Raw genomic sequence first — 144,179 nt, 5'->3', positions numbered from 1 at the left:
TATTGATTTTAAAATCAGAATGAAGACTAAACTGTTCTAGGATGCTATATATTAGAGGGAGGGCTTTTGTTGGATTGGTATTCAGTATCAGGAGGTCATCTGCGAACGCAGCCACCTTATGTTCATGTTGGTCCATTTTGATGCCTTCTATCCCTTTCTCATTTCTAAGCGACTGTAGTAGTGTTTCCATAATCAACACAAAGATCAGTGGAGAGAGTGGGCATCCCTGTCTGGTGCCGTTGCGGATCCTGAAGGGCGGGGACAACGTATCATTTACATATGATAATAGAAGCTGAAGCATTAGTATATAGGGATAATATAGCATTGATATAAGGTTCAGGAACATTAAAGGCCCTAAGTACTTCAGTCATGTAATCCCAGCTAACTCTATCGAAGGCTTTTTCTGCGTCCGTGCTAAGGAGGACCAGAGGACGGCCTCTTTTTTTAGCATAATATATTGCATTCAAGACCTTGGCAGTGTTGTCTCTGCCCTCCCTACCACAGACGAAGCCAACTTGATCATTCTTAACTAAGGATGGGAGAAAACCAGAGAGTCGTGTAGCCAGAATTTTTGCTAGTAATTTCAAGTCCAAATTTAATAGGGAAATAGGGCGATAATTAGCACATAGAGAACTATCTTTCCCTTCCTTTTGAATAATTGTGATATTTGCCCTGGTCATATCTGAAGATAGGGGGACACCAGACAGGGAGCTATTGAAAACAGTTAGTAAGTAGGGGCCTAGTATATTTCTAAATGTCCGATAGTATAAAGCAGGATAACCATCTGGGCCTGGACTCTTCCCCTTTGGTAGTTGTTTAATAGCTATCATGATCTCATCTAGTGTGATTGGGGCTTGAAGAGTCTGGGATTGGTTTTCCGATAGTTTTGGTAAAGATAGTGAGGCAAGGTAGTTCTCGACTGATTTTTCTGGAGAAGGCGGATGGGCGATATTACCTATGTCCTTAGTTTCCTTTATGTTATATAGGGAGTAGTAAAATTTTTGAAACTGTTTTGCTATTTCTGGGGTAGTAAATACTTCTCTTTTGTCTGAGGTTTTAATCTTATGAATATAATTATGGGATCTCCTTTGTTTTATGCGTTGCATCATAAATTTGGATGCTTTATCCCCGTGTGCGTAGTATTTGTACTATGAATGTAGGTAAAACTTAGCCGAGGTCGTGTTGAGGATGTTTTTCAGCCTTGCTTTCACCTCAGAAAGCTCATCAAGGTGTGATTTCAGTAGGGATTTTTTATGTAGGGATTCTAGGCGCTGGATATTGGACAGAAGTTCTTCTATTTGTTTTTTTCTCTCTTTTTTTATTTTAGCTCCTCTGCATATGAATTGACCCCTCATATATGCCTTATGGGTGTCCCACATAATATGTGGAGAAGTTCCAGGTAGGGCATTAAAGGAGAAAAATTCTTCTAGTGAAGACTTTGTGATCTTTACATTTTCCTCCGTGGATATAAGTTGTTCCTTTAATCTCCATCTAAATGCTCTAGGTTCCATTGAGGGAGCTAATATGGTTAAAAAAAAACGGCGCATGATCCGAAAGAATCATGTTACCAATATGGGATTGAGTACACAGGCCGAGATGTTCTTTGGATACAAATATATAGTCCAGTCTGTGGTATGACTGGTGGGGTGAGGAGAAGAAGGTGAAGTCCTGTCTGGTTGGGTTGAAGATACGCCAAGTATCAATAAATGCGTTATATTGCAATTTTTTTCTCAGGTGTTTTAGGGCTCTAAAAGAAATTGCAGATTTCTTGGAAGTTGAATCTACTGAAGGGTCTAATGTTGTGTTTAGATCACCTCCCAGCAGTACCACACCCTCCTTATATGACTCTAGAAGGGAGAGCATCTCTGTTAGCCACGAAACTTGATTAACGTTAGGGGCGTATACATTAGCGAATGTATATAGTTGATTAGCAATAGTTCCCTTTAGAAAAATATATCTACCGTCTGCATCTTGAATGTGCGACACATATGTGAAAGGGAGTCCCCTCCGGAACCCGATGCTAACACCTCTAGACGCTGCTGAGTCAGAACCACAATGGAACCACTGTGGGAATAGGGATCGGGAGAGATTAGGGTATTTATTAAACCTAAAATGAGTTTCCTGAAGCATCAAGACTGAGCATTTCTCATTTTTCATATGGGAAAAGATCTGGCTACGCTTAGCAGGGGCATGAAATCCCTTAACGTTAAAGGAGGCTACGCATAGTTCAGCCATCTACCATATGAAAATCAGTCTGTTGTATGCTTTGACATAACCTGTGTGGGGGGAAATTGTAGGTACTTAGCCTCCCTTGGTGGAGCATCAGGGTTCCAGAGAAGACACCCCCCCCCTTTCCCCCCCGACGGACTGCCTCTTAGATACTGGGGAGAACCTGTCATCAAAACAAAGAATAAACAGCAAAAATGAAAAACATTACAGTGAATGAAATCATTAACTTTGAGAATTGGAGCAAATATGCTCAAATGGTTTAGTAGGAGAGGGGGAGAACACAACATATTGTGACGTAATGTGTCACCCTCGTTAGGATCATAATATGGAACCTGATGGGTACAAGAACAGGTGGGGGGAATGATAATACAATAATGAGTATATTTTCAGAGACACAGACATAATGTCCTGAGTGAGATTATTTAGTAAAAGAAAAACATGTGCAAACGCACTAATACTTATATGATGGAGATCTAGGATGTATTATATAAAGAGTCCTTTAATCTTCATTGAGAGGAAGGTGTCTTGGCGTGGAGGAGTTGCGGCCTCTTTTTGTTCTTTGGGATTTAGCCTGGCGAGGAGTCTCCCACGGTGTAATTGAAGGAAGATTCGTTGCTGTTATATTTTCTTGAATAGTGTCCCAATTTTCAATGTGGAGATGATCTATTTGCAGGATGTCAAATGCTTTGGTCAGATCCTGATAAGATGAGATGGAAAATCTCTGACCATTGAAGAGAAAGGACAGGCCAAAGGGGAATAGCCACTTATACATCACTTTGTTCTCACGTAGCCACTCAGTTAGTGGTTTCAGGGCTCTTCTTTTTTTTAAGGTGGTTTGTGCCAAATCCTGAAATATTGATATAGGACAGTCATCCACATATATTTGAGGGGCGTTCCTTGCTTTAATCATTATAGCGTCCTTAACAGGGTAATGCAAAAATTTGCAAATAACATCTCTTGGAGGCTCTGATGATTGGGGTTTAGGGCAAAGTGCTCTGTGTGCCCTTTCTATGATAATTTCATATGTTGAATCTGGGCCTAATAGCTGCATGCATATGTTTGTTACAGCTTCCTGTATTCCATCTGTGCCCACTGTTTCAGGTATGCCCCTAAATCGCAGGTTATTGCGTCTTCCCCTGTTCTCCTGGTCCTCCAGGAGTGTATACAGGGAGTTTAGGTGCTTCTGGTGTTGGGATATAGTGGAGGCAACATTATTTTGATGCGATATGATCGCCGCTTGTGTGTCTTCTAGAACCTCAACCCTTCTTCCTATGTGGCGCATGTCTTCTTTAATAGAAGTCAGGTCTGTTCTCAGGGGTTCCAGTGCTTCATACAGAGCGTCTTTTAGGAACGCTCTGGAGATAGGCAGGGTGTCAATCCCGGGGGAGGCCTCCCTTACCTTCTCAGATGCAGCTGCAGCTTTCACACTGTTCCCTGCTGCTCTCGGCGTGCCGGGCGCCATCTTGGATTCTTTAGCCACATGTACTTGAGCGGCTTTCTTCAGGAATTTATCCATGGATTCTTTTGGAATTTCTTCCTTGTTGTGCCCCTGCGAGTCCCCGGGTCTGGGGCCACCTATCTTGACCATTTCGGGTCCAAATCGCTGGTTGATTAAGGCTGTGAGGGTTTCTTACACAGCAGAGCTGAACTTCAAGCTGCCATCTAGCTCCGGTGCAGGCTCCGCCCCCAACTATTCCTATCAGTTTAATCCCTGTTACGTCCCCTATCAGGGGAAGTGTATGGAATTGATTTTAGGAACCGGGAGATGGAAAAAGATGCTTTGTCGGTCCTCCTACTTCAAATTTGGGGCACTGCGCGTGCAATCTACTGTGCCACCAGATAGGAGTGGTGTGTTAAGTAGTACTATTCCTATTAGTTTAATCCCTGTTACGTCCCCTATCAGGAGACGTGTATGGAATAGATTTTAGACAACTGCAAAGAGTTGTCAATAGTTGACACACTCATGACATAAATTTCATTCCTTTATGCATCAATCTTTTTTCAGCCTATGGTCGTGCTGAGGTAGTTCAGTGACAGTTAAGTGACCCAGAAAACAATGATTCTGCAGTGTGGGCCCATTGTTGGCCTAGTAGGCTTTAATGATCACCTTAGATGATCACAAAGAAAATTAATGTTTTTTCTATGCAAAATTATTCAGCCGATCGCTTTTGGTCTGTTCACAATGAAGCAACGACCTTATCATCTGGGGTGTGCCTACATTGCCATTGCCAACACACTCATAGAGGTGATCGCTTCATTGTGATACGCAAGCCCCTTCACCACAACAAGGTAACGATCACGAAGGGGAATTGACACATGTATGTGCCTTTTTTTTGTTTTGTTTTTGCAGCCACAGTGCAGCACCAGAGGCCAGAAAAATTAGGCATGTACACATGTCTGAAAAATTAGGTATTGTTGCAGCCGCTGCTGTAGAAGTGGCCAGAAAAATTGATGTTTCCCAGGCAGAAAGTGCCCTAAAACATTGCGGCTTGAACCCTAGTTGGTGGCGGATAAGTCACGCAAGTCACCCGGCATTCAGAGATAAAATACAGCAGCGTGTGGACCATTTTTAGCCCAAGGCAGCTCATCTCATCAGACCTTTTTTAGTCTATTGTATCGCCCACTGTCAGTCCCTTCGGGATCCATGCCTAATTCATCTTAATAAAGGTGAGGTAATCTAGACTTTTTTAACCTAGGCGACTTTCCTTCTCAGTGACAATACCTCCTGCTGCACTGAAGGTCCTTTCTGACAGGACACTTGAAGCGGGGCAGGCAAGAAGTTCTATTGCAAATTGGGATAGCTCAGGCCACAGGTCAAGCCTGCACACCCAGTAGTCAAGGGGTTCATCGCTCCTCAGAGTGTCAATATCTGCAGTTAAGGCGAGGTAGTCTGCTACCTGTCGGTCGAGTCATTCTCTGAGGGTGGACCCCGAAGGGCTGTGGCGATGCTGATAAGGCTGTTTCTGGTGGTGATGGTAACCACAACTCTTCCTCTTCCTCTTCATGCTCATCTACGGCCTGATCCAGCACTCTTAGCAGGGCACGCTCCAGGAAGAAAACAAATAGGATGATGTCGCTGATGGTGCCTTCGGTGCGACTGACTAGGTTTATCACCTCCTCAAAAGTAATGTGGCAAAAAAATTCACAGCTCCGCAGAGGCTGTCCTAGCACCCGGGTCATACAAATACTCATTGACGGTTTTTTCTTGTTGGAGCAGGCGGTCGAACATTAGGAGTGTTGAATTCCAACGTGTCGGGCTGTCGCAAATCAAGCGCCTCACTGGCATGTTGTTTCGCCGCTGGATATCTGAAAAGTGCGCCATGGCCGTGTAGGAACGGCTGAAATGGCCACACACCTTCCTGGCCTGCTTCAGGACGTCCTGTAAGCCTGGGTACTTATGCACAAAGCATTGTACGATCAGATTACACACATGTGTCATGCACGGCACATGTGTCAACTTGCCCAAATTCAATGCCGCCAACAAATTGCTTCCGTTGTCACACACCACTTTGCGGATCTCCAGTTGGTGCGGAGTCAGCCACTGATCCACCTGTGCGTTCAGGGCGGACAGGAGTGCTGGTCCGGTGTGACTCTCTGCTTTCAGGCAAGTCAACCCCAATACGGCGTAACACTGTCGTTTCCGGGATGTGGAATAGCCCCTGGGGAGCTGGGGGGGTGCCGTTAATGTGGAGCAAGACGCAGCAGCAGAAGAGGACTCAGCCGAGGAGTTTATGGAAGAGGATGGAGTCAGAGGAGTAGAGGAGGTGGCAGCAGGCCTGTCTGCAAGTCGTGGCGGTGTCACCAACTCTGCTACAGAGCCACGCAGCCGTCAGCAGGTTTACCCAATGCGCAGTGTAGGTGATATACCTGCACTGACCGTGCTTTGCAGACCAGGTATCAGTGGTCAGATGGACCCTTGCCCCAACACTGTGTGCCAGACATGCCATTACTTCCTTTTGCACAATCAAGTACAGGTTGGGGATTGCCTTTTGTGCAAAGAAATTTCGGCCGGGTACCTTCCACTGCGGTGTCCCAATAGCTACAAATTTTTTGAAGGCCTTAGACTCTACCAGCTTGTATGGTAAAAGCTGGCGGGCTAAGAGTTCAGACAAGCCAGCTGTCAGACGCCGGGCAAGGGGTTGACTTTGTGACATTGGCTTCTTACGCTCAAACATGTCCTTGACAGACACCTGACTGTGGGCAGATGAGCAGGAACTGCTCAAGGTGAGAGACGGAGTGGCGGATGGTTGAGAGGGGGCAAGGAGGACAGCAGTGGTTGACGTGGCTGAAGATGCTGGACCAGGAGGAGGATGGCGGCTTTGAGTTTGTGTGCTGCTTGTACTCATGTGTTGATCCCATAGGCGTTTGTGATGTGCGATCATGTGCCTTTGCAAAGCAGTTGTACCTAGGTGGGTGTTGGACTTCCCACGACTCAGTTTCTTTTGGCACAGGTTGCAAATGGCATCACTGTTGTCAGAGGCAGACACACAAAAAAAAATGCCACACTGCTGAGTTCTGCAATGACAGCATTCTGGTTGTGGCAACAGCATACGTTGATTGGCGTGCTGTCTGGCTGACCCCGGGTGCCGATGCATGCTGTCTGACTGTGCCACTAGCTCCTTGTGACGACCTCCCCCTGCTTCCAACTCATCTCCTCTCTGTCTCCCCATCTGAACTTTCCCCCTGTTCTTCTTCTCTTCGAGCGGGCACCCACGTGACATCCACAGACACATCGTCATCATCAACTGCTTCACTTGTATCTGACAACTCAGCAAAGGAAGCAGCAGCGGGTACATCATCATCATGACACCGTACGTCCATGTGTGTAATGCTGCCTGACTGAGACATATCCCTGTTATCTACATCCTCTGGCAATAATGGTTGCGCATCACTCATTTCTTCCAACTGATGTGTAAATAACTCCTCTGACAAATCAAGTGAAGCGGCTGTGGTACTAGTGTTGGTGGTGGCGGCAGGCGGGCGAGTGGTAACTTGAGAGGTGCCCGAAGCTGAGCTAAAGGAGGATGGTGCGTCAAGGTTCCGAGCGGAAGCTGTAGAAGATTGGGTGCCCTGTGTTAGCCAGTCAACTATGTCCTTAGAACTTTTCGAGTTCAGGGTACGTGGCCTCTGAACACTGGGCATTATTCTAGGGCCAAAAGGAATCACAGCACCACGACCAAAACGGCCCCTGCGGGGTGGCCTGCCTCTGCCTGTCATTTTTTTTAGATTAGTTTAGTTGTACTATGCGTGCAAGCTACTGTGACACCAAATCTGAGTTGTGCTGGTGACACTATGCACTTGCAGCTGGGCCTTAAACACACAAACACGTGCAGGCTACTGATCGCTATTTATTCACAGTCAAAATTGTTGTTTTTCCTTCAATGTAATCTACTGTGACACCAAATATGAGTTGCGCTGGTGACACTATGCACTTGCAGCTGGGCCTTAAACACACAAACACGTGCAGACTACTGACTGCTATTTATTCACAGTCAAAATTGTTGTTTTTCCTTCAATGTAATCTACTGTGACACCAAATATGAGTTGCGCTGGTGACACTATGCACTTGCAGCTGGGCCTTAAACACACAAACACGTGCAGGCTACTGACTGCTATTTATTCACAGTCAAAATTGTTGTTTCTCTTTCAATGTAATCTACTGTGACACCAAATATGAGTTGCGCTGGTGACACTATGCATTTGCAGCTGGGCCTTAAACACACAAACACGTGCAGGCTACTGACTGCTATTTATTCACAGTCAAAATTGTTGTTTTTCTTTCAATGTAATCTACTGTGACACCAAATATGAGTTGCGCTTGTGACACTATGCACTTGCAGCTGGGCCTTAAACACACAAACACGTGCAGGCTACTGACCGCTATTTATTCACAGTCAAAATTGTTGTTTTTCTTTCAATGTGATCTACTGTGACACCAAATATGAGTTGCGCTGGTGACACTATACACTTGCAGCTGGGCCTTAAACACACAAACACGTGCAGGCTACTGACTGCTATTTATTCACAGTCAAAATTGTTGTTTTTCTTTCAATGTAATCTACTGTGACACCAAATATGAGTTGCGCTTGTGACACTATGCACTTGCAGCTGGGCCTTAAACACACAAACACGTGCAGGCTACTGACCGCTATTTATTCACAGTCAAAATTGTTGTTTTTCTTTCAATGTGATCTACTGTGACACCAAATATGAGTTGCGCTTGTGACACTATACACTTGCAGCTGGGCCTTAAACACACAAACACGTGCAGGCTACTGACTGCTATTTATTCACAGTCAAAATTGTTGTTTTTCTTTCAATGTAATCTACTATGACACCAAATATGAGTTGCGCTTGTGACACTATGCACTTGCAGCTGGGCCTTAAACACACAAACACGTGCAGGCTACTGACCGCTATTTATTCACAGTCAAAATTGTTGTTTTTCTTTCAATGTGATCTACTGTGACACCAAATATGAGTTGCGCTGGTGACACTATGCACTTGCAGCTGGGCCTTAAACACACAAACACGTGCAGGCTACTGACTGCTATTTATTCACAGTCAAAATTGTTGTTTCTCTTTCAATGTAATCTACTGTGACACCAAATATGAGTTGCGCTGGTGACACTATGCATTTGCAGCTGGGCCTTAAACACACAAACACGTGCAGGCTACTGACTGCTATTTATTCACAGTCAAAATTGTTGTTTTTCTTTCAATGTAATCTACTGTGACACCAAATATGAGTTGCGCTTGTGACACTATGCACTTGCAGCTGGGCCTTAAACACACAAACACGTGCAGGCTACTGACCGCTATTTATTCACAGTCAAAATTGTTGTTTTTCTTTCAATGTGATCTACTGTGACACCAAATATGAGTTGCGCTGGTGACACTATACACTTGCAGCTGGGCCTTAAACACACAAACACGTGCAGGCTACTGACTGCTATTTATTCACAGTCAAAATTGTTGTTTTTCTTTCAATGTAATCTACTATGACACCAAATATGAGTTGCGCTTGTGACACTATGCACTTGCAGCTGGGCCTTAAACACACAAACAAGTGCAGGCTACTGACTGCTATTTATTCACAGTCAAAATTGTTGTTTTTTTTCAATGTAATCTACTGTGACACCAAATATGAGTTGCGCTGGTGACACTATGCATTTGCAGCTGGGCCTTAAACACACAAACACGTGCAGGCTACTGACTGCTATTTATTCACAGTCAAAATTGTTGTTTTTCTTTCAATGTAATCTACTGTGACACCAAATATGAGTTGCGCTGGTGACACTATGCACTTGCAGCTGGGCCTTAAACACACAAACACCTGCAGGCTACTGACTGCTATTTATTCACAGTCAAAATTGTTGTTTTTCTTTCAATGTAATCTACTGTGACACCAAATATGAGTTGCGCTGGTGACACTATGCACTTGCAGCTGGGCCTTAAACACACAAACACGTGCAGACTACTGACCGCTATTTATTCACAGTCAAAATTGTTGTTTTTCCTTCAATGTAATCTACTGTGACACCAAATATGAGTTGCGCTGGTGACACTATGCACTTGCAGCTGGGCGTTAAACACACAAACAAGTGCAGGCTACTGACTGCTATTTATTCACAGTCAAAATTGTTGTTTTTCTTTCAATGTAATCTACTGCGACACCAAATATGAGTAGCGCTGGTGACACTATGTACTTGCAGCTGGGCCTTAAACACATAAACACATGCAGGCTACTGACTGCTATTTATTCACAGTCAAAATTGTTGTTTTTCTTTCAATGTAATCTACTGTGACACCAGATATGAGTGGTGGCTCTGGGCAAGTGGGCACATTATACACTGTGAGCCTGACACACACGCTGGCAGGATACTGCAATTAGATTACACAGGAAAAAAAAAAAAAAAGCAGACTGATGTTCTAGCCCTAAAAAGGGCTTTTTGGGGTGCTGTCCTTACAGCAGAGATCAGATGAGTCTTTCAGGACTGTAGTGGACACTGAATACACTAGCCTAGCTATCGATTTCCCTATTAAATCAGCAGCAGCTACACTGTCCCTCCTCTCACTAAGAATGCAGCTTCCGAATGAATCTAAAATGGATGCTGTCCAGAAGGTGGGAGGGTCTGGCAGGGAGGGTATGATGCTGATTGGCTGGAATGTGTCTGCTGACTGTGAGGTACAGGGTCAAAGTTTACTCAATGATGACGAATAGGGGGCGGACCGAACATCGCATATGTTCGCCCGCCGCGGCGAACGCGAACAAGCTATGTTCGCCGGCGAATAGTTTGGGACATCTCTATTGATAATTGGATTATGAATTTGAAGCCAGGGCATGCCCAAAGCTACTTACACGGGTACATTTTTTTAATATAAAAAAGGAACAACTCTCCATATGACTAACCTCCACAGTCAAGGTTACCTCAGGTGTACAATATTCCACAGTACTGTCCACCAGAGGAGTGAAAGCAATGACTATAATGTGTATAGGCTTGGGAAGAGACAAAATAGGTATTCCCAATGACAAGGCAAAATTATAGTCAATAAAATTAGAGATGGACCCAGAATCAATGAACGCCTTCCCAGACCCTTTACACATGCCGAAAGAAATAATCACCGGCAACAATACTTTTTCTTTTACTACCTCTGGGAGTACCTTATACTTCTGATCATTAGGCCTGGAGGATCTCTTGGAGGGAGGAATTTTGGGGCAAAGAAGTACCCAGTGATCAGATTCTCCGCAGTTGAAACAGGCCCCCTTTTGACATCTAAGAACCCTCCTGGTCATCCCAAGTTGCATGGGTTCTTCTGGGTTACTTTCCAACTTGACTGTCAAGGGTGTAGAGTCCGGTTTGATCACCACCTGTGGAAAAGTCAGAAGTTCTCGCCGTCTTTCCCTAATACATCGATCTAGTCTGACAGCTAGGGTCATAGTCTGTTCTAAAGTGTCAGGGGTGGGATAACAGACCAACATGTCCTTCAGTTCATTGGAGAGTACAGTCCTGAATTGACACCTAAGTGCTGGGTCATTCCAGCCAAAGGAAATGCACCATCTCTGGAATTGGGTGCAATACTCTTCAACAGGTCTGTCCCGCTGACAAAGCGACTTTAACTGGGACTCTGCCACCGCCGACCTATCGGGATCTTCAAAGAGTACCCCTAAGGCCTGAAAAAATGCTTCAACAGTAGTTAGGCAGGGGGAGTCCACGGGGAGGGAGTAGGCCTATTCTTGCGGATCTCCCTGCACCAAAGAGATGATATTGCCTACCCTTTGCTGTTTGGAACCCAAAGAATGTGGACATAAACGAAAATAAAGCTTGTAGCTTTCTTTAAATGTCAGGAAATACTTCTTATCCCCTGAAAAATGGTCAGGCAGTTTGACATGAGGTTCAATATTTTGAGCGGAGGAGGCCATTAAAGGTGGGGCCTGGTGCAATTCCTGCTGCTGTAGCCTCTCTGCCAAATCCTGCAACATTTGGGCGAGTCTATGTACCTGGTCCATGAGGACTCGCATAGGGTCCATGGTGTAGGTAAGGCCTGTGAATCTGTCATGACAGAGGGTAGGGATGGGATAAGTGCAGCCCTAAACTCCACCCCACATCTGTCCCTGCCTACTTGCATGGCCCGTCCTAACCGACGGCGTACAACTTGGCTGCAGTACCTCACTTAGATATGTGCAGGGGCCTAAGAAGATAACAGAAGTACCATAACAGAGTCAGATAAGCCAAAGTCAAAGCCAGGCGGTCATGCAGGTACACAGGGAGCAATCCGATAACAAAGTGAAAACACAATCCGCAGTCAGAAGCCAAGAGGTCACGTCAATTCCAAGGAGGTCACAAAGTCAAGGTCAAAAACAGAGCTGAGGTCCAGAACACACCGAAGGCACAATAAGAAAATGCTCGTGAGGGTAGCAAGACCATTCACAGGCAACCTGTGGCCAGCAGGCTGCCTGTTTAAATAGCAGAACAAGTGGGTCACATGAAGTGACTAGGTCACGTGACCCAAGTCAAGCCCAAACCATCTGAGCGCCGATGAATTGTGATCGGCGCTCAGCATCTCTTTCAGCTAGGGGGATGCTGGCCACGCTAAGAAGGGGTCTTCCCTGCCCCCGGGTCCCCATGGAGACAAGGATGCAGGCCACATCCTAGCTTCTGCACAGATGCTGCAAGGAGGAGGCGTGTCGCCGGCTCCCCGTTACAGTTTTCACCCGTTACAGTTTTCATTCCCATTCCGCTTCCGTTCCGTTTTGATGTTCCGTTTTTCCATTTGGTTTACTTTTTTGCGGATCGCAAACGGAAACGGAAGCATGGCATATACAATATACAGTAATTACATTGAAAAATTGGGCTGGGCATAACATTTTCTATAGATGGTTCCGCAAAAACGGATACGGAAGACATACATTTTTACAGCCCCATTGACTTGAATAAAGCCATGGAACATTATTTGCGGGCAATAATAGGACATGAAAAAATACTGAAACACTAGACTTGAGGATGTTCACCAGCTGTACTAGAGCCTGGCCCGCTGATCACCCCTCAGCCAAAATATAACAAACACTTGCAAAATAAAATTGTCTGGCTCACAGTAATTTATTTGCGACTTTTATTGAATACTCCCTATACATACAAAAGTCTATAAGTTCTGAAAAATTTCTACACAAGGAATACTATACAATTCATATATTATTAAAATCTAATATATAAAATTTTATACATTATGGATTAGTGCCATATTATCCTCTCAGTTGCTTGCAGTCCATGAGAGTGATATCTGACCGCCGCACCTCCAGCAAAATTCATGCGCTTCTTCAGATATATTGTGATCAAGGTGTAAGTGATAGTCTGTCCACATATGCTGAAGTACTGGAACCTGAGCTACAAACACACTGGATTAGTGCCAAATGTGTCAGTTGCTTACAGCCAGTGGTAGCGATATCGGACCGCAGCAGCTCCAGTGAAGTTCATGCAGTTCCTAGATGCACTCAGTGTTCCAATAGGATAAGCAGAATAAATCCAGATGAAAGTTCATAAATAGGTTGCTCTTCACAGTATCCACAATTTGCCGCCACCAGACGCGTTTCGGAACAGTGTTCCTTCCTCAGTGGTTTAAAACAAATGAATTAACTGGGACTTCATGTTGGGTTATTTTTAAACCATTTTGGATCATATCAAACTACTTGACTGGATCATCTTATAATGGATCGTATTTACTGCAGTTGATGTCATTCACATAATGTGATTTAAAACATGTGAGTTGAATCTCTAGTTCACTATTCCTATAGTAATTTGCTCACACATATAAGTATAGTGTTTTTCTTGTATATACTAATTAGTATAGGTGCGCCCATATCTCAGCTTCCACTCACAGGATACTGCCTCCTTCCCTGTAATTCACATGGTGCATCTTACTAATCTTGCACCTTTCACAATAACACATTTAGTTGTAAAAGACTGCTTTTATAGTAAATCATGTCACTGTTAGAAGTGAACATGTAGTTCATTCACCACAATAAAACATTTCTTCATGTGTGGCTCACATCGTATCTGCACTTGACCGCAGGTAGACATCGTTTTTAGTGCAAACATGGATATATTGCACATGCCTCTTCAAACGTTATTCACACCAAGCCTTTTATTGATGTTTCACGCTAATAAAAAATTCTACCTTACATATTTTTATGCTACTGTATAGGATGACTCTACACTATATATTTATCTAACTGGGATGCCTAGATCAACAATACTCACATAGGGCATTTTATAGGTAGCATTTTCCCTTTATATAATGTCCTGCATGTGTGTTCCATACACAACATCTTTACACTTGCTTTTTATGTTTTTGTACCTTGTTTTTATCTATTCCTCCTTCCTTTTATCATAGTACATTATTTTACCAACAACCCGGCATCCTCTCGGTATTGCCAGCATATCACAATCTGCTTTTCCCATAGGAAGTGGGGTCAATCTTATAAGGCACTATTCACTATGTTGATTTCAGTAAAATGTAATTTACATACAATTCACCGACTAATCCTTCCCAGGTGAATGTGATTGGTGCAGGGGGGGGCGGGGGATTTGCCATGTCTAGTTCTTTTTAGACAGTCTTTACATGGTCCGGTATATGTTAGTCATTAGAAGGTCCTATTATATATTGTATCTTGTTGGTACCGTATTTGAAAATACCCTACAGATCAGTGCTGACCGAATTTACAGCCTATGGATATTATATTTTATATCAATCTTTGTCTTCCAGTGCATTGCAAATATTCCAAATATTTTAAATAATTCAAATATTTTTCAAATACATTTAAATCACATAAAATACTTGAATAAAGCTTCAAAAATTCCAAAAATAGGCCCAAAATCAGCTCATACTTGTTTATGGTTACAAAAGTGAGGGAAAAGACGCAGAGAGTGTCAACGGACTGCATACAGACTAACATTTACACTCTGTGTGAACTATCCCCCACACTCATTAAAGAAATCTAAAAATTTCTACTTCTGCATTCAAACCTCTTGGCAACAAAGATCCAAATTTGTATATCTTACTGGTTTCACAACTAGACATCTGGGCAATAAATTCACCTCCCCTCCAATTAACAGTAACTGTCTCCAATGCCGCAAATCTCATACCACTTGGACTACTGTCATGACATAGTTTGAAATGATGTGACAGAGTGTGTTTGTCAGAGCCTTTTTTTATATTATTAATATGCTCTGCAATTCTTATTTTCAAAGCTCTCTTTGTTCGGCCGATATATTGTCTCCTTCATGAAAACTCCACTATATAAATCACTGCCTTGCTGGTACAGGTAAGTAATTTTTTAATTTCCCATTGATAATTATTGGTTGTAGACTTAACTATGTTTGTTTTCCTCTGAAAATTGGTCTGCTTGCAGTTTCGGCAACTGCCGCATCTGAAAAAATTGCTCAATGACAACCAATTTTTTGGCACTGTATTCATTTAAAAATTGGGATTTTTTACCGTTGGTGCTTTTTTGTAAGCCCAGATTGGGCGCTCAAGTATATCGTATTGGGGGTTGCATAGGAATTATAGGCCCCAACATTTTGTCCTCTTTCAATAAATGCCAATGATTATGAATTATTTTTGAATTATTTTTATATTCTGTATTAAATGGTAGAATGAGTTTTGATATGTCAGTTGCTGTCTTACTTTTAGTCATTGTCTTAGGTTTGAAAAAAAGAGATCTGTCTTACTGTTTGACTTATCTCAAGGACTTTTCTACTACTTCTGATGGATATTGTTTATCTAGAAACTGCATTTTAAGTTGTTCTGCCTCTGCTTCAAACTGTTCCATTCGAGTACAGTTTTTTTTTAATCGCCTAAACTAGCTTTTAGGTACATTGAGTAGCCATCTTGGTAGATGGCAATTTGTACTGAGAATAAAACTATTTTTGGCTACATCCTTTTGGTATGTACTACAGACAAATCATATTTATGAATATATCTAAAGATCGGGGTGTACCTCCCAATATGAGGATCACATCATCTATATATCTTTTCCAGAGAACCAGATATGCTCCCAGTTTGGGATTGATGGACTCTTGTTCCCATGCCACTATAAATAAATTGGCATAGCTGGGGGCGAACCTGGTGCCCATTGCGGTCCCTGTTGTCTGAAAGTAATACTTTGCGTTGAAATAAAAATTGTGATGTAATACAATTTAGCACGAATTTATCGCAAATATATTAAATTGCCTATTTTCGCAATTAAGTAAACAATGACTGGAGATCACAAATTCTCGAATTTGCAAATTTATAGTGAATATTCTGCCAAAGATTTGCGAAATATCGTGAATTTGAATATTGCCTATGCTGCTCATCACTAATTTCTACAACCCTATGGGAACATACCATTACATTTATAGGACACAACTGCCGTAGTTAATCTATTGGAAAATATGATATGTTAACCCCATTGGATTTTGGCCACGCTTGAGGTAATGCCTTATATACATCTATCAATCACAAACAAGGCATACAAGCCGTAGAGAAAATTAAACAAGAAGGTAAACTAAGTGATGAACAAATATAGTTTGTGTTGGAAAGTATAAATTTTGTATTACATCATAATTATTTTTATTTCAACGCAAAGTATTACTTGCAGACGACAGGGACCGCTATGGGCACCAGGTTCGCGCCCAGCTACGCCAATTTATTTATGGCGGCATGGTAACAAGAGTCCATCAATCCCAAGCTGGGGGCGGACCTGTTGCTCTGGAATAGATATATAGATGATGTGATCCTCATATTGGGAGGTACACCCTGATCTTTAGATCAATTTATAAATATGATCAATGCAAATTATTACAACTTAAAATTCACACCAAACATCAGCAACCAAAAAGTAGAATTTTTAGATTTAAAAATAGAAATACAAGATCATTTGTTTGTCTGTATTACATACCAAAAGGATGTAGCCAAAAAATGTTTTATTCTCAGTACAAGTTGCCATCTACCAAGATGGCTACTCAATGTACCTAAAAGCCAGTTTAGGCGATTAAAAAGAAACTGTACTCGAATGGAACAGTTTGAAGCAGAGGTAGAACAACTTAAAATGCAGTTTTTAGATAAACAATATCCATCAGAAATAGTAGAAATGTCCTTGAGAGAAGTCAAACAGACAAATCTCTTTTCTTCACACCTAAGACCATGACTGAAAGTAGGACAGCAACTGACATATCAAAACTCCTTCTACCATTTAATACAGAATATAAAAAAAAAAAATAAAAAAAAATTCACAAGCAGGCAGACCAATTTTCTGAGGAAAAAAACATAGTTAAGTCTACAACCAATAATTATCAATGGGAAATTAAAGAATTACTTACTTGTACCAGCAAGGCAGTGATTTATATAGTGGAGTTTCCATGTAGGAGACAATATATCAGCCAAACAAAGAGCTTTGAAAATTTGAATTGCACACTCTGTCACATCATTTCAAACTGTCATGACAGTATTCCGAGTGGTATGAGATTTGCGGCATTGGAGACAGTTACTGTTAACTGGAGTGGAAGTGATTTTATTGCCCAGATGTCTAGGTGCGAAAGAGGCATGTGCGATATATCCATGTTTGCACAAAAACTATGTCTACCTGCGGTCAAGTGCAGATACGATGTGAGCCACACATGAAGAAATGTTTTATTGTGGTGAATGAACTACATGTTCGCTTCTAACAGTGACATGATTTACTATAAAAGCAGTCTTTTACAACTAAATGTGTTATTGTGAGAGGTGCAAAATTAGTAAGATGCACCATGTGAATTACAGGGAAGGAGGCAGTATCCTGTGAGTGGAAGCTGAGATATGGGCGCACCTATACTAATTAGTATATACAGGAAGTGCAGAATTATTAGGCAAGTTGTATTTTTGAGGATTAATTTTATTATTGAACAACAACCATGTTCTCAATGAACCCAAAAAACTCATTAATATCAAAGCTGAATATTTTTGGAAGTAGTTTTTAGTTTGTTTTTAGTTTTAGCTATTTTAGGGGGATATCTGTGTGTGCAGGTGACTATTACTGTGCATAATTATTAGGCAACTTAACAAAAAACAAATATATACCCATTTCAATTATTTATTTTTACCAGTGAAACCAATATAACATCTCAACATTCACAAATATACATTTCTGACATTCAAAAACAAAACAAAAACAAATCAGTGACCAATATAGCCACCTTTCTTTGCAAGGACACTCAAAAGCCTGCCATCCATGGATTCTGTCAGTGTTTTGATCTGTTCACCATCAACATTGTGTGCAGCAGCAACCACAGCCTCCCAGACACTGTTCAGAGAGGTGTACTGTTTTCCCTCCTTGTAAATCTCACATTTGATGATGGACCACAGGTTCTCAATGGGGTTCAGATCAGGTGAACAAGGAGGCCATGTCATTAGATTTTCTTCTTTTATACCCTTTCTTGCCAGCCACGCTGTGGAGTACTTGGACGCGTGTGATGGAGCATTGTCCTGCATGAAAATCATGTTTTTCTTGAAGGATGCAGACTTCTTCCTGTACCACTGCTTGAAGAAGGTGTCTTCCAGAAACTGGCAGTAGGACTGGGAGTTGAGCTTGACTCCATCCTCAACCCGAAAAGGCCCCACAAGCTCATCTTTGATGATACCAGCCCAAACCAGTACTCCACCTCCACCTTGCTGGCGTCTGAGTCGGACTGGAGCTCTCTGCCCTTTACCAATCCAGCCACGGGCCCATCCATCTGGCCCATCAAGACTCACTCTCATTTCATCAGTCCATAAAACCTTAGAAAAATCAGTCTTGAGATATTTCTTGGCCCAGTCTTGACGTTTCAGCTTGTGTGTCTTGTTCAGTGGTGGTCGTCTTTCAGCCTTTCTTACCTTGGCCATGTCTCTGAGTATTGCACACCTTGTGCTTTTGGGCACTCCAGTGATGAAATATGGGCAAATTGGTGGCAAGTGGCATCTTGGCAGCTGCACGCTTGACTTTTCTCAGTTCATGGGCAGTTATTTTGCGCCTTGGTTTTTCCACACGCTTCTTGCGACCCTGTTGACTATTTTGAATGAAACGCTTGATTGTTCGATGATCACGCTTCAGAAGCTTTGCAATTTTAAGAGTGCTGCATCCCTCTGCAAGATATCTCACTATTTTTGACTTTTCCGAGCCTGTCAAGTCCTTCTTTTGACCCATTTTGCCAAAGGAAAGGAAGTTGCCTAATAATTATGCACACCTGATATAGGGTGTTGATGTCATTAGACCACACCCCTTCTCATTACAGAGATGCACATCACCTAGTATGCTTAATTGGTAGTAGGCTTTTGAGCCTATACAGCTTGGAGTAAGACAACATGCATAAAGAGGATAATGTGGTCAAAATACTCATTTGCCTAATAATTCTGCACGCAGTGTACATGAAAAACACTATACTTATATGCGTGAGCAAATTACTATAGGAATTGTTTGTTTTTGAAAAACTCAGTATTGAATAGTGAACTAGCGATTCGACTCACATGATTTAAATCGCATTATGTGAATGACATCAACTGTAGTAAATACGATCCATTATAAGATGATCCAGTCCAGTAGTTTGATATGATCCAAAATGGTTTAAAAAGAACCAAACATGAAGTCCCAGTTAATTCATTTGTTTTATACCACTGAGGAAGGAACACTGTTCTGAAACGCGTCTGGTGGCGGCAAATTGTGGATTCTGTGAAGAGCAACCTATTTATGAACTTTCATCTGGATTTATTCTGCTTATCCTATTGGAAAACTGAGTGCATCTAGGAACTGCATTAACTTCACTGGAGCTGCTGCTGTCGGATGTAAGCAACTGATACAAACAAAATGGCCGTGAGTAATAACAAAAGGATCACATTTGGCACTAACCCAGTGTGTTTGTAGCTCAGGTTTCAGTACTTCAGCATATGTGGACAGACTATCACTTACACCTTGATCACAATATATCTGAAGAAACACATTAATTTTGCTGGAGGTGCGCCGGTCAGATATCACTCTAATGGACTGCAAGCAACTGAGAGGATAATATGGCACTAATCCAGAGTGTTTTTGACACTAATCCAGTGTGTTTCCAACTCAGCGTCTACCATTTCACTATATGTGGATAGACGTTATAGTTACCACACAGAGAGCTGAAGCACAGGTGTAGCTGTGCCAAATATACGGGCTCTTAGCCATTTATAACAACAGGATTCTGTCTAGCATATCTGAAAAGGTATATATTTGAAATATATAAGCAGAACTCTGTTCACAAGCAAATATTCCATTAACTTTATAGCCGCTTGTAGTTTTATTTTTTTTTATTTTTTTATTAATAATGAGAGAGCTCTGCATTTAGGGACTTGGATCATCTAATGTATTCAATTTTATATATAAGGTTTTAATAATATATGAATTGTATAGTATTCTTTGTGTTGAATTTTTTAGAACTTATAGACTTTTGTATGTATAGGGGGGATTCAATACAAGTCGCAAATAAATTACTGTGAGCCAGCCAATTTTATTTTGCAAATAATAGGACATGTTATATCTTTGAACGGAACGGAAAAAGTAAATACGGAAACGGAATGCATACGAAGTGCATTCCTCTTTTTTGCGGATCCATTGAAATAAATGGTTCCGTATACGGACTGTATACAGAACGCAAAAAACGAAACATAAACAAAAACTGTTCGAGTGCAAGAGGCCTAAGACAGTCTATGTCGAAAAACACAATATAATAGCCAACAGTCTCAAGATATATATATATACACTGCTCAAAAAAATAAAGGGAACACTTAAACAACACAATGTAACTCCAAGTCAATCACACTTCTGTGAAATCAAACTGTCCACTTAGGAAGCAACACTGAGTGACAATCAATTCCACATGCTGTTGTGCAAATGGGATAGACAACAGGTGGAAATTATAGGCAATTAGCAAGACACCCCCAATAAAGAAGTGGTTCTGCAGGTGGTGACCACAGACCACTTCTCAGTTCCTATGCTTCCTGGCTGATGTTTTGGTCACTTTTGAATGCTGGCGGTGCTTTCACTCTAGTGGTAGCATGAGACGGAGTCTACAACCCACACAAGTGGCTCAGGTAGTGCAGCTTATCCAGGATGGCACATCAATGCAAGCTGTGGCAAGAAGGTTTGCTGTGTCTGTCAGCGTAGTGTCCAGAGCATGGAGGCGCTACCAGGAGACAGGCCAGTACATCAGGAGACGTGAAGGAGGCCGTAGGAGGGCAACAACCCAGCAGCAGGACCGCTACCTCCGCCTTTGTGCAAGGAGGAACAGGAGGAGCACTGCCAGAGCCCTACAAAATGACCTCCAGCAGGCCACAAATGTGCATGTGTCTGCTCAAACGGTCAGAAACAGACTCCATGAGGGTGATATGAGGGCCCGACGTCCACAGGTGGGGGTTGTGCTTATAGCCCAACACCGTGCAGGACGCTTGGCATTTGCCAGAGAACACCAAGATTGGCAAATTCGCCACTGGCGCCCTGTGCTCTTCACAGATGAAAGCAGGTTCACACTGAGCACATGTGACAGATGTAACAGAATCTTGAGACACCGTGGAGAACGTTCTGCTGCCTGCAACATCCTCCAGCATGACCTGTTTGGCATTGGGTCAGTAATGGTGTGGGGTGGCATTTCTTTGGAGGGCCGCACAGCCCTCCATGTGCTCGCCAGAGGTAGCCTGACTGCCATTAGGTACCGAGATGAGATCCTCAGACCCCTTGTGAGACCATATGCTGGTGCGGTTGGCCCTGGGTTCCTCCTAATGCAAGACATTGCTAGACCTCATGTGGCTGGAGTGTGTCAGCAGTTCCTGCAAGATGAAGGCATTGATGCTATGGACTGGCCCGCCCGTTCCCCAGACCTGAATCCAATTGAACACATCTGGGACATCATGTCTCGCTCTATCCACCAACGTCACGTTGCACCACAGACTGTGCAGGAGTTGGCAGATGCTTTAGTCCAGGTCTGGGAGGAGATCCCTCAGGACACCGTCCGCCACCTCAACAGGAGCATGCACAGGCGTTGTAGGGAGGTTATACAGGCACGTGGAGGCCACACACACTACTGAGCCTCATTTTGACTTGTTTTAAGGACATTACATCAAAGTTGGATCAGCCTGTAGTGTGTTTTTACACTTTAATTTTGAGTGTGACTTCAAATCCAGACCTCCATGGGTTGAAAAATGTGATTTTCATTTTTAAATTTTTGTGTGATTTTGTTGTCAGCACATTCAACTATGTAAAGAACAAAGTATTTCAGAAGAATATTTAATTAATTCAGATCTAGGATGTGTTATTTTTGTGTTCCCTTAATTTTTTTGAGCAGTGTATATATATATATATATTAGGAAGGCACAAGGGGCCGTCATTGATGGAAGATATGTGTCACCGAGGTTCCTGGCCTTGGCGAGGTAAGAGTAGATAGTTTTAAGTGTCAGCGGCAGCTAGAGCTGGTTGACACTGTTTGTTGTTAGTATGGCTGTAAAGCCGATCTGGGCCGGCTCTTACTGGGAGTAGCAAAAGTGCTGGGTGGGTGGCTCTCCCCACACTTCAGGCAGAGTCTTTATTGGCCTATATAAAACCCAGCCAGCAGTCTCAGCTGGGTGTGGTTGATCCTCCATCTGACAAGGAAGCTGTGAAGACTCTGTTTTCGGATCTGTGAATTGGTGCCGTGCTAAAGGCTTGAAAGCCACATGCTGTGGACGGCTGGGGGAAAGACTGCTTACCAGGTGAAGATTTTGTTCTATGGACATTGCATGGTGTGAACAAACACCAAGACTGTGAATGGTCATTTTGTGTTTCCTTATGTGTGAATAAATACCGAACTGTTTAAGTTAAAGACTTTGTGATTGCCACTATACTGCGTTCGCTAGCCTGTCTACCAGAGCAAAACCCCACAATTGGTGTCGGATACGGGCAAACGCAGTGAGGCAGGCCTGAAGGCCTAAAAGTTTTTGTTTTTCCCAGGCACAAGTGCATGTCCTATATGAAGCTGACAAGGTTACGACCCGTGTCCCCTGACAATGTGGAGGCGTTCGTGAAAGCCCTCGTGGAGGCTAACTTGCAGCAGCGGGAGGCTAACAAGCAGCAGGAAACTAACCAGCTGCTATTACAACATGTAATAGCGTTGCAAGCAGCCGGAGCAGCCCCGAACATCCACAATGCTAGGAAAGATGTCCATGTGGCAATCTCTAAGATGTCCCCCTCGGATGGCGTCAAGACCTATATGGCGATGTTCGAAAAGGTGGCAATGAGGGAGAAGTTACCCCGAGATCAGTGCTCTGAGGTCGTCGCTCCGTTCCTGGCGTCTGGGCCCCAGCAAGTGTTTTTTTTTATCTTCCCGATGATCAAGCTGCCGACTACTCGACCATAAAAGGTGAGATTCTGGCAAGACTGGGGTTGAATGTATTGGTCCGGGCTCAGCGGGTGCACCAGTGGGAATTTAACTTGGCTGAACCCTCCAGACCCCAATATTATGACCTGCTACACCGGTTGCAGAAATGGCTGCAGCCTGACATATTGACTCCCACTGCTATGCTGAACCGTCTGTTGGTGGATGTGTTTTGGAGGGCTTTGCTGTACCCTCTTCAGCACTGGATTGGCCAGGTGTCTCCTGGTAATGCCTTAGAGATGGTCGACCAGGTGGAGTGTTACAAGGCCACCAGAAATCTGCAGGGGGGTTCTTGTGGGAGGGGGCCAGTCAAATCCCAGAAATCTCCACCCCAGATGTGGTGGCCGATGCCAGCCAAACCCGCACGGGACGTATCCCCTGCAGACCCAGCCACGGTGGTTTGCTGGCGGTGTCACGAGCCTGGACACATAAAGGCCGACTGTCCCCATTGTGGTGAACCCATGGATACCAATTATGGCTACCACCACTCATTGTATGCCAGGAAGCTGTGTGCCACAGGAACCTCCGAGACTGTAGACAGTAGCCACCTGTGCCAGGTGGAAGTGGGGGACACTCTGGCGGTGGCACTGCTGGATTCAGAGAGCTGGTGTCCCTGGTAAGAACCGCCCTAATGCGGCCCGTTGAGTATACTGGCTGAAAGGTCGGCATTGTGTGCATTCATGGTGACTTAAAAGACTATCCCACCGCCCTGGTCTCTCTAGCAACAGTGGCCGGCAGGTGGACTCATGAGGTGGCCTTCGCCATAAAGTTACCGTATAAACTAATAATTGGGAGAGACTTCCCCGGTTTCCCGGCACTATATCCAGATATGAAAGTTACCGATCCCCGTGAGACAGATGTAACCCTAGCAGAGTGGCCCAGGTCAGGGGGGAGACCAGAACCCTGGGAACCTGAGTATGAAGGGCAAGTGGTAGGAGTGATCACCACTTTGGTGGAAGAGGGGGAGATAACCCCGCTAAGTGTGATGGTGGGAGACAGGGAGGATTTGCCGCCAGGTCCGGAGCTAGCCGACCTCAATGTCTCTGGGGATAATTTTGGTACTGCACAACACCGGGACCCAACCCTATCCCGAGCCTGGGAAAATGTATTAATAATAGATGGGGGACCACAACAACTGGGGGCAGAGTCAGTGTTTCCCTGTTTTGTGGTTCATCAAGAGATGTTGTATTGAGTAAACCATCTGCGAGGTGAATCCATTGAACAGTTGGTGGTGCCCCAGGCTTATCGCAAAGTTGTGTTAAAGTTAGCCCACCAGCATGTTCTTGGGGGTCATCTGGGAATGAAAAAAATGCAGGACCGGATTCTACAGCGGTTTTACTGGCCCAGTGTGTTCAGAGAGGTAGAAGAATAGTGTAAGTTTTGCCCAACCTGCTAGATAATGAGCCCCCAGCCACATTTCCGTAGTCCCCTGGGACCCCTACCAATTATCGATGTCCCGTTCGAGCGAATCGCTATGGATCTCGTAGGCCCGGTACCGAAGTCTGCTAGAAGACACCAACACATCCTGGTCGTCCTCGACTATGCCATTCGGTACCTAGAGGCGGTGCCACTGCGGCATACATCATAGCTAAGGAGTTAATGGAGATGTTTTCTAGGGTGGGTCTGCCTAAGGAGGTTCTTACTGACCAGGGGACCCCGTTTATGTCCAAGGTCATGAGGGAACTCTGTAAGTTGCTCCACATAAAACCACTACGGACGTCCGTGTATCATCCGCAAACGGATGGCCTGGTATAGAGGTTTAATCAAACATTAAAAAATATGCTAAAAAGAGTGGTCTCTATGGATGGGACCTGCTTCAGCCCTATCTCATGTTCACAGTGCGAGAGGTGCCCCAGGCCTCTACTAGGTTCTCGCCCTTCGAACTGCTATATGGCAGACACCCTCGCGGTCTGTTGGACGTGGCCAAAGAGGCGTTGTGAACAACAACCCACAGCTCACAGAAGTGTTGTTGAGTACGTCACCCAGATGCAAGGACGGATGTAAACAGTTTAACCTCTGGTTAGGGAGCATATAGAGGCAGCGCAGGGAGCTCAGAGTAGGATCTATAATCAGCAGGCTCGAGTCTGGACCTTTAACCCGGGTGATCGGGTATTGGTTCTGGTACCAACCATAGACAGTAAGTTCCTAGCTAGGTGGCAGGGGCACTACAAGGTGTTTGAAAATATTGGAGAGGTTGATTACAAGGTACACCAGCCAGGGAGCCGAAAGCTGTCGCAGGTGTACCATGTGAATCTGCTCAAACCCTGAAAAAAAGGGAAAACTGTACGAAAGACAGCCCATGACCAGGGTTCTTAGGGGAGGCGGTTTCAGCACCTCTGTCTGAAGCAAGGGAAGTGACTGCTACAGTGAAAATTTCTGACAGCCTCTCCTCTAAACAGGCTCAGGAAGCCAGGGAGTTCAATAGTCAGAACACGGATGTGCTCTCGGACCTTCCTGAACACACTTCCATAGTCCAACATGACATTATCCCTGAACTCCAAGCCATCACGGAGGAAGTGCAGCTAATGCTCCAGCTAGGTTTCATCGAGGAGTCAAAAAGTGAATGGGTCAGTCTGATAGTCTTGATACCCAAGCCGGCAGGACATTGCGATTCTGTAACGACTTCCGCAAACTGAATGAGGTGTCCAAGTTTGATCCGTATGTCATGCTATGAGTAGATGAGCTTATTGAGAGGTTGGGCCAAGCCCGGTATTTTTCTGTGTTGGACCTCACCAAAGGGTACTGGCAGGTTCCCTTGACGGAGGCTGCCAAGAAAAAACGGCTTTGTCACGCCAGAGGGGCTGTATCAGTACAAGGTATTACCCTTTGGTCTACATGGCTCTCCCGCCACGTTTCAAAGGATAATGGACATTGTACTCTGTCCACATCATCGGTACGCTTCGGCGTACCTGGACGATATCGTTAACCACAGCGCCGACTGGGAAAGTCACCTACCTAAAGTACAGGCTGTAGTGGACTCCCTTAGGAAGGCTGGCTTAACCGCTAATCCCAAAAAGTATGTGATAGGGTTAAAAGAGACCAAATACCTGGGGTATGTAATTAAGTGCAGAATTTTCAAACCTCAGGTGTACAAAATTGAGGCAATCAGGAATTGGCCACGACCTGTCATCACAAGTAAAGTCGTTCCTGGGTATGGTGGGGTACTATATGAGGTTTGTCCCTAATTTTGATACAGTCGCCGCACCATTGACAGGCCTTTTAAAGGGACGCAAGTAAGTGACGGTTCAGTAGAATGAGCAAGCTTTCTCCGCTTTGAAGTCTGCCTTGTGTGGGTCCCCGGTATTGGTGACGCCTGACTTCAAAAGGGAGTTTGTGGTACAGACCGATGCCTTCAAAGTAGGCTTCAGAGCTGTACTCCCTCAGGACATCAATGGGGAGGAACATCCTGTTGTTTTCCTGAGTCAAAAGCTTACCCAGTCGAGACTAGTTACAGTATAGTGGAGAGAGAGTGCCTAGCCATCAAATGGGCACTCTAGTCTCTCCGCTATTATCTGTTGGGGACAAAGTTCCGACTGGTAACCGACCATTCTCCTCTCAAGTGGATGATCCAGGCCAAAGAGAGGAATGCTCGGGTCACCAGGAGGTTCTTGTCATTACTTGAGTTGAGCGGACACCTGGATGTTCGGGTTCGACGAGTTCGGCCGAACTTCGAAAAAAAAGCTTGAGCTCGGGACCCGAACTTGACCTGAATTTGACCCCGAACCCCAACCCCAACCCCATTGAAGTCAATGGGGACCCAAACTTTTGAGCACTAAAATGGCTGTAAAAATGTCATGGAAAGGGCTAGAGGGCAGCAAATGTCATCAAAATGTGGTTAAGAGCATGGCAAGTTCTCTGCAAACAAATGTGGATAGGGAAATGACTTAAAATAACATAAAATACGTAAAAATAAAAAAATAAAAATCTTGCTCTAGGAGGACCAGGTCCATATGGAGTAGAAGGTTGAGGAGGCGGTGGATGTGGTGTAGATGGAAGTGGCGGTGGAGTAGGAGGAGGTAGCCTACACTTCTTTTTGGTTTTAAATGTATTTGTATTTTTTTAAATTAGGGTACACCCCAAAACATTGGGAAATATAACCTGTGATAACCCCCTCCAGTCATGCGAAACACACGTTCAGACAATACACTGGCTGCAGGGCAGGCCAGCACCTCCAAGGGGTAAAGGGCAAGCTCAGGCCATGTGCCTAATTTGGAGACCCAGAAGTCAGTTCGTGTAGGCGTGTGCACACTTACTGCCCCACCATTTCGCACGTCCCCGTGATGTTCACGATCCAATTTGATATCTGCTCTATCAACTTTCAATGTTCTTTCATGCGCCTACCATGGTGATCACGGGTGGCGAGGAATCAGGGTTCCAGGCCAGAGAGGGAGCGTGAGAAAAAGAGACCACATCCAAGGGAGGATTAATTTTTTCAAATTTCAAATTATAGAGTGGAAATATGGGAGAAATTATTAAAGCGTAAAAGTGTGAAAACTTTTCAAAGTTTAAACATTGAATGAAAGGATGTGGTGCACATTAATTACTGAATAATATATACAATTTTATTCCCTGTCACCTATGCATAGCAGGTGTTTATTCACGTCTAAAATTGTATAATGTCAACCCAAGAATGTAACAGAAAAAATATTGAAATGTATTAAGCTGTCAACTAGGTAGAGGAGGGGTATATTACACCCAAAAATTTGTTAATTTCACCCAAAAATGTAACTGACAATTTTTTTTTTAAACCTGTCTACTAGGTATAGCAGTGGTACATCACACCCAAAAATTGGTGAATTTCACCAGAAAATGTAATTGACAAATTTATTTATTTTTTTCGGTTTACTAGGTATAGGAGTGGTACATCACACCAGAAAAATTTTGAATTTCACCAGAATATATAACTGACAATTTTTTGTTTGTTTAACCTGTCTACTAGGTATAGCAGTGGTACTATACACCCACAAATTTGTTAATTTTACCAGAAAATGTAACTGACATTTTATTTTATTTTTTACTGGTCTACAAGGTATAGCAGTAGTACTATACATCCAAAAATTGGTGAATTTCACCAGAATATATAACTGACAATTTTTTTTTTTGTTTAACCTGTCTACTAGGTATAGCAGTGGTACTATACACCCAAAAATTTGTTAATTTCACCAGAAAATGTAACTGACAATTTTTTTTTTTATTACCTGTCTACTAGGTATAGCAGTGGTACTATACACACCAAAATTGGTGAATTTCACCCTAAAATGTAAATGAAAATTTATTTATTTTTTAACCGGCCTACTAGGTATAGCAGTGGTACTATACACCCACAAATTTGTTAATTTTACCAGAAAATGTAACTGACATTTTTTTTTTTTACTGGTCTACTAGGTATAGCAGTAGTACTATACATCTAAAAATTGGTGAATTTCACCCTAAAATGTAAATGAAATTTTTTTTTTGTTTAACCTGTCTACTAGGTATAGCAGTGGTACTATACACCCAACAATTGGTTAATTTCACCAGAAAATGTAAATGACAATTTTTTTTTAACCAGCCTACTAGTTATAGCAGTGGTACTATACACCCAAAAAATGGTGAATATCAACCGAAAATGTAAATGACAATTATAATTTTTTTAACCGGCCTACTAGGTATAGCAGTGGTGCTATACACCCGACAATTGGTTTATTTCACCCGAAAATGTAAATGAAAATTTTTTTTTTGTTTGTTTAACCTGTCTACCAGGTATAGCAATGGTACTATACACCCACAAATTTGTTAATTTTACCAGAAAATGTAACTGACATTTTATTAAATTTTTTACTGGTCTACTAGGTATAGCAGTAGTACTATACACCCAAAAATTGGTGAATTTCACCCGAAAATGTAAATGCCAATCTTATTTTATTTTTTTAACCGGCCTACTAGGTATAGTAGTGATACTATACACCCAAAAACTTGTGAATTTCACCTGAAAATGTGTAATGACAATTATTTTATTTTTTTAACCGTCCTACTAGGTATAGCAGTGGTACTATACACCCAAAATTTGTGAATTTCACCCAAAAATGTTAATGACAAAGTAGTGAAATGATATAAAATAAAATACGTACAAATAAAAAGAAAAAAATTAGATTTATGAGGTGGAGTTCCATATTGAGAAGGAGTTTGAGGAGGCGGTGGACGTAGCTGTGTAGGTGAAAGCGGCAGTGGAGGAGGACGAGGTAGCCAACACAGGTTTTTGGTTTTAATTTAATTTTTTAAAATTAGGGTACACTCCAAAAAAGTGTGAAATATCCAAAATACAAACATGAGCAATTGCGCTGCAGTATAACAATGGCTGGTTAATGCCGGTATACATATCTATTCTAGACAAGGTACAGACAAGTCCTGAGGGATCCATGCTTGGTTCATTTTAATGAACATGAGCTTGTCCACATTGGCTGTGGACAGGCGGCTGCACTTGTCTGTGATGACGCCCCCTGCCGTGCTAAACACACGTTCAGATAATACACTGGCTGCAGGGCAGGCCAGCACCTCCAAAGCGTAAAGGGCAAGCTCAGTCCATGTGCCTAATTTGGAGACCCAGAAGTTGAAGGGGGCAGACCCATCATTCAGTACGTTTAGGCGTGTGCACACATACTGCTCCACCATGTTGGTGAAATGCTGCCTCCTGCTAAGACGTTCCATATCAGCTGGTGGTGCTGGTTGTTGTGGCGTGCTGACAAAGCTTTTCCACATTTCGGCCATGCTAGCCCTGCCTTCTTGCTGCATTGGCGACCTCTTCCTCCTCCTCTGCCTTCGCCTTGTGCTTCCACTGTGCCCCCGCTGTCAGGTGGGAATGCCACCAGCAGCGCGTCTACCAGCGTGCGCTTGTACTCGCGCATCTTACGATCACGCTCCAGTGAGGGAATTAAGGACGGTATGTTGTCCTTGTAACGGGGATCCCGCAGCGTGGCCACCCAGTAATCAGCACAAGTTAGAATGTGGGCAACTCGGCGGACTTTGCGGAGACACTGCAGCATGTAATCGCTCATGTGTGCCAGGCTGCCCAGAGGCAATGAAAAGCTGTCCTCTGTGGGAGGTGTATCGTATGTGTCCTTTGTATCCCCCCAACCACGCACCAGTGATGGCCATGAGCTGGTCTGGGTGCCACCCTGCTATGAACATGGTTCCTCCTCCTACATATCCATCTCCTCATCCTCCACCTCGTCATCCTCCTGTGCCCTGGCTAGACAATTGTGTACCCACCCTCGGAGCCACTTGGGAATGACTGGCCGTAAACCCTATGAAATGATCCCTCTTCCTCCTCCTCCTCCTGTGCCACATCCTCTTACATCATCGCCAGGAGCGTTTTTTCAAGGAGGCATAAAAATGGGATAGTAACGCTGAGAACGGCGTTATCGGCACTGGCCATGTTGGTGGAGTACTCAAAACAGCACAACAAGGAACACAGGTCTCGCATGGAGGCCCAGTCATTGGTGTTGAAGTGGTGCTGTTCCGCCGAGCGACTCACCCGTGCATGCTGCAGCTGAAACTCCACTATCGCCTGCTGATGCTCGCAAACTTTGGCCAGCATGTGAAAGGTAAAGTTCCACATTGTGGGCACGTCGCATATGAGGCGGTGAGCGGGGAGGCCAAAGTTACGCTGCAGCACTGACAGGCGAGCAGCAGCAGGGTGAGAATGCTGAAAGCGCGCACAGACGGCCCGCACTTTATGCAGCAGCTCTGACATATCGGGGTAAGTTTTAAGGAATCTCTGCTCCACCAAATTCAGCACATGCGCCAGGCAAGGGATGTGCATCAAACCGGATAGATCCAGAGCTTCTACGAGATGTCGCCCATTATCGCACACCACCAGGCCGGGCTTGAGGCTGACTGGCACAAACCACTCATCGGTCTGTTGTTCAAGGCCCGTCCACAGCTCCTGCGCGGTGTGGGGTTTGTCCCCAAAACAGATATGTTTTAAAACTGCCTGCTGTCGTTTACCCCTGGCTGTGCTGAAGTTAGTGGTGAAGGTGTTACGCTGACCGGATGAGGAGCTGGAAGAGAATGAGGAAGCAGAGTAGGAGGAGGAAGCAATAGGAGGCAAACTGAAGCTCCCTGCAATCCTCGGTGGTGGAAGGACATGCGCCAAACTGCTATCCGCCACAGGCAAGCAGCCACTGCATTTACCCAGTTTGCTGTTATGGAGATATAACAGCCCTGACCATGCTTACTGGTCCACGTATCCGTAGTCAGGTGCACCTTTCCACAGATGGCGTTGCTGTGGGACAGCCACCGCCATAAGGCCTTTAAAACTATCCGTCTGCACCAGACGGAATGACAGCATTTCAAAGGCCAGTAATTTAGAAATTCTGGCATTCAGGGCTAGGGATAGTGGGTGGGTAGGGGGGTACTTCCTCTTCCTCCCCAGCGTTTGGGAGAAGGAGATCTGATCGCTTATGTGGGACATTGTGGAGATGCTTGGTGACCCAGCTGTTGGTGTTGCTGGCAGATCCTCTGTTTGCGGGGTGGTAGGTGGCACTGTCACTCCAGAGGTGGATAAAGAGGCCAAGACTGCAGCAGAAGATGAAGCAGGAGGAGCCAGAGACCTTTCTTGGTTTTTGAGGTGTCTACTCCACTGCAGATCGTACTTTGCACTTAAATGCATGGTCATGCAGGTTGTGCTCAGGTTGAGAACATTTATGCCTCGCTTCAGGCTCTGATTGCACAGCGTGCAAACCACTCGTGTCTTGTCGTCAGCACATTGTCTGAAGAACTTCCACGCCAGGGAATTCCTTGGAGCTGGCTTTGGTGTACTCGGTCTCTTGCTGCGGTAGGCAGTAGCAGGCATACTGTCTAGAGGACGGCCGCTCCGCTTTTGCACCCTGCTCCCTCTTCTGCTGTGCTGGTGGCTCTGTGCGACCACCGCCTCTTCCTCCGAACTACATAAGTTGCTCGCATGACCTTAATTTCATGTGGGGTCAAGGACCTCATCGTCCTACACATCATCTTCCACCCAGTCTGCACAAAATGGCTGTATTTCAAATGCCTGAATCAAACCCCTGTATGTAGAGGGGGTATCTCACACGGCCTGAACCAGTGTAGGCCTAAATTAAAGATTTCTTTGCACAAAATGGCTGTATTTCAAATGGCTGTATTTCAAATGCCTGAAATAAACCCCTGTATGCAGAGGGTTTATCTCACAGGGCCTGAACCAGTGTAGGCCTGAATTAAATATTTATTTGCACAAAATGGCTGTATTTCAAATGCTTGAATCAAACCCTTTATGTAGAGGGTGCATCTCACAGGGCCTGAACCAGTGTAGGGATGAATTAAAGATTTCTTTGCCCAAAATGGCTGTATTTCAAATGGCTGTATTTCAAATGCCTGAATCAAACCCCTGTATGTAGAGGATGTATCTCACAGGGCCTGAACCAGTGTAGGCCTAAATTAAAGATTTCTTTGCACAAAATGGCTGTATTTCAAATGCCTGAATCAAACCCCTGTATGTAGACGGTGTATCTCACATGGTCTGAACCAGTGTAGGCCTGAATTAAATATTTCTTTGCCCAAAATGGCGGTATTTCAAATGGCTGTATTTCAAATGCCTGAATCAAACCCCTGTATGTAGAGGGTGCATCTCACACGGCCTGAACCAGTGTAGGACTGAATTCAATATTGGTGCACCAAATGGCGGTATTTAAAATCTCTGAATCTAACCCAAATGTATTAAGGGTGTATCTCACAATGAGATCTGCATCAAAGGCTGCCAACTAAATTTTTTGTGCCCAAACGAGTGTCTGTTTAACAACTGAATTTGACAGCAGTATATAAGCCTGTAATTTCACATGTGCTGATGCTGCAAGGCCTGAAAATAGTGTTTTTTGTCAAAAAAGTGTGTTTTTAAAACCCCAGAAAATGATGGGTGTATTTCTAACTTAAATTGCACACTGACTAATCCAGATGTTGTAGATTGCCCAAAAAAAATTTTTTGGTAACAGAATATGAAAGCTGTATACATATTAAACTTGAATTTAACACTTGCAGATAAGGAAAATACAGTTTTTTGACAAAAAAAGTGTGTTTTTAAAACCCCAGAAAATGATGGGTGAATTTCTAGCTTAAATTGCACACTGACTAATCTAGATGTTGTAGATTGCCAAAAAAGTGTTTTTTGGTAACAGAATATGAAAACTGTATATATTAAACTTGAATTTAACACTTTCAGATCAGGAAAATACTGTTTTTTGAAAAACAAATTGTGTTTTTCAAACCCCAGAAAATGATGGGTGTATTTCTACCCTAAATTGCACACTGACTAATCCAGATGTTGTAGTTTGCCAAAAGAAAATGGTGATTTGCAATGTCCCAAAAGCTCAGATGCAGTGCTGGTGTACTGAGCTTGCATAAAATGGCCGCCACCGCCGCCGCCCACCTAACTAACAGAATTATAAAAGTTTTTTTTTTTTTTGTTAAATGGGCTTAGGGCAGGGTAAAACGATTGTGTCCTGCACCCGCACAACTATTTCTAGGTAGTTCGCTGAGTTAGATTCTCTGCTATTCTCTCCCTGAAATCACAAGTCCAGCAGCATCCTCTCCCTACACTTGTAACAGCAGAGTGACGTGCAGCGCTACTTGACTCCAGCTTATATAGAGGCTGGGTGACATGCTGCTCTGGCCAATCACAGCCATGCCATTAGTAGGCATGGCTGTGATGGCTTCTAAGGTCAGATAGTTAACCGCTTGTTGATTGGCTGCTCTGCAGCCTTTCAAAAAGCACCAAGAATGCGCCAAACATCGAACCCGAACTTTTACAGAAATTTTCGGATTCGGGTCCAAAAGTCCTAAAGTTTGGTATGAACCCGAACTTTACAGTTTGGGTTCGCTCAACCCTAGTCATTACAAAACTTTAAATTTTCCATGGAACATAGGGCAGGCAGGTTACAGGAAAATGCAGATGCCATGTCCAGGTACATTGTCTGGTGGGTGTTTACCCCCTCAATGTTGAACAAAGGGGGGAGGTCTGTAGGATGGCGCAAGGTGCCATCATTGATGGAAGGTATGTGTCACCGAGGTTCCTGGCGTTGCCGAGGTAAGAATAGATAGTTTTAAGTGTCAGCGGCAGCTAGTACCGAGAGCACCTGGATGTTCCACAGCAGTACTTGCAAAATATTCTGTGGACAGATGAAACCAAAGTTGAGTTGTTTGGAAAAAACACACAACACTATGTGTGAAGAAAAAGAGGCACAGCACACCAACATCAAAACCTCATCCCAACTGTGAAGTTTGGTGGTGGGGGCATCATGGTTTGGGGCTGCTTTGCTGTGTCAGGGCCTGGAAGGATTGCTATCATCGAAGGAAAAATGAATTCCCAAGATTATCAAGACATTTTGCAGGAGAACTTAAGGCCATCTGTACACCAGCTGAAGCTTAACAGAAGGTGGGTGTTGCAATAGGACAACAACCCAAAGCATAGAATGAAATCAACAACAGAATGGCTTAAACAGAAGAAAATACGCCTTCTGGAGTCGCCCAGTCAGAGTCCTGACCTCAACCCGATTGAGATGCTGTGGCATGACCTCAAGAAAGCGATTCACACCAGACATCCCAAGAATATTGCTGAACTGAAACAGTTATGTAAAGAGGAATAGTCAAGAATTACTCCTGACGGTTGTGCACATCTGATCTGCAACTACAGGAAATGTTTGGTTGAAGTTATTGCTGCCAAAGGAGGTTCAACCAGTTATTAAATCCGAGGGTTCACATACTTTTTCCACCTGCACTGTGAATATTTACATGGTGTGTTCAATAAAAACATGGTAATATTTAATTCTTTGTGTGTTATTAGTTTAAGCAGACTGTGATTGACTATTGTTGTGACTTAGATGAATATTAGATCACATTTTATGACCAATTTGTGCAGAAATCCATATCATTCCAAAGGGTTCACATACTTGTTTTTGCAACTGTAAAAAGTCTGTGATGTAAAAAAATGAGACAAAGATAAATTTTCTGAACTTTTTCTACCTTTAATGTGACCTATAAACTGTACAACTCAATTGAAAAACAAACTGAAATCTTTTAGGAAGAGGGAAGAAAAAATATAATAGTAAAATAATATGGTTGCATAAGTGTGCATACCCTTAAACTAATACTTTGCTGAAGCACCTTTTATTTTATTACAGCACTCAGTCTTCTTGGGTATGAGTCTATCAGCATGGCACATTTAGACTTGGCAAGATTTGCCCACTCTTCTTTGCAAAAACACTCCAAATCTGTCAGATTGTGAGGGCATCTCCTGTGCACAGCCCTCCTCAGATTACCCCACAGATTTTGAATCAGAATCAGGTCTGGGCTCTGGCTGGGCCATTCCAAAACGTTTATCTTCTTCTGGGGAAGCCATTCCTTTGTTGATTTGGATGTATGCTTTGGTTCGTTGTCATGTTGAAAGATGACGTTCCTCTACATGTTCAGCATTCTAGCAGAAGCCTGAAGGTTTTGTGTCAATATTGACTGGTATTTGGAACTGTTCATAATTCCCTCTAGCTTAACTAAGGCCCCAGTTCCAGCTGAAGAAAAACAGCCCTAAAGCATGATGCTGCCACCACCATGCTTCACTGTGGGTATGGTGTTCTTTTGGTGATGTGCAGTGTTGTTTTTGCGTCAAACATATCTTTTGGAATTATGGCCAAAAAGTTCAACCTTGGTTTCATTAGACCATAACACCTTTTCCCACATGCTTTTGGAAGACTTCAGATGTGTTTTTGCTAAATTTAGCCTGGCTTGGATTTTTTTCTTCGTAAGAAAAGGCTTTCGTCTTGCCAGTCTACCCAATATCCCAGACATAGGAAGAATACAGGAGATTCTTGTCACATGTACCACACAGCAAGTACTTGCCAGATATTCCTGCAGCTCCTGTAATGTTGCTGTAGGCCTCTTGGTAGCCTCCCAAACCAGTTTTCTTCTCGTCTTTTCATCAATTTTGGAGGGACGTCCAGTTCTTAGTAATGTCACTGTTGAGCTATATTTTCTCCACTTGATGATGACTGTCTTTACTGTATTCCATGGTATATCTTTTGTACCCTTCTCCTGACTGATACCTTTTAGCAATGAGATCCCTCTGATGCTTTGGAAGCTCTCTGTGAACCATGGCTTTTGCTGTGGGATGCGACTAAGAAAATTTCAGGAAAGACCAACTAGAGCAGCTGAACTTTATTTGGGGTTAATTAGAGGCACTTAAAATTATGGCAGGTGTATGCTGACTCCTATTTAACACGATTTTGAATGTGATTGCTGAATTCTGAACACAGCTACATCCCCAGTTATAAGAGGGTGTGCACACTTATGCAACCACATTATTTTTGTTTTTTTTTGTTTTCTTCCCTTCACCTAAAAGATTTTGGTTTATTTTTCAATTGAGTGGTGCAGTTTCTAGGTCACATTAAAAGTGAATTTCTGAAATGATTTATCTCTGTCTCATTTTTTTACAGCACATAAACCTGACATTTTAACATGGGTGTGTAGACTTTTTATATCCACTGTATATTTTTCCTATCTCTGGCCCTGACACACAGAAGGTATTGCACAGATGTCACAAGTCACTGCAGACACCCTCTATAGAAATGGTATTGAAAATGATAGGAAAAATATAAGTGAAAACGAATATATTTTTTCTATCTTTGGCTCTGACACACAGAAGGTATTGCACAGATGTCACAAGTCACTGAAGACACCCTCCATAGAAAAAGTATTGAAAATGATGGGGGAAAAAAATTGATGGCTATATTATATTGCTTCCAATTCACACTTAAAAGGACTTTTGGGTCTTTGAAACATTTTTCAACTATATAGATTGCGATCACACTCCCTACACTATTTGTCACTTCCTAAGCACAGCTCTCACTGACTACAAATGAGCCGAACATGCCTCATCGGGTGCTTTATAGCACCCGATGAGGCGTTCCGGCCAGCCAATCACTGTAATGACAGTAGCCAACATGGCTACTGGCATTACAGTGATGGCAGTACTTACCTGCACATTTATTGGCTGTATAGCAGCCGCAAAACGTGCGGGGACCATGCTTGATTAACACTAGCCTCAATCAATATTTGGTGGAAGCAGGTATATCACTCCCCATAATCAATATTTTGTGGAAGCAGGTATATCGTTGCACTTAATCAATATTTGGTGGAAACAGGTACTAAATCAAACCCCTTAATCTATATTTTGTGGATGCAGGTATATCACAGGCCTCAATCAATATTTGGTGGAAGCATGTATATAAAAAAAAACCTTTAATCAATATTTTGTGGAACCAAGTATATCTTAGCCCTCAATCATTATTTTGTGGAAGCAGGCATATTAAACCCCTTAATCAGTATTTTGTGGAAGCAGGTATGTCGCAAGCCTCAATCAATATTTGGCGGAAACAGGAATATAGAACCCCTTAACCACCTCAGCCCCCCTAGCTTAAACACCCTTAATGACCAGGCCACTTTTTACACTTCTGCACTACACTACTTTCACCGTTTATTGCTCGGTCATGCAACTTACCACCCAAATGAATTTTACCTCCTTTTCTTCTCACTAATAGAGCTTTCATTTGGTGGTATTTCATTGCTGCTGACATTTTAACTTTTTTTGCTATTAATCGAATAGACATGACATTTTTCAATTTCAGTTGTAAAATTTTTCAAAAAAAACGACATCCATATATACATTTTTCTCTAAATTTATTGTTCTACATGTCTTTGATAAAAAAAAATGTTTGGGTAAAAAAAAATGGTTTGGGTAAAAGTTATAGCGTTTACAAACTATGGTACAAAAATGTGAATTTCCGCTTTTTAAAGCAGCTCTGACTTTCTGAGCACCTGTCATGTTTCCTGAGGTTCTACAATGCCCAGACAGTAGAAAAACCCCACAAATGACCCCATTTCGGAAAGTAGACACCCTAAGGTATTCGCTGATGGGCATAGTGAGTTCATAGAACTTTTTATTTTTTGTCACAAGTTAGCGGAAAATGATGATTTCTTTTTTTTTTTTTTCTTACAAAGTCTCATATTCCACTAACTTGTGACAAAAAATAAAAACTTCCATGAACTCACTATGCCCATCATGAAATACCTTGGGGTGTCTTCTTTCCAAAATGGGGTCACTTTTGGGGTAATTATACTGCCCTGGCATTCTAGGGGCCCTAATGTGTGGTAAGTAGTTTCAAATCAAAATGTGTAAAAAATGACCTGTGAAATCCTAAAGGTGCTCTTTGGAATGTGGGCCCCTTTGCCACCTAGGCTGCAAAAAAGTGTCACACATCTGGTATTGCCGTACTCAGGAGAAGTTGGGCAATGTGTTTTGGGGTGTCATTTTACATATACCCATGCTGGGTGAGAGAAATATCTCAGCAAAAGACAACTTTTCCCATTTTCTTATACAAAGTTGGCATTTGACCAAGATATTTATCTCACCCAGCATGGGTATATGTAAAATGACACCCCAAAACACATTGCCCAACTTCTCCTGAGTACGGAGATACCACATGTGTGACACCTTTTTGCAGCCTAGGTGGGCAAATGGGCCCACATTCCAAAGAGCACCTTTAGGATTTCACAGGTCATTTTTTACACATTTTGATTTCAAACTACTTACCACACATTAGGGCCCCTAGAATGCCAGGGCAGTATAACTACCCCACAAGTGACCCCATTTTAGAAAGAAGACATTCTAAGTTATTTTGTGATGGGCATAGTGAGTTCATGGAAGTTTTTATTTTTTGTCACAAGTTAGTGGAATATGAGACTTTGTAAGAAAAAAATAAAAATAAAAAAAATCATCATTTTCCGCTAACTTGTGACAAAAAATAAAAAATTCTAGGAACTCGCCATGCCCCTCACAAACTACCTTGGGGTGTCTTCTTTCCAAAATGGGGTCACTTGTGGGGTAGTTATACTGCCCTGGCAATTTAGGGGCCCTAATGTGTGGTAAGTAGTTTGAAATCAAAATGTGTAAAAAATGACCTGTGAAATCCTAAAGGTGCTCTATGGAATGTGGGCCCCTTTGCCCACTTAGGCTGCAAAAAAGTGTCACACATCTGGTATCGCTGTACTCAGGAGAAGTTGGGCAATGTGTTTTGGGGTGTCATTTTACATATATGCTGGGTGAGAGAAATATCTCGGCAAAAGACAACTTTTCCCATTTTTTAATACAAATTTGGCATTTGACCAAGATATTTATCTCACCCAGCATGGGTATATGTAAAATGACACCCCAAAACACATTCCCCAACTTCTCCTGAGTACGGCGATACCAGATGTGTGACACTTTTTTGCAGCCTAGATGCGCAAAGGGGCCCACATTCCTTTCAGGAGGTCATTTTTAGACATTTGGATCCCAGACTTCTTCTCACGCTTTAGGGCACCTAAAATGCCAGGGCAGTATAAATACCCCACATGTGACCCCATTTTGGAAAGAAGACACCCCAAGGTATTCAATGAGGGGCATGGCGAGTTCATAAAAAAATTTTTTGTTTTTTTCTCACAAAGTCTCCCTTTCCGCTAATTTCAATCTTTCATGGACTCAATATGCCCCTCAGTGAATACCTTGGGGTGTCTTCTTTCCAAAATGGGGTCATTTGTGGGGTGTTTGTACTGCCCTGGCATTTGAGGGTCTCCGCAATCATTACATGTATGGCCAGCATTAGGAGTTTCTGCTATTCTCCTTATATTAAGCATACGGGTAATGAGATTTTTTTTTTCTGTTCAGCCTCTGGGCTGAAAGAAAAAATGAACGGCACAGATTTCTTCATTCGCATCGATCAATGTGGATTAAAAAATCTCTGCCAAAAAAAAAAAAAGGAGGGGAAAGGCGTCTGCCAGGACAGAAGAGCTCCGCCCAACATCCATACCCACTTAGCTCGTATGCCCTGGCAAACCCGATTTCTCCATTCACATCAATCGATGGGGATGAATAAATCATTGCCGGGATTTTTTTATTTTTTTTTATATACAAAGTGTTTGCCAAAGTATATGAACACCGTCGCCTCCTCAGCTTATATGCCTCGGCAAACGTATCTTTTACTGCAGAGGAGAAATCTCGTCTTGCAGCACCGCATACACTGACTTTTGTGTAATCTGACAGCAGCGCAATGCGTCTGTCAGAATGCACATCAGTGCTGCAGCTAGTCGATCGGTTGGTCCACCTAGAAGGTAAAAAAAAAAAAAAAAAAAAAGAAAAAACCAGGCCGCAACGCAATAAGTTTATTAACTTTATAATAACATTTGAACGGAACATATAAACTTTATTTAACTTTTTGAACTGAACGTTAACTTTTTTGCTTACCAGTGTTTTTTTTTTTTTACCTTTATAGGACAAACCTCTCCTTCCCCATGGGACAATGTGCAAAGCGCAAATCGCCCAAAGATGTGGCGAAGTACATTATGCACTTTAACCCAGGTGAAAGGAGAGGTTTGCAGCAGCTGTGAGTGTAAGGGCCCTAATAGCCATGTGTGCCTGTCCTGTGAGATGCAATCCCTATGCTAAGTGTACCTGTGTGTGGTACTTCCGGAAACACTCCCCTAAGCATAGGGCAGGGTGGTCAGGGCAGTCAGGACAGAAATAGCGGGTGTCACGTCTTATTCCACTCCTGCTACAGACACGACATCTTTTTCGGGTGACGGTTGGGTTGAGGTACCAGCAACGACATTGGGGAAATGTCGCTCGTGTAGACGGCTCACTACACTGGTGGGTGGGGCCACGGAACCTCCTGGATACAGGAGGTTCGCGATGATCTCTTCCTGAAATTTGAGGAAGGATCCCGTTCTCCCAGCCTTACTGTAGAGAACAAAACTATTGTACATCGCCAATTGAATCAAATATACAGACACCTTCTTATACCAGCGTCTGGTGCGTCGGGTAACTAAATAGGGAGCCAACATCTGGTCATTGAAGTCCACCCCTCCCATGAGCACATTATAGTCGTGGACTGAGAGGGGCTTTTCAATGACACTGGTTGCCCGTTCTATTTGTATTGTCGTGTCTGCGTGAATAGAGGAGAGCATGTAAACGTCACGCTTGTCTCTCCATTTCACCGCGAGCAGTTCTTCGTTACACAAGGCAGCCCTCTCCCCCCTTGCAAGATGGGTGGTAACGAGCCGTTGGGGGAAGCCCCGGCGACTAGGTCGCACAGTGCCACAGCCCATACCGGGCGCGCTTGCTTGGGATGTATTGTTTGAAGCCAAGGTGCCCGGTAAAATGTATAAGGGACTACACAGATGTTTTGCTCAGGGGTATACGAATCTGCAAATTTGTTGTTGAAGTGGTCTATGAGTGGCTGAATTTTGTGGAGCCGGTCAAAAGCTGGGTGGCCTCTGGAACGGGAGGTGGTGTTGTCGCTAAAGTGCAGGATAGCCTCAAATCGTGCCCTGGACATAGCAGCAGAGAACATGGGCATGTGATGAATCGGGTTCGTGGACCAATATGACCGCAATTCATGCTTTTTGGTTAGACCCATGTTGAGGAGAAGGCCCAGAAATTTCTTTAATTCGGAAACTTGGACTGGTTTCCACCGGAAAGGCTGGGCATAATAGCTTCCCGGGTTGCGGCTATAAATTGAGTGGCATACCGATTTGTTTCTGCCACGACTAAGTCCAAGAGCTCCGCAGTCAAGAACAGCTCAAAAAATCCCAGTGCCGAACCGATCTGAGCTGTCTCAACCTGAACTCCAGACTAGGCGGTGAAAGGGGGAACTACAGGTGAGGCTGAAGTTGGGGACTGCCAATCAGGGTTTGCCAGCACCTCAGGGACTCTAGGGGCTCTACGGGCCTGTCTGTGCGGTGGCTGCGACGGGGTAACTACTGCACGTGCCACCGTACCAGCTTCAACTGCCCTTCTGGTGCTCGCCACTTCACCATGTTGTACGGCAGTGCTGGTACTAGGTCCAGGGAGGGCTTTGCTGCTGGTGTATGCCTCACCATGTGATCCGACAGCGCCAGCCCCACTCTGCTGCTCTTGAAGCGGATCCTGCGCAACCTGTGGTCTAGCAACAAGGGGCCGGAAACGCCTGGTGGTATCAGGGACCTCAACCTCCTCGTCCGAACTTTGGGTCAGACTGCCACTGCTTTCTACAGGTTCATATTCTGACCCGCTAGATTCGTCAGATGAGGGTTCCTATTCCTCATCCGACTGGGTCAGAAGCCTGTAGGCCTCTTCAGAAGAATACCCCCTGTTTGACATTTGGACTACTAAATTTAGGGGTATTCCCTGAGACTACACATAAAAAAAAGCAAGCCTGTCTTACAAATGGGAGGCTAGCGAAATACCGGAGGCCACTGCGATTGATAAAAAATATCAAAACTGATTTTTTATCGCCGCAGCGCTTGTAAAGTGATTGTGCAGTGATCAAAAAATATATATTTTTTTGTCACTGCGGCGGGGCGGGCGTGGGTGAACGCACGTGTGGGCGACCGATCAGGCCTGATCGGGCAAACACTGCGTTTTGGGTGGAGGGTGAACTAAGGTGACACTAATACAATTATAGATCTGACTGTGATCAGTTTTGATCACTTACAGATACTATAAAAGTACAAATGCTGATTAGCGAATAAGTGACTGCGGTGCGGTGGGATGGGCGCTAACTGACGCTAAATACCTAACCAAGGGGCCTAAACTATCCTAAAACCTCAGTCAATACTAGTGGAAAAAAAAAGTGACAGTTTACACTGATCACTTTTTTCCCTTTCACTAGTGATTGACCAGGGCGATCAAGGGGTGATCAAGGGGTTAATTGGGGTGATGGGGGGTGATCAGGGGCTAAGTGTGGTGTTGGTTGGTACTAACTGTGATGTCTGCTCCTCTGCTGGAACCAACCGACCAAAAGGACCAGCAGAGGAGCAGAGAAGCCATTTAACACCTTATATTTATAAATATAAGGTGTTAGATGGCTTGTGATTCGATTTTTTAAAAATCAGCAACCTGCCAGCAACGATCATTGGCTGGCAGATTGCTGACGAAATACTCCTTGAACTTTTGCCGGCCCGCTATGCGCATGCGCGGGCCGGCTTTGAGCGAAATCTCGCGTCTCGCGAGATGACGCGTGTATGTGTGACTCTGCCTGCAGCTGCCGCCTCCGGAACGCGATCCTGCGTTAGGCGGTCCGGAGGCGGTAAATCAGTATTTTGTGAAAGCAGATATCTCGCAGGCCTCAATTAATTTTTGGTGGAAGCAGGAATATCAATCCCCTTAATCGATATTTTGTTGAAGCAGGTATATCGCAACCCTCAATCAATATTTTGAAGAAGCAGGTATATCAAACCCCTTAATCAGTATTTGGTGGAAGTAGGTATATCATAGGCCTCAATAAATATTTGGTGGAAAAAGGTACTGTATATCAAAACCCTTAATCATTATTTTGTGGAAGCAGGTACATCTAACCCGTTAATCAGTATTTTAAGGAAGCAGTTATCTCGCAGGTCTCAATCAATATATGATGGAAGCAGTTAAATCAAACCCATTAATCAGTATTTTGTGGAAGCAGGTATATTGCAGCCCTCAATCAGTATTTTGTTTAAAGCAGTTATATCAAACCCCTTAATCAGCATTTTATGGAAACAAATATATCATATGCCTCAATCAATATTTGGTGGAAACAGGTATATCGAACCACTTAAACAGTATTTTGTGGAAGCTGGTATATTATAGACCTCAATCAGTATTTTGTGGAAATAGGAATTTCAATACCCTTAATCAGTATTTTGTGGAAGCAGGTATATCATAGGTCTCAATTAATATTTGGTGCAAACAGGTATATCGAATGCCTTAATCAATATTTTGTGGAACGAGGTTTATTGCAGCCCTCAATCAATATTTTTTTGGAAGCAGGTATATCAAACCCCTTAATCAGTATTTTGTGGAAGCAGGTATATCATAGTCCTCATTCAATATTTGGTGGAAACAGGTATATCAAACCCCTTAATCAGTATTTTGTGGAAGCATGTATATCGTAGGCCTTAATCAATATTTTTTTGTAAACAGGTATATCGAACAACTTAATCAGTATTTTGTGGAAGCAGGTATATCGTAGCCCTCAATCAGTATTTTGTGTAAGCCGGTATATCAAACCCCTTAATTGGTATTTTGTGGAAGCAGGTATATCGCAGGTTTCAATCAATAGTTGGTGGAAGCAGGTATATCAAACCCCTTATTCAGTGTTTTGTGGAAGCAGACATATAAAACACCATAATCAATATTTTGTGGAAGTAGGTATATCGTAGGCCTCAATTAATATTTGGTGCAAACAGGTATATCGAAACCCTTAATTAATAATTTGTGGAAGCAGGTATATCGCAGCCCTCAATCAGTATTTTGTGGAAGCAGGAATATCAAACCCCTTACAGTATTTTGCGGAAGCAGGTATATATCACAAGCCTCAATCTATATTTGGTGGAAGCGGATATTTCAAACCCCTTATTCAATATTTTGTGGAAGAAGGTATATCGCAGTCCTCAATCAGTATTTTGTGGAAGTAGGTATATCAAACCCCTTAATCAATATTTGGTGGAAGGAGGAATATCGCAAGCCTCAATCAATATTTGGTGCAAACAGTTATATTGAACCCTTTAATCAGTATTTTGTGTGGGCAGGTATATCGTAGCCCTCAATCAGTATTTTGTGGAAGCAGGTATATCGTAGGCCTCAATCAATATTTTGCTGAAGCAGGTATATCAATAACCTTAATATTTCATGGAAGCAGGTATATTGCAGCCCTTAATCAATATTTAGTGGAAACAGGTATTTTAAACACGTTATTCATTAATTTGTGGAAGCAGGTATATCAAACCCCTTAATCAAAATTTTGTGGAAGCAGGTATATCGTAGGCCTCAATTAATATTTGGTGGAACCAGTTACAGTTGCAAGAAAAAGTATGTGAACCCTTTGGAATGATATTGATTTCTGCACAAATTGGTCAAAAAAAATGTGATCTGATCTTTATCTAAGTCAAAACAATATACAATCACAGTCTGCTTAAACTAATAGCACGCAAAGAATTAAATGTTACCATGTTTTTATTGAACACACCATGTAAATATTCACAGTGCAGGTGGAAAAAGTATGTGAACCCTCGGATTTAATAACTGGTTGAACCTCCTTTGGCAGCAATAACTTCAACCAAACATTTCCTGTAGTTGCAGATCAGATGTGCACAACGGTCAGGAGTAATTCTTGACCATTCCTCTTTACATAACTGTTTCAGTTCAGCAATATTCTTGGGATGTCTGGTGTGAATTGCTTTCTTGAGGTCATGCCACAGCATCTCAATCGGGTTGAGGTCAGGACTCTGGCTGGGCGACTCCAGAAGGCGTATTTTCTTCTGTTTAAGCCATTCTGTTGTTGATTTCATTCTATGCTTTGGGTTGTTGTCCTATTGCAACACCCACCTTCTGTTAAGATTCAGCTGGTGTACAGATGGCCTTAAGTTCTCCTGCAAAATGTCTTGATAATCTTGGGAATTAATTTTTTCTTCGATGATAGCAATCCTTCCAGGCCCTGACACAGCAAAGCAGCCCCAAACCATGATGCCCCCACCACCAAACTTCACAGTTGGGATGAGGTTTTGATGTTGGTATGCTGTGCCTCTTTTTCTCCACACATAGTGTTGTGTGTTTCTTCCAAACAACTCAACTTTGGTTTCATCTGTCCACAGAATATTTTGCCAGTACTGCTATGGAACATCCAGGTGCTCTCGTGCAAACTGTAAACGTGCAGCAATGATTTTTTTGGACAGCAGTGGCTTCCTCTTTGGTAACCTCCCATGAAATCCATTCTTGTTTAGTGTTTTACGTATCGTAGATTCGCTAACAGGGATGTTAGCATATGCCAGAGACTTTTGTAAGTCATTAGCTGACGCTCTAGGATTCTTCTTCACCTCATTGAGCAGTCTGTGCTGTGCTCTTGCAGTCATCTTTACAGGACGGCCACTCCTAGGGAGAGTAGCAGCAGTGCTAAACTTTCTCCATTTATAGACAATTTGCCTTACCGTGGACTGATGAACAGCAAGGCTTTTGGAGATACTTTTATAACCCTTTCCAGCTTTATGCAAGTCAACAATTCTTAATCGTAGGTCTTCTGAGAGCTCTTTTGTGCGAGGCATCATTCATATCAGGCAAAAGTTTTTTTAATAGGGCAAAGGCAGCTGTAACCAACACCTCCAATCTCATCTCATTGATTGGACTGCAGTTGGCTGACACCTCACTCCAATTAGCTCTTGGAGATGTCAATAGACAAGGGGTTCACATACTTTTTCCCCCTGCACTTTGAATGTTTACATGGTGTGTTCAATAAAAACTTGGTAACATTTAATTCTTTGTGTGTTATTAATTTAAGCAGACTGTGATTGTCTATTGTTGTGACTTAGATGAAGATCAGATCACATTTTATGACCAATTTGTGCAGAAATTCATATAATTCCAAAGGGTTCACATACTTTTTCTTGTAACTGTATATCGAACCCCTTAATCAGTATTTTGAGGAAGCAGGTATATCACAGCCATCAATCAGAATTTTGTGGAAGCAGGTAAATCAAACACCTTAATCAATATTTTGTGGAAGCAGGTATATTGCAGGCCTCAATCAATATTTTGTAGAAGCAGGTATATCAAAGCCCTCAATCAGTATTTTGTGGAAGCCGGTATATCAAACCTCTTAATCAGTATTTTCTGGAAGCAGGTATACTGTAGGCCTTAACCGCCTCCGGACCGCCTAACGCAGGATCGCGTTCCGGAGGCGGCAGCTCCAGGCAGAGTCACGCATATACGTGTCATCTCGCGAGACGCGATATTTCGCTCAAAGCCGGCCCGCGCATGCGCATCGCGAGCCGGCAAAAGTTACAGGACAAGTTCGTAATCAACCTGCCAGCCAATGATCGTCGCTGACAGGTTGATGATTTTCAAAAAAACGAATCACAAGCCATCTAACACCTTATATTTATAAATATAAGGTGTTAAATGTCTTCTCTGCTGGAACCAACCGACCAAAAAGACCAGCAGAGGAGCAGACATCACAGTGAGTAGCCACCAAACACTACACTTAACCCCAGATCACCCCCCATCACCCCAATTAAAACCTTGATCACCCCTTGATCACCCCTGTCAATCACTAGTGAAAGGGAAAAAAGTGTTTTTTTTTTCACTGGTATTGACTGTTAGGTTTTAGGATAGTTTAGGCCCCTTGGTTAGGAAGTTAGCGATCGTTTAGCGCCCAGCCCACCGCACTCACTGATTCGCTAATCAGCATTTGTACTTTTATAGTATCTGTAAGTGATCAAAACTGATCACAGTCAGATCTATAATAGTATTAGTGTCACCTTAGCTCGCCCTCCACCCAAAACGCAGTGTTTGCCCGATCAGGCCTGATCGGTCGCCCACACGTGCGTTCACCCACGCCCGCCCCGCCGCAGTGACAAAAAAATAATTATTTTTTTATCACTGCACAATCACTTTACAAGCGCTGCGGCGATAAAAAAATCAGTTTTGATATTTTTTATCAATTGCAGCGGCCTCCGGTACTTCGCTAGCCTCCCATTTGTAAGACAGGCTTGCTTTTTTTCTTGGGTAGTCTCAGGGAATACCCCTAAATTTAGTAGTCCAAATGTCAAACAGGGGGTATTCTTCTGAAGAGGCCTACAGGATTCTGACCCAGTCGGATGAGGAATGGGAACCCTCATCTGTCAAATCTAGCGGGTCAGAATATGAACATGTAGAAAGCAGTGGCAGTCTGACCCAAAGTTCGGATGAGGAGGTTGAGGTCCCTGATAGCACCAGGCGTACCCGGCCCCTTGTTGCTAGACCACAGGTTGCGCAGGATCCACTTCAAGGGCAGCAGAGTGGGGCTGGCGCTGTCGGATTACGTGGTGAGGCATACACCAGCAGCGCAGCCCTCCCTGGAACTAGTACCAGCACTGCCGTACAACATGGTGAAGTGGCGAGCACCAGAAGGGCAGTTGAAGCTGGTACGGTGGCACGTGCTATAGTTACCCCGTCGCAGCCACCGCACAGACAGGCCCGTAGAGCCCCTAGAGTCCCTGAGGTGCTGGCAAGCCCTGATTGGCAGTCCCCAACTTCAGCCGCACCATTAGTTCCCCCTTTCACCGCCCAGTCTGGAGTTCGGGTTGAGACAGCTCAGATCGGTTCGGCACTGGGATTTTTTGAGCTGTTCTTGACTGCGGAGCTCTTGGACTTAGTCGTGGCAGAAACAAATCGGTATGCCACTCAATTTATAGCCGCCAACCCGGGAAGCTATTATGCCCAGCCTTTCCGGTGGAAACCCGTCCAAGTTTCCGAATTAAAAAAATTTATGGGCCTTCTCCTCAACATGGGTCTAACCAAAAAGCATGAATTGCGCTCATATTGGTCCACGAACCCAATTCATCACATGCCCATGTTCTCTGCTGCTATGTCCAGGGCACGATTTGAGGCCATCCTGCGTTTCCTGCACTTTAGCGACAAGAACACCCGTCCCAGAGGCCACCCAGCTTTTGACCGGCTTCACAAAATTCGGCCCCTCATAGACCACTTCAACAACAAATTTGCAGATTTGTATACCCCTGAGCAAAACATCTGCGTAGACGAGTCCGTTATACACTTTACCGGGCGCCTTGACTTCAAACAATACATCCCAAGCAAGCGCGCCCGGTATGGGGTCCAATTGTATAAGCTCTGTGAAAGGGCCACAGGCTATACCCACAAATTTCGGATTTATGAGGGTAAAGATCAGACCCTGGAGCCGGTCGGTTGCCCTGACTACCTGCGGAGCAGTGGGAAGACAGTCTGGGACTTGGTGTCACCCTTATTTGGCAAGGGGTACCATCTTTATGTGGACAATTTTTACACAAGTGTGCCCCTCTTCAGGCATTTGTTCCTAAAACAGATTGGCTGCTGTGGCACGGTGCGACCTAGTCGCCGGGGCTTCCCCCAACGGCTCGCTACCACCCGTCTTGCAAGGGGGGAGAGGGCTGCCTTGTGTAACGAAGAACTGCTCGCGGTGAAATGGAGAGACAAGCGTGACGTTTACATGCTCTCCTCCATTCACGCAGACACGACAATACAAATAGAACGGGCAACCAGTGTCATTGAAAAGCCCCTCTCAGTCCACGACTATAATGTGCTCATGGGAGGGGTGGACTTCAATGACCATATGTTGGCTCCTTATTTAGTTTCCCGACGCACCAGACGCTGGTATAAGAAGGTGTCTGTATATTTGATTCAATTGGCTGCCTATAATAGTTTTGTTCTCTACAGTAAGGCTGGGAGAACAGGATCCTTCCTCAAATTTCAGGAAGAGATCATCGAGAACCTCCTGTATCCAGGAGGTTCCGTCGCCCCAACCACCAGTGTAGTGAGCCGTCTACACGAGCAACATTTCCCCAATGTCGTTGCTGGTACCTCAACCCAACCGTCACCCCGAAAAAGATGTTGTGTCTGTAGCAGGAGTGGAATAAGGCGTGACACCCGCTATTTCTGTCCTGACTGCCCTGACCACCCTGCCCTATGCTTTGGGGAGTGTTTCCGGAAGTACCACACACAGGTACACTTAGCATAGGGATTGCATCACACAGGGCAGGCACACAGGGCTATTAGGGCCCTTTTACTCACAGCTGCTGCAAACCTCTCCTTTCACCTGGGACAAAGTGCATAATGTACTTCGTCACATCTTTGGGCGATTTGCGCTTTGCACATTGTCCCATGGGGAAGGAGAGGTTTGTCCTATAAAGGTAAAAAAAAAAAAAAAAAAAAACACTGGTAAGCAAAAAAAATAACGTTCTGTTCAAAAAGTTAAATAAAGTTTATATGTTCCGTTCAAACGTTCAAATGTTATTATAAAGTTAATCAATTTATTACGTTGCGGCCTGTTTTTTTTTTTTTTTACCTTCCAGGTGGACCAACCGATCGACCAGCTGCAGCACTGATGTGCATTCTGACAGAAGCATTGCGCTGCTGTCAGATTACACAAAAGTCAGTGTATGCGGCGCTGCAAGACGAGATTTCTCCTCTGCAGTAAAAGATACGTTTGCCGAGGCACATGAGCTGAGGGGGCGGCGGTGTTCATATGCTTTGGCAAACACTTTGTATATAAAAAAAATAATAATAATCCCGGCAATGATTTATTCATCCACATCGATTGATGTGAATGGAGATATCGGGTTTGCCAGGTCATACGGGCTAAGTGGGTATGGATGTTGGGCGGAGCTCCTATGTCCTGGCAGACACCTTTCCCCTCCTTTTTTTTTTTTGGCAGAGATTTTTTCATCCACATTGATCGATGCGAATGAAGAAATCTGTGCCGTTCATTTTTTCTTTCAGCCCAGAGGCTGAACGGAAAAAAAAAAACCTGTATGTAGAGGCTGTATCTCACAGTGCCTGAACCAGTGTAGGCCTAAATTAAAGATTTATTTGCCCAAAATGGCTGTATTTCAAATGGCTGTATTTCAAATGCCTGAATCAAACCCCTGTATATAGAGGGTGTATCTCACACGGCCTGAACCAGACTAGGCCTCAATTAAAGATTTCTTTGCCCAAAATAGCTGTATTTCAAATGTCTGTATTTCAAATGCATGAATCAAACCCCTGTATGTAGAGGGTGTATCTCACACTTCCTGAATCAGTGTAGGCCTGAATTAAAGATTTCTTTGCCCAAAATGGCTGTATTTAAAATGCCTGAATCAAACTCCTGTATGTAGAGGGTGTATCTCACACGGCCTGAACCAGTGTAGGCCTAAAACAAAGATGTCTTTGCCCAAAATGGCTGTATTTCAAATGCCTGAATGAAACCCCTGTATGTGGAGGGTGTATCTCACGCGGTCTGAATCAATGTAGGCCTGAATTAAAGATTTCTTTGCCCAAAATGGCTGTTTTTTCAAATGGCTGTATTTCAAATGCCTGAATTAAACCCCTGTATGTAGAGGGTGTATCTCACAGGGCTTGAACCAGTGTAGGCCTAAATTAAAGATTTATTTGCCCAAAATGGCTGTATTTCAAGTGCTGTATTTCAAATTCCTGACTCAAACCCCTGAATGTAGAGGGTGTATCTCACACGGCCTGAACCAGACTAGGCCTCAATTAAAGATTTCTTTGCCCAAAATGGCTGTTTTTTAAATGGCTGTATTTCAAATGCCTGAATCAAACCCCTGTATGTAGAAGGTGTATCTCACAGGGCCTGAACCAGTGTAGGCCTAAATTAAAGATTTATTTTCCCAAAATGGCTGTATTTCAAATGCCTGAATTAAACCCCTGTATGTAGAGGGTGCATCTCACACGGCCTGAACCAGTGTAGGCCTGAAATAAAGATTTCTTTGCCCAAAATGGCTGTATTTCAAATGCCTGAATCAAACCCCTGTATGTAGAGAGTGCATCTCATAAGGTCTGAACCAGTGTAGGCCTGAATTAAAGATTTCTTTGCCCAAAATGGCTGTATTTTAAATGCCTGAATCAAACCCCTGTATTTAGAGGGTGCATCTCACACGGTCTGAAACAGTGTAGGCCTGAATTAAAGATTTCTTTGCCCTAAATGGCTTTATTTCAAATGGCTCTATTTCAAATGCCTGAATCAAACCCCTGTATGTAGAGGGTGTATCTCACAGGGTATGAACCAGTGTAGGCCTAAATTAAAGATTTCTTTGCCCAAAATGTCTGTATTTCAAATGGCTGTATTTTAAATGCCTGAATCAAAACCCTGGATGTAGAGGGTGCATCTCATACGGCCTGAACCAGTGTAGGCCTGAACTCAATATTGGTGCACCAAATGGCAGTATTTCAAATATCTGAATCTAACCCAAATCTATGATGGGTGTATCTCACAATGACATCTGCATCAAAGGCTGCCAACAATTTTTTATTTTTTTTGCCCAAACGAGTATTTGTTTAACAACTGAATTTGACAGCAGTATATAAGCCTGTAATTTCACACGTGCTGATGCTGTAAGGCCTGAAAATAGTGTTTTTTGTCAAAAAAGTTTGTTTTTAAAACCCCAGAAAATGATGGGTGTATTTCTAGCTTAAATTGCACACTGACTAATTGTCATGCCCTGCTCGGACGGTGTGCAGAGGTCTGTCAGATTGGCAGCACGTGTCTAACCATTTGTTTTGTTTTGTTTTGTTTTGGAATCATGCTGGATCCGCCTTCCTTCAGGTGCTCTGGGTGGGGTCATTGGCTTAAATTGCCTTCACTCCCAGAGGGCCGTGCGGGTTATAGAATTCAGTCTGGCCTTGGATTCAAGGAAGGAAGGATTGTCTGTTCCAGCTCAGATAAGTTTGGTTTCTGTTTTTGTTATTTGCGGTCTAGGCTGTTTGTGTGTCTTCTGCCCCTTCTCCCCTTTCACCATCTCAGGGATTATAGGGTGTTTACAGTCCAAGCACAAGGACACATTATTCCTACCATCAAGGTCTGAATGTGGGCTTAGCAGCGTAGGGACAGAAGTCAGGGATATGCTAGGAGGTGACCATTCCCCAGCATCTCGCCTAGACACTTGTTTATTTAGTTGTCTGTTTATCTGAGATACTGTCCGCCCGTGACACTAATCCAGTTAGTTGTTGATTGCCATAAAAGTGTTTTTTTGGTAACAGAATATGAAAGCTGTATATATTAAACTTGAATTTAACATTTGCAGATCAGGAAAATACAGTTTTTTGGCAACAAAAGTGTGTTTTTAAAACCCCTGAAAATGATGGGTGTATTTCTAGCTTAAATTGCACACTGACTAATCCAGATGTTGTAGATTGCCAAAAAAGTGTTTTTTTGGTAACAGAATATGAAAGCTGTATATATTAAACTTGAAATTAACACTTGCAGATCAGGAAAATACAGTTTTTTGGCAAAAAAAATTGTTTTTAAAAACTCTGAAAATGATGGGTGTATTTCTACCCTAAATTGCACACTGACTCATCCAGATGTTGTAGATTGCCAAAAAAATTGTGATTTGCAATGTCTCAAAAGCTCAGATGCAGTGCTGGTGCACTGAGCTTGCATAAAATGGCTGCCCATCTAACTAACAGAATGATGAAAGTTATTATTTTTTTTGTCAATGGGCTCAGGGCAGGGTAAAACGATTGTGCCCTTCACCCACACAACTATTTCTATGTAGATCGCTGAGTTAGATTATCTCCTATTCTCTCCCTGAAATCACAAGTCCAGCAGCATCCTCTCCCTACACTTGTAACAGCAGAGTGACGTGCAGCGCTAGGTGATTCAAGCTTATAAAGAGCCTGGGTCACATGCTGCTCTGGCCAATCACAGCCATGCCATGAGTAGGCATGGTTGTGATGGCTTCTAAGGTCAGACAGTTAACCGCTTTTTTCAGAACTACGGACTGTACAAACCCGTTCTGCCGTCCTGCAGAGTGGACGAGCGCACGGCGTCATTGGTTGCTAACTAGCTATGACGCCGTGCGCTTCTTGCTACCACCACTGTACAGTAATACACTTGTATAGATCATACAAGTGTATCACAGTACAGCGGTGGTGGCCGGAAGCGCACGCCATCATAGCAACCAATGATGCCATGCGCTTGTCCACTCTGCAGGACGGCAGAACGGGTTTGTACGGTCCGTAGTTTTGAAAAAACACGCCCGTGTGCAGGCGGCCTAAATCTAATATTTCCACCTCAAAGAATTAAATACTTTTTGCAGTTTACTTGAGTAAATTATTTTTAATACTATTATTGTTAAAAATTGGGATTATATGCTTGAATTTTTCTCTTACAGCGGATGTTGGGCCGAGGATATTACCGCACCCGGTCCCACACCGAGAAGCAGAGAATTGCGCGGGAGCTGGCCTATGAAATCTGGCGCCAAACGGGTGTAAAACACCACCGTCTGGCCATTATAAAAAAATGGGCAGACATGAAGAGAAGACAGCCGCGGTTTATAAAATGAATCTGGGACGAAAAATGCCCAGGTAGATGCGTAAATAACTTTTATATGTTTTGCCAACACTCTGTAATGTATACAGTGCTAAGCAAAAGTATTCACCCCCCTTGACTTTGTTCTTTTTTTTTGTTGCCTCACCCCCTGGAATTAACATGGATTGTTTGAAGATTTGCCTCATTAAATTTGTAGAACATGCCCACAACTTAGACCTTCTTTTAAATTGTTTAATTGTAAAGCATACAACAAATAGGACAAAATAACAGAAAAGGTCAATGTGCATAACTATTCACCCCCTAAAGTCAATACTTTGTAGAGCCACCTTTTGCGTCAATCACAGCTTCAAGTCACTTTGAGCAGTTGCCACATCTTACCACTGGGATTTTTGCCCATTCCTCCTTGCAATACTGATTCAGCTCCTTCCAATTGGATGGTTTGCGCTTGTGAACAGCAATCTTTAAGTCTGACAACAGATTTTCTATTGGATTGAGATCTGGGCTTTGACTAGGCCATTCCAACACATTTATATGTTTACCCTTAAACCACTCAAGTGTTGCTTTAGCCGTTTGTTTGGGGTCATTGTCCTGCTGGAAGGAGAACCTCCGTCCTAGCCTCAGATCATGCACAGAGTGGGACAGGTTTTGCTCAAGAATATCCCTGTCCATGTTTACCTCAACTCTGACCAGTTTCCCAGTCCCGGGGGCTGAAAAACATCCCCACAGCATGATGGTGCCACCACCATGTTTCATTGTGGGGATGGTGTTCTTTAGGCGATGTGTTGGCTTTGTGCCAGACAAGTGACGGACTAAACCATCACTGTGTCTGCAGTAGATATATAGCTAAATTGAGGCACACAGATTTTTAGTGTTGCAATCAAAAAATATATATTTTTTAGTTTCGCAGTAGTTTCATCCATCCAATTGCCCAATATTTTTCTTCAATGTACAAACAGAGTATCTAGACCGGACGTTTCGGTCACTTCAGACCTTCATCAGCGGTCACATTTTTTTATCTGCAATAATATATAGTACAAAATTGAGTTGGGATGAAAATACTATAAAATGTTTTTGTAAATAAATAAACATAGGAAAATTGACACAATAAAATATCCACAGACATCATGGAGGGGAATTGTGTAAAGGAAATCCTGAGTTTACACAATTCATGCAGTGTTGATCTAGGTCAGAACTTGTAGAACTTATAGAGCAGAGAGTTACGGTGACAGGTATATATAGCATGTAATCGGATACTTGTAGTTAGAAAGTCCCACATACACTGCGTGCAGAATTATTAGGCAAATGAGTATTTTGACCACATCATCCTCTTTATGCATGTTGTCTTACTCCAAGCTGTATAGGCTCGAAAGCCTACTACCAATTAAGCATATTAGGTGATGTGCATCTCTGTAATGAGAAGGGGTGTGGTCTAATGACATCAACACCCTATATTAGGTGTGCATAATTATTAGGCAACTTCCTTTCCTTTGGCAAAATAGGTCAAAAGAAGGACTTGACAGGCTCAGAAAAGTCAAAAATAGTGAGATATCTTGCAGAGGGATGCAGCACTCTTAAAATTGCAAAGCTTCTGAAGCGTGATCATCGAACAATCAAGCGTTTCATTCAAAATAGTCAACAGGGTCGCAAGAAGCGTGTGGAAAAACCAAGGCGCAAAATAACTGCCCATTAACTGAGAAAAGTCAAGCGTGCAGCTGCCAAGATGCCACTTGCCACCAGTTTGGCCATATTTCAGAGCTGCAACATCACTGGAGTGCCCAAAAGCACAAGGTGTGCAATACTCAGAGACATGGCCAAGGTAAGAAAGGCTGAAAGACGACCACCACTGAACAAGACACACAAGCTGAAACGTCAAGACTGGGCCAAGAAATATCTCAAGACTGATTTTTCAAAGGTTTTATGGACTGATGAAATGAGAGTGAGTCTTGATGGGCCAGATGGATGGGCCCGTGGCTGGATTGGTAAAGGGCAGAGAGCTCCAGTCCGACTCAGACGCCAGCAAGGTGGAGGTGGAGTACTGGTTTGGGCTGGTATCATCAAAGATGAGCTTGTGGGGCCTTTTCGGGTTGAGGATGGAGTCAAGCTCAACTCCCAGTCCTACTGCCAGTTTCTGGAAGACACCTTCTTCAAGCAGTGGTACAGGAAGAAGTCTGCATCCTTCAAGAAAAACATGATTTTCATGCAGGACAATGCTCCATCACACGCGTCCAAGTACTCCACAGCGTGGCTGGCAAGAAAGGGTATAAAAGAAGAAAATCTAATGACATGGCCTCCTTGTTCACCTGATCTGAACCCCATTGAGAACCTGTGGTCCATCATCAAATGTGAGATTTACAAGGAGGGAAAACAGTACACCTCTCTGAACAGTGTCTGGGAGGCTGTGGTTGCTGCTGCACGCAATGTTGATGGTGAACAGATCAAAACACTGACAGAATCCATGGATGGCAGGCTTTTGAGTGTCCTTGCAAAGAAAGGTGGCTATATTGGTCACTGATTTGTTTTTGTTTTGTTTTTGAATGTCAGAAATGTATATTTGTGAATGTTGAGATGTTATATTGGTTTCACTGGTAAAAATAAATAATTGAAATGGGTATATATTTGTTTTTTGTTAAGTTGCCTAATAATTATGCACAGTAATAGTCACCTGCACACACAGATATCCCCCTAAAATAGCTAAAACTAAAAACAATCTAAAAACTACTTCCAAAAATATTCAGCTTTGATATTAATGAGTTTTTGGGTTCATTGAGAACATGGTTGTTGTTCAATAATAAAATTAATCCTCAAAAATACAACTTGCCTAATAATTCTGCACTCCCTGTAGTGTGTCTCCATAGGGTACAATTGTGTTAGCATGTATGTATGCCACCTTAAATAGTCATAAGTGGGAACGCATAGTGTTGAAGGGATCGATGTAGGAAATATACTGGGTGTTGTTTTTGGTTCAACAATGCTTTTATTGTGTAAAATAGAAATAACTAAAAAATAAGGGAAAATATTCGGTCTTGCTGCATCTGTAACAACCAGCTGTCTAAAAATATCATACCAAATAACCCCTCAGGTGGACACCTTTTTAAACAAAAATTTTAAACCCTCAAAAAGGCAATTTTTTGACAACTTTTATCACAAAAAGGTGTAATAGCAAGCGATCATAAAGTCATATGCACCACAAAATAAAGGTTTAAAGGTTTAATAAGAGTTGCAAATAATGTAAAAAAAAAAAAATTCAAACAGTACTGAAGACATTGAAGGCCAAATTGGCCAAAATGCAAAAGGAGCAGCGCAACGATATGCGGGCCTTTCAGGAGCGCATGAAGGCCATGGAGAGGGTGCAGAGAGGCAACGCCAGGCCATGAAGTGGGTGCAGGAGATGATGATGCTTTTGGAAAAGTTGCCATAATTTTATTTTATTTTTCTAATAAGTTATATAAATCATTTATACAGTTATAACGTGTATTTAGTTTTTTGTAATATTGCTTGGTTTTAGTGTAATAGCTCAGCCTAAATCAGCCAGAACTGACAGCAGCCGGTAAATACATGTCAAATACATATTGGGTCCATTCACACGTCTGTAAAATGTGTCAGCATCCGTTCCACAATTGAGAGGAACGTTTACAGACCCATTGATTTTCAATTCCAGTCTGAAAAATTAGGCATTCACAGGATACAGAAGTCGGCCATTACAGGCCCCAAAAATTAGCCGACAGGCGTTCCCCTGACAGCAAATAAATTTGTATTCTGTGGCTGGTGGTACATTAGGCATTCACAGGATACAGAAGTAAGTGTTGGCCATTACAGGCCCCAAAAATTAGGCATTCAACGGATATAAAAGGCCTATGCTGTATTTACCGAAGACAGGGACAATAAATTGTTATGGGTGGTGGCGGATATGGGCTGTCATGAGGAATTTGAATCAAACATGGTCTACTGGTCACATGTGTTGAATTCCTTCGAGATCCATGCCTCATTCATTTTTAAAAATGTGAGGTAGTCAACACTGTCGTGAGCTAGGCGAGTGCGCTTATCAGGCATGATCCCCCCTGCTGCGCTGAACGTCCCTTCGGACAGGACACTTGACGAGGGGCAAGCCAACAGTTCCATTGCAAACTGTGCAAGCTCTGGCCAGAGGTCAAGCCTGCCCACCCAGTAGTCCAGGGGTTCATCACTTCTCAGAGTGTCCAAATCAGACGTTAACCCGATGTAGTCTGACACCTGCCGGTCTAGGCGTTCCCTGAGGCTGGATCCGGAGGACAGCTGTCGATGGGTCGGCTGAAAGAATGCTCTCATATCAGAATTGACCAACAGATCTTCAAACCGCCCTCTTCTTGCAGGCGCTGTTGGATTTGTACCCGCAACAGTTTCTCTGTGAGTGGAAATTCCTCTGCCAGCGCCCAAAAAAGCAGAATGCAGCATTTCTCTAAGCAAGGCCTGGAAGTGCTGCATTATGACAGCCCTCTGTGATGGTGGCAACATTTCTGCCATTTTTTGTTTGTACCTGGGGTCTAAGTACGTTGCCACCCAGTACTGGTCCTTGCCCTTTATGCTTTTTATACGGCGGTCCCTCTTAAAACACTGGAGCATGAAGGCCCCCATTTGCACTAAACTAGAAGCGGTGTAGTGGCCTGGCTCCTGCTCATCATCCAGGATAATGTCGTCCTCGTTCCCCTCCCCCCATCCACGGACAACACCAGGGATCCCAGAAAGGTTTAAAGCATGCTCTTCTTGCTCCTTCTCCTCCCCGGAACCATCCTCCTCTGACTCCTCTTCAGACTCCGGTTGTTGACTTGTCTCATATGGAGTAGCCCCCCCTGGGAATTCATTCAGCATTGCGACTTCCTCACTTTCCTGCTCCTGCTCCTCGACGGCTTGATCAATGACACGACGCAATGCACGCTCCAGAAAGAAGGCAAAAGGTACAATGTCACTGATGGCGCCCTGGCTGCGACTGACCAGTTTGGTGATCTCATCAAATGACCGCAGAAGTCTGCATGCAACGCGCATGAGCAGCCACTGGCGCGGTGAAAAAAAAAAAACAAGCTCCCTAGAACCTGTCCTGCCGCAGAGTTCGTACAGGTAGTTGTTAACTGCACATTTCTGCTGGAGCAGCCCATCGAGCATATAAAAAGGTTGAGTTCCATCGCGTTGGGCAGTCACAAATAAGACGTCTGACGGGCAGGTTGTGTCGCCGCTGAATGTCAGCAAGGCGAGCCATGGCCGTGTAAGATTTTCTGAAATGGCCCGAGATTTTCCTGGCCTGCCGCAAGACGTCCTGGACCCCAGGGTATTTGACAATGAATCGCTGTACGACCAAGTTCAGGACGTGTGCCATGCACGGCACGTGTGTCATTTTGCTCTGTTTCAGCGCACTCAGCAGATTGGCACCATTGTCGCACACCACTTTACCAACTGTCAAATTGAGCGGTGTTAGCCACTGATCTGCCTGTGAACGCAAAGCTGAAAGGAGTGCAGGACCAGTGTGGCTCTTGGCTTCCAGACACAACAGACGCAGCACAGCATGGCAACGTCGAATATCGTAGCCCTCAATCAGTTTTTTGTGGAAGCAGGTATAGATGGCCTTGCGGTTCGCCCTGTGTTCGTTTCACAGCAAACTTTACTCATTCGCGATTCGCAAGATATTCGCAAGCGCTATATTTTTTGCATAGCGCCGAACTTTGACCAATGACACATCCATCAGATGGGACAGGAAGGCCAATTGAGACGTTTCAGCACATGGACACACCCCCAACCCTATAACAGAACCCGATCTGGCAATCATTTTACATTATCTGTTTCACCAGTGTAGGGACAGGTTGCATTTTGGAGCAGGGACAGTTAGGGACACAAAATGCTAGCTAATAGTGCCACAAAAGTCCTTTTAAGGACTGATATAGGTGTGCTATCGATAGGTGTTATATAGCGGGTTGTGATATACTTATAATATACTTTCTAAAATATAAATTATATTATAGTGTATTTGTATTGTGTAGCAGTGGTGTGCGGTTCTGCTGCGTTACCGCAGCTAGATAGAGGAACAAACGCTATTGGAGTAACTAATTGTAACAGGTGTGATATACCTGTTGCCCCAAAAAACTGCTTGAGGGCTACGATATACCTTCTTCCACAAAATCATGATTGAGGGGTGCTATATACCTGTTTCCACCAAATACTGATTGAGGGGTGCTATATACCTGTTTCTGCCAAATACTGAGTGAGGGCTACGATACACCTGCTTTCCCAAAATAGTGATTGAGGGGTGCCATATACCTGTTTCTGCCAAATACTGATTGAGGGGTGCGATTTACCTTCTTCCACAAAATAATAATTGAGGGCTGCAATATACCTTCTTCCACAAATACTGCTCTTCTCTACAGACTTAGGCAGAGGGTCATTTAGAAAATGACAGGCAGAGGAAAAGGCAGACCATTCAGCAGGGATGGTAGGGGTCGGACAAGTGCACCAGGCCGGAGCCTAAGTGGGAAGTTGGAGAAGGCGCTTGTGATAACTTCAAAGGGCGCACCACAGTTGATTGAGTGGCTCACTCAGCCTTCAGCCTCTGCAAACTCCTCATCCTCTGTATCTGCACCAGCCTCACTCTCTGCTATGTGCACCCCCAAAGACACCACCACCAGGGAAAGTACATAACTTTTAATGCCATAGCCCCTCCACTCGAGTCAGAGGAATTATTTTACCATCCATCCCAAGACTTTACCGATTCGCAGCCATTCTTGGCATCAAAAGAGAAAGAGGAGGTAGCTACAGCCGCCACCCAGCTGTCTGACGACAGTACCAAGATTAGCCCAAGGAGGGTGGTCCCTGCTGTTGCTGCCTACTCTGAGATCTCTAATGTCAGTGGTGGTGAAAGTGACGATGATTACGTGTCGATGGTAGTCACGTGGGTGCCCAGAAGAGAGGAAAAGAAGGCGAATTCAGAGGGAGCAGCAGATAGGGAGGAGGAGGAGGAGAAGCAGGCAGAACTTGCAGTGCACAGGAGGCAAAAAGAAGACTGCAAATGTATCTGGAACGAGCCATCCACCATGCACGGTCACATCTTGCGCTCCCAGGACGCCGGCACATGGCTGCTGATAATAGTGTTGCCATCTGCAGCCTGTGCTGTCAACGCATAAGTCGCGGATGACCGCCTTAAGAAGGCAACTGGCCTCCCATCACCGGGCCCAGTGGGAGCAATTACATCAGAACCCTCAAAGCCACACTCCTGGCGCTCCACATCCTGCCTCTTCTCCTTCGTCTTCTTCCATTTGTCCTCCACTCCACCTTCCACCATGCCGTTGTCGCGTTCATCTGGCACAAGGCAGGCCTCCGTGGCCCAAATGTTCGAGCATAAAAAAATTATGACACCAGATAATCCTCTTGCCCAATGTCTGACCGCTAGATTGTCGGAACTGCTAGCCCTCCAACTATTGCCATATAAATTGGGGGACTCGAAGATCTTTAGAAAATTTGTGGCCATTGGCACACCGCAATGGAAGGTCCCGGAAGGAAATATTTCCCCCAGAAGGGCATCCCTGAACTATATAGCCATGTTCAGTGGCAAGTTACTTCAATGCATTTAGGGGTGTGGTCCTGGTCAAGACAATCTCCTGAACTCCAAACTGAATGTCAGAATGGGAAAGAAAGGCGATTTAAGCAATTTTGAGCGTGGCATGGTTGTTGGTGCCAGACGGGCCGGTCTGAGTATTTCACAATCTGCTCAGTTACTGAGATTTTCACGCACAACCATTTCTAGGGTTTACAAAGAATGGTGTGAAAAGGGAAAAACATCCAGTATGCGGCAGTCCTGTGGGCAAAAATGCCTTGTGGATGCTAGAGGTCAGAGGAGAATGGGCCGACTGATTCAAGCTGATAGAAGAGCAACGTTGACTGAAATAACCACTCGTTACAACCGAGGTATGCAGCAAAGCATTTGTGAAGCCACAACACGCAAAACCTTGAGGCAGATGGGCTACAACAGCAGAAGACCCCACCGGGTAGCACTCATCTCCACTACAAATAGGAAAAAGAGGCTACAATTTGCACGAGCTCACCAAAATTGGACTGTTGAAGACTGGAAAAATGTTGCCTGGTCTGATGAGTCTCGATTTCTGTTGAGACATTCTAATGGTAGAGTCCGAATTTGGCGTAAACAGAATGAGAACATGTATCCATCCTCTGATGGCTACTTCCAGCAGGATAATGCACCATGTCACAAAGCTCGAATCATTTCAAATTGGTTTCTTGAACATGACAATGAGTTCACTGTACTAAAATGGCCCCCACAGTCACCAGATCTCCATCCAATAGAGCATCTTTGGGATGTGGTGAAATGGGAGCTTCATGCCCTGGATGTGCATCCCTCAAATCTCCATCAACTGCAAGATGCTATCCTATCAGTATGGGCCAACATTTCTAAAGAATGCTATCAGCACCTTGTTGAATCAATGCCACGTAGAATTAAGGCAGTTCTGAAGGCAAAAGGGGGTCCAACACCGTATTAGTATGGTGTTCCTAATAATTCTTTAGGTGAGTGTATATCTGGCCCCTTGAGAAAGCGGTAGCGAAACATGTGTCGGGGTGTGCTCTCTGCTGTTCAGAGGTCCGATCACTTTAGTGGCTGTTCACCAAGGTATTTTTTCAATATAATACTATATCCTTTGTTTGTTTATTTACTTAGATATCCACAGTTGGGGCCTTTGTATGAGCTCTATAGTGGCATTCAATATATATATGATACTTAGGTTGATTTTTGAACTACCTTGGGATATTACAGCTACTAGTGCCTCTTCACTGACCATTGAAGTGAGCATTCTGTAGGTTGTGGGGATCTATTTCTCTTAGGTACAGCAGGTGAGCTGCTTGTTGCAGCGCTTACTTGCATTGCTGTTATAGTTTATCAATTTATGTATTAATTGTTTGTAATTAATTATTGTACAATAAAGCTATTACCATATTTTTGCCCCATAAGACACAATTTTTCCCCCCCAAAGGTGGGGGAAAAATGCCCCTGCGTCTTATGGGGCTAATGCTGCCATTTTACATCACAGTTTGCGATGCTGCAGCATCGCAGACTGCGATGCATCAGCTGGAGAGGGGAGGGAGGAGGGGCCGGTGTCATGCAAATGCGGCGGGGCCGGTGCGGTCACTGTACTCCGGCCCCGCCGCTCACTCACTGCTTTACAGGGAGTGCAGAATTATTAGGCAAGTTGTATTTTTAAGGATTAATTTTATTATTGAACAACAACCATGTTCTCAATGAACCCAAAAAACTCATTAATATCAAAGCTGAATATTTTTTTGGAAGTAGTTTTTAGTTTGTTTTTAGTTTTAGCTATTTTAGGGGGATATCTGTGTGTGCAGGTGACTATTACTGTGCATAATTATTAGGCAATTTAACAAAAAACAAATATATACCCATTTCAATTATTTATTTTTACCAGTGAAACCAATATAGCATCTCAACATTCACAAATATAAATTTCTGACATTCAAAAACAAAACAAAAACAAATCAGTGACCAATATAGCCACCATTCTTTGCAAGGACACTCAAAAGCCTGCCATCCATGGATTCTGTCAGTGTTTTGATCTGTTCACCATCAACATTGCGTGCAGCAGCAACCACAGCCTTCCAGACACTGTTCAGAGAGGTGTACTGTTTTCCCTCCTTGTAAATCTCACATTTGATGATGGACCACAGGTTCTCAATGGGGTTCAGATCAGGTGAACAAGGAGGCCATGTCATTAGATTTTCTTCTTTTATACCCTTTCTTGCCAGCCACGCTGTGGAGTACTTGGACGCGTGTGATGGAGCATTGTCCTGCATGAAAATCATGTTTTTCTTGAAGGATGCAGACTTCTTCCTGTACCACTGCTTGAAGAAGGTGTCTTCCAGAAACTGGCAGTAGGACTGGGAGTTGAGCTTGACTCCATCCTCAACCCGAAAAGGCCCCACAGGCTCATCTTTGATGATACCAGCCCAAACCAGTACTCCACCTCCACCTTGCTGGCGTCTGAGTCGGACTGGAGCTCTCTGCCCTTTACCAATCCAGCCACGGGCCCATCCATCTGGCCCATCAAGACTCACTCTCATTTCATCAGTCCATAAAACCTTAGAAAAATCAGTCTTGAGATATTTCTTGGCCCAGTCTTGACGTTTCAGCTTGTGTGTCTTGTTCAGTGGTGGTCGTCTTTCAGCCTTTCTTACTGTACCTTGGCCATGTCTCTGAGTATTGCACACCTTGTGCTTTTGGGCACTCCAGTGATGAAATATGGGCAAATTGGTGGCAAGTGGCATCTTGGCAGCTGCACGCTTGACTTTTCTCAGTTCATGGGCAGTTATTTTGCGCCTTGGTTTTTCCACACGCTTCTTGCGACCCTGTTGACTATTTTGAATGAAATGCTTGATTGTTCGATGATCACACTTCAGAAGCTTTGCAATTTTAAGAGTGCTGCATCCCTTTTCTGAGCCTGTCAAGTCCTTCTTTTGACCCATTTTGCCAAAGGAAAGGAAGTTGCCTAATAATTATGCACACCTAATATAGGGTGTTGATGTCATTAGACCACACCCCTTCTCATTACAGAGATGCACATCACCTAATATGCTTAATTGGTAGTAGGCTTTCGAGCCTATACAGCTTGGAGTAAGACAACATGCATAAAGAGGATGATCTGGTCAAAATACTCATTTGCCTAATAATTCTGCACGCAGTGTATTGACTAAACCTTTTATTTTAATAACCTTAATTTAAGTTCCAATCCCCAGCCCCATCTGTACTACTTACTAAATGTACTGTAGCAGGCAGAGCAGGGCGGGCGGCCGGCCGGAACTCACTGATGTTACGTGCCAGCGCCGCCTACTTTATTCATAAAGTTGGTGGCGCAGGCACGTCATGTGACATCAGTGAGTTACGGCCGGCCGCCCGCCCTGCTCTGCCTGCTACAGGACATTTAGTAAGTAGTACAGATGGGGTTTAACTCTGGTATATTAGGGCATCTGTGGATGCCACTATTATGGGGTGGGGGGTATGTGGATGGCACTGTTATGGGGTGGGGGATCTGTGGGTGACACATATATAGCAGTGCCATCCACAGATCCACCCCAGTGCCATCCACAGATCCCCCTCCATAACAGTGCCATCCACAGATCACCCCCCCATAACAGTGCCATTCACAGATCATCCCCCCATAACAGTGCCATCCACAGATCCCCCATAACAGTGCCCCCCTCAGATCCCCCCATAACAGTGCCAACCACAGATCCCCCCATAACAGTGCCACCCACAGATCCCCCCCATAACAGTGCCATCCACAGATCCCCCATAGTAGTGTCATGCACAGACCACCATTAGTTCAAAACCCACCAAAAGCACACCTTTTGGTTAAAAATATTTTTTTCTTATTTTCCTCCTCAAAAACATAGGTGCGTCTTCTGAGCCGGTGAGTCTTATAGGGCGAAAAATACGGTATTTGTAGTGTCCCCTTTATGTTTTTTTTTTGGTATTACAGTGTCGGTGCCAAGATACATCTGACCACAGACACGTGGTCTAGCAAACACGGGCAGGGTAGGTACATAACTTTTAATGCCCACTGGGTGAACCTTCTGACGGCCGTAAAGCATGTAACCCGTGGCACCCGTGTCGATTTGGTGTTACTGCAACAGATTGCATGCAGGTCTGCCTCTTCTTCTTCTTCTCCTCATACTCCATCCTCCGTCTCCACCTCAGCTGACTCCTTCTTTTCCACTGCTACCGCCTCTTCTGCTGCACCCCCCAAGCTCCCAAGAACCTATTCGACGTGCCAGGTGAGACGTTGCCATGCTGTGCTGCGGCTGTTGTGCCTGGAAGTCAAGAGCCACACTGGTCCTGCACTTCTTTCAGCTTTGCGGTCACAGGCCGATCAGTGGCTAACCCCGCTCAATTTGACAGTTGATAAAGTGGTGTGCGACAACGGTGCCAATCTGCTGAGCGCGCTAAAACAGGTCAAAATGACACACGTGCTGTGCATGGCACACGTCATGAACTTAGTCGTGCAGCGATTCGTTGTCAAATACCCCGGGGTCCAGGACAACTTGCGGCAGGCAAGGAAAATCTCTGGCCATTTTAGAAGATCTTACACGGCCATGGCTCGCCTTGCTGATGTTCAGTGGCGACACCACTTGCTCGTCAGATGTCTGATTTGTGACTGCCCTGGATCTCCACCTTGTATATGCTTGTTAGGCTGCTCCAGCAAAAATGTGCCAAAAATGTATGAACTCTGCGGCAGGACAGGTTCTAGGGAGCTTAGTTTCTTTTCACCGCACCAGTGGCTGCTCATGCGCGACCCATGCAGACTTCTGCGGCCATTTGATGAGATCACCAAACTGGTCAGTTGCAGCCAGGGCGCCATCAGTGACATCGTACCTTTCGCCTTCTTTCTGGAGCGTGCATTGCTGAATGAATTCCCAGGGGGGAAAACTCCATCTGAGACAAGTCAGCAGGAGTCTGAAGAGGAGTCAGAGGAGGATGTGGCTGGGGGGAGTAGGAGGAGGAGCAAGAAGAGCAGGCTTTTAAGTTTTCTGGGATCCCCGGTGTTGTCCGTGGCTGGGGGGAGGAGACCGAGGATGACATTCTCCTGGGCGATGAGCAGGAGCCAGGGTGCTCCACCACTTCCAATTTAGTGCAAATGGAGGCCTTTATGCTCTAGTGTTTGAAGAGGGACCCCGGTATAAACAGCATAAAGGTCAAGAACCTGTACTGGGTGGCAACGTACTTAGACCACCGGTACAAACACAAAATGGCAGACATGTTACCAGCATCACAGAGGGCTGTCAGAAAGCAGCATTTCCAGGCCTTGCTGCGAGAGATGCTGCATTCTGCTGTTGCAGGCACTGGCAGTGGAATTTCCACCCACAGCGAAACAGGTGCGGGTACCAATCCTACCACGTCTGCAAAAAGAGTGCAGTTTGAAGATGTGTTGGTCACTTCGGATATGACATCATTCTTCCAGCCAACCCATCGACAGCCCCCCCCCCCCCCCCCCCCCCCCCCGGGTCCAGCTTCAGGGAACGCCTAGACCTACAGGTGTCCAACTACATCGGGTTAACGGCCGATGTGGACGCTCTGAGAAGCGAGGAACCCCTTGACTACGGAATGTGCAGGCTTGACCTATGACCAGAGCTGGCACAATTTGCTATGGAAATACTGGCTGACTGTTACATATTTATCCTGTGACCGCCTAATGTACCTCCAGCCACAGAATCCAAAGTTCTTTGCTGCCAGGTGAATGCCTATTGCCTAATTTTTGGGGCCTGTACTGTCTGACAGTTACATATTTGTCCTGTGACCGACTAATGTACCTCCAGTGACAGAATCCAAAATTCTTTGCTGTCAGGTGAATTCCTGTAGTGTCCCACTAGGTAAAGGTGGGCGCTACACAAAGGTTCACATGTCTTTTACATTAATGTGATGTTTAAAATGCATTTCCCTGTGTTATCTGGGTGTCAGGCCTGTTAGGATGTAGTTTAGCCTCCTAGACGTTAGAGGGAGCTAGAGAGCCCTAAGTATATATAGGTAGGCCCAGACAGGGGAGAGTTAGTGTATGCCAGGGAACTAGAAGCGACACCTAGTCACCCTGAAGCTCCTGAGGCTAATCTAGCTCAGTAGAGACATCCCAGTAGTAGGAGATGCACCTCCTGGGAGCAACCTGCAGTATCCCTCACAGCAAGGACAATACCACAAGTACAGCTAAGTAACCTGAGGGGCAGAAGTGTTTAATATAAAGCAAGTGGCAATACTGGAGGAAGGATTATATATACCAAGGATTTTAGCCAGCAATTAGGCATCCGGGCCTTGGGATCCAGCCAGCTAGAATAGCTGAGGGGATAGAGCAGCATTGTACTGCAAAGCATTAACTGTTTGCAAATCCAAGTATCTTGCAAGATTATACCTGCCATATTGTGAAGTAAACCTGCTGTGCAATTGTACTGTCAAGGACTGCATTATCATCTACTGTAATTACTTGTATAAAGTTGGATTGTTTCCTGAAGTAAAGCAACGTTTGGTTTACCAACTGCGTACTCTATTAATCCTCCTACAAATCGGTGTGCCACCGTTATAGGCACTGGCGTCACGATCCTTAAAGGGACCTTACCTAAGGCACTCAAAACACCTACAACATCCAGGGCACCTCACCCAACATCAGGCCTGGTCCCTATCTACAGAGTGTGCCCCAGAGGAACTAGTGTCTGCCTCTCCATTCACTGCCGCATGCCTGCCCAGGGTTCTCCTCAGAAAAGTGAGTAACCCTCGATTGCCCATACCGTGACCTCACTGTCGCTGTACCCTGCAGGTCTGGCGTGCTGCATACAGGACAGTTACATATTTATCCTGAGACCGCCTAAAGTACCTCCAGCCACAGAATCCAAAGTTCTTTGCTGTCAGGCGAATTCCTATTGGCTAATTTTTGCGGCCTGTCTTGGCCGACAGTTAAATTTTTTATCTCTAATCACATAATCACACCCCTGTCTCACTCCTCTGCCTCTCATTATGGTGGTGTATGAACCGCATTCACTATAAGGACCTTCTAATGTCACAGGGTCATGTGACTGTGCCCCCACCCGTACCCTGCCCCTCACCTCGTACTGTGCCCCCTTATACCATGCATTGTGCCATCTTACCACACCCTGTGCAGTGCCCCTAGTCATTCCCTGTACTGTGCCCTCTTATACCCTTTTATCCGGTCATGGTATGGCGGTTCTATCTAGTCACTCTACAGAGTTGTTATCCGGTCAATATATGGCGGTGGTATCTAATAACTGGATAGCCATAACTGTATCCCTTTCCCTGCCCACGCCATCCTTTTTTAGACCTTGCATGAGCGGGAAAAATATTCAGATTGTGGTGATAAGGACCTTTGCGCCACAATCTGTGTCAGAAATACGCCTAACGTAGATGTATTTCTATATAATAAATGACCACCTAATTGTAATATTATTCGGGGGTAGGTCTAATATCTTTATATTATATAGATTCTAGTGCATTATACTGTGCCCTGTATTTCCCGGTAGAAAATGATCCTTGGGAAGCACAGTCCTCATCCCTGACCACCAGGACCAGGTAGTGCTCTGTCAGTACATGACGGCCTCCCCTCTCCGTCACGCTGCTCCGCTGTGTACTGGTGTTTATTCTGACACTAGGTCTGAGTTCACATCCTATTTTTGCCATCTATTTAATGCATACCAAAAATGTATGCGTTAACAGATGCCTCAGACTGATGCCGTACAGTGGCATCCGTTCACCATACAGTTCCATGGTAGAAAAAAAAATGACGTTAATGTATGCATTTTTTTAATGGACTCTGCAGGATACAAAAACGGGGAGTGCTGCACATTTGTATACATCAAACCGATAGGAAATAACAATTTTCTAGGCTCCAGCAGGACACATTTTTGAGAGTTTCCCTTTAAGACGCATAAAAATGGCCCCTGATTAAAATACATATTTTTTGTGGGAATTTTTATCAATGATCCCCCTCTGGTATATCACTGTCCACGTTGTGGGGCTATTTGTGTACTTCTAGTAAGTGTTTGCTGGCTGCAAATATGACCTGAAGGTTTTTCGCCTGCCATTAAAGTTAATGGGGCCTGCCAATAAAGTTAATGGGGCCTGCCGCGAACGCGTGGTTGGAGAAAATTTGATCGCGAACGCGCGTTTGTGAATCGTCCCGGCCGATGTTCATCCATCAAAAGAAGCAGGAATATCAAAACCCTAATCAGTATTTTGGGGAAGCAGGTATATCAAACCCCTTAATCTGTATATTGTGGAAGCAGGTATATCACACTCCACTATTATTTTTTTTGCCACAACAGTTATATCACACCACCCTATTTATTTAGGGCAACAGGTATATTGTAGCCGTCAATCAGTATTTTGGAAGCAGGTATATCACACCCCTCAATCAGTTATTTTTTTTGGGGGGGGGAAACAGGTATATCACACCCATTGCAAAAAGTTGTTCACATAGTGCTTGTCCCTCTATATTGCTGCGGTATCGCAGCAGAACCGCACACAACTGCTGATCAATACAAATGCACTATAATATGCTTTGTTTGTGGTCAGGACCTAAACGAGTCGAAGATGCCCAACCACCACCCCCCTACCTAATTGGCCTGAGGTGTGCCTTGGCCTCACTAGGTCGGTATGCCTGAAAAAGGGGGCATACCCTGAATGTGATGGTTGAATGACTGAATGAAGAATGGGAATGGGTGGGCAGGGGACGTCCGAATGCCGACGTGCTGCCTGGGAGAGCCGGACTGCTTAAGACAGGTACCGGCCCCTCCCACAAATCCAGGCTAGCCTGCGGCCAGCCTTAACACTTGTGGTCAGGACCTAAACGAGTGGAAGATGCCCAACCACCACCCCCCTACCTAATTGGCCTGAGGTGTGCCTTGGCCTCACTAGGTCGGTATGCCTGAAAAAGGGGGCAAAACCCACCAGTGAGGGAAGGATTGGCCTGAGGTGCTACTCTGCCAATGTACTGAATGCTTGGACCAGCTCCGCTTGTGGCTCCGGGATATACCGTACAAAGCACCCCGAGCGCCAGCGCCCCAAGTGTTTAATGATATGCACAGGGACTCCATGCTTAGACGCTGCGGATGCCGCACCGATGCGGAAAGAATGCCCCGAGAATTGAGCCGGATTCAATCCTACACTGGTCAACAGGATGCGAATATGTTTAATGAACTGGCTGGACGTCAGTGGACCAACAGGGAATGGAAGTAATGGGTCGGTGGGGCTGTGAAGACTAAGGGCCAGCAAGAGGTTGTCCAAGACTGTCACTGGACACCATGCGTTTGTGGTCTGGAAGAACTTAACTACATGGCCGGGACCTACCTGCCTTGTTTTGTTGTGAGGCAACTGCAAATGAAAGTTACTGCCCATCCTGACTAAATCTCCCTTGCGGAGAGCCACCGCCCCTTGTCTGGCCTGTGTCACTTCACCTGGTCTTAAAAACCCGTAAAACGCCAAGTACATCGCCACCTTGATCACCAGGCTGGGAAGGACTCCGAATAGTGACAATGTGAGAACTTCCGACAGACTACGAAACGTGCCCCCCTTAATAGGTCGACAGACCGACTTGACCGTGACCTGGCTTTTTTGAATGCCTCTGAGGATGGCCTTGATCGGGTGAGCTGAAAATATAGAGGGTCTGTCTGGCTCTTGAAGTGCCAAAAAATGCTGCACCCCAGCCAAATATAGCCTAATGGTGTTGTAGGATAAAGCCAATACCGAATGACAATAAGACACGAAAGCCACCATATACTTGACCTGACCTGTGTCACCTCTAGGATATGCCAACTGAAAGTTCGAAAAAAACACCCATGCTCGGCGGTACGACCGCAACGTACTGGCCGAAAAAGACTTGGTAATGAGTGAACTGGCGACCACCATCAGAGAGTCTAATCCAAGACCAGCAGCCGCCAGTCCGGTACCGGGGTGCCCACTGAGTCTGCTTCTGGGTTCTGTAAGAAAAAGCGAGAAAAATCTAAACGAGATAAAGCATCAGCTGCAACGTTGCTGACCCCGTCCAAAAACAGGGCATGAAAATGAAACCCCTGTTCCAGAGCTATCCAGGTCAATCTACGCATGAAAGACATAACGAGTAACAATTTAGATCTGCCCTTGTTAATGATCTCTGCGGTCGCCATGTTGTCAGTGTGGAAAACCACCGTGTGACCCGACCACCTATGCCCCCAAACTATAGCAGCTGCTACGATAGGATAGATCTCGAACAATGCCGACGTCTGAGAAAACCCCGGCAACTGTAGCACGTGTGTGGGCCATGAGCCGGCAAACCAATGTGAGCCCAATATGGCCGCGAAACCTACTAAGGCAGCCGCGTCTGAAAATACGTGTGGAGAATCAGAAGTGGCCCTCGAAATAAACATGGAAATGCTGTTCCACCCGCTGAGAAATCTGTCCCACATGAACGGATCTGCTCGGGCGTTCGCAGTAAGATGCACTGATGCGTCCAAATCACTGGTCTGTTGTAATAAGACTAGCAATCTTGAAATGAATGATCTACCCTGAGGAATGATCCTCATGGCAAAGTTTAACATGCCCAACAGAGACTGTTGGTGCAAACCTGAGACATGAGCAAGGAACGGACACCTGATTTGATTCTGTCAAGTTTGTCTTGTGGCAGACTGGCTGACATGGCGCGTGAATCCAGAGAGATCCCCAAGAACGTGACAACCTGCGCAGGCCCTTCTGTTTTGTGTTTGGCCACTGGAATGTTTAACTCCTTGAAGACCTGCAAGAGAACCTGCAAGTCAACAGGCGCCTGTGAGGGTTCTTCGATCAACAGAAAATCATCCAGGTAGTGAATGACATTCTGGCAACCCTGTTCCAACAAAATCCATTCCAGTGCCTAAGCTAACCTGTCAAACAGACTGGGGCTGCTCTAGGAACCAAACGTCAACTTGGTGGCGAAATAGTACGCATCTCTCCATTTGATGCCATGCCACTGCCAGAGAGATGGGCTAATGGGCAGTAGTTTGAACGCATCAGAGACATCTGCTTTGGACAGCCAAGCCCCCATGCCTGTCTGAAGAATGACCTGGATAGCCTGGTCTACGGAAGTATACTTCAAGGAAAATTCCTCGGACGGAATCAACGAGTTGAGACTTGGAACGTGGGAAGAATGTGGAGCAGACAAATCATAAATCAAACGAAATTTATTGGAATATTTTCCCTGCACCCCCCCCATCGGGCTCACCCTCCAAGTGCAGAAAGGAGGGGACTGGAAAGGACCAATGATGAAACCCTTGTCCAGCTCAACTGCCAAGAGTGAATCCACCGGACCAGCATGTTTAGAAGCCGACTGCAAGTTGGGGCATTCATGAGTCTGCTGGGGCAAGGTGATGAGCCCAGTGTGAAACCCCCGTGAAAACCCTTCCACCAGGAATGTACGGAACGGCTGAACCGGATGAAGCCGCAGCAGCTGGTCTAGTGCCTCCACATTCACCCGGCTCAGTCACGCCGGCTTCAATGTGAAGACCGTGACCGGATGTGCCCTAAAACATGTGGCACAGACATGCAGGAGCCTGCACTGGCTGAAGTAGCAGATGGCGTAGACCACTGCAAACAACACAACAAACACCACAAAACAACAACAACAAAACAAAAAAAAAAAAACGAAGAAAGAAAAAGAGAAGAGAAAAAAAAAAAAACCTGTTAACCCTACGACCTGCTGCCCGTAAGCTGACAGACAAGATGACGGAATCTAAGCCCCTCCCCTCCCCCCCCCCCAGCAGCGTGAAACGATTGAACGAAAAGCCTTCGAGGCTGACAGGGAGTATGATAGTCGTTTCCACTGACGTATGAAGCGAGCCCGAGTTTGTGTGAATCTGTGACGTGGCAGATTAATTAAAAACGAATACTGTGGGCTAACGAACCTACAGACGTGGTAGGTGATGTATGTAAGTATAGGATTTGTGGAAAACAGACCGTATGACGAATGACACTAGTCTACGAGATGAAACGGGGTGTGTATGTCGTGCGAGCGTGTAGCTATATTGGCGGATGTACCTATGCTAGAGGTGTATGGATGAAGCTTGGTGGATAAAGGTTCCCTTTTTTTTTTTTTTTTTTTTCTTTATTTGAACAACCCACTTTTTTTTTTTTTTTTTACTTTATTTAACAATCCACTTGTACCCTTTTTTTTTTTTTTGTCAAACTGCCTGATGTGCGAACTGTGTCTAAGGTATGTATGTAGTGTATGTGATGAGTGTCAAACATGTGCACAAGCAGCAACCTTGTAAGTAATCAACTCAGTAATGGCACCAGGACCCAGCTGCCAGAGTTTAACCTGCTGAGCCCAGATGACTCGCAGCCCCTGTATGAACTTAGATACAGGTTATGCTGAGAGTGCTGAACCGGCAATGAGCTCCAACTATGTGACAATGCTGCCCCCTGGTGCCAAAACTTAAATTGCATGTGCCTGAATGCAGTGAGGAGAAGCGATCCTCCGGCACTCTTCCCCCTCTCTACACACCCTCCTACCCTCCTCCACGTTGCCACGCTCCCCAAACAAACCAGTTATCTTGGAAAACGATCTGAACAGCTTGCAGACTGAAGTGAAAGGTACACCCGGCTTCTCTGAGATCCGACTCGTGCAGGACGCTTGCTGATGACGTCACACCCGGAAGTAGCAGACGTCCGAATGCCGACGTGCTGCCTGGGAGAGCCGGACTGCTTAAGACAGGTACCGGCCCCTCCCACAAATCCAGGCCAGCCTGCGGCCAGCCTTAACACATGTTAGAAAGTATATTATAAGTATATCACACCCGTCAGTATATCACACCTATCAATAGCACACCTATACCACTCCTTAAAAGGACTTTTGTGGCAATATTAGCTAGAGTTTGGTGTTCCTAACAGCCTGTCCCTGCTCCACAAAGCAGCCTCTTCCTACACTGGAAAAACACAGAATGTAAAATGGCTGCCAGATCGGGTTCTGTTATAGGGTGCAGTTGTGTCCATGTGCTGAAACGTCTCAATTAGCTGTCCTGTCCCACCTGATGAATGTGTCATAAGTAGGGTTGAGCGAACCCAAACTGTAAAGTTCGGGTTCGTACCGAACTTTAGGATTTTTAGACCCCGGAACCGAACCCGAACATTTCTGTAAAAGTTCGGGTTCGGTGTTCGGCGATTTCTTAGCGCTTTTTGAAAGGCTGCAGCCAATCAACAAGCGTTTAACTGTGTGACCTTAGAAGCCATCACAGCCATGCCTACTAATGGCATGGCTGTGATTGGCCAGTGCAGCATGTGACCCAGCCTCTATATAAGCTGGAGTCATGTAGCGCTGCAGCAGGTCACTCTGCTGTGCTTAGTGTAGGGAGAGGATGCTGCTGCTGTGAGGGAGAGAATAGGACAGAATATTTAATCAGAACTCCAATTGAACTCAGCGATCTACATAGATTTAGTTGTGTGGGTGCAGTGCACAATCTTTTTACCCTGCCCTGAGCCAAGTGACAGAGAAAAATAACTTTTATCAGTCTGTTAGTTAGGTGGGCGGCGGCGGCCATTTTATGCAAGCTCAGTGCACCAGTAATGCATATGTGCTTTTGTGACTTTCAAATCCAAGCTTGAAATACTGCAATAATAATCTGGTTTTAAAAAAACACCCTTTTTTGGCAATATCCTACATCTGGTGCCTTTGCAGCATTAGGCCTCATGCACACAACCGTATTTTTTCACGGTCCGCAAAACGGGGTTCCGTTTTTCCGTGATCCGTGACCGTTTTTTCGTCCGTGGGTCTTCCTTGATTTTTGGAGGATCCACGGACATGAAAAAAAATGTCGTTTTGGTGTGCGCCTGGCCGTGCGGAGCCAAACGGATCCGTCCTGAATTACAATGCAAGTCAATGGGGACGGATCCGTTTGACGTTGACACAATATGGTGCAATTGCAAACGGATCCGTCCCCATTGACTTTCAATGTAAAGTCTGGAGTCTCTTTTATACCATCGGATCAGAGTTTTCTCCAATCCGATGGTATATTTTAACTTGAAGCGTCCCCATCACCATGGGAACGCCTCTATGTTAGAATATACTGTCGGATATGAGTTACATAGTAAAATCTCATATCCAACAGTATATTCTAACACAGAGGCGTTCCCATGGTGATGGGGACGCTTCTAGTTAGAATATACTACAAACTGTGTACATGACTGCCCCCTGCTGCCTGGCAGCACCCGATTTCTTACAGGGGGCCGTGATCAGCACAATTAACCCCTCAGGTGCCGCACCTGAAGGGGTTAATTGTCCGTATCATAGCCCCCAGTAAGAGATCCGGGGCTGCCAGGCAGCAGGGGGCAGACCCCCCTCCCTCCCCAGTTTAAATTTCATTGGTGGCCAGTGCGGCCCCCCCACCCTCCCTCTATTGCATTAATAACATTGGTGGCAGTGTGCGGCCTCCCTTTCCCCCCCACCATCATTGGTGGCAGCAGAGTTCTGATCGGAGCCCCAGCGATTAAACTGGGACTCCGATCGGAAGTCTATGCCAGCCTCAGTGCCTCATCACATCTCCTGCCACAGAGCGCCGTGATTTGCCAGCCACACTGCCTCAACACATTAGAAGCCATAATGCCCCCTGACTATACCAGCCATGATTCCTCATCAAATTTACAGCCACATTGCCCCCTGACTTTGCTAGCCAGATTGCCTCATCACATTAGCAGCCATAATTCCCTCTTACTATGCCAGTCTCAATGCCACCTGGCAACCACAGTGTCTCATCACATTGCAAGCCACAGTGTTTAATCACAGTGCCCGCTGACTACGCTAGCCACAGAGCACTATCATAAGTAGAGCCAGTTCACACCACTTATTCTCTCCCCCCCCCCATCATTGGTGGCAGCGGAGTTCCGATCGGAGTCCCAGTTTAACCGCTGGGGCTCCGATCGGTAACCATGGCAACCCCAGGACGCTACTGCAGTCCTGGTTGCCATGGTTACTTAGCAATAGTAGAAGCATCATACTTACCTGCTGGCTGCTGCGATGTCTGTGTTCGCCTGGGAGCTCCTCCTACTGGTAAGTGACAGCAATGCGCCGCACAGACCTGTCACTTACCAGTAGGAGGAGCTCCCGGCCGGACCTGTCACTTACCAGTAGGAGGAGCTCCCGACCGGACGCAGAGATCGCAGCTCGCAGGTAAGTATAATGGTTCTACAAATTGCTAAGTAACCATGGCAACCGGGACTGCAGTAGCGTCCTGGTTGCCATGGTTACCGATCGGAGCCCCAGCGATTAAACTGGGACTCCGATCGGTACACTCCGCTGCCACCAATGATAGGGGGGAGATTTTAATTAGGAGGGGGAGGGAGGGGAGAAGGCCCACTGGCCACCAACGAGTTAACTACAGGGGAGGGAGGGGGGGGGCCCACTGGCCACCAACGAGTTAACTACAGGGGAGGGAGGGGGGCCCACTGGCCACCAATGAGTTAACTACAGGGGAGGGGGGGGCGCACTGGCCACCAATGAGTTAACTACAGGGGAGGGAGGGGGGGGGCGGCCACACTGGCCACCAATGTGTTAACTACGGGGGGGGGCTGCCCCCTGCTGCCTGGCAGCACCTTCCAGGCAGCAGGGGGCAGTCATGTACACAGTTCTGTTAGTATATTCTAACCTGAAGCATCCCCATCACCATGGGAACGCCTCTGTGTTAGAATATACTGTCGGTTCTGAGTTTTCACGAAGTGAAAACTCAGCTATGAAAAAGCTTTTATGCATACGGATCTTCGGATCCGTCTGTATAAAAACTAACCTACGGCCACGGATCACGGACACGGATGCCAATCTTGTGTGCATCCGTGTTCTTTCACGGACCCATTGACTTGAATGGGTCCGTGAACCGTTGGCCGTGAAAAAAATAGGACAGGTCATATTTTTTTCACAGCCAGGAAACACGGATCACGGATGCGGCTGCAAAACGGTGCATTTTCCGATTTTTCCATGGACCCATTGAAAGTCAATGGGTCCGCGAAAAAAAACGGAAAACGGCACAACGGCCACGGGTGCACACAACGGTCGTGTGCATGAGGCCTAAAGATCATAAACAATGCAGCTTCTAAAATCTCAACTGGAGTAAATGGAAGAAGGTGAATAATTGTATGTTCATAACAGTGCCTACATTTTTACACTATATGGACAGAAGTGACAGGACAAAACTTTTAATCACTGAGTTCAGGACAGCTGCTTCATTTAGTCCAAAAACCACAGGTCTATAAAGTCAACCACCTAGCCACTTATGAGAGAATGTCTCTATCAATACACTGCGTGCAGAATTATTAGGCAAATGAGTATTTTGACCACATCATCCTCTTTATGCATGTTGTCTTACTCCAAGCTGTATAGGCTCGAAAGCCTACTACCAATTAAGCATATTAGGTGATATGCAACTCTGTAATGAGAAGGGGTGTGGTCTAATGACATCAACACCCTATATTAGGTGTGCATAATTATTAGGCAACTTCCTTTCCTTTGGCAAAATGGGTCAAAAGAAGGACTTGACAGGCTCAGAAAAGTCAAAAATAGTGAGATATCTTGCAGAGGGGTGCAGCACTCTTAAAATTGCAAAGCTTCTGAAGCGTGATCATCAAACAATCAAGCGTTTCATTCAAAATAGTCAACAGGGTCGCAAGAAGCGTGTGGAAAAACCAAGGCGCAAAATAACTGCCCATGAACTGAGAAAAGTCAAGCGTGCAGCTGCCAAGATGCCACTTGCCACCAGTTTGGCCATATTTCAGAGCTGCAACATCACTGGAGTGCCCAAAAGCACAAGGTGTGCAATACTCAGAGACATGGCCAAGGTAAGAAAGGCTGAAAGACGACCACCACTGAACAAGACACACAAGCTGAAACGTCAAGACTGGGCTAAGAAATATCTCAAGACTGATTTTTCTAAGGTTTTATGGACTGATGAAATGAGAGTGAGTCTTGATGGGCCAGATGGATGGGCCCGTGGCTGGATTGGTAAAGGGCAGAGAGCTCCAGTCCGACTCAGACGCCAGCAAGGTGTAGGTGGAGTACTGGTTTGGGCTGGTATCATCAAAGAGGAGCTTGTGGGGCCTTTTCGGGTTGAGGATGGAGTCAAGCTCAACTCCCAGTCCTACTGCCAGTTTCTGGAAGACACCTTCTTCAAGCAGTGGTACAGGAAGAAGTCTGCATCCTTCAAGAAAAACATGATTTTCATGCAGGACAATGCTCCATCACACGCGTCCAAGTACTCCACAGCGTGGCTGGCAAGAAAGGGTATAAAAGAAGAAAATCTAATGACATGGCCTCCTTGTTCACCTGATCTGAACCCCATTGAGGACCTGTGGTCCATCATCAAATGTGAGATTTACAAGGAGGGAAAACAGTACACCTCTCTGAACAGTGTCTGGGAGGCTGTGGTTGCTGCTGCACGCAATGTTGATGGTGAACAGATCAAAACACTGACAGAATCCATGGATGGCAGGCTTTTGAGTGTCCTTGCAAAGAAAGGTGGCTATATTGGTCACTGATTTGTTTTTGTTTTGTTTTTGAATGTCAGAAATGTATATTTGTGAATGTTGAGATGTTATATTGGTTTCACTGGTAAAAATAAATAATTGAAATGGGTATATATTTGTTTTTTGTTAAGTTGCCTAATAATTATGCACAGTAATAGTCACCTGCACACACAGATATCCCCCTAAAATAGCTAAAACTAAAAACAAACTAAAAACTACTTCCAAAAATATTCAGCTTTGATATTAACCACCTCAGCCCCCAGTGCTTAAACACCCTGAAAGACCAGGCCACTTTTTACACTTCTGACCTACACTACTTTCACCATTTATTGCTCGGTCATGCAACTTACCACCCAAATGAATTTTACCTCCTTTTCTTCTCACTAATAGAGCTTTCATTTGGTGGTATTTCATTGCTGCTGACATTTTTACTTTTTTTGTTATTAATCGAAATTTAACGATTTTTTTGCAAAAAAATGACATTTTTCACTTTCAGTTGTAAAATTTTGCAAAAAAAACGACATCCATATAGAAATTTTGCTCTAAATTTATAGTTCTACATGTCTTTGATAAAAAAAAAAATGTTTGGGTAGAAAAAAAATGGTTTGGGTAAAAGTTATAGCGTTTACAAACTATGGTACAAAAATGTGAATTTCCGCTTTTTGCAGCAGCTCTGACTTTCTGAGCACCTGTCATGTTTCCTGAGGTTCTACAATGCCCAGACAGTACAAACACCCCACAAATGACCCCATTTCTGAAAGTACACACCCTAAGGTATTCGCTGATGGGCATAGTGAGTTCATAGAACTTTTTATTTTTTGTCACAAGTTAGCGGAAAATGATGATTTTTTTTTTTTTTTTTTTTTTTCTTACAAAGTCTCATATTCCACTAACTTGTGACAAAAAATAAAAAGTTCTATGAACTCACTATGCCCATCAGCGAATACCTTGGGGTCTCTTCTTTCCAAAATGGGGTCACTTGTGGGGTAGTTATACTGCCCTGGCATTCTAGGGGCCCAAATGTGTGGTAAGGAGTTTGAAATCAAATTCAGTAAAAAATGACAAGTGAAATCCGAAAGGTGCTCTTTGGAATATGGGCCCCTTTGCCCACCTAGGCTGCAAAAAAGTGTCACACATCTGGTATCCCCGTACTCAGGAGAAGTTGAGGAATGTGTTTTGGGGTGTCTTTTTACATATACCCATGCTGGGTGAGATAAATATCTTGGTCAAATGACAACTTTGTATAAAAAAATGGGAAAAGTTGTCTTTTGCCAAGATATTTCTCTCACCCAGCATGGGTATATATAAAATGACACCCCAAAACACATTCCCCACCTTCTCCTGAGTACGGAGATACCAGATGTGTGACACTTTTTTGCAGCCTAGGTGGGCAAAGGGGCCCACATTCCAAAGAGCACCTTTCGGATTTCACAGGTCATTTTTTACTGAATTTGATTTCAAACTCCTTACCACACATTTGGGCCCCTAGAATGCCAGGGCAGTATAACTACCCCACAAGTGACCCCATTTTGGAAAGAAGACACCCCAAGGTATTCCGTGAGGGGCATGGCGAGTTCCTAGAATTTTTTATTTTTTGTCACAAGTTAGTGGAAAATGATTATTTTTTTTTTTTTTTTTTTTTCATACAAAGTCTCATATTCCACTAACTTGTGACAAAAAATAAAAACTTCCATGAACTCACTATGCCCATCAGCGAATACCTTGGGGTCTCTTCTTTCCAAAATGGGGTCACTTGTGGGGTAGTTATACTGCCCTGGCATTCTAGGGGCCCAAATGTGTGGTAAGGAGTTTGAAATCAAATTCTGTAAAAATTGACCTGTGAAATCCGAAAGGTGCTCTTTGGCATATGGGCCCCTTTGCCCACCTAGGCTGCAAAAAAGTGTCACACATCTGGTATCTCTGTATTCAGGAGAAGTTGAGGAATGTGTTTTGGGGTGTCTTTTTACATATACCCATGCTGGGTGAGATAAATATCTTGGTCAAATGCCAACTTTGTATAAAAAAATGGGAAAAGTTGTCGTTTGCCAAGATATTTCTCTCACCCAGCATGGGTATATATAAAATGACACCCCAAAACACATTCCCCACCTTCTCCTGAGTACGGAGATACCAGATGTGTGACACTTTTTTGCAGCCTAGGTGGGCAAAGGGGCCCATATTCCAAAGAGCACCTTTCGGATTTCACTTGTCATTTTTTACAGAATTTGATTTCAAACTCCTTACCACACATTTGGGCCCCTAGAATGCCAGGGCAGTATAACTACCCCACAAGTGACCCCATTTTGGAAAGAAGAGACCCCAAGGTATTCGCTGATGGGCATAGTGAGTTCATGGAAGTTTTTATTTTTTGTCACAAGTTAGTGGAATATGAGACTTTGTATAAAAAAAAAAAAAAAAAAAAAAAATCAGCATTTTCCACTAACTTGTGACAAAAAATAAAAAATTCTAGGAACTCGCCATGCCCCTCACGGAATACCTTGGGGTGTCTTCTTTCCAAAATGGGGTCACTTGTGTGGTAGTTATACTGCCCTGGCATTTTCCAGGGGCCCTAATGTGTGTTAGGTAGGTAAATGACCTGTGAAATCCTAAAGGTGCTCTTTGGAATATGGGCCCCTTTGCCCACCTAGGCTGCAAAAAAGTGTCACACATGTGGTATCGCCGTATTCAGGAGAAGTTGGGGAATGTGTTTTGGGGTGTCATTTTACATATACCCTTGCTGGGTGAGAGAAATATCTTGGCAAAAGACAACTTTTCCCATTTTTTTATACAAAGTTGGCATTTGACCAAGATATTTCTCTCACCCAGCATGGGTATATGTAAAATGACACCCCAAAACACATTCCCCAACTTCTCCTGAGTACGGCGATACCACATGTGTGACACTTTTTTGCAGCCTAGATGCGCAAAGGGGCCCACATTCATTTTATGAGGGCATTTTTAGACATTTGGATACCAGACTTCTTCTCACGCTTTGGGGCCCCTAGAATGCCAGGGCAGTATAAATACCCCACATGTGACCCCATTTTGGAAAGAAGACACCCCAAGGTATTCAATGAGGGGCATGGCGAGTTCATAGAAATTTTTTTTTTTTGGCACAAGTTAGCGGAAATTGATATTTTTTATTTTTTTCTCACAAAGTCTCCCGTTCCGCTAACTTGGGACAAAAATTTCAATCTTTCATGGACTCAATATGCCCCTCACGGAATACCTGGGGGTGTCTTCTTTCCGAAATGGGGTCACATGTGGCGTATTTATACTGCCCTGGCATTCTAGGGGCCCTAAAGCGTGAGAAGAAGTCTGGAATATACATGTCTAAAAAATTTTACGCATTTGGATTCCGTGAGGGGTATGGTGAGTTCATGTGAGATTTTATTTTTTGACACAAGTTAGTGGAATATGAGACTTTGTAAGAAAAATAAATAAAAATTCCGCTAACTTGGGCCAAAAAAATGTCTGAATGGAGCCTTACAGAGGGGTGATCAATGACAGGGGGGTGATCAATGACAGGGGGGGGTGATCAATGACAGGGGGTTGATCAATGACAGGGGGGGGTGATCAATGACAGGGGGTTGATCAATGACAGGGGGGTGATCAGGGAGTCTATATGCGTTTTGCGGATCCGATCCATCTATCAGTGCATCCGTAAAAATCATGCGGACATCTGAATGGAGCTTTACAGGGGGGTAATCAATGACAGGGGGGTGATCAGGGAGTCTATATGGGGTGATCACCACAGTCATTGATCATGCCCCTGTAAGGCTTCATTCAGACGTCCGGATGCGTTTTGCGGATCCGATCCATCTATCAGTGGATCCGTAAAAATCATGCGGACGTCTGAATGGAGCTTTACAGGGGGGTGATCAATGACAGGGGTGTAATCAATGACAGGGGGGTGATCAGGGAGTCTATATGGGGTGATCACCACAGTCATTGATCACGCCCCTGTAAGGCTTCATTCAGACGTCCGGATGCGTTTTGCGGATCCGATCCATCTATCAGTGCATCCGTAAAAATCATGCGGACATCTGAATGGAGCTTTACAGGGGGGTGATCAATGACAGGGGGGTGATCAGGGAGTCTATATGGGGTGATCACCACAGTCATTGATCACGCCCCTGTAAGGCTTCATTCAGACGTCCGGATGCGTTTTGCGGATCCGATCCATCTATCAGTGCATCCGTAAAAATCATGCGGACATCTGAATGGAGCTTTACAGGGGGGTGATCAATGACAGGGGTGTAATCAATGACAGGGGGGTGATCAGGGAGTCTATATGGGGTGATCACCACAGTCATTGATCACGCCCCTGTAAGGCTTCATTCAGACGTCCGGATGCGTTTTGCGGATCCGATCCATCTATCAGTGCATCCGTAAAAATCATGCGGACATCTGAATGGAGCTTTACAGGGGGGTGATCAATGACAGGGGGGTGATCAATGACAGGGGGGTGATCAATGACAGGGGGGTGATCAGGGAGTCTATATGGGGTGATAACCACAGTCATTGATCATGCCCCTGTAAGGCTTCATTCAGACGTCCGGATGCATTTTGCGGATCCGATCCATCTATCAGTGCATCCGTAAAAATCATGCGGACATCTGAATGGAGCTTTACAGGGGGGTAATCAATGACAGGGGGGTGATCAGGGAGTCTATATGGGGTGATCACCACAGTCATTGATCACGCCCCTGTAAGGCTTCATTCAGACGTCCGGATGCGTTTTGCGGATCCGATCCATCTATCAGTGCATCCGTAAAAATCATGCGGACATCTGAATGGAGCTTTACAGGGGGGTGATCAATGACAGGGGTGTAATCAATGACAGGGGGGTGATCAGGGAGTCTATATGGGGTGATCACCACAGTCATTGATCACGCCCCTGTAAGGCTTCATTCAGACGTCCGGATGCGTTTTGCGGATCCGATCCATCTATCAGTGCATCCGTAAAAATCATGCGGACATCTGAATGGAGCTTTACAGGGGGGTGATCAATGACAGGGGGGTGATCAGGGAGTCTATATGGGGTGATAACCACAGTCATTGATCATGCCCCTGTAAGGCTTCATTCAGACGTCCGGATGCATTTTGCGGATCCGATCCATCTATCAGTGCATCCGTAAAAATCATGCGGACATCTGAATGGAGCTTTACAGGGGGGTAATCAATGACAGGGGGGTAATCAATGACAGGGGGGTGATCAGGGAGTCTATATGGGGTGATCACCACAGTCATTGATCACGCCCCTGTAAGGCTTCATTCAGACGCCCGTATGCGTTTTGCAGATCCGATCCATCCATCAGTGGATCCGTAAAAATCATGCGGACATTTGAATGGAGCTTTACAGGGGGTTGATCAATGACAGGGGTGTAATCAATGACAGGGGGGTGATCAGGGAGTCTATATGGGGTGATCAGGGGCTAATAAGGGGTTAATAAGTGACGGGGGGGGGGTGTAGTGTAGTGTAGTGGTGCTTGGTGGGACTTTACTGAGCTACCTGTGTCCTCTGGTGGTCGATCCAAACAAAGGGGACCACCAGAGGACCAGGTAGCAGGTATATTAGACGCTGTTATCAAAACAGCGTCTAATATACCTGTTAGGGGTTAAAAAAAACACATCTCCAGCCTGCCAGCGAACGATCGCCGCTGGCAGGCTGGAGATCAACTCTCTTACCTTCCGTTCCTGTGAGCGCGCGCGCCTGTGTGCGCGCGTTCACAGGAAATCTCGCGTCTCGCGAGAGGACGCACCGGCGCGTCCACCCAGAAGAGCAGGGCCGCCGCAAAGACGCAATCCTGCGTACGGCGGTCCTGAGGTGGTTAATGAGTTTTTTGAGTTCATTGAGAACATGGTTGTTGTTCAATAATAAAATTAATCCTCAAAAATACAACTTGCCTAATAATTCTGCACTCCCTGTAGAGCACAGTGAATTTAAGTTTAGTGCTGTAATAGGATGGTACTGTTGTAACAACTCAGTTTGTGAAATTTTTGCCTCCTAGATAATCAACTGTGAGTGTTAGGCCTCATGCACACGACCGTTTTTATGGTCCGCATTTTTTGCGGCTCGGGTACAGACCCATTCACTTCAATGGGGCCGCAAAAGATGCAGACAAGAATAGGCATTTCTACAATGGGCCGCCCGTTCCGTTCTGCAAATTGCGGAAGGCACACGGGTGGCTTCCGTTTTTTCCTCATCCGCGTTTTGCGGACCGCAAAAAACGGCACGATCGTGTGTGCAGTGTCCCACTACGTGTGTGTGGGCACTGCTTAAAAGTATTTTTGTCTTAACAATTGTATTGTGTGGTATTGTATAACTTTGTACTATTGTATCTGCAAAATCCCTGTTACCAGGCAGATTAGGTGTAATTTATACATCCCACCACTAGATGGGGATATAGTTCGGGTCTTATATATACCCAGTTCAGGCCTAGTTAGTGAGTTGAGTGGAGTCAGTTCAGTGGGGATAGAGACAGATCAGTGTGGAGATCAGTAAGTAGACTGATATTGAGAGAGTGAAAAGGTGCAGATCTAGCACTTCAGCTCTGAGGAAAAGTTTTAGTCCAGCAAGGGGACAAAAGAACAGACTTATACATCCAAAGGATAAAAGCCGCAAATCAGGCATCCAGGACCTTTGGGATATTCAGGTGAAGGATACCATAGCGTCCGGCAACCTCACCCAAAATTGCACTGATATTGAAAATAACCCACTGCTCCAAACTAAAAACCTAAAAAGCCTAGAAACAGTGGATTTGCAGAATCAACTCTGTACCATCAAGAAACTGTAATTTTTGTACTGCTGCAACCAAAGTCATCAAAAGTAAAAGTTGTGAGTTGCATCTTACCACTGTCTACCTCATTATTGCCACTGTTGGTTGTACCACCAATAACGGTACTGGCGTCACGACAAAAATCATCAAGGGACTCAGCCGCAACAAGCACCCTAAGCACCCCTAACATCAAGGGCACCTCAACCACCATCTTGGCTGATGCTTCCCTACCACAGAGCGTGCCCCGGAGGATTTCGTGCTGTCCACCTCAACACTGTGCTGCCAGCCCAGGGAGGCTTTCTGCTAACCGTGAGTAAACTGATGAACTGTGTGTTATAATTTGGCCCCTCATCGGTCCACCATGCACCTCACGTGTTGCCCCTGCGCTACTGGCTGGCTACATATCTTTTATTGGCGTCACAAACAGGATATTAACCCTTGCGCCATATTTGAGAGACTGTCGCATGTGAATAAGCCCCTTTATTTGATTGAGAGACTTTTGTTATTGTGCGCTGTTTTGGGCTACAGAACTGTTTAAACTGCTTGAAAAGTATATGGAGGTGCTATACTAGTCCCCAGCATAAAAATCACAGTGTTAAAAGTGAGAAAATCCAACATTTGTGTGTCACTATAACTGCTTGCTGTCAGTGAATAGACGGTTTCTATGCAATTAAGATGGCTGCCGGAGCTCTTGTTTAAAAAGAAATACTGCGTCATCACTGTGTACAAGTTGGCGACACCCCCTGAAGTGCGGGAAATTATTGTGCCGCCCATTTATGCAAAAGTGTCTGGTCAAAGCCCATCCTACCTTTACTGTGTGGTTTCTAAAAGGCCAGCCCTGTATGCAAGCGCAGCGCCGCCTCCTCTGCCTGTGGCCACATCAAAGGGAAACACTGCGCATGGGAGGAGAGTGCGACATGCGTGTATCCAAAACATTGCGGGATTTCGCATGTGAATTCTCGGAACAGGAATCATCGCATTGCCTGTCTGCCCCCAAGTAACCATCGCGAACTGTAACTTACTCTTGCCACTTCAGATATAAGTACCGCTAGCCAGGAGCGCTACCAGGAGCTTAACCACATCAGCCCCCAGTGCTTAAACACCCTGAAAGACCAGGCCACTTTTTACACTTCTGACCTACACTACTTTCACCATTTATTGCTCGGTCATGCAACTTACCACCCAAATGAATTTTACCTCCTTTTCTTCTCACTAATAGAGCTTTCATTTGGTGGTATTTCTTTGCTGCTGACATTTTTACTTTTTTTGTTATTAATCAAAATTTAACGATTTTTTTGCAAAAAAATGACATTTTTCACTTTCAGTTGTCAAATTTTGCAAAAAAAACTACATCCATATATAAATTTTGCTCTAAATTTATTGTTCTACATGTCTTTGATAAAAAAAAAATGTTTTGGTAAAAAAAAAATGGTTTGGGTAAAAGTTATAGCGTTTACAAACTATGGTACAAAAATGTGAATTTCCGCTTTTTGAAGCAGCTCTGACTTTCTGAGCACCTGTCATGTTTCCTGAGGTTCTACAATGCCCAGACAGTACAAACACCCCACAAATGACCCCATTTAGGAAAGTACACACCCTAAGGTATTCGCTGATGGGCATAGTGAGTTCATAGAACTTTTTATTTTTTGTCACAAGTTAGCGGAAAATGATGATTTTTTTTTTTGATTTTTTTTTTCTTACAAAGTCTCATATTCCACTAACTTGTGACAAAAAATAAAAAGTTCTATGAACTCACTATGCCCATCAGCGAATACCTTGGGGTCTATTCTTTCCAAAATGGGGTCACTTGTGGGGTAGTTATACTGCCCTGGCATTCTAGGGGCCCAAATGTGTGGTAAGGAGTTTGAAATCAAATTCTGTAAAAAATGACCTGTGAAATCCGAAAGGTGCTCTTTGGAATATGGGCCCCTTTGCCCACCTAGGCTGCAAAAAAGTGTCACACATCTGGTATCTCCGTACTCAGGAGAAGGTGGGGAATGTGTTTTGGGGTGTCTTTTTACATATACCCATGCTGGGTGAGATAATTATCTTGGTCAAATGCCAACTTTGTATAAAAAAATGGGAAAAGTTGTCTTTTGCCAAGATATTTCTCTCACCCAGCATGGGTATATGTAAAATGACACCCCAAAACACATTCCCCACCTTCTCCTGAGTACGGCAATACCAGATGTGTGACACTTTTTTGCAGGCTAGGTGGGCAAAGGGCCCATATTCCAAAGAGCACCTTTCGGATTTCATAGGTCATTTTTTACAGAATTTGATTTCAAACTCCTTACCACACATTTGGGCCCCTAGAATGCCAGGGCAGTATAACTACCCCACAAGTGACCCCATTTTGTAAAGAAGACACCCCAAGGTATTCCGTGAGGGGCATGGCAAGTTCCTAGAATTTTTTATTTTTTGTCACAAGTTAGTGGAAAATGATGTTTTTTTTTTTTTTTTTTTTTTTCATACAAAGTCTCATATTCCACTAACTTGTGACAAAAAATAAAACTTCCATGAACTCACTATGCCCATCAGCGAATACCTTGGGGTCTCTTCTTTCCAAAATGGGGTCACTTGTGGGGTAGTTATACTGCCCTGGCATTCTAGGGGCCCAAATGTGTGGTAAGGAGTTTGAAATCAAATTCTGTAAAAAATGACCTGTGAAATCCGAAAGGTGCTCTTTGGAATATGGGCCCCTTTGCCCACCTAGGCTGCAAAAAAGTGTCACACATCTGGTATCTCCGTACTCAGGAGAAGGTGGGGAATGTGTTTTGGGGTGTCTTTTTACATATACCCATGCTGGGTGAGATAATTATCGTGGTCAAATGCCAACTTTGTATAAAAAAATGGGAAAAGTTGTCTTTTGCCAAGATATTTCTCTCACCCAGCATGGGTATATGTAAAATGAATACCGCAAAACACATTCCCCACCTTCTCCTGAGTACGGCAATACCAGATGTGTGACACTTTTTTGCAGGCTAGGTGGGCAAAGGGGCCCATATTCCAAAGAGCACCTTTCGGATTTCATAGGTCATTTTTTACAGAATTTGATTTCAAACTCCTTACCACACATTTGGGCCCCTAGAATGCCAGGGCAGTATAACTACCCCACAAGTGACTCCATTTTGTAAAGAAGACACCCCAAGGTATTCCGTGAGGGGCATGGCAAGTTCCTAGAATTTTTTATTTTTTGTCACAAGTTAGTGGAAAATGATGATTTTTTTTTTTTTTTTTTTTTCATACAAAGTCTCATATTCCACTAACTTGTGACAAAAAATAAAACTTCCATGAACTCACTATGCCCATCAGCGAATACCTTGGGATCTCTTCTTTCCAAAATGGGGTCACTTGTGGGGTAGTTATACTGCCCTGGCATTCTAGGGGCCCAAATGTGTGGTAAGGAGTTTGAAATCAAATTCTGTAAAAAATGACCTGTGAAATCCGAAAGGTGCTCTTTGGAATATGGGCCCCTTTGCCCACCTAGGCTGCAAAAAAGTGTCACACATCTGGTATCTCCGTACTCAGGAGAAGGTGGGGAATGTGTTTTGGGGTGTCTTTTTACATATACCCATGCTGGGTGAGATAATTATCTTGGTCAAATGCCAACTTTGTATAAAAAAATGGGAAAAGTTGTCTTTTGCCAAGATATTTCTCTCACCCAGCATGGGTATATGTAAAATGACACCCCAAAACACATTCCCCACCTTCTCCTGAGTACGGCAATACCAGATGTGTGACACTTTTTTGCAGGCTAGGTGGGCAAAGGGGCCCATATTCCAAAGAGCACCTTTCGGATTTCATAGGTCATTTTTTACAGAATTTGATTTCAAACTCCTTACCACACATTTGGGCCCCTAGAATGCCAGGGCAGTATAACTACCCCACAAGTGACCCCATTTTGTAAAGAAGACACCCCAAGGTATTCCGTGAGGGGCATGGCAAGTTCCTAGAATTTTTTATTTTTTGTCACAAGTTAGTGGAAAATGATGATTTTTTTTTTTTTTTTTTCATACAAAGTCTCATATTCCACTAACTTGTGACAAAAAATAAAACTTCCATGAACTCACTATGCCCATCAGCGAATACCTTGGGGTCTCTTCTTTCCAAAATGGGGTCACTTGTGGGGTAGTTATACTGCCCTGGCATTCTAGGGGCCCAAATGTGTGGTAAGGAGTTTGAAATCAAATTCTGTAAAAAATGACCTGTGAAATCCGAAAGGTGCTCTTTGGAATATGGGCCCCTTTGCCCACCTAGGCTGCAAAAAAGTGTCACACATCTGGTATCTCCGTACTCAGGAGAAGGTGGGGAATGTGTTTTGGGGTGTCTTTTTACATATACCCATGCTGGGTGAAATAATTATCGTGGTCAAATGCCAACTTTGTATAAAAAAATGGGAAAAGTTGTCTTTTGCCAAGATATTTCTCTCACCCAGCATGGGTATATGTAAAATGAATACCCCAAAACACATTCCCCACCTTCTCCTGAGTACGGCAATACCAGATGTGTGACACTTTTTTGCAGGCTTGGTGGGCAAAGGGGCCCATATTCCAAAGAGCACCTTTCGGATTTCATAGGTCATTTTTTACAGAATTTGATTTCAAACTCCTTACCACACATTTGGGCCCCTAGAATGCCAGGGCAGTATAACTACCCCACAAGTGACTCCATTTTGTAAAGAAGACACCCCAAGGTATTCCGTGAGGGGCATGGCAAGTTCCTAGAATTTTTTATTTTTTGTCACAAGTTAGTGGAAAATGATGATTTTTTTTTTTTTTTTTTTTCATACAAAGTCTCATATTCCACTAACTTGTGACAAAAAATAAAACTTCCATGAACTCACTATGCCCATCAGCGAATACCTTGGGATCTCTTCTTTCCAAAATGGGGTCACTTGTGGGGTAGTTATACTGCCCTGGCATTCTAGGGGCCCAAATGTGTGGTAAGGAGTTTGAAATCAAATTCTGTAAAAAATGACCTGTGAAATCCGAAAGGTGCTCTTTGGAATATGGGCCCCTTTGCCCACCTAGGCTGCAAAAAAGTGTCACACATCTGGTATCTCCGTACTCAGGAGAAGGTGGGGAATGTGTTTTGGGGTGTCTTTTTACATATACCCATGCTGGGTGAGATAAATATCTTGGTCAAATGCCAACTTTGTATAAAAAAATGGGAAAAGTTGTCTTTTGCCAAGATATTTCTCTCACCCAGCAGGGGTATATGTAAAATGACACCCCAAAACACATTCCCCACCTTCTCCTGAATACGGAGATACCAGATGTGTGACACTTTTTTGCAGCCTAGGTGGGCAAAGGGGCCCATATTCCAAAGAGCACCTTTCGGATTTCACAGGTCATTTTTTACAGAATTTGATTTCAAACTCCTTACCACACATTTGGGCCCCTAGAATGCCAGGGCAGTATAACTACCCCACAAGTGACCCCATTTTGGAAAGAAGAGACCCCAAGGTATTTGCTGATGGGCATAGTGAGTTCATGGAAGTTTTTATTTTTTGTCACAAGTTAGTGGAATATGAGACTTTGTATGAAAAAAAAAAAAAATCAGCATTTTCCACTAACTTGTGGCAAAAAATAAAAAATTCTAGGAACTCGCCATGCCCCTCATGGAATACCTTGGGGTGTCTTCTTTCCAAAATGGGGTCACTTGTGGGGTAGTTATACTGCCCTGGCATTTTCCAGGGGCCCTAATGTGTGGTAAGTAGGTAAATGACCTGTGAAATCCTAAAGGTGCTCTTTGGAATATGGGCCCCTTTGCCCACCTAGGCTGCAAAAAAGTGTCACACATGTGGTATCGCCGTATTCAGGAGAAGTTGGGCAATGTGTTTTGGGGTGTCATTTTACATATACCCTTGCTGGGTGAGAGAAATATCTTGGCAAAAGACAACTTTTCCCATTTTTTATACAAAGTTGGCATTTGACCAAGATATTTATCTCACCCAGCATGGGTATATGTAAAATGACACCCCAAAACACATTCCCCAACTTCTCCTGAGTACGGCGATACCAGATGTGTGACACTTTTTTGCAGCCTAGATGCGCAAAGGTGCCCAAATTCCTTTTAGGAGGGCATTTTTAGATATTTGGATACCAGACTTCTTCTCACGCTTTGGGGCCCCTAGAATGCCAGGGCAGTATAAATACCCCACATGTGACCCCATTTTGGAAAGAAGACACCCCAAGATATTCAATGAGGGGCATGGCGAGTTCATAGAAATTTTTTTTTTTTGGCACAAGTTAGCGGAAATTGATATTTTTAATTTTTTTCTCACAAAGTCTCCCGTTCCGCTAACTTGGGACAAAAATTTCAATCTTTCATGGACTCAATATGCCCCTCACGGAATACCTGGGGGTGTCTTCTTTCCGAAATGGGGTCACATGTGGGGTATTTATACTGCCCTGGCATTCTAGGGGCCCTAAAGCGTGAGAAGAAGTCTGGAATATAAATGTCTAAAAAATTTTACGCATTTGGTTTCCGTGAGGGGTATGGTGAGTTCATGTGAGATTTTATTTTTTGACACAAGTTAGTGGAATATGAGACTTTGTAAGAAAAAAAATAAATAATTCCGCTAACTTGGGCCAAAAAAATGTCTGAATGGAGCCTTACAGGGGGGTGATCAATGACAGGGGGGGTGATCAATGACAGGGGGGTGATCAATGACAGGGGGTTGATCAATGACAGGGGGGTGATCAGGGAGTCTATATGGGGTGATCACCACAGTCATTGATCACGCCCCTGTAAGGCTTCATTCAGACGTCCGGATGCGTTTTGCGGATCCGATCCATCTATCAGTGGATCCGTAAAAATCATGCGGACGTCTGGATGGAGCTTTACAGGGGGGTAATCAATGACAGGGGGGTAATCAATGACAGGGGGGTGATCAGGGAGTCTATATGGGGTGATTACCACAGTCATTGATCACGCCCCTGTAAGGCTTCATTCAGACGTCCGGATGCGTTTTGCGGATCCGATCCATCTATCAGTGCATCCGTAAAAATCATGCGGACATCTGAATGGAGCTTTACAGGGGGGTAATCAATGACAGGGGGGGTGATCACCACAGTCATTGATCACGCCCCTGTAAGGCTTCATTCAGACGTCCGGATGCGTTTTGCGGATCCGATCCATCTATCAGTGGATCCGTAAAAATCATGCGGACGTCTGAATGGAGCTTTACAGGGGGGTAATCAATGACAGGGGGGGTGATCAGGGAGTCTATATGGGGTGATCACCACAGTCATTGATCATGCCCCTGTAAGGCTTCATTCAGACGTCCGGATGCGTTTTGCGGATCGGATCCATCTATCAGTGCATCCGTAAAAATCATGCGGACATCTGAATGGAGCTTTACAGGGGGGTGATCGATGACAGGGGGGGTGATCACCACAGTCATTGATCATGCCCCTGTAAGGCTTCATTCAGACGTCCGGATGCGTTTTGCGGATCGGATCCATCTATCAGTGCATCCGTAAAAATCATGCGGACATCTGAATGGAGCTTTACAGGGGGGTGATCAGGGAGTCTATATGGGGTGATCACCACAGTCATTGATCATGCCCCTGTAAGGCTTCATTCAGACGTCCGGATGCGTTTTGCGGATCGGATCCATCTATCAGTGCATCCGTAAAAATCATGCGGACATCTGAATGGAGCTTTACAGGGGGGTGATCAGGGAGTCTATATGGGGTGATCACCACAGTCATTGATCATGCCCCTGTAAGGCTTCATTCAGACGTCCGGATGCGTTTTGCGGATCGGATCCATCTATCAGTGCATCCGTAAAAATCATGCGGACATCTGAATGGAGCTTTACAGGGGGGTGATCAGGGAGTCTATATGGGGTGATCACCACAGTCATTGATCATGCCCCTGTAAGGCTTCATTCAGACGTCCGGATGCGTTTTGCGGATCGGATCCATCTATCAGTGCATCCGTAAAAATCATGCGGACATCTGAATGGAGCTTTACAGGGGGGTGATCAGGGAGTCTATATGGGGTGATCACCACAGTCATTGATCATGCCCCTGTAAGGCTTCATTCAGACGTCCGGATGCGTTTTGCGGATCGGATCCATCTATCAGTGCATCCGTAAAAATCATGCGGACATCTGAATGGAGCTTTACAGGGGGGTGATCAGGGAGTCTATATGGGGTGATCACCACAGTCATTGATCACGCCCCTGTAAGGCTTCATTCAGACGTCCGGATGCGTTTTGCGGATCCGATCCATCTATCAGTGGATCCGTAAAAATCATGCGGACGTCTGAATGGAGCTTTACAGGGGGTTGATCAATGACAGGGGTGTAATCAATGACAGGGGGGGTGATCAGGGAGTCTATATGGGGTGATAACCACAGTCATTGATCACGCCCCTGTAAGGCTTCATTCAGACGTCCGGATGCGTTTTGCGGATCCGATCCATCTATCAGTGGATCCGTAAAAATCATGCGGACATCTGAACGGAGCTTTACAGGGGGGTGATCAATGACAGGGGGGTGATCAGGGAGTCTATATGGGGTGATCAGGGGTGATCAGGGGCTAATAAGGGGTTAATAAGTGACGGGGGGGGGTGTAGTGTAGTGTAGTGGTGCTTGGTGGGACTTTACTGAGCTACCTGTGTCCTCTGGTGGTCGATCCAAACAAATGGGACCACCAGAGGACCAGGTAGCAGGTATATTAGACGCTGTTATCAAAACAGCGTCTAATATACCTGTTAGGGGTTAAAAAAAACACATCTCCAGCCTGCCAGCGAACGATCGCCGCTGGCAGGCTGGAGATCAACTCTCTTACCTTCCGTTCCTGTGAGCGCGCGCGCCCGTGTGCGCGCGTTCACAGGAAATCTCGGCCATCGCGAGATGACGCATATATGCGTGACTCTGCGCAGGGCTGCCACCTCCGGAACGCGATCCTGCGTTAGGCGGTCCGGAGGTGGTTAAGTAAGCGCTGCCTGAGTATTGTATTCAGCCAGTATCGAACATTTAAAGGGCCATACACCACAAAATAGCTGTCGCCCATAGAAACGCTACATAAAAAGTATTTACAGCCACAATTAACCTACCAACTGAAAATATACCTATTGTCAGCATGTCTGTGCAAGAAGATAACATGCAGGCTGACCTCTGCGGACCCCCTGCGGAAGCCGCAGCCGGTCCCAGCGCAATACCAACTGCTGCAGCACCAAGTTTAATGCCTTTATCTATGCCTTATTATTTTGGGGCCCCCTGGTTCCCAAGTTATTCTGGAGAGGTTCACACTTTAAGGGACTTTAAAGAAAAAATGCTTGCTGTGTTCAGATTGCACCCTGTATCCCCAGAACAGCAGATGGAGATTCTTCTTGCGCAATTAGAAGGAGCTGCTCTCAGAGAAGTGAAGTCCTGGCCAAGCTCAGAAAGGAGGACACTGGAACAGATATTTGAACGTCTCTACACCACCTTTGAACCCAGGACCGTGTCAGAGGTCAAGATGAGATTCTTCAGTAAGAAACGGCAAACGGGTGAGTCACTCAGAGACTATGCATTATCTTTGCAGGAAGCCCTTAGAGCTGTTGTGCAAGTAGACCCCCGTGAGGCAGAGAATCAGGACAAAACCCTGAAAGAGCAATTTATTGAAGGTGTCAATACAGACAATTTAAAGAGCCAACTAAGAATGTCAGCTTCCCAGCATCCAAGTGCTGCTTTCTTAGACTTCAAAGAATTAGCTATCAGTATACTGGGAAAAAGTTCTCCAACAGAACCCATTGGATCAGCTGTAGTGCCAGTAACACAGCCGGTCACCCCTGTCAAACCTTTACCTGTCGTCAGTCAGGCAACTCAAGCCCCAATTCCTGACGCAGATGCTGCCCTTACAGAGCAAGTCCAATTCCTGACTAAAAGTTTGGAGAAAGTTCACCAAAAATTGGAACAATGGGAAAAGCCACTATTGCTAGAGGATGAGAAACCCGTATCCAGAAGCCTCTTCTCTCCTGATTATAAAGAGACTGATTCCAGAAATTCATGCGGACGCCCACCTGACCGCACTAGTACCCCCAGGCGGCCTACCTGTACATATTGTCACAAGCCAGGCCATACTGAAGCTACCTGCTGGAAGTTAAACGGGCGACCCCCGAGGTCAGGGACCACCCCTCGGGAGGTTGATCAATAGGTCCAGAAGATCCCTATTGGATGCCAAGATATGTAGGTACCCGTCCAGAAGTGACACTTCAAATAAATGGAGTTCCTTTTGTTGCCCCAGGATCCCAAGTCACTACCGTCCAACAATCTGCATTTGAAAAATACTGGGACCAAAATCAACTTACCCAGCCCCCAGAATCCTGGCTGAGTCTCATAGCCAGTAACGGCAAACCTGTACCAATACTGGGTTACTGGGAACCTACTATTTAAGTAGGAGGAACTATTCTATCCCAGCAAGGTATTATTTTAGTACAAGTCAAAGAAAATAACAATAACCCTCCAATAATCCTAGGCATGAATGTCCTCAGGAATTGTTATGTTGAAATGCTGGAAGCCTTACACCAGTCAGTGCCTACTGCTTCTTTTGCTTCTAAGAAGGTAATTCAACAAACCATTCGTGTACTGAGTGCACAACAGAAATTCGCCAATGAAAAAGGAGAAATTTGCTGTGTCCGCATCTGAGATAATCAACCGGTGATACTCAAGCCCAACACCGAAACTCTCCTGTGGTGCCGACCTGTAGTCGGAATTCAAGGTCAAGACTACCAAGCCTTGGTAGAGCCCAGCATCTTGGAAGACTATCCCCTAGTTAGAGCTGCAAGAAGTCTGGTAACCGTCTCTGAAGGTAAAGTGCCTATTCGTCTCCTCAACTTGAGTGATCACAGTGTAACATTAACAAAGTACCGTCCCATTGCACAGCTGATCCAGGTTACCTTTAAATATGTCATCAGCGTGACTACAGATCTCAAGAAACAACACCCACAGGGCCAAAATTTAAACACCCCCTGGTGGAAAGAACTTCATGTGGGAGATGCTTCAACACCAGAACACCAATTGGAAGGAGTACTGCAAGTCGTGAAGGAGCATCACCGTGCCTTCAGTAAGCATTCTACAGATTATGGAGAAGTAGATATCATTAAGCACTCCATCCCTACAGGTTCACACCCCTGATCAAGGAAAGGTATTGGTCTATACCACCTACTATGTACCAATCCGTCAAGCAAATGATTCAAGAGATGAAAAACTCAAACATCATCAAAGACAGCCATAGTCCATGGGCTGCACCACTAGTCGTAGTCCGGAAAAAAGACGGCAACATCAGATTCTGTGTGGACTACAGAAAAATCAACTTACTCACAAAGATGCTTATCCTTTACCACGCATAGAGGAGTCCTTGACAGCTTTAGGATCTTCAGCCTACTTCTCTACTCTTGATTTAACCAGTGGATAATGGCAAGTACCAATGGCACCAGAAGATCGTGAGAAGACTGCATTTACTTCCCCTATGGGCCTATTTGAGTTCAACTGCATGCCCTTTGGACTTTGCAATGTGCCTTGAACTTTTCAGAGATTAATGGAGCGTTGTCTGGGCCACAAAAAATTTGAAACTGTCCTGTTGTACTTAGATGATGTCATCATCTACTCCAAATCCTATGAAGATCACTTGAAACATCTGGCCGAAGTTTTTCAAGTTCTCATTAAGCATGGACTAAAAGTCAAACCATCCAAGTGTCATCTACTGAAGCCAGAAGTTAAATACTTAGGGCATATCGTCAGCTCTGAAGGTGTTAAACCGGATCAAGAGAAGATAGCCGCAGTCCGAAATTGGCCTACTCCTACTACGGTGAAAGAGGTAAGAAGTTTCCTCAGTTTCGCAGGATATTACATGTGCATGAGACCTTATTATTACAAAGTGGAAGTGTTCAGGAATCACAAAAACGTAACCATGAAGTAGCAGACCACGTAAAGTCACAGAGAGGGGTCGCCGAGTGCTGAGGTACATAGGGGTTCATTTATTAAGGGTACTTTCACACTTGCGTTGTGAAGATCCGGCAGGCAGTTCCGTCGCCGGAACTGCCAGCCGGATCTGGAAATCCGTGGGCAAACGGATAGCATTTGTAGATGGATCTGGATGCGGATTCCTCTAACAAATGCATTGAAACACCGGATCTGTCTCTCCGGTGTCATCCGGAAAAACGGATCCGGTATTTATTTTTTCAGCATTTTTAAAGGTCTGCCGGAACACCTGGTGTTTCAATGGAAAATAATGCCAGATCCAGCATTCCGGAATTTTGGAAGGAGAAAATACAGCAGCATGCTGCAGTATTTTCTCTGGTCAAATACCGTAAGAGTGACTGAACTGAAGACATCCTGATGCATACTGAACGGAATGCTCTCCATTCAGAATGGCTTGAGGTCAGGTATCTGGTTAGTCTTCCCTGGGAGGGGGAGATGTGTGGCGAAAATAACCTCGCCACTGGGTTTTGGAGGGGCCTGTTTGCCAGCCTCTTGCCTCAGGATTATGGCCCATATACTAACTTTGAAGGAGAAGACAGACCAGCCGCACAGCTTAAATCTGTGGAACTGTTTTGGGCAGGAAAGCCATGCTTGCGGCCGGCCAAATGTGACTTCCATGGAATTCGGGAACCCCTGCTCGGATCTGGGTGATTTTTGGATTTGTTGTTCCCCCAGATCAGAGCTATCCATGGATGTATACATTATGGGGATATGTGGGGTTTTGAGGTGTTTTCTGTGTTTTGGGAAAAATGTGGGTTTCTGTCTGTGAGTGATTTAAGTTAGCCCATTATGTTTGGTAATTGTATCACAGGCAGAGCCCATGTGTTTTGGTAATTGTATTTTGTTGATTGCATCAAAGACAATGCCAGTGTGTTTGTTGAATAGGGTTAGTTTTGTGTTTAAACTGTACAGGATTTGCTGCCATGTCATGTCCTCAGTATGTCATGTGTATATAAGTCAATGCTGTGTGTTCAATAAAGAGTTCCTGTTTTACATTCAACATAGAGCCTCGTCTCGTGTGTGTGGGGATTGCTATACATGTATACTCCCCTGGCTATTACTCCTGGCTCTTGTAAGAGCTGTTCCTGGTTCCTGTGGTGTTATCGGTGTCGAGCGGAGTGCTTGGAGTCCTCGGGAGGCACTGGGAGCATCCATCAACGGAGGTACGCAGTCGGGGTGTCAGGAGATCCTTTACAGGCACATTTTAAAAATGCATAATGGAAGAAGATTGAATTAATAGTGGATAGTGTTAGCGGAATAAAAAGTATACAACCTTTCATTATCCATATACAATAAAAAAGATTTTTTCTAAGGGGTAAAAATATAATTGAGGTCGACATTGTGGCAGCCTCAATGAAGTGTGTTTCTAATCCTTATTGATGCATTTATAAGAGTTATTCAAGACACAAAGAAAAAGTTTTCATTGAAAACTGACAAGAAAAGGACAGTGACATTCCTATTCCCTGCACCTCTGCAAAAGTGAAAGGTTACTGCAATTTAAAATCAAGAAAAGAGCTACATTTCTTACAGATCCCATTGATCTTCCAATCCCAATAAGTGTTCTCAAGAAAAAGAAAAAACTATTTGCTTGAGATGGTTCATATGTGATGAGTGATAAATGCTCAGCATTTCTCAGGTTGCACACTGTTACCTGAAATAAAGGACAGGATTTTAAATTTAGATGCTGTGCCATTTATATGATATATTTGGTATCTTGTATGTGTGCACTGAAAAAAAGGAGTTTGTCTATTGGAAACGGGAGCTTTATATCTGCCTCAATATCCCATCCCTTCATTCTGTTTCTAGACTGTTGTCTTTGTTTACTATATAACCCACTTACTCTGTGTATCATATACAACCCAGAAGTAAAATACAACCCTTGCAGATACTTATATATAAAAATACTTTACTGATAACATAGAGATGCAAAAACAAAAGACATTACAAGAAGATAAAAATACAACACATTACATAGAGGACACCCCCACACAGTGGCCTCCTTTTGTGCCCTCCCTCGATACTAAGCAATTGTAGCCAATAATGTGCATGTATATAGAATACCCAAATAAATAATTTAAAAAAAACACACAGAACCGAGGAGAACTGGATAAACTTTAGCCTAATCTGCTACTGTGATAAAGGCTTATCGGGTTAAAAAGAGTTCACTGACCTGGAGGGTGGTGAAACTATAATGCATGCATAACGCATAAAAGATGCTACCTGGTTAATTCACTCCAAGTTCTTCTATTTTATTGTATGTACTATATATACAATACATGTATCAAGATTAGGGTTGAGCGAACCCGAACTTTAGGATATTTGGACCCCAAAACCGAACATTTCTGTAAAAGTTCGGGTTCGGTGTTCAGCGATTTCTTAGAGCTTTTTGAAAGGCTGAACAGCGCCCAATCAACAAGCTTTTTACTGTGTGCCCTTAGAAGCCATCACAGCCATACCTACTAATGGCATGGCTGTGATTGGCCAGTGTAGCATATGACCCAGCCTCTATATAAGCTGAAGTCACATAGCACTGCACGTCACTCTGATGTGCTTAGTGTAGTGAGAGGATTCTGCTGCTGTGAGGGAGAGAATAGGACAGAATCTTTAATCAGAACTCCAAATGAACTCAGCGATCTACATAGATTTAGTTGTGTGGGTGCAGTGCACAATCTTTTTACCCTGCCCTGAGCCCAGTGACAGAGAAAAATAACTTTTATCCGTCTGTTAGTTAGGTGGGTGGCGGCGGCCATTTTATGCAAGCTCAGTGCACCAGCACTGCACTGCAAGCTTGAAATAATGCAATAATAATCAGGTTTTTAAAAAAACACCCTTTTTTGGCAATATCCTTCATCTCGTGCCTTTGCAGCGTGTGCAATTTAAGCCAGAAATACAGCTAAAATTTTCTGGGTTTTAAAAAACACCCATTTTGGGCAAAATACGCAATATTACAGCCCTTGCTGCATCTGCACGTGTGAAATTCAAGCGTTATATTCTGTTAGTAAAAAAAACACCCTTTTTGGGCAAAATACTTAATATTGCAGCCTTTGCTGCATCTGTTATTGTTAAAAACAAGTTTGAAATACTTCAAAAATTTTCTGGCTTTGAAAAAACACCCATTTTTAGCAATAACCTTCATCTTGGGCCTCTGCCGCTTTAGTCAGTGTGCAATTTAAGCTAAAAATACTGCTATAATTTTCTTGGTTTTAAAAAACACACATTTTGGGCGAAATATAAAATTTTACAGCCCTTGCTGCATCTACACGTGTGAAATTCAAGCGTTATATACTGCTGTCATATTCTGTTAGTAAAAAAAAAAACACCCTTTTTGGGCAAAATACTTAATATTGCAGCCTTTGCTGCATTTGTCATTGTGAGATTTTTGGGCAAAAATCTTTAATTGCGGCCTAGTCTGCATCTGTACATGTGAGATACACCCTTTAGATACTGTGGTTCTATTCTGCAATAAAAAAACACCTATTTAGGGCAAGATCCTAAATTTGAGAAATATGAGGAGAGCCTCAAATAAGGGACTTGGCCCCGGTTGTGGTGCTGCTGGTAGAGCTCCTGTTGCAGGGAGAGGAAGTGGTTGATCTGTGCCAGCTACACGCACAAGTGAAACACCTTCCTCAGGTGCGAGTAGGCGACAGAACCTGCAGTGGTATTTGGTCGGGCATAATGCGGCTCTACGAATAGTGAGTCCAGAACAAGTACAGACAATAGATTGGGTTGCTGACAGTTCCTTCACATTGTCTCCCACCCAGTCTCCTGCTGAAAGATCAGAGTTGGCACCTGCAGCCGATGTCCATCAGTCTTTCACCTCACCCCCTTGCAAATCAGCCAAGCAGTCTGAGCCCCAAGTCACGCAGCAGTCTCTTCTGCTTTTTGATGACTCTGTTAGCAGGGTTTTCCAGTGCCATCCACCTATCCCTGCCCCAGAAGTGGAAGAGATTGAGTGCAGCGATGCCCAATCACTTATGTTTCAAGATGAGTACATGGGAGGACCATGCAGCACGTCTCGGATGATGACGAAACAGAACAAGGAGGGCAGGGGTGAAGACTAGGTGGAAGATGATGTGGAGGACGATGAGGTCCTCGACCCCACATAGAATCAAGGTCATGCGAGTGACCTGTGTAGTTCAGAGGAAGAGGCGTTTGTCGCACAGAGACACCAGTACAGCAGAAGAGGGAGCAGGGTGCGATAGCGGAGCGGCCGTACCCTAGACAGTACGCCTGCTACTGCCCACCGCAGCAAGGGACCGAGCACACCAAGGCCAGCTCCAAGGAGTTCCCTGGCGTGGCAATTCTTCAAACAATGTGCTGACGACAAGACACGAGTGGTTTGCATGCTGTGCAATCAGAGCCTGAAGCGAGGCATAAACGTTCTCAACCTGAGCAGAACCTGCATGACCAGGCATCTAAGTGCAAAGCACGAGCTGCAGTGGAGTAGACGCATCAAAAACCAAGAAAGGTCTCTGGCTCCTCCTGCTTCCTCTTCTGCTGCAGTCTCGGCCTCTTTATCCACCTCTGGAGTAACAGTGCCATCTGCCACCCTGCAAACAGAGGATCTGCCAGCAACACCACCATCTGGGTCACCAAGCATCTCCACAATGTCCCACGGCGGCGTTCAGCTCTTTATCTCCTAAACACTGGAGCGGAAGAGGAAGTACCCCCCTACCCACCCATGATCCCTGGCCCTGAATGCCAGTATTTCAAAATTACTGGCCTTTGAAATGCTGTCATCCCGTCTGGTGGAGGCGGAGAGTTTTAAAGGCCTTATGGCGGTGGCTGTCCTACAGTACGTCGTGCCCAGCCGCCACTACTTTTCCAGACGTTCCATCCCTTCCCTGCAAAACCAAGTAAGGGACAAAATCAAGTGTGCACTGTGCAACGCCATGTGTGGCAAGGTGCACCTCACTATGGATACGTGGACCAGTAAGCTCGGTCAGGTACGTTATATCTCCATAACAGCACATTGGGTAAATGCAGTGGCGGCTGGGCCTGAGGTGGATAGCAGTTTGGCTCATGTCCTTTCACCACCGAGGATTGCAGAGCGCGTCAGTTTGCCTCCTGTTGCTTCCTCCTCCTACTCCGCTTTCTCATACTCTACCGGCTCCTCATCCGGTCAGTGTTACACCTTCACCATCAATTTCAGCACAGCCAGGGGTAAACGACAGCAGGCAGTTTTAAAACTTATCTTTTTTGGGGACAAATCCCACACCGCGCAGGAGCTGTGGATGGGCCTTGAACAACAGACCGATGAGTAGTTGGTGCCAGTGAGCCTCAAGCCCGGCCTGGTGGTGTGCGATAATGGGCGAAATCTCGTAGCAGCTCTGGGACTAGTCGGTTTGATGCACATCCCTTGCCTGGCACATGTGCTGAATTTGGTGGTGCAGAGGTTCCTTAAAAATTACCCCGATATGTCAGAGCTGCTGCATAAAGTGCGGGCCGTCTGTATGCGCTTTCGGCGTTCTCACCCTGCTGCTGCGCGCCTGTCCGCGCTGCAGCGTAACTTCGGCCTTCCCGCTCACCGCCTCATATGCGACGTGTCCACAAGGTGGAACTCCAACTTGCACATGCTGGCCAGACTGTGCGAGCAGCAGCAGGCGATAGTGGAGTTTCAGGCGCAGCACGCACGGGTGAGTCGCTCTGCGGAACAGCACTACTTCACCACAAATGACTGGGCCTCCATGCGAGACTTGTGTTCCTTGTTGCGCTGTTTTGAGTACTCCACCAACATGGCCAGTGCCGATAACGCCGTTCTCAGCGTTGCTATCCCACTACTATGCTTCCTTGAAAAAACGCTGCTGGCGATGTTGGAAGAGGATGTGGCACAGGAGGAGTAGGAGGAAGAGGGATCATTTTAAAGGGTTTCTGGCTAGTCATTCACAAGTGGCTCCAAGGGTGGGTTCCTGCACCCACAAACGCCAGGTACACAATTGTCCAGCCAGGGCACAGTTCTGGAGGATGAGGAGGTGGAGGATGAGGAGGAGGAGATGAATGAGGAGGAACCTTGTTCACAGCAGGGTGGCACCCAGACCAGCTCATTGCAATCACTGGTGCGTGGCGGGGGTGATACAGAGGACACAGACAATACACATCCCACAGAGGACAGTTTTTTGTTGCCTTTGGGCAGCCTGGCACACATGAGCGATTACATGCTGCAGTGTCTCTGCAACGACCACCGAGTTGCCCACAATCTATCTTGTGCTGATTACTGGGTGGCCACGCTGCTGGATCCCCGTTACAAGGACAACGTATCGTCCTTTAATTCCTTCACTGGAGCGTAATCGTAAGAGTACAAGCGCATGCTGGTAGACGCCCTGCTGGTGGCATTCCCACCTGACAGCAGGGGCACAGTAGAAGCACAAGGCGAAGGCAGAGGAGGAGGAAGAGGTCACCAGCACCTCAGAGGCAGGGTTAGCATGGCTGAAATGTGGAAAAGCTTTGTCAGCACGCCATAACAACCAGCACCACCAGCTGATATGGAACGTCTTAGCATTTCACCATCATGGTGGAGCAGTATGTGTGCACACGCCTACACGTACTGAATGACGGGTCTGCCCCCTTCAACTTCTGGGTCTCCAAATTGGGCACATGGCCTGAGCTTGCCATTTATGCCTTGGAGGTGCTGGGCTGCCCTGCAGCCAGTGTATTATCTGAATATGTGTTTAGCATGGCAAGGGGCGTTATCACAGACAAGCGCAGCCGCCTGTGCACAGCCAATGTGGACAAGCTCACGTTCATTAAAATGAACCAGGCATGGATCCCACAGGACTTGTCCATACCTTGTGCAGAATAGAGATGTATACCGGCCTTACCCAGCCATTGTTATACTACAGCTCAATTGCTCATTCTTGTATTTTTGATATTTCCCACTCTTTTGGGGTGTACCCTAATAAAAAAATTAAAAACAAAAACCAGTGTTGGCTACTTCTTCCTCCTCCACCGCCGCTTCCACCTACACCGCTACGTCCACCGCCTCCTCAAAATCCTACTCCATATGGACCTCCACCTCATAAATCAAATTTTTTATCTTTTTATTTCTACCAATTTTATTTTATGTCATTTCTCTAATGGGTCTGTTACATTTTTGGGTGAAATGCACACATTTTTGGGTGTGATATACCACTCATATACCTAGTAGACAGGTAAAAAATTTCACAAATTTGTCTGTTACATTTTCGGGTGAAATTCACCAATTTTTGGGTGTGATATATTACTGCTATAAATAGTAGACAGGTAAAAAAAAAAACACTAATTTGTCTGTTTAAATTTTCGGGTGAAATTAACCTATTTTTGGGTGTGATATACCCCCTGCTCTTCCTAGTTGATAGCTTAATAAATTTCACTCATTTTTATGTTACATTCTTGGGATGAAATTTAAAAATTTTTGACTTGAATAAACTCCTGCTCTGCATAGGTGACAGGGACCGAATTTTTTTAAAATAGTCAGTTCCATTGTTGGGTGACATTGACCCATTTCTGGCGATGAAAAACCCCTACTCTGCATAGGTGACAGGGACTTAAATTTCTAAAATTCATCTTTAATTTGCCCTTTCCTTCGATTCTTCTGCTTTAATAACTTTTCCCATATTTCTGCTAGATCAAAATTACATTTCATCCATTGATCTCCCTTGGATGTGGTCTCTCTTTCTCATGCTCCCTCTCCGGCGTGGAACCCTGATTCGCCGATAACCGTTATCAACATGGTAGGCTCAGAAAAGAACATCGAAAGTTGATGGAGAAGATATCCAAATGGATGGTGGACGTCACAGGGATGTGCGATCAGGCAGAAGTTATCTAAAGTCAACAAAGCGGCAGCAGGGCCTCTCCTGTCAACGTTTCCTAATCCAAAATACTGCAGTGACATTCCCTGTAATTTTTAATTAATCATTCAAATAACAGGGCATCTCATAAGTCTTGTAATGTTATTTATCGTCACTACCTCCCCGAGTCGGAAGTGGGTAATTGCTGCGCGCCCCCTCCTTTCCTTCAGTTCTTCAGTTTTAATAGCTTCTCGCACATTTCCGCTCGATCACAATTGATCTCCCTTGGATGTGTTCTCTCTTTCTCACACTCCCTCTCTGTGGTGGAACCCTGATTCGCCGCTAACCGTGATCAACATGGTAGGCGCAGAAAAGAACATCGAAAGTTGATTTAGCAGCTCTCCAATTGGATCGTTAACATCACGCGGACATGCGACATGGTGGTGCAGTATATTTGCACACGCCTACACAAACTGACTGATGGTTCTGCCCCCTGCAACTTCTGGGTCTCCAAATTGGGCACATGGCCTGAGCTTGCCCTTTACACCTTGGAGGTGTATTGTCTGAACGTGTGTTTAGCAAGACTGTAGGGGGTTATCACAAGTTATATTTCCCAATGTTTTGGGGTGTACCCTAATTTAAAAAAAATAAAAAAAAATTTAAAACCAAAAAGCAGTGTTGGCTACCTCCTCCTCCACCGCCGCTTCCACCTACACCCTCACATCTACTGCCTCCTCAACCTCTTACTCCATATGGACCTCGTCCTTCTAGATCAAGATTATTATTTTTTTTATTTAAAGTCATTTCCCTATCCACATTTGTTTGCAGAGCACTTGCCATGCTCTTAACCACATTTTGCTGGCATTTGCAGCCCTCTAGCCCTTTCCATGACATTTTTACAGGTCCCCATTGACTTCAATGAGGTTCAGGGTCAAGTTCGGGTCCCGAACTCAAACTTTTTTGTGAAGTTCGACCGAACCCGAACATCCAGGTGTCCGCTCAACTCCAAGTACAACAAGAAAAATATATTCTCAGTGCATTTCTGCAGTTAATTCTGGTGAAAGCGTATAGTGGCCTATTTCAGTACAACAAGAAAAATATATTCTCAGTTCACTTCTGCTATTATTTTTTGTTGAAAGCGTATAGTGGTTGTGGGGATTTGCTCTGGCAGACAGACTTGCGGACGCAGTATAGAGGCAACGAAAATTTCTTTAACTTAAACAGTTCGGTGTTTATTCACACATAAGGATAAGCAAAACAAAAAGTCAATTTCAAGGAAAACAATCACCTTGAGTCTGGTGTTTGTTCACACCATGCAGCAATGCAGAAGTCCTTGGACATAGCAAAAACCACCTGCTCTCACGCCAACAAGTTAGCAGGCCTTTACCCAGGCCCAAACTCCCAGGTCCAAACACAGAGACTGACAGAGCTTCACTGTCAGAGAGTAGTAAATTCCTACCACCTGACAATGCTGCCTGTGTTTTATAGCCCAGGCCAAGACCCGGCCTGGAATGTGGGGAGAAGCCATCCACCCTTGCACTTTGGCTGCTCCCAGTAAGAGCCGGCCCGGATCGGCTTTACAGCCATACTAAATAACAAAACCATGTCAGCCAGCACTAGCTGCCGCTGACACAAAAATTACCGGCTCTTACCTCACCGAGGCCAGGAATCTCGGTGACACATACCTTCCGTCGATGACGGACCCTTGCACCTTCCTACATACCTCCCTCCTTTTTTCAACCCTGAGTGGGTGAACACTTGCCAGACAGTGTACCTGGGACAGGGCATACGCGTTTCCCTGTAAGCGGCCTGCCCTGTGTTCCAATGAGAACTTGAAGTTCTGTAACGACAAGAACCATCTGGTGACCCGAGCATTCCTCTCTTTGGCTTGGCTCATTCACTTGAGAGGGAAGTGGTCGGTCACCAGACGGAACTTTTCCCCCAACAGATAATAACGGAGAGACTCGAGTGCCCATTTGATGGCCAGGCACTCTCTCTCCACTATACTGTACCTACCTGTACCTGTAGTCTTGGCAGGGGTAAGCTTTCAGCTCAGGAAAACAACAGGATGTTCCTCCCCATTGATGCCCTGAGAGAGTACAGCTCCGAGGTTTACTTCAGAGGCATCGGTCTGTACCACAAATTCTCTCTTAAAGTCAGGTGTCACCAATACCAGGGACCCACACAAGGCAGACTTCAAAGCGGAGAAAGCCTTTTCCGCCTGTTCATTCCACTGAACCATCACTGACTTGCGTCCCTTCAAAAGGCCTGTCAATTGTGCGGAGACTGTAGAAAAATTGGGGACAAACCTCATATAGTACCCCACCATACGCATGAACGACTTTACTTGCCGAGTAGTGACAGGTTGGGGCCAATTCCTAATTTCATATATTTTGTTCACCTGAGGTTTGATCATTCCGCGCCCAATTACATACCCCAGGTACTGGATCTCTTCTAACTCTATTGTGCACTTTTTTGGTTTAGCGGTTAAGACAGCTTTCCTAAGGGAGTCCACTACAGCCTGTACTTTAGAAAGGTGACTTTCCCAGTCAGTGCTATGGATAACGATATTGTTCAGGTACGCCGAAGCGTACCGACGATGTGGGCGTAGTACAACGTCCATTAGCCTTTGAAACATGGCGGGAGCGCCATATTGACCAAAGGGTAATACCTTGTACTCATACAGCCCCTCTGGTATGATGAAAGCCGTTTTTTCCTTGGCAGCCTCCGTCAAGGGGACCTGCCAGTACCCTTTGGTGAGGTCCAACACCAGGGCTGGACAGGGGATAAAAACCAGCCCTGGAAAAAGTTGCATACCAGCCCCACAGCGTTGCGTCATTATTTACTTGTTTATAAAAGGGGAAAGCATTCATTTTAAAACACGTGTGTAAACACGAATATGAACTTTGCCCCATGATAGCTCTTTTGTAGAACCCCATTGTTCATATTACCGTTTTACTGGCTAGGGCAGCGCTAAATCCGGCCATCAGTGACGGTGACGTCACTGGGCTTCCTGGCAGCCCCATGGAGAGCCCCGGTACGTCACCAGATCTTCAAAAAATGCTTTGCCCTGCGTGATTTAGCGCAGGACAAAGGAGAGCATCGGAGCATGAACTGCTCCGATTCTCAAGTCAGGGGGGCTGCCTGGGTGAAAATGGAGGTATGTCCGGGTTCAGCTCTGAACCCAAACAACCCCTTTAATTTATACTCAGATATAGTCCTCTTGTAAGTACCTGTCCTTCCCCCTCTTCCTCACCCCCCTTCCCCCTCTCTCTTCCCCTTCTGCAGGGATCTCAAGTCTCCCGGAGGTTCAGGGAGTCTCCCTCTATTAGATAGCGGCTCCCTGACACCCGCATGTGAGACAATATATCCTGGAAAGGTTTACTGATAGCAGAGCAGAGAGATAAGAGAAGTGACAGGACAGACAGTTTAGATTGCAGGTTGAATTAACCCTTTAGGGTCAAATTGGCTTCTCAAGGAGATATTTATGTTAAAGGCATCCCTTCTTCTGTCTCATTCAGTAGCTATAGAACTATTGAGAGAGATGTATTTTTTTTAAATACATTTACACATTTAACCCTCCATTTTAATTATATTATTTACCCCAGTGTTAAATTCACACCCCCTGGATGCTTGTTTTTTTTTCCTACAGTGGGGTAGATAATTACACACAGGGTTTTAAAGAATAAACTTCCTGACACAGACCAAGAGCCGACTCAGCGAGTCAGCAAGTGAATCGAAGAATCCGCGCATGCGCATTGCGAAACCTAAGCTTCGGTTCACTTGCTTCTTGTCAGCTCAGCGAATGAACCAAAGATTCGATTCATGAATCGGTTCATTTGAATGAACTGATTCAAATGAACCGATTCATGTGAAAGATCCGAACTTCCCATCTCTAGTTTACTCGCAGTAAACCTTTCCGGCAACCTGTAGCAGTGTCCCCTTCTTGGCGCGTGCGCACAGTGCAAGAAGAAGCCGATGCCAGCAGTCCGCAACGGCGCATCAGGCTGAGCCTGTGCGCACGCGCGGGATCTCAAAGCGGGGGGAGGGAGAGGGAGAGAGAGGCGGCACTGAGGAGTAGAAGGCGGCGCTTTGGCACGAACGGCGACGCGTGCGGCCAGGCACCATGCATCCACAGACCTCCCCTGCTTGGGCACCTTAATTCAATGATTGACAGGTTAGTAAAACCTGTTTTTCCGCAGAATAAAGCCACAAATAGCTTTTATAAGGCCACCTTAGAAATCAGAATGCTACCCTGGACATGAGCATATGTTTAGCTCACAGGGCTTATAGGTAGTGACAGAACCCCTTTAATCATATACATATATATGATAATTTGGGGCAGGGTAATGAGCCCAGTCCTCCACACCATAGAGCAAAGTGTGCAGATACTGCATATGTTTGGAAAATGTAATAAAAAGTTTGTGAAAGAAAAAAAATGAAAACCTCCCTGAAATGAGTTTTTGCAGGTTGGGATGTCTGCCTTCTATCCCGCTTGAATGTATGTCAGCAGCAGCACCAGGAGAAGGACTGGAGCTGCAGGCTGCACAGGGACAAGTGAATGACTGGCAACCCCTTCCTGCTGTCACAGAGTTGCTGGATTCTCCTGGAAAAGTTGTTAAAGTGCAGCTGCCTGGAGGTGGTGGGCTCCAAGCTTCTCACAGCCACTCTGACCATCAATGCATGGAGTTTCAGATGCCTGGAAGTGACCTCCAGGCTTCTATGTATGAAGGCACAGTAGACTGCTGGGAGCTGCCTGTGTGGAGGCTAGGGTGGCCACTTGCAGAACCCCAAAAAGGAGGACATCAAACCCTGAAAAGGAGGACATCGTACCGGGGACAGTGGCACACAATAGTTCAATATTACACCATGCAAGATACTACATTATACAGCTGGTATAAGTTATACATCTTTTTGTATACATGCTGGTATAACCTGGGTATCTCCTGAATATAATTATATATGTACAGCTGGTATAAGTAATACATCTTCTTTAATAATGCCCCCAATGTAGGTCCCCATCTTTAATTATGTCCCGCATAGTGTAGTAATTATTTTTTAATGCCCCATCTTAAATAATGCCCCCATAATGGCCCACCGCTGTTTTTGTTTTGTTGATTTTACAAAAAAAAAATCACATCATCCACTTGCTCGCGCTGCAGCAGTCTCTTCTATCTTCACTGAACAGGATCTGCAAATGTGCGCAATGATGTCACTGCGCGCTCCCATGTGGTTACGTCACCATGCACATCGCAGGTCCTGCTCAATGAAGAAAGAGACTGCTGCACCGCAAGCAAGTGGATGAGGTGAGTTTTATTTATTTTTTTGCTGCGGGACACTATTGGGGCATTATTTAAACAATGGGGAACAATTTTTTTAACTCCTAATTAAAGTGTACCCGTTTTTAACGGCTGTTAGACGGGTGCACTCCTGTCTATCGTAAAAAAACGGTCCCATTGATTTCAATGGGGTCCGCATGGCCATGGAAACAGACAAAAATAGGACATGTCCTATTTTTGGACGGACGCTATTCACTGGCCGTTAAAGAGTGGCCATGTGAATAGCCCCATACACTTTCATTGGTGCTAAAAATGGCCGTGTGACGGGCGTTACACACGGCCATTAGTCACTGTCACGTGCATCCAGCCTTAGATAGACTCTCAATCAGCACCTGGTTGGTTGTTCGCCTGGTTGCTATGCAATAATGCATCATTTGATTTGTTTAGACCCTCAGCATCTTCCTCAGACAAGTAGCTGCTGCGTTAACACCTGGTTGCTATGCAATAATGCATCATTTAGACCCTCAGCATCTTCCTGAGACAATTACCTGTGTTAAACGCAGCTACTTGTCTGAGGAAGATGCTGAGGGTCTAAATGATGCATTATTGCATAGCAACCAGGTGTTAACGCAGCAGCTACTTGTCTGAGGAAGATGCTGAGGGTCTAAACAAATCAAACGATGCATTATTGCATAGCAACCAGGTGAGCAACCAACCAGGTGCTGATTGAGAGTTTGAGAGTCACCACCAGCAGCTCCTCCTGCATTTATATGAATGACCCAACCGCAGTACACAAGTGAAGAAGCTCCAACCTCAGGAGCTGTTTGACTGCAGGAGAAGGACAGGAAGGAGTTACTCACAGGACTATAATAAAAATTCACCTCCGGGAGGCAGGCGGCTCAACACAAGACTAGTCTAGACAGCATGAGAGGAGGTGGACAGAGACTGGAGTTCCGACAAGCTGCTCTAACCTGTTGTGTGCTGCTGCTGCGTGAGAGTGACTTAGTGGCGCGAAGCAGGCAGCGTGTGACGTCAGTGTGGGATGTGACAAATTGAAATGTGAGTGCAGGCCGATTTTTTTTTTGTAGGGTTACTTAAAGTGCCAGTACCTGCCGTCTGCCACTCTGCCAATAACCTCAGAAAAGGAGGACTTCTGGCCGTCCGTCCTGGCCTGCGGCCGGACGGAGGACCAGGAGTCTAAAAACCGGACGGTCCGGCCTAAAACCGGACGTCTGGCCACCCTAGTGGAGGCTGAGCAGCCTGCTGGATGCAGAGAGCTGTGTGATCACTGTCCCCTCTTGTACAGAGAGCAGCAAGGGAATCTCCAGGAGTGACATCGGCTGGGCAGATCAGCTTTTAGGATCTGGGCTCCATGGGCACTCTGTAGCCCTTACATGCTTCTTTATGCATCACAGCAAGGAGATTGGGGCAGTTGACAGCAGGGCTCTGGCTGGAGGTAGCACTTTGTGAAAGGTTGTCACACAGGTTGTCAGGGGCTGGGAGTGGAGAACATCTTGGTGTGTAACCTGGTGTCACTGCTGTACAAAGGATCTGCTGGGCATGGTGCCTCCACAGGGGGCAGGGAATCAGATTGACTGAGGAGGGCTTGTACTTTAGAGAAGAATATGTGGCTTCATGTGACAGAGCAGATGAATCGCACAGAAGAGTGTGTGGATGAGGATACATCATGTCTCCAGGAGCTCTGCCGCTGACATCTCCAAGTGACAGACACTGCTGGACCCCCTTGGCACCCTGCACACAGAGCCTTCCTGTATGTATGGCTGGTGCCAACTTGTGATCAGATCTGACAGTCTGAAGCCAGGAAGCGCTGCCACCCTGTCCCCAGGTCTGCTCTGTGCATGCACCCGGAGCCCTCTGTGCCCACGCCGGTGATGCCATGTCCCGCAACCATAGTGGAGGTGATGTGGGAGGCTCTGGGTAAAAAGCAGCTCTGGAGGTAAAGGCAGGGGCAGGGACCATTACTACGGCATGAAAGATGTGGAGTTGGGTCGGGGCAACAGGGTGCTGTTGAACTCCAGTAGAGGGGACGGGCTGCTTCTCCTGGGCACCAGTGACACTGGCAGGGGCAGCGGTGTGGGACTGGGAGGGGGCTTGCAGGAGAGCCGCCGGGGGAAGCAGGGAGCTTGCATGAGCTTATTGGGGAAGCCGCTGTCGTACAACAGCAGCCAGAGCTCCCGGAGGAACGTGAAGTACCGGAGGCTGCATAACTACCTCTGCAACGTGCTGGAGAGACCCCGGGGCTGGGCATTTGTCTACCACGTCTTTGTGTGAGTACCGGACACCGTGCTGCTGTGTATAATGCACCGCCACTCGCCACTTGTGGGCATGGCCCTGGCATCCAATACATATCAGGGAAAGCTATACTGTGCATTTATAATGTGTGCAGGGTGCCAGGGGGGTCCAGCAGTGTCTGTCACTTGGAGATGTCAGCGGCAGAGCTCCTGGAGACACGACGTATCCTCATCCACACACTCTTCTGTGCCATTCCTCTGCTCTGTCACATGAAGCCACATATTCTTCTCCAAAGTGCAAGCCCTCCTCAGTCAATCTGATTCCCTGCCCTCTGTGGAGGCACTATGCCCAGCAGATCCTTGGTACAGCACAGTGACACCAGTTTACACACCAAGATGTTCTCCACTCCCAGCCCCTGACAACCTGTGTGACAACCTTTCACAAAGTGCTATCTCCAGCCAGAGCCCTGCTGTCAACTGCCCCAATCTCCTTGCTGTGATGCATAAAGAAGCATGTGAGGGCTACAGAGTGCCCATGGAACCCAGATCCTAGAAGCTGATCTGCCCAGCTGATGTCACTCCTGGAGATTCCTGTAAACTGGAGACTGTATGTACACTAATATACACTACATAACCCTGACAGCCTGCACAGTCACATGTGGGCACAGCCCTGGCATCCAATACATGTCACAGCGAGCTATACTGTGCAGTATAGCTTATAATGCACAGTATAGCTCTCTGTGATATGTATTGGATGCCAGGGCTGTGCCCACATGTGACTGTGCAGGCTGTCAGGGTTATGTAGTGTATATTAGTGTACACTCGTGGCCAAAAGTTTTGAGAATGACACAAATATTAGTTTTCACAAAGTTTGCTGCTAAACTGCTTTTAGATCTTTGTTTCAGTTGTTTCTGTGATGTAGTGAAATATAATTACACGCACTTCATACGTTTCAAAGGCTTTTATCGACAATTACATGACATTTATGCAAAGAGTCAGTATTTGCAGTGTTGGCCCTTCTTTTTCAGGACCTCTGCAATTCGACTGGGCATGCTCTCAATCAACTTCTGGACCAATTCCTGACTGATAGCAACCCATTCTTTCATAATCACTTCTTGGAGTTTGTCAGAATTAGTGGGTTTTTGTTTGTCCACCCGCCTCTTGAGGATTGACCACAAGTTCTTAATGGGATTAAGATCTGGGGAGTTTCCAGGCCATGGACCCAAAATGTCAATGTTTTGGTCCCCGAGCCACTTAGTTATCACTTTTGCCTTATGGCACGGTGCTCTATCGTGCTGGAAAATGCATTGTTCTTCACCAAACTGTTGTTGGATTGTTGGAAGAAGTTGCTGTTGGAGGGTGTTTTGCTACCATTATTTATTCATGGCTGTGTTTTTGGGCAAAATTGTGAGTGAGCCCACTCCCTTGGATGAGAAGCAACCCCACACATGAATGGACTCAGGATGCTTTACTGTTGGCATGACACAGGATTGATGGTAGCGCTCACCTTTTCTTCTCCGGACAAACCTTTTTCCAGATGCCCCAAACAATCAGAAAGAGGCTTCATCTGAGAATATGACTTTGCCCCAGTCCTCAGCAGTCCATTCACCATACTTTCTGCAGAAGATCAATCTGTCTCTGATGTTTTTTTTGGAGCGAAGTGGCTTCTTTGCTGCCCTTCTTGACACCAGGCCATCTTCCAAAAGTCTTCGCCTCACTGTGCGTGCAGATGCGCTCACACCTGCCTGCTGCCATTCCTGAGCAAGCTCTGCACTGGTGGCACTCCGATCCCGCAGCTGAATCCTCTTTAGGAGACGATCATGGCGCTTGCTGGACTTTCTTGGATGCCCTGAAGCCTTCTTAACAAGAATTGAACCTCTTTCCATGAAGTTCTTGATGATCCTATAAATTGTTGATTGAGGCGCAATCTTAGTAGCCACAATATCCTTGCCTGTGAAGCCATTTTTATGCAACGCAATGATAGCTGCACGCGTTTATTTGCAGGTCACCATGGTTAACAATGGAAGAACAATGATTTCAAGCATCACCCTCCTTTTAACATGTCAAGTCTGACATTTTAACCCAATCAGCCTGACATAATGATCTCCAGCCTTGTGCTCGTCAACATTCTCACCTGAGTTAACAAGACGATTACTGAAATGATCTCAGCAGGTCCTTTAATGACAGCAATGAAATGCAGTGGAATGTTTTTTTGGGGATTAAGTTAATTTTCATGACAAAGAAGGACTATGCAATTCATCTGATCACTCTTCATAACATTCTGGAGTATATGCAAATTGCTATTATAAAAACTTAAGCAGCAACTTTTCCAATTTCCAATATTTATGTAATTCTCAAAACTTTTGGCCACAACTGTACATAGTATTATAATTTATAAGACTGTATGTAAATAATATACACTACATAACCCTGACAGCCTGCACAGTCACATGTGGGCACAGCCTGGCCCCTTCTTACCCCCAGTATTTGCGGCTCCTCAAGTCCTCTCAGGGCTGTTTACATCGGGTCGGGCTCTGCTTCCGGTCTGCGGCCTGGGCCCGGCATATTGAATCTGGAGGTGAGGCAGCGGGAGCCTGAGGCCACTTGCAGGAAGAGAGAGGCGGCCACACACAGGACAGCCAGCCAGGCCGGACCAGGAGGATCACGGGCTGCCGCTCACAGCGACACCAGGTGGTCGGAGGGAGCAGTGCCGCTCCCACGGAGGCCGGCCGGCCTACTCAGCTCCACCCACCGGCCACCACTACATCAGAGCTTTCGGATTCGGCCCGCCGGCCGCCGAAAAAGTGCAGGCATATCTTAAAGCGACCCCAGGGCCGGCGGCCTAACGGGAAATTTCCCGATATCCCGGTAGGCCAGTCCGGCCCTGTCCAACACAGCAAAATACTGGGCTTGGCCTAACTTCTCAATAAGCTCAACTAATCGGGGCATGGGATATGCGTCAAACTTGGACACCTCATTCAGTTTGCGTAAGTCGTTACAGAACCGCAATGTCCCATCCGGCTTGGGTATTAAGACTATCGGACTGTCCCATTCACTTTTTGACTCTTCGATGACACCTAGCTGGAGCATTAGCTGCACTTCCGCCGCGATGATGGCTTGTCGCCGAGCCTCGGGTACCCGGTACGGTTTTAACTGGACTTTTGCCTGAGGCTCAGTGATAATGTCATGCTGGATTATGGACGTGCGTCCAGGGATGTCCAAGAATACATCCGTGTTCCGACTAATGAACTCCCTGGCTTCCTGAGCATGTTTAGAGGAGAGGCTGTCAGCAATTTTCACTGTGGCAGCCGCTTCCCTTGCTACAGACAGAGGGTCCGAAACTGCTTCCCCTAAGAACCCTGGTCATGGGCTGTCTTCCATACACGTTTCCCTATCTCTCCATGGTTTGAGCAGATTTACATGTACACATGCTCTGGCTTTCGCCTCCCTGGCTGGTGTACCTTGTAATCTATCTCTCCAATTTTTTCAAGTACCTCATAGGGCCCCTGCCACCTAGCTAGGAACTTACTGTCTACAGAACCAACACCCGATCACCCGGGTTAAACGTTCGGACCTGAGCCTGCCGATTATAGACCCTACTCTGGGTTCGCTGTGCTGCCTCCATATGCTCCCTATATAGAGGTAACACTGTTTCCATCCGTCCTTGCATCTGGGTGATGTATTTAACAAAACTTTTTTGTGGTGTGGGTTGTTGTTCCCACGCCTCTTTGGCCACGTCCAACAGACCACGAGGGTATCTGTCGTATAGAAGTTTGAAAGGCGAGAACCCAGTAGAGGCCTGGGGCACTTCTCGCACTGCATACACGAGATAGGGCAGAAGAAGGTCCCAGTCCTTCCCATTTTTAGACGCCGCTCTTTTTAACATATTTTTTAATGTTTGATTAAACCTCCTTACCAGGCCATCCGTTTGCGGATGATACACGGACCTCCGTAGCGGTTTTATGTGGAGCAACTTACAGAGTTCCCTCATGACCTTGGACATAAATGGGGTCTCTTGTTCAGTCAGAACCTCCTTAGGCAGACCCACCCGAGAAGACATCTCCATTAACTCCTTAGCTATGAGTTTGGCTGATTTATGACGCAGTGGTACCGCCTCCAGGTACCGAGTGGCATAGTCAAGGATGACCAAGATGTGTTGGTGCCCTCTAGCGGACTTCGGTACTGGGCCTATGAGATCCATAGCGATCCGCTCGAATGGAGCCTCAATAATTGAGGGAGAGACCAGTGGAATACAGAAATGTGGTTGGGGCTGATTATCTGGCAGGTTGGGAGAGACTTGCAATACTCTTCCACCTCTCTGAACACCTTGGGCCAGTAGAACCGCTGTAGAATCCGGTCCTGCATTTTCTGCTGGCCCAGGTGTCCCCCAAGAACATGTTGGTGGGCTAACTCCAACACGAGCTTGTGATATGCCTTGGGCTCCAACAGCTGTTCAATATGTTCACTTCGTAGTTGATTTACCCGGTACAGCATCTCCTGTTGAACCACAAAACGGGGGAACATAGACTCGGACCCCGGTTGTTGCGTCTCACCCTATTACCACATTCTCCCAGGTTCGGGATGAAGTGGGGTCCTGGTGCTGTGCTGTACCAAAATTATCTCTGGAGACGTTGAGGTCTGCCAACTCTGGACCCAGCGGCAAGTCCTCCACATCTCCCACCATCACACTTAGCGGGGTTGTCTCCCCCTCTTCCACCGAAGTGGCGTTCACCCCTACCGCTGGCCCTTCGGACTCAGGTTCCCAGGGTTCTGGTCTCCCCCCTGAGCCAGGCCACTCTGCTAGGGTTACGTCTGTCTCCCGGGTATCGGCAACTTTCGTATCCGGCCATAGTGCCTGGAAACCGGGGAAGTCTCTCCCAATTATGAGCTCATACTGTAATTTTGTGGCGACAGCCACCTCATGGCTCCACCTGCCGGCCACCGTTGATAGGGAGACCATGGCGGTGGGATAGTCCTTTAAGTCTCCATGAATACACACTATGCTGACCTTTTGAACAGTATACTCAGCGAGTCGTAAAAAGGCAGCTCTTACCAGGGGCACCAGGCTCCCTAAATCCAGCAGAGCCACCGACAGAGTGTCCCCCACTTCCACCTGGCACAGGTGGCTATTGTCTATAGTCTCGGAGGTTCCTGTGGCACACAACTTCCTGGCATATAATGAGTGGCGGTAGCCATAGTTGGTGTCCATGGGTTCACCCCCATGGGGACAGGCGCCCCTTATATGTCCAGGCTCCTGATATTGCCAGCAGACCACCAGGGCTGGGTCTACAGGGGGTACATCCCGGTTGGGTTCGGCTGGCACCAGCCGCCGGGTCTGGGGTGGAGATTTTTGGGGTTTGACTGGCCCCCTCCCAAAAGACCCCACTGTAGATTTCTGGTGGCCTTGTAGCACTCCACCAGGTCGACCATCTCCAAGGCATTACCCGGAGACACCTGGCTGATCCAGTGCTGGAGGGGGTACGGCAAAGCCCTCCAGAACACATCCACCAAGAGACAGTCCAGCATAGCAGTGGGGGTCAGTACATCAGGCTGCAGCCATTTTTGCAAACTGTGTAACAGGTCATAATACTGCGGTCTGGCGGGTTCAACCGGGTTAAATTCCCACTGATTCACTCGCTGGACCCGGAAAAACACATTCACCCCCAGTCTCGCCAGGATCTCACCTTTTACTGTCAGGTAGTCGGCCACTTGATCATCGGGGAGATCGAAAAAAACTTGCTGGGGTCCAGACCTCAGGAACGGAGCGAGGACCTCAGCCCACTGGTCTTGGGGTAACTTTTTCCTCACGGCCACCTTTTCAAACACCGCCAGATAGGTCTCAACGTCATTCAATGGGGTCATCTTAGGGATCGCCGCATGGACAGCTTTCCGGGCATCGTGGATGTTCAGGGATGCTACTGCCGCTTGCAATGCCATCACATGTTGCAATAGCAGCTGGTTAGTTTCCTGCTGCTGCTTGTTAGCCTCCCGCTGCTGCAAGTTAGCCTCCACGAGGGCTTTCACGACCACCTCCATTTTGTCAGGGGACACGGGTCGGCATTGCTGACGGTCACGGACATTAGCCGTTGGTGTATGCAGCCACACAAAGCAGGTGGCCACGGCGCCCTCATAAGGATTGATCCATGTTTAATTATTCTGCTGGATGAAGTATAGCTACGTCATTGGGTGTGAAGCGGTAAATGATTATGGCACAAATTGAAGTGGTTTCATCACACTACAATGTCTGTAACATGTATGTATGGATAGCAGACAAATATCTCTCATATGCACATAGCACCTCTATTTATGTGCTACACACTGAATATCCCACGCTATAAAAAGCACACCACTCAGATTGGGTCACTGTCACTAGTGGAGTACCTCAGGGGTCAGTATTGGGCCCTATTCTGTTCAATATATTTATTAATGATCTTGTAGAAGGCTTGCATAGTAAAGTATCAATTTTTGCAGATAAACTGTGTAAAGTAATGAAGAGGACAGTATACTGCTACAGAGGGATTTGGATAGATTGGAGGTTTGGGCAGATAAGTGGCAGATGAGGTTTAACACTCACAAATGTAAAGTTATGCACATGGGAAGGAATAATGCAAGTCACCTAAATGGTAAAACACTCGGTAACACTGACATGGAAAAAGATGTAGGAATTTTAATATACAGCAAACTAAGCTGCAAAAACCAGTGTCAGACAGCTGCTGCCAAGGCCAATAAGATAAGTAGTCCTACCACTTTACAAATCACTAGTCAGACCACACATGGAGTACTGTGTACAGTTCTGGGCTCCTGTAAACAAGGCAGACATAGCAGAGCTGGAGAAGGTCCAGAGGAGGGCAACTAAAGAAATAACTGGAATGGGGCAACTACAGTACCCTGAAAGATTATCAAAATTAGGGTTATTCACTTTATAAAAAAGACGACTGAGGGGAGATCTAATTAATATGTATAAATATATCAGGGTTCAGTACAGAGATCTATCCCATCATCTATTTATCCCCAGGACTGTGACTGTGACGAGGGGACATCCTCTGCGTCTGGAGGAAAGAAGGTTTGTACACAAACATAGAAAAGGATTCTTTACGGTAAGAGCAGTGAGACTATGGAACTCTCTGCCTGAGGAGGTGGTGATGGTGAGTACAATAAAGGAATTCAAGAGGGGCCTGGATGTATTTCTGGAGCGTAATAATATTACAGGCTATAGCTACTGTTAAAGATGTGTGAATTTTATTCTATATTTTGTATCTCTAGGACTGTAATGAGTTAACTTTTTCTTCTCCAAGTGCCCACCCACCCCCTCTTTGTTTCAAGACTGGAGAAGAGGGGGGGGGGAAAGAGCTGTGCTGTGGGCAGCGTCTGATTTCTCATCCTTGTACAGGCGTCCCTACAAGGGAGCTATATAGAGAGTGAAGGAGTGCATAAGCCAATCATATGGCTTGATGATATGTATATATTATCCACTGCCTATAGAGAAGCACCTCTTTGAAGTGTCACATATGACGTATGCAGTATTATTGTTAGATTGTCTGCCATTACAAAATGGCGATGGTAACCAGATGTTTACATTAGTTCACATTCCAAAGTAGGGCCCAGTGCGCAGATGCAGGTGTATTATCTTCTCTCTCTTATCTCTTCTTCCTTTTTGACCAATGAAACAATGTTTTATGCTTCAGTGAGGACTGCCCTCTTCTGAAGATGTATATACGCTTTCCCCATGTAATAAAAGTTAGAGATTGCATTGACCAGCTATGTGTCAGCGTCTAGTCTCTCAGCCACGCATAGATATTAACCCCTGGGGTGTACATTGATTTGGAACACCAGAGTGTATCTTAAATGCCCTAATTTAGGGCGTCTTTATCACTACTAGAGAGGGGTCGTTGATCCAGGGAGTTATTCTGATTGCCTGATTGGAGTCGGGAAGGAATTTTTTTTTTCTGCTAAAGTGGGGTAAATTGGCTTCTACCTCACATGTTTTTTTTTCCCTTCCTCTGGATCAACCTGCAGGATAACAGGCTGGCCGAAATGGATGGACAAATGTCTTTTTTCGGCCTTATGTACTATGTTACTGTGTTAATCCATTATATATTGGTTTAGTTAGGATTAATAATAGTTCTTTAGACTTTAGGATTATGGACTTAGTAGTTAAGTTAATGCTTTTTATGTAGATTAATTTATTTATAGTGTTAATGTTTTATATTACTGTTGTGTGTTGTACGTTCTTTGTTGACAGTTTCATAGTTTTTACACCATTTGTTAGCTAAAGATTAATATGGTTATGTGCACTTTATTTTTTAGTCTAAGAAAATTTTTATATATTGGATGCTCGTTACATCTTAATTAAAAAGTATGCCTCATTGAGATACTTTACGGAAATCAGTACACCAGTAACATCAGCTAGCTTTAAAAAAAAATTATTTACGTGGATTTAATTAGGGTCCGGGTTTTTGAACTGAGTGCCCAGACAGATATAGTGGCACAGGTCACTCCCGTACTCCATCAAGCCTTTTTAATAAAGTTTGGATTAAAAATGCTGTTCTTTTCAAGTGTGGACAGGAGATGTGAAAACTGAACCTGCGGAGAAATGAGCATGGTCTCTGACAGACCCTAAAGAGTGGTGATATACTAATCTTTTTTTTACACTGCTTGGAGTGAACGCAAAGTGTGGGACTTTAGGTTATGTATAGGGATGAGCGAACCCGAACTGCATAGTTCGGGTTCGTACCGAATTTTGGGGTGTCCGTGACACGGACACGAACCCGAACATTTTCGTAAACGTCTGGGTTCGGGTTCGGTGTTCGGCGCTTTCTTGGCACTTTTTGAAAGGCTGCAAAGCAGCCAATCAACAAGCGTCATACTACTTGCCCCAAGAGGCCATCACAGCCTTGCCTACTATTGGCATGGCTGTGATTGGCCAGTGCAGCATTTGACCCAGCCTCTATATAAGCTTGGGTCACGTAGCGCTGCACGTCACTCTGCTGATTCAAGCATAGGGAGAGGTTGCTGCTGCGACGTTAGGGCGAGATTAGGCAGATTAACTCCTCCAAAAGACTTCATTCAGTGATCGATCTACAGCTGTGGATCATTGAAGTGCTGATATTGAATTGCTCACTTTTTTTAGGCTGCCCAGAGCGTTTTTATATCACCTTTTTTCTGGGGTGATCGGCGGCCATTTTGTGGCTTGTGGTGCGCCAGCACAAGCTACCACAAAGTGCATTTAACCATCAATAGTGTGGTTATTTTTTGCTATATCCTACATCAGGTGCAGGCTGAGCCTGTGTCACCCAAGTGCATTTAACCATCAACAGTGTGGTTATTTTTTGGCCATATACTACATCAGGTGCAGGCTGAGCCTGTGTCACCCAAGTGCATTTAACCATCAACAGTGTGGTTATTTTTTGGCCATATACTACATCAGGTGCAGGCTGAGCCTGTGTCACCGAAGTGCATTTAACCATCAACAGTGTGGTTATTTTTTGGCCATATACTACATCAGGTGCAGGCTGAGCCTGTGTCACCCAAGTGCATTTAACCATCAATAATGTGGTTATTTTTTGGCCATATACTACATCAGGGGCAAGTTAAGCCTGTCACCCAGCGCCTAAAAAATAGACCTGACATTTCTATTCCTCTAAATCAGTACTGTTTTAGCTGGTCAAGTTATTTGTAGTGACCGTAAAAGCACAGTTTTTGTTCTGGGTTGAAAAACTATTGCCAAATTTGCCATTCTCAAAATTAATAGTTTCTGCTATATCAGGCCTACTTTAAATCTATCCCAAAAAGGATATCTTAGATTGAAGGTGCTGATAGTGTCATTCTGAAAAACTTAACACACACGCTACAGTGCAGATACAAGTCTAATTCTGTGATTAAAGGTATATCTGTCACACAGCACGTAAAAAATAGGCTTCACATTTATATTCAACCAAATCTGTACTGTTTTAGCTGGTCAAATTATTTGTAGTGACCGTAAAAGCACTGTTTTTGTTCTGGGTTGAAAAACTATTCCCAAATTTGTCATTCTCAAAATTAGTCGTTTCTGCTATATCAGGCCTACTTTAAATCTATCCCAAAAAGGATATCTTAGATTGAAGGTGCTGATAGTGTCATTCTGAAAAACTTAACACACACGCTACCGTGCAGATACAAGTCTAATTCTGTGATTAAAGGTATATCTGTCACACAGCGCGTAAAAAATAGGCCTCACATTTATATTCAACCAAATCTGTCATTACTTGTGTGCCTGTATTAGTGTAATACGGTACCTAAATAGATAGCCAGACAGTGTTAGGTGTCTGTAAAAAAAGGCCTGAATTTTAATTCAATACATTAGCCCGAATAATATTTTTCTTATTGTGTTGAACGGTAACAATGAGGAAAACAACTAGTAAGGGACGCGGACGTGGACATGGTCGTGGTGGTGTTAGTGGACCCTCTGGTGCTGGGAGAGGACGTGGCCGTTCTGCCACAGCCACACGTCCTAGTGTACCAACTACCTCAGGTCCCAGTAGACGCCAGAATTTACAGGGATATTTTTGTGGGGCCCAATGCCGTTCTAAGGATGGTAAGGCCTGAGCAGGTACAGGCATTAGTCAATTGGGTGGCCGACAGTGCATCCAGCACGTTCACATTATCTCCCACCCAGTCTTCTGCAGAAAGCACACAGATAGCGCATGAAAACCAAGCCCATCAGTCTGTCATATCACCCCCATGCATATCAGGGAAACTGTCTGAGCCTCAAGTTATGCAGCAGTCTCTTATGCTGTTTGAAGACTCTGCTGCCAGGGTTTCCCAAGGGCATCCACCTAGCCCTTCCCCAGGGGTGGAAGAGATAGAATGAACTAACGCACAACCACTTATGTTTCCTGATGATGAGGACATGGAAATACCACCTCAGCACGTCTCTGATGATGACGAAACACAGGTGCCAACTGCTGCGTCTTTCTGCAGTGTGCAGACTGAACAGGAGGTCAGGGAGGAAGACTGGGTGGAAGACGATGCAGGGGACCATGAGGTCCTAGACCCCACATGGAATGAAGGTCGTGCCACTGACTTTCAGAATTCGGAGGAAGAGGCAGTGGTGAGACCGAGCCAACAGCGTAGCAAAAGACAAAGAGGGAGCAGTGGGCAAAATCAGAACACCCGCCGCCAACAGACTCCGCCTGCTACTGACCGCCGCCATCTGGGACCGAGCACCCCAAAGGCAGCTTCAAGGAGTTCCCTGGCATGGCACTTCTTTAGACAATGTGCTGACGACAAGACCCAAGTGGTTTGCACGCTGTGCCATCAGAGCCTGAAGCGAGGCATTAACGTTCTGAACCTTAGCACAACCTGCATGACCAGGCACCTGCATGCAAAGCATGAACTGCAGTGGAGTAAACACCTTAAAAACAAAGAAGTCACTCAGGCTCCCCCTGCTACCTCTTCTGCTGCTGTCGCCTCGGCATCTTCTGCTGCTGCTGCCACCGCCTCGGCCTCTTCCTCTGCCTCTAGAGGAACGTTGGCACCTGCCGCCCAGCAAACATGGGATGTACCACCAACACCACCACCTGCGTCACCAAGCATCTCAACCATGTCACACGGCAGCGTTCAGCTCTCCATCTCACAAACATTTGAGAGAAAGCGTAAATTCCCACCTAGCCACCCTCGATCCCTGGCCCTGAATGCCAGAATTTCTAAACTACTGGCCTTAGAAATGCTGTCATTTAGGCTGGTGGACACAGACAGCTTCAAACAGCTCATGTCGCTTGCTGTCCCACAGTATGTTGTTCCCAGCCGCCACTACTTCTCCAAGAGAGCCGTGCCTTCCCTGCAAAACCAAGTGTCCGATAAAATCAAGTGTGCACTGCGCAACGCCATCTGTGGCAAGGTCCACCTAACCACAGATACGTGGACCAGTAAGCACGGCCAGGGACGCTATATCTCCCTAACTGCACACTGGGTAAATGTAGTGGCGGCTGGGCCCCAGGCGGAGAGCTGTTTGGCGCACGTCCTTCCGCCGCCAAGGATCGCAGGGCAACATTCTTTGCCTCCTGTCTCCTCCTCCTCCTACTCAGCTTCCTCCTCCTCTTCTTCCACCTGCTCATCCAGTCAGCCACACACCTTCACCACCAACTTCAGCACAGCCCGGGGTAAACGTCAGCAGGCCGTTCTGAAACTCATATGTTTGGGGGACAGGCCCCACACCGCACAGGAGTTGTGGCGGGGTATAGAACAACAGACCGACGAGTGGTTGCTGCCGGTGAGCCTCAAGCACGGCCTGGTGGTGTGCGATAATGGGCGAAATCTCGTTGCAGCTCTGGGACTAGCCGGTTTGACGCACATCCCTTGCCTGGCGCATGTGCTGAATTTGGTGGTGCAGAAGTTCTTTCGCAACTACCCCGACATGTCAGAGCTGCTGCATAAAGTGCGGGCCGTCTGTTCGCGCTTCCGGCGTTCACACCCTGCTGCTGCACGCCTGTCTGCGCTACAGCGTAACTTCGGCCTTCCCGCTCTCCGCCTCATATGCGATGTGCCCACCAGGTGGAACTCCACCTTGCACATGCTGAACAGACTGTGCGAGCAGCAGCAGGCCATAGTGGAGTTTCAGCTGCAGCACGCACGGGTCAGTCGCACTGCGGAACAGCACCACTTCACCACCAATGACTGGGCCTCCATGCGAAACCTGTGTGCCCTGTTGCGCTGTTTCGAGTACTCCACCAACATGGCCAGTGGCGATGACGCCGTTATCAGCGTTACAATACCACTTCTATGTCTCCTTGAGAAAACACTTAGGGCGATGATGGAAGAGGAGGTGGCCCAGGAGGAAGAGGAGGAAGAGGGGTCATTTTTAGCACTTTCAGGCCAGTCTCTTCGAAGTGACTCAGAGGGAGGTTTTTTGCAACACCAGAGGCCAGGTACAAATGTGGCCAGACAGGGCCCACTACTGGAGGACGAGGAGGACGAGGATGAAGAGGAGGTGGAGGAGGATGAGGATGAAGCATGTTCACAGCGGGGTGGCACCCAAAGCAGCTCGGGCCCATAACTGGTGCTTGGCTGGGGGGAAACACAGGATGATGACGATACGCCTCCCACAGAGGACAGCTTGTCCTTACCTCTGGGCAGCCTGGCACACATGAGCGACTACATGCTGCAGTGCCTGCGCAACGACAGCAGAGTTGCCCACATTTTAACGTGTGCGGACTACTGGGTTGCCACCCTGCTGGATCCCCGGTACAAAGACAATGTGCCCACCTTACTTCCTACACTGGGTGGGCACAAGCGCACGTTGGTAGACGCGCTACTGAGAGCATTCCCAAAAGTCACAGGGGAACCAGTGGAAGCCCAAGCGAAGGCAGAGGAGGAGCAAGAGGTCGCCAACGCAGCTGTGTCACGGCCAGCTCCTCTGAGGGCAGGGTTAGCATGGCAGAGATGTGGAAAAGTTTTGTCACCACGCCATAGCTAACTGCACCACCACCTGATACGGAACGTGTTAGCAGGAGGCAACATTTCACTAACATGGTGGAACAGTACCTGTGCACACCCCTCCACGTACTGACTGATGGTTCGGCCCCATTTAACTTCTGGGTCTCCAAATTGTCCACGTGGCCAGAGCTAGCCTTTTATGCCTTGAAGGTGCTGGCCTGCCCGGCGGCCAGCGTTTTGTCTGAACGTGTATTCAGCACGGCAGGGGGCGTCATTACAGACACACGCAGCCGCCTGTCTACAGCCAATGTGGACAAGCTGACGTTCATAAAAATGAACCAGGCATGGATCCCACAGGACCTGTCCATCCCTTGTGCAGATTAGACATTAACTACCTCCCCTTAACAATATATTATTGTACTCCAGGGCACTTCCTCATTCAATCCTATTTTTATTTTCATTTTACCATTATATTGCGGGGCAACCCAAAGTTGAATGAACCTCTCCTCTGTCTGGGTGCCGGGGCCTAAATGTGTGACAGTGGCCTGTTCCAGTGGTGGGTGACGTGAAGCCTGATTCTCTGCTATGACATGAAGACTGATTCTGTGCTGACATGAAGCCAGATTCTCTGTTACGGGACCTCTCTCCTCTGTCTGGGTGCCGGGGCCTAAATATGTGACAGCGGCCTGTTCCAGTGGTGGGTGACGTGAAGCCTGATTCTCTGCTATGACATGAAGACTGATTCTCTGCTGACATGAAGCCTGAATCTCTGTTATGGGACCTCTCTCCTCTGCCTGGGTGCCTGGGCCTAAATATGTGACAGTGGCCTGTTCCAGTGGTGGGTGACGTGAAGCCTGATTCTCTGCTATGACATGAAGACTGATTCTCTGCTGACATGAAGCCTGAATCTCTGTTACGGGACCTCTCTCCTCTGTCTGGGTGCCGGGGCATAAATATGTGACAGTGGCCTGTTCCAGTGGTGGGTGACGTGAAGACTGATTCTCTGCTATGACATGAAGACTGATTCTCTGCTGACATGAAGCCTGAATCTCTGTTATGGGACCTCTCTCCTCTGCCTGGGTGCCTGGGCCTAAATATATGACAGTGGCCTGTTCCAGTGGTGGGTGACGTGAAGCCTGATTCTCTGCTATGACATAAAGACTGATTCTCTGCTGACATGAAGCCTGAATCTCTGTTATGGGACCTCTCTCCTCTGTCTGGGTGCCTGGGCCTAAATATGTGACAGTGGCCTGTTCCAGTGGTGGGTGACGTGAAGCCTGATTCTCTGCTATGACATGAAGACTGATTCTCTGCTGACATGAAGCCTGAATCTCTGTTATGGGACCTCTCTCCTCTGCCTGGGTGCCTGGGCCTAAATATGTGACAGTGGCCTGTTCCAGTGGTGGGTGACGTGAAGCCTGATTCTCTGCTATGACATGCAGACTGATTCTCTGCTGACATGAAGCCAGATTCTCTGTTACAGGACCTCTCTCCTCTGCCTGGGTGCCTGGGCCTAAATATCTGACAATGGACTGTTCTAGTGTTGGGTGACGTGAAGCCTGATTCTCTGCTATGACATGAAGCCAGATTCTCTGTTACGGGACCTCTCTCCTCTGCCTGGGTGCCGGGGCCAAAATATATGACAATGGACTGTTACAGTGGTGGGTGACGTGAAGCCAGATTCTCTGCTATGGCATGAAGACTGTTTCTCTGCTGACGTGAAGCCAGATTCTCTGCTATGGGACCTCTCTCCAATTGATATTGGTTTATTTTTATATATTTTATTTTTATTTTAATTCATTTCCCTATTCACATTTGTTTGCAGGGGATTTACCTACATGTTGCTGCTTTTGCAGCCCTCTAGCTCTTTCCTGGGCTGTTTTACAGCCTTTTTAGTGCCGAAAAGTTCGGGTTCCCATTGACTTCAATGGGGTTCGGGTTCGGGACGAAGTTCGGGTCGGGTTCGGATCCCGAACCCGAACATTTCTGGGAAGTTCGGCCGAACTTCTCAAACCCGAACATCCAGGTGTTCGCTCAACTCTAGTTATGTAATATTTAAAGTCTGAATAAAGATTAGAGGTTGAACTTGAACTTGTTTATAATTGCTTTCTTGAATTAAATCTGCCTGTGGTAAAGACTAAACTGACACCTGTATGTGTGTGGGGACATTTTTTAAATTAAAACCTCAACAGAATATATTTACCCTCCTGGCGGGGGGTGGTCACCACCTCGTCTTCTTCCTCCTCATCATCCTCCTGGACTGTCACCTCCTCTGCCTCAGGTGGCCTATGAGCCTGATGCCCTGATGGTCCTTCCTGTTCCTCTTTCTCCTCATCCTCCTCATCCTCCTCATCCTCACTCATCTCCTCTTCCACCACCACCTTCTTTTTCGAGCGCTTAGCGCACACTTTTGGAAGAGGCACCCCTGTAATGACCAAATTTTCCAAAAATACCAAGATAAACAAGCAAAGCAAAAAAAAAAAAGTTAACGGTACACAAATTCATCTATGGTGGGATCTGGATGGGATAATGATTACCCTTATGTTTGATTTCACATGATTTGGTGTTAGATGAAACTATGATTGAAGTCTTTCAGATGGTTTACAGTTGAGTACGTTAATATCTAGGATGAGATAGCGAGGGGTATTGGTTCGCAAGGTACTGTTGCAGGATTATTGAAATGAGGTGGACCAAGTCAACTGTTTTGACATTGGATAAGGGTTTACATCATATATCTGTATCTCGCTGTGAGTGTATCTATATACACTGCTCAAAAAAATAAAGGCAACACTTAAACAACACAATGTAACTCCAAGTCAATCACACTTCTGTGAAATCAAACTGTCCACTTAAGAAGCAACACTGAGTGACAATCAATTTCACATGCTGTTGTGCAAATGGGATAGACAACAGGTGGAAATTATAGGCAATTAGCAAGACACCCCCAATAAAGGAGTGGTTCTGCAGGTGGTAACCAGAGACCACTTCTCAGTTCCTATGCTTCCTGGCTGATGTTTTGGTCACTTTTGAATGCTGCCGGTGCTTTCACTCTAGTGGTAGCATGAGAGGGAGTCTACAACCCACACAAGTGGCTCAGGTAGTGCAGCTTATCCAGGTTGGCACATCAATGCGAGCTGTGGCAAGAAGGTTTGCTATGTCTGTCAGCGTAGTGTCCAGAGCATGGAGGCGCTACCAGGAGACAGGCCAGTACATCAGGAGACGCGGAGGAGGCCGTAGGAGGGCAACAACCCAGCAGCAGGACCGCTACCTCCGCCTTTGTGCAAGGAGGAACAGAAGGAGCACTGCCAGAGCCCTGCAAAATGACTTCCAGCAGGCTACAAATGTGCATGTGTCTGCTCAAACGGTCAGAAACAGACTCCATGAGGGTGATATGAGGGCCCAACGTCCACAGATGGGGGTTGTGCTTATAGCCCAACACCGTGCAAGACGTTTTGCATTTGCCAGAGAACACCAAGATTGGCAAATTCGCCACTGGCACCCTGTGCTCTTCACAGATGAAAGCAGGTTCACGCTGAGCACATGTGACAGATGTGACAGAGTCTGGAGACGCCGTGGAGAACGTTCTGCTGCCTGCAACATCCTCCAGCATGACTGGTTTGGCATTGGGTCAGTAATGGTGTAGGGTGGCATTTCTTTGGAGGGCTGCACAGCCCTCCATGTGCTCGCCAGAGGTAGCCTGACTGCCATTAGGTACCGAGATGAGATCCTCAGACCCCTTGTGAGACCATATGCTGGTGCGGTTGGCCCTGGGTTCCTCCTAATGCAAGACATTGCTAGACCTCATGTGGCTGGAGTGTGTCAGCAGTTCCTGCAAGACGAAGGCATTGATGCTATGGACTGGCCCGCCCGTTCCCCAGACCTGAATCCAATTGAGCACATCTGGGACATCATGTCTCGCTCTATCCACCAATGTCACGTTGCACCACAGACTGTCCAGGAGTTGGCAGATGCTTTAGTCCAGGTCTGGGAGGAGATCCCTCAGGAGACCGTCCGCCACCTCATCAGGAGCATGCACAGGCGTTGTAGGGAGGTCATACAGGCACGTGGAGGCCACACACACTACTGAGCCTCATTTTGACTTGTTTTAAGGACATTACATCAAAGTTGGATCAGCCTGTAGTGTGTTTTTCCACTTTAATTTCGAGTGTGACTCCAAATCCAGACCTCCATGGGTTAAAAAATTTGATTTCCATTTTTTATTTTTGTGTGATTTTGTTGTCAGCACATTCAACTATGTAAAGAACAAAGTATTTCAGAAAAATATTTATTTAATTCAGAACTAGGATGTGTTATTTTTGTGTTCCCTTTATTTTTTTGAGCAGTGTATTTTAAAGGGATAATCAGCTACGTGTCCCAGCATTTACTAAATCCGTGCTGGAGAACATTTAGGCAGAAGAGAAAACCAACTAAATTATTTTATTGCAAATTTCCAACGTTACCATTGTACCTGAATACCAGTATAGTCTGTCTTCCACACAATTATCATTTTGCTGTAACAGCCTTCCTACATTCAATATGCTGACTGTGCTGTTAATAGTGTGCCGGCGAAGCTGTATGGTAGGAAATGTCTAAAGCCGATTAGTACGCCTTAGACCTTTTCAAGGGTAATCGGCCCACAGAGAGGGCTCTGAGTGCCGCCTCTAGCACCCGTTCCATCGGTTCAACACAGCTGAACTAAGTAATCAGTTGTAAAGGGATAGAAATACTTATTTGCATAACTGAACACATAAATAACAATAGGTGGGTGATAGAAAATTAATGTAAGCATCGTACCTGGATAATTTTTGTCTCTGACCTCTTTGATCAGATCCATGCGATGCCGTTTAAGGTCTGACCATTTTTTTAGATAGGCATCCTTGGAATGCCTCTTTCCATTCTTCTGCCACAGAGTGTACCCTTTTCTCCTTACTATTTGCTGTTTCTCTGTACGAGAACCCAATTCATCATAATGTTTTCCAACATTGTCTGCAAGATAACAATTAAAGGATGTAATCCCAAAGTTGTAAAATACAATTATTAGTAATTATAGTCATCTCAACCATAAAAAATTTAATTTAATATGAAAATGGTAAAAGAGTAGATATTTATATAGTTCCCTATGGAACTATATGAAAGTAAAGTAAAAATAAAAACATTTTTATTCAAAGCAAATCTAAGAATTAAACTTCACAGAGGACGCCACTTTAACAGTGACTTTCAACAATGGCCTCCCATTTAACAGTGACCTTGACAGAGTCCGCCTTTTTAACAGTGACTTTGTCACGGCGGACGGGATATAAGATACACAGATAACAAAACAAACAAGTTTTCTAGGCGAAAAGCTGGGGATAAGGTCACCTCCTAGCAAATCCCTAACAGCTCTCCCTATTCTGCTTTGCCCACATTCAGACCCTAATGGTGGGAATAATGTGTCCTCGTGCCTGGGCTGAGAATACCCTAGAATCCCTGAGATGGTGAAAGGGGAAAAGGGGCAGCCTGCTCCCTCAGAACCAGGAGGGGACAGACGACACTCAAACAGCCTAGACAGCAAACCAAATAAATCAGAAACCAACTTATCTTATCTGAGCAGGAAAAGCCAATCCTTCACTCCTTGCTTCCACAGCCTGACAGAAGCTATAACCCGCACGGAACACTGGGAGGGGAGTAATTTAAACCAACTGACCCCACCCAGTGCACCTGAAGGGAGGCGGATCTAGCACGACTCCAAAACAAAACAAATGACTAGACACGTGCTGCTAATCTGGCAGACCTCCGTACATAGTCTGAGCAGGGCATGACAGTACCCCCCCCTTCTACGGGTGACCTCCGGACACCCCGGACCAGCCTTATCTGGGTGGGATCTGTGAAAAGCCCTCACCAGTCGGCTGGCACTGACATCCAGCGCCGGAACCCACATCCTCTCCTCAGGGCCGTATCCCCTCCAGTGTACCAGGTACTGAAGGGAACCCCGAAGAACTCTGGAGTCAAGAACCCTGGAGATCTCGAACTCTAAATCTCCATCGACCAGAACCGGAGGAGGGGGCAATGGCAATGGTTTCACATATTTTTTCAGTAAAGACCTATTGAACACATCATGGATCCTCCAAGTCTGCGGAAGATCCAGCCGAAACGCTACTGGATTGATCACCACAGATATTTTGTACGGACCAATAAATCTTGGACCCAGTTTCCAAGATGGCACTCTCAGTTTAATATTTTTAGTGGACAACCACACCAGATCACCCACACACAGGTCCGGACCAGGCACACGTCTCTTGTCAGCCATTTGCTTATACCTCTCACCCATCTTCTCCAAATTCACTTGGATCCTTCGTCAGATAGAAGACACGGCAGAAGAAAATCTCTCCTCCTCTGGCATCCCAGAGGAACTAGTCCCAGAAAAGGTACCAAACTGAGGATGAAAACCGTATGCGCCAAAAAAAAGGCGACTTACCCGTGGACTCCTGCCTACGGTAATTCAAAGCAAACTCTGCTAGGGACAAGAATGAGGACCAGTCCTCCTGTTTCTCAGCCATAAAGCACCTCAAGTATGTCTCCAGGTTTTGATTAGTACGCTCTGTCTGTCCATTCGACTGCGGATGAAAAGCCGAAGAGAACGAAAGTTGAATGCCAAGCCGAGAGCAGAACGCCCTCCAAAACCTGGAGACAAACTGCGTGCCCCTATCAGAAACCAAATCCAAAGGAATACCATGCAATTTCACGATATTATCAACAAAAATCTGCGCAAGAGTCTTGGCATTAGGCAGACTAGTTAACGATATAAAGTGAGCCATTTTATTAAAACGATCAACTACCACCAAAATTACTGTTTTCCCGGAGGAACTCGGCAGATCCGTAATAAAGTCCATAGACAAGTGCGTCCAAAGACGAGACAGAATCAACAAAGGAAGAAGTGAACCAGCCGGTCGAGTATGAGCAACCTTTGACCGTGCACAGGTTTCACAAGCTGCCACGTATTTCTCAATGCTCTTACATAACCCGGGCCACCAGAACCTCCGGGACACAAGGTCACAGGTGGACTTACCACCAGGATGTCCAGCAAGGACAGTATCGTGATGTTCCTTGAATACCTTGCATCGCAGTCCTTCAGGAACAAACAACCTCCCTGGGGGACAAGAACCAGGAGCCCCCTCCTGGGCTCCCAACACCTCCATCTCCAATTCGGGGTACAGAGCGGAGACCACCACCCCATCAGCCAAAATTGGAGCAGAATCCTCTGAATCACATCCCCCAGGAAAACTGCGAGACAACGCATCTGCCTTGAAGTTTTTAACCCCCGGGCGAAAAGTAACCACAAAATTGAACCTGGTAAAAAACAGTGACCATCTGGCCTGTCTAGGGTTCAGACGCTTGGCAGATTGCAAGTAAGCCAAATTCTTATGATCCGTATATACTGTAATGGGGTGAGACGCCCCCTCCAACCAGTGACGCCATTCCTCAAAGACCAACTTGATGGCCAGCAACTCTCTATCTCCCACATCATAATTCCTCTCGGCTACCGATAGCTTCTTGGAAAAAAAAGCACACTGGACCCACTTGCCAGGAGATGAACCCTGCGACAGCACCGCTCCAACCCCCACTTCTGATGCATCAACCCCCACCACGAATGGCTGAGACACATCGGGCTGCACCAGAATGGGAGCAGACACAAAACTCTCCTTAATAGTCGAAAAGGCCTGCAATGCCTCATCTGACCATACAGAGACGTCGGCGCCCTTCTTAGTCATATCAGTCAGGGGTCTTACAATGGTAGAATAGTTCAAAATAAATTTTCTATAATAATTAGTAAACCCCAAAAACCGCATCAAAGCTTTCTGATTCTCTGGTCGGTCCCATTCCAGAACCGCCCGGACCTTTTCGGGTCCATACAAAAACTAGAGTCAGAAAGCAGATATCCCAAAAACGGAAGCTCCTGCACAGAAAACACACATTTCTCCAATTTGGCATATAATTTATTCTCCCGAAGGATCGTCAAAACCTGTCTCACATGATCCTGATGGGTCTTCAGATCAGGAGAGTAAATTAAAATGTCATCCAAGTAAACTACCACGAACCTCCCCACCAAATGATGGAAAATGTCATTGACGAATCGCTGAAATACAGCTGGCGCGTTCGTCAACCCAAAAGGCATAACCAGATTCTCAAAATGACCCTCGTGCGTATTGAAGGCCGTTTTCCACTCATCCACTTCCTTGATTCTAATCAGATTGTAGGCCCCTCTCAAATCCAACTTGGAGAACACCTTGGCACCAACAATCTGATCAAAAAGGTCGGAGATCAAAGGAAGGGGATACGGATCCCGGACCGTAATACGGTTCAATTCCCGGAAATCCAAACAAGGTCTCAGCGATCGATCCTTTTTCTTTACAAAGAATAAACCTACTGCCACCGGAGACTTAGATGGTCTAATATGACCTTTTGCCAAACTCTCGGCGATATACTTCCGCATGACCTTTCTTTCGGGTTGAGAAAGATTGTAAAGCCGAGACTTTGCAACTTAGCCCCTGGGATGAGATTAACTGGACAATCATAGTCACAATGAGGGGGCAATTCCTGAGCCCCACCCTCCGAAAAGACATCCGCAAAATCTGAGAGATACTGAGGTAGAGCCGTAGTAGACACACCAGAGATAGATGTGCCAAGACAATTATCCGAACAAAATTCACTCCAACCAATGATTTGTCTTGCTTGCCAATTTATAATTGGGTTATATTTTGTCAACCACGGTAACCCTAAGACTATAGGAGCGGGCAAATCCTTCATGACAAAACAAGACATAATCTCAACATGTGAATCACCCACCCTTAACTGAATACCATGAGCAATATGAGTGAGACTCCTTTGAGAAAGAGGGGAAGAATCAATTGCTAAAACCGGAACCTCTCTTTATAAAGTGCAAGTACTTAGACCCAGATTTTGAAGAAAAAGAAAGTCAATAAGGTTTACCCCAGCACCACAGTCAATGGATACTTCAACAAAAAAAAATTCTTGAGTCTAGCGCCACCATAGCTGGAAGGAGAAAACGAGTATTACAGGGAGCTTGCATACCTGCTTGCTCCACCACTCCATTCACGCTACCAAGAGTCAGGACATTTTTTTTTCTCTTTCTTATCATCATGCGGTTTAATAAAAGGACAAGCAAAAACAAAATGACCACTTTTCCCACAGTAGTAACATAGTTTATGCAATTTCCTAAAGGCTCTACTACCAGAACGGAAAGATACCTGACCCAGCTGCATGGGTTCCTCCGCTACCCCAGAGTTACCTGTAACATCACCCTGGGAAGCAGTAGAGATGAAACCACTCACAGAAGGGATCCCTTGCGCGGAGGGAGCCTTACACCTCTCTCTAATACGTCTATCTAACCATACTGCCAAAGACATAGCATTCTCCAAAGAATCTGGGTACTCATGAAAAGCAAGGGCATCTTTCAATCTCTCAGATAACCTCTGACATAACTGACTATGTAACGCGGGGTCATTCCACTCAGACTCTGTAGCCCATCTCCTAAACTCAACGCAGTAAACCTCTGCAGTATGTTCACCCTGTAATAAATTACGCAATTTAGATTCCGCCATCGAGACCCGATCTGGGTCATCGTAAATTAATCCCAGGGCTTTGAAAAATTCTTCCACCGACCGGAGGGCCAGAGAACCGGGCGACAGAGAAAAGGCCCAGGATTGCGCGTCCCCTTTAAGCAGAGAAATGATTATACCAACCCTCTGACTTTCATCACCTGACGAAGATGGACGCAGCCGAAAATTCAATTTGCATGACTCTTTGAAGCGGATGAAGTCATCCACACCCCCTACAAATCTCTCAGGAAGAGCGACTTTAGGCTCCCCACAAATTTGACCTGCACCTGATGCCAGAGCATTCTGACACCGTGTGACCGAACTACGCAGATCCGCAACCTCTAGAGATAATCCCTGCATGCGGTCAACTAGCACATCAATTGACGCCATCACAAAACCGCTGAGTAATGGCAGTCAAAGTATGGCAGGTTATAATGTCACGGCGGATGGGATATAAGATACACAGATAACAAAACAAACATGTTTTCTAGGCGAAAAGCTGGGGATAAGGTCACCTCCTAGCAAATCCCTAACAGCTCTCCCTATTCTGCTTTGCCCACATTCAGACCCTAATGGTGGGAATAATGTGTCCTCGTGCCTGGGCTGAGAATACCCTAGAATCCCTGAGATGGTGAAAGGGGAAAAGGGGCAGCCTGCTCCCTCAGAACCAGGAGGGGACAGACGACACTCAAACAGCCTAGAGAGCAAACCAAATAAATCAGAAACCAACTTATCTTATCTGAGCAGGAAAAGCCAATCCTTCACTCCTTGCTTCCACAGCCTGACAGAAGCTATAACCCGCACGGAACACTGGGAGGGGAGTAATTTAAACCAACGACCCCACCCAGTGCACCTGAACGTAGGCGGATCTAGCATGACTTCAAAACAAAACAAATGACTAGACACGTGCTGCTAATCTGGCAGACCTCCGTACATAGTCTGAGCAAGGCATGACAGACTTGAACAGTGGCTGCCCCTTTAAGAGTGACTAGTAACAGTGGGAGCCCCTTTAAGATTGACTTGAACAGTGGCCGTCCCTTTAAGAGTGACTTTGACAATGGCTGCCCCTTTAAGAGTGACTTGAACAGTCGCCGCCCCTTTAAGAGTTACTTCAACAGTGACCTCCCCTTTAACAGTGACTAGAACAGTGGCTGCCCCTTTAAGAGTGAGTTGAACAGTGCCCTCCCCTTTAACAGTGATTTTGACAACGACCTCCTCTTTAACAATGACTAGCACAGTGGCCGCCCCTTTAAGAGTGACTTGAACAGTGACCTCCCCTTTAACAGTGACTTTGACAAAGACCTCCCCTTTAACAGTGACTAGAACAGTGGCTGCCCCTTTAAGAGTGACTTGAACAGTGACCTCCCCTTTTAAGAGTGACTTTGACAACGGCTGCCCCTTTAAGAGTGACTTAAACAGTCGCCGCCCCTTTAATAGTTACTTCAACAGTGGCCTTCCCTTTAACAGTGACTAGAACAGTGGCTGCCCCTTTAAGAGTGACTTCAACAGTGACCTCCCCTTTAACAGTGACTTTGACAACGGCCTCCCCTGTACCAGTGACAAGAACAGTGGCTGCCTTTTTAACAGTGACTTTGACAACGGACTCCCCTTTAAAAGTGACTTTGACAAAGACCTCCCCTTTAACAGTGACTAAAACAGTGGCCGTCCCTTTAAGAGTGATTTGGAACAGTGGTCGCACTTTTAACAGTGACTTGAACAGTGGCCGCACCTTTAACAGTGACTTGAACAGTGGCCGCACCTTTAACAGTGACTTGAACAACATCTTTAACAGTGACATACTTGTTAGGTAGAATTACTTACAGTGATCAAATATTCCAGCTCTTCTGAATCGAAATTGCTTTTTGCCATTTTCGTCTGTAGAATCTGTCTCTCTCCACTCTCCTTGCGATCCAAAGACAGGCACGCACGTACAGACGCACGCACGTACAGACGCACGCTCACGATTATTTAAATTACGTATTATCGAGATAACGAACCAAACGTAGTAGACTGTATAGGCAGGCAAATTTCATATTGGTACCTTGCTCTAAGTTGTATTCGCATACGAATGAAAATTAAAGTTGTATTCGCGTACCAATGAAACTTAATTCTATTGAGCCAAACAATAGTAAATAAGACTAATAGCTTTAAGTTGTATTCGCGTACGAATGAAACTTAATTCTATTGAGCCAAACAATAGTAAATAAGACTAATAGCTTTAAGTTGTATTCGCGTACGAATGAAACTTAATTCTATTGAGCCAACCAATAGTAAAAAAGACTAATAGCTCTAATGTTCCATTCAAACGCGATTACAACTTATATTGGGGGACTAATTGGAAAGTTGAGTAATGTGAACAATTGACTATTAGATTTAACAAATAAGAAAATAGAGCAGGATTCACTTTATTGGTTGGTTAGGTTCAATCTGGACAGCTGTAAGTTAAAAGAGCAATGCGATTAATTTAAGTTCAAATGATCGAATTGCGAAAACAACTTAGAATTGCCAGGATTAACGCAGATATCAATCCAATCTATAGGGTAAGTTGACTCAAAGTTTTAATCGCAATGCGATAATAGTTACTAGCATTATTCGCATTGCTAATCCAACTTCTATAATGCACTATTCATACATATAGTCATATATCCGTTATATTTGTTAACCCCTTAGGAACCGGGCTTATTTTCACCGTAAGGACCAGGCCATTTTTGGCTAATGTGACCAGTGTCACTTTAAGTGGTGTTAACTTTAAAACGCTTTGATTTATCCAGGCCATTCTGAGATTTTTTTTTTTTCCGTCACATATTGTACTTCATGACACTGTTAAAATGAAGTATAAAAAAATATTTTTTATTTATAAAATAATATCTAATTTAACCAAACAAATAACAAATTTTACAAGTTTCAATTTCTCTACTTCTATAATACATATTAATACCTCAATAAAATAGTTATTACTTTACATACCCCATATGTCTACTTCATTTTTGGATTATTTTGGGAATGATATATAATTTTTTAGGGATGTTACAAGGATTAGAAGTTTAGAAGCAAATCTTGAAATTTTTCATAAATTTTCACAAAACTAATTTTTAGGGACCAATTCAGGTCTGAAGTCACTTTGTGAGGCTTACATAATAGAAACCATACAAAAATGAGCCCATTCTAGAAACTACACCCCTCAAGGTATTCAAAACAGATTTTAAAAACGTTGTTAAGCCTTTAGGTGTTCCACAAGAATTAATGGAAAATAGAGATACAATATTTAAATTTCACATTTTTGGCAGATTTACCATTTTATAAATTTATTTCCAGTTACAAAGCAAGGGTTGACAGTCAAACCAAACTCAATATTTATGGCCCTGATTCTGTAGTTTACAGAAACACCCCATATGTGGTCGTAAACTGCTGTACGGGCACACGACAGGGCGCAGAAGGAAAGGAATGCCATACGGTTTTTGGAAGGCACATTTTGCTGGACTGTTTTTTTTTTACACCATGTCCCAATTGAAGCCCCCCTGATGCACCCCTAGAGTAGAAACTCCAAAAAAGTGACCCCATTTTACAAACTACGGGAAAGGGTGGCAGTATTGTTGGCAATAGTTTAGGGTAAATATGTTTTTTGGTTGCTCTATAATACACTTTTTGTGAGGTAAGTTAACAAAAAATAGCTGTTTTAGCACCGTTTATATTTTTTGTTATTTACAACATTCATCTGATAGGTTAGATCATGTGATATTTTTATAGACTAGGTTGTCACGGATACGGCGATACCTAATATGTATACTTTTTAATTATTTATGTAATTTTTACACAATGATTTATTTTTAGAAACAAAAAAATCATGTTTTAGTGTTTCCATAGTCTGAGAGCCATTATTTGTTAATTTTTTGGGCGATTACCTTGGGTAGGGTATGATTTTTGCGGGATGAGATGATGGTTTTATTGGCACTATAATTGGCTCTATACCTAATATGTATACTTCCCCCCCCCCCCCCTATTTTTTAGCTTTTTTAAAAAAAAAATTGGGGAAAATGCCTTTTTTTTTATTTTTGCCTGAAACTTTGAATTTTTTGGGGGGAAAACTATAGTTTTTCAACTTTATTTTTAACAATTTTTTTTAGCACTTTGGAACTTCAACTTTTGGGGGTCTAATCCCCTTTACAATGCATTCCAATACTTCTGTATATATTGGCTGTATGAGTAATACTGTGTATATTACTCATACAGCTTCCGGGGCCTGTGAGATCCAGGGGGCTGGATCTCACAGGCTCGTCACCGGAAGGCAGCGCGATGCCTTCCTTAGGTATCGTGCTGCCTTCCATGCCATCTGGTAGCCCCCACAGCCGCATGGGGACCCGATGGCACCGCCGATCGCCGCCGCAAACCGCAGGTAAAGCCGTAAACTTAAGTAACAGGACAACATGCCGTATCGGTACGTCATGTGTCCTGAAGAGGTTAAGTCTACCAATACCTCCCATACCAAATTCGCCAAAGCTGGAATGGCAATGATAGAATATTGGTCGCATTGCAAATCCAACAGTATTGCTTAAAGTTTCCTATTGCTTGTATTGTTACAGTTAACAAGTTACCACTGCATCTTATGGGTTAAATGTCCACCATCAGTATTACTGACGGTCACGCACATCAGCCGCGGAAGTATAGCTACGTCATTGGGTGTGACGCGGTAAATGATTATGGCACAAATTAAAGTGGTTACATCACACTACAATGTCTGTAACATGTATGTATGAATAGCAGACAAATATCTCTCATATGCACATAGCACCTCTATTTACGTGCTACACACTGTATATCCCACGCTATAAAAACCACACCAACCCCCCCCTCCCCCCGTAAAACCCTCCACCACCTTAAACCCCCCTCCTTCAACTCATCCCCCCCACCTCCTCACTCACACACACACATACACAGTTTAGGAGAAGTAATGATCGACCTCCAGTATTTCAGTATTTGCTGGTTCATTTAGCGTTACCCAGGGTGCACCACGTGGAGGCGAACCAGCTGTACACCCCATACCGTACCGTCAATTCACTAGAAAGGTACACCTCTCCTCAGATGACAAATATACCATTCCTCACACACCACACACATACAATTTAAATTCAATGAAATATTCTAACGGTAACCTAAAATCAAACATTTTACATTAATATAACTAATTTTTGGTTTATGTTGGTGACATGATCACATTACTAATACTTGTATTTAAAAAATTTTGCATTACATGTATACATGTTATACAAGGTCTATGATTGGACCTGGTCCCGTCACGCCTGCTGCTATGAGCGCCACAGTCCGCAGTATTCGGTTTGAATTGTGGCACACACATGACCACCGGCACAAGAAAATAGTCATAGTGAAGAATTGGTCCAACCATATGCTGGACCATGTCAATGGATCACGTAGATCCGAGACAAAAAAATGTCCCGGTACAATGCTGACATAACATCGCCAACCCTCAGTAGGCCATAGCATCCTCCATAAGCCGTGAATGGAGGATGCTATGGCCACAGGATATTTATAAGGGTGGATTTAGGCTATGAAGATATGGGGTGTTGACAACACTATGTGCCTTTTAGTCCTATAGGTGTGTAGGGATGGTCACTTGCGTGACACATTCACATATACCGCACCCTCTCTTATTCCATTGAATGCATATAATGTCCCTATAAGGGACTACAATCCTCCGATATTTACGGTTTGACAGCCTGATTTATTTACAATAATCATCTGTAATAACTTGGCTAACAATATTTGACAACCCGATCATTCCCTAAGTGGTCTTTACTCCCCTATACAGGCCTCATTGCTGTGCTTTGACCAACCCTGGAGATTGTGATACGCTGGAGGACGAACGCTTCCTGGTTGCCAGGCGACAGCTCACTTGACTTGTCATGTGATCTGGAGGCCGGACATGGGAGCGTCGCCTCCCAAACTGTCACGCTTCAGGGGAGGGGCCGGGCGGCTGGTGCGTGCATCATGATCGACGTCATTATTGAGCACGGTCATTGATTGTGGACACTAGTTGCTAGGATACCGAGCATGCGCAATGGAGGACCGGGGACGCCGAGACGGCTGCCATCATGATACTCCACTGTGTAAGTGTTTTTCTTTTAAGTTATGCGGCCGATTGACCGCCAATTAGCACATTCAGGTGATCACTGTAATCAAAGCACGAGACACTTTATGAATAAGGCTACGTATGTTTGCGATTCTTGGCAAATTACTAATGAAGTTTCACTACATGTGCACATTATGATTTGGCTATATGACATATGCAATGAACTCACATATAATTATGTAACTTTTGATGTAATTTATGTTTTACACATAATTGATTATGTTATTGTTAATCACTTTGTTAATTGACTCACAAAGTATTGTGGGTATAAATGTAGATGCTTTGACACCACTGTTCGGTGACTGTTGAGGCCAGGTCATCTGGCGCAGCACCCCATCACTCTCCTTCATGGTCAAATAGCCCTTACTTTCAAAGTTTTCCCAATTTTTCGGCTGACTGACTGACCTTGATTGATCAAAGTAATGATGGCCACTCGTTTTTCTTTACTTAGCTGCTTTTTTCTTGTCATAATACAAATTCTAACAGTCTATTCAGTAGGACTATCAGCTGTGTATCCACCTGACTTCTCCTCAACGCCACTGATGGTTCCAACCTTATTTATAAGGCAAGAAATCCCACTTATTAAACCTGACAGGGCACACCTGTGAAGTGAAAACCATTTCAGGGGACTACCTCTTGAAGCTCATAAAGAGAATGCCAAGAGTGTGCAAAGCAGAAATCAAAGCAAAAGGTGGCTACTTTGAAGAACCTAGAATATGACATATTTTCAGTTGTTTCACACTTGTTTGTTATGTATATAATTCCACATGTGTTAATTCATAGTTTTGATGCCTTCAGTGTGAATCTACAATTTTCATAGTCATGAAAATAAAGAAAACTCTTTGAATGAGGTGTGTCCAAACTTTTGGCCTGTACTGTGTATATATATATATATATATATATATATATATATATATTTATTTCTATATATACACTCACATCAAGTTTAAGATGTATGATTTAACCTCTTATCAAATATTATTTTTATTTTTTTATTTCTAAATTTCAATCATCCAGTACCAGCAATAGTACCTTCCAAAAATAATCCCCTATTACCTTACTTGAGATATTAAGTTAGTAAATTTTAAACCATCCTTAACCCTTGTTTTGTAATTCGTTTTTAATCCTAAATAAGCGCAATAAAACATTGATATAATAATTATCCTATCCAGAACCCATCATATACAAATTTTTTGACCTAAAACTTTGTTATGCTTTAACATTTTTATATTTTTTAATCTGTTATTATGTAGTTATCTCTTCTTTATAAGTTCCTCCTCAGGACTCCATTAAAGAAGGTGTTGGAGGATAATTTCTCTGTGGAGGAACAAGAGCAGGCGGTACCTTTGGGCCATATTTCAGACTCTAGCCCACCAGATGTGGGTAAGAGGTGAAGCTGTACCCTCTCACCAACCACCTTCATTACCCTCATAGTCACTGGAGGAAGTTGATCAGTAGGATGACGACGATGTTTTTACCACCACCATCCTGGAGTCAAAATATTTGCAGTGGATTTCTTAACTTATTCACTGTCCACACACAGGTGTCAGTTTAGTCTTCACCACAGGCAGATTTTCCTCAAGCCAAGACTAATAAACCAGTTGCATTCCTACCTTTGATTTCTCTGTTATACTACACATGTTTGTTAATTTTATTTAGGAGTATTTGAATTCACTCCAAGCAGGGTAACTATACAGTAGTATCTATCCACTCTTAACGGTCCTCCAGATAGCAAGTTTCAACTGTCAGCCTCTTCAGCTTTTCTATTTCATGACCACATTTCATAAGCGCAGCTGGGATATTCTCTTTTTTTTTAACTATACCTCTTTTGGCCAAAGATATTTTGTATAAACCAAAAAAGAAAAATTTACTTTGAATTTGGTT

The sequence above is a fragment of the Bufo bufo genome, chromosome 9 (genome assembly GCF_905171765.1).
Source record: "Bufo bufo chromosome 9, aBufBuf1.1, whole genome shotgun sequence".
Classification (NCBI taxonomy): domain Eukaryota; kingdom Metazoa; phylum Chordata; class Amphibia; order Anura; family Bufonidae; genus Bufo; species Bufo bufo.
The sequence above is the reverse complement of the archived record's forward strand: the minus strand, read 5'-3'. Positions refer to the sequence as shown.